General features: G+C 41.5%; 2 protein-coding genes across 8 annotated transcripts; both read right to left on the reverse strand.

Annotated features, from left to right (window-relative positions):
- Positions 1–7235: 7235 nt before the first annotated feature.
- Positions 7236–75413, reverse strand: KIF3A (kinesin family member 3A). Of its 2 annotated transcripts, XM_060177820.1 has the most exons (18): positions 75266–75413; positions 67348–67621; positions 60865–61009; positions 60472–60556; positions 54982–55087; positions 40059–40198; positions 38948–39145; positions 37878–38052; positions 30990–31088; positions 28648–28719; positions 23619–23775; positions 21956–22136; positions 20103–20213; positions 17593–17718; positions 15552–15605; positions 15128–15196; positions 13959–14083; positions 7236–10729 (listed from the first exon to the last, which is right to left on the reverse strand). In XM_060177820.1, exons 1-18 carry the CDS (start codon positions 75269–75271, stop codon positions 10681–10683), a joined length of 2172 nt encoding a protein of 723 aa, XP_060033803.1. In that variant the 5' UTR covers positions 75272–75413; the 3' UTR covers positions 7236–10680. The 2 variants fall into 2 exon arrangements, with proteins under 2 accessions (XP_060033803.1, XP_016042285.1); XM_016186799.2 differs by lacking the exon at positions 28648–28719.
- An 8887-nt stretch (positions 75414–84300) lies between these two features.
- On the reverse strand, positions 84301–114784 carry SEPTIN8 (septin 8). 6 transcript variants are annotated; one of them, XM_060177923.1, is made up of 10 exons: positions 114130–114784; positions 101782–101902; positions 99934–100129; positions 99460–99640; positions 97979–98140; positions 97320–97416; positions 96922–97090; positions 96641–96773; positions 96328–96518; positions 84301–85902 (listed from the first exon to the last, which is right to left on the reverse strand). In XM_060177923.1, exons 1-10 carry the CDS (start codon positions 114157–114159, stop codon positions 85740–85742), a joined length of 1443 nt encoding a protein of 480 aa, XP_060033906.1. In that variant the 5' UTR covers positions 114160–114784; the 3' UTR covers positions 84301–85739. The 6 variants fall into 6 exon arrangements, with proteins under 6 accessions (XP_060033906.1, XP_060033897.1, XP_060033932.1 ...); XM_060177914.1 differs by having other exon boundaries at positions 99460–99646; XM_060177949.1 differs by having other exon boundaries at positions 99460–99646; positions 114578–114596.
- Positions 114785–144179: the final 29395 nt, after the last annotated feature.

Below are 144179 nucleotides of genomic sequence, written 5' to 3' on the forward strand. Positions count from 1 at the left end.
GGCAGCTGCTGGTGGTGCACCTATTAAAGAGAACATGTTATTATCATGTGCAAGGACCCAGGGTCAAGCCTCCACTCTCCAGCTACAGAGGGGAAACTTCATGAGCAGTGAAACAGTGCTACAGATGTCTCTCCTCTTTCCCTCTCTATCTTCTCCTCCCTTCTCAGTTTCTCTGTCCTATCTGAGAGCAGTGGATTCACAGTGCACTGAACCCCAGCAATGACTCTAGTGGCAATAACAAATAATTGAAGTAAAAACTTGCTTTTCAAGTCTATCATCTTCCAGTCACAACTACTTACCCATCCTCATTTTTCAGTAGGGAAATCAACACACAATATCTAAAGGTAATAGTTAAAAAAAAATCAAGAGTGATAGAGAAGGTTGGGGATAGAGGAATAGCTCACTGGATAGGATGATTGCATTGCCATGCTCAAGACCCAAGTTCAAGCCTAGGCACCATGTGGGAGATCCTATGGCTCTGGAGGAAGCTCCAATGTGGTAGTCTCCCCCCGCCCCCGTATGTGTTTAAAGAAAAAAGTGACCTGGAGTGGTTAAACTGCACACATTCAAGGCCTCAACTCCACCAGAAACAAACAAACAAAACATGATCACAAGTTGGTGGTGGTTGTAGTTGGGGATGGGTACATGGAAGTTGACTGACTGTACTGCTCTGCTTTTCTATATGCCTGATAGGTTTCAAAAGAACAAGTGGGGAAAAAACAAATAATGAATCAAACATCTTTGGTATTATAGAACCACCAGAAAAACTAAAAAGGGAGGGAGGAGATGGTTTGCTGAGAATATGAGCTGGGATACCAGTCAGTGAAAGCAGTGTAAGAGACTCTATTTAAGTTTGTGTGCATGCTTCTGTGGCCAAACACAAAAATGATGTGTTTTTTTGTTTGTTTGTTTTAATTTTATTTTATGCAACACTAGGCCCTCTCTCACACACAATGCCACTATTCAGTGGCTCTCTGCTAGCAAATTTTCTCACATTCTCCTATAGAAAAAGAGGAGAGAAAAGAGAATGGGGATAGTAGAGACAGGAGAGATACCACAGTACTGCTGCTGACCAAAGTGCTTCCATATGATGTCAGGACTTGAATCCAGGATCTTGTGTATGGAAAGGTGTTTACTCTACTTACTGGATGAGATAACTTCTGGAAACTACAAGGTTATAAAGCATTACATAATTCCAAGAACTACAAAAGAGGGAAGTAAAAGGAGGTCTTGGGGGACTCCAGTGCAAATCACCTCTACATAAATGTTTATAGCAGTATTATTAATAACAGCACACAAATCAATATACTGGAGAACAGATAAAATATGGTATATCATTTGGCAATGAAATGAAGTACTAACACATACTATAGTATGAGCAAATCTTAGAAACATTATACTAAGTAAAAGAAGCCATGCACAATAGTTCATATTTGGTATGGTCCCACTTATATGACCTCTCCAAAAGAGGCATCAAAGTAGAAAACTGGCAGCTAGGGGCTCTGAGTCCCAATGGGCACAGTCTCTAACACAGTGATGAAAATATTGATACTAGGTACTAGTAGTGATTGTACAGCTCTGTGAATATAAAAAATACTGATTATCTTGAAAAGGATAAACAGTGTATGGGTATGTGAGTTATATTTCAATAAGTTTATTATTATTACTTTAATCAAAGGTTGAAAAAGCATGAGCAAGTGTCAAGTCATTCAAACTTGCCCTTTGAAGACTTGTTCTCTGTAAGAATATGGATCTCATAATAGTGAATGAGCATTCTTTTCATCCTTGCTCACACATATATGATAGAAATACTAGTACTAAAATTATACCAAAACACTGAACATCTTTTTAACCCTTTCAAAATAAGGGAATAAATCAAAAGCTTAAAGTCTCACCCTGACCACAGTCAGTTTCACCCTGCCCACATAAAATACCAGCATGCCAAGGGCAATAAGTTACTAGGCGAGTCATGGAGTCTTCTAAGGCTATAATGAAAAATTTAGCTTTCTTTCTTCTTTGATTGAACCTCATTTGCATTAAATGGCTAATGTGAGCTGTAGTTTGCCACAGGATATGAGCTCTGGTTATAGTTTGAGTATGAAGCCAGGATGGTAAAAGAAAAGGCTGTCAGAAAGACTTAGAATGGACAATGGAAAAGACATACGTAAGCTTCAGGCAGCTGCTGTGGTTTAACACACAACCAACATTTCAATTTACTTCCAATTCTGTAGTTCTGGACTCTGGGGTACAGACACACAATAGGAACCTTCTGGGATTCCAAGGGAGTGAGACTTGAGAAAGATACACACACACACACACACACACACACACACACACACAGTGAGTTACTGAAGAAACTTTAGGATAAATGAAAGTTAAGATGCTTGTCATTAAGCACTTTCATTTAGCAAAGTTAACCACAACCCAAATTGCTTCATGGGTCTTGCCTGTTGCCTACACATAAAATGTGTAACAATGACAGCAAAGACTGAAATTTTATCTGTGAATATACTTTAGTTTTAGCTGCCATTAACAAACACTTGAGTAAATAAATTTTTAAAAATGGCTTTTCCATAGCTTTCTTTCACTGAAACATTCTTGAATCACAGTTAAAAAAAATGCTGTCTCTGGCTGGGAGTATGGATCGTCCTGTCAATGCCCATGTTCAATGGGGAAGCAATTACAGAAGCCAGATCTTCCACCTTCTGCACCCCACAATGACCCTGGGTCCATACTCCCAGAGGAATAAAGAATAGGAAAGCTATCAGGGGAGGGGATGGGATACGGAGATCTGGTGGTGGGAATTGTGTGGAGTTGTACCCCTCATCCTGTGTTTTTTATTGGCGTTTCCTTTTTATAAGTAAAAATTAAAACAAAAGAAATGTTGTCTCTGATTAAAATTGCATCAGGGGCTATTTTCTTTTGTCTATTAAGCCAGTGACCTTGCCCTGTTTCACGTCACTTCTCTCCACATGCCACCGTGGTCAGTCTGAGGTTGCCAGAAGCATCTCCACATGGGGAATCTCACTGAGTACAACACAACTTTATTTTTAAAAAAATTATTTAAGATTATTTATTTTGATAGGACAGAGAGAAATTGAGAGGGAAAGGGAAGATAGGAATAAAGAGAGACACCAGCAGCATTGCTTCACCACTCGTGAGGCTTCTCCCTGAAGATGGGGGCCAGTGGCTTGAACCTGGGTCCTTGGGCACTGTGATGTGTACCTTCAACTGGGTGTGTCACCGCTCAGCCCATCAACACACAGTTTTCTCATGGAGTAAGACAACCTTTGGCCATGCAGCATGCAAGGTTTGCTTCTCAGTCCTAATCATTTTCACTGAGTCTTAGGACTGATTTGTTAATTCAACTTGGAGTCTGACTAAATTCCTTCTAGTTTGCTGTCAGACGCTGTCAGACATAGCATTTCTTGAATTAGTCTTTACTCTGTGCACTCACTGTTCCCTCTTCAGTTTGCTAAGGAGCTTGTATTCTAATCCATTCTTCTAGTGCTAACTAACTTTCAGTGTCTTCTATTCCCTTCTTGCTCCCTAATTAACTGGTGTTAAACTAACCACAGGTATGTTTGAATGGGTATTTACTGCCAATGAATACAAAGAGAAGTAAAAACTGCGTGTTTGCTATCCAGCTAGGAGTTGAGTGTCAGCCAGCTAACAGGGAAGTTAGCTCACCACCATTTCAGCCTCCAGAACAGATATAATCCTTTCTCTTAGCAACTTCCTGGCTAGTTATTCACAATCTTTCTAGTTGTTTTCCCTATATATAAAAAAAAAGTGAGTGACCTACTTATAATTCTTCCATGACTTTCCATAAATTATAGTTATTATCAGAGCCAGATTCTGGCCTCTTTTCAGGCTCCTTTGCCTCCACCCCTCAACAGTATATATGGAATCTAGAGTCACCTTAGCATCTGGACTCATTCCTTTTTTTTTTAAATTTCTTTACTGGGGAATTAATGTCTTACATTCGACAGTAAATACAATAGTTTGTACATGCATAACATTTCTCAGTTTTCCATATAACAATACATGGACTCATTCTGTTTGAAATGCCTTTTCACATTTGTTTGACTGGGATAGTACTTCTCCTTTATTTTATTTATTATTTATTTATTTATTTTGCCTCCAGGGTTATTGCTGGGGCTCTGTGCCTGCACTAAGAATCTTCTGCTCCTGGAGGCTATTTTTTCCCCCATTTGTTGACCTGGTTGTTTATGGGTTAGTACTTTTAAAGATACTTCCCCAAGGGGGTAAATACACAAAAGACTAAAAAAATTTTTTGTAGGCAGCTGGGCAGTAGTACACTAGATTAAGCACACATAGTTATAAGTGCAAGGACCCAAACAAGGATCCTAGTTCAAGCCCCCAGCTCCCCACCTGCAGGGTGGTCACTTAGCAAGCGGTGCAGGTGTCTCTAGCTCCCTCTGTCTTCCCCTCCTTTCTTGATTTCTCTCTGTCCTTTCCAACAACAACAACAAAAAATGGAAAAGATGATCAGCAGGAGCAGTGGATTCATGGTGTAGGCACCAAGCCCCAGCAATAACCCTGGAGGCAAAAAAAAAAAAATTAAAGATTTTATTTATGAGATAGGAGAAAGATCCAGACATCACTCTGGTACATGTGCTGCTGGGGACTAAACCTGGGACTTCATGCTTGAGAGTTCAATGCTTTATCCACTGAGCCACCTCCTGGAACACCAAAGATCTTTTTTTGACCTGATTAGGCAGACACTGCTCGCTGGTAGGAGAGAAAGTATGCGTAGCAGCTCACCATTTCCCCTCCCTTATCACAGTCTTCAACATGCTGCCCAGTCATTCTCCAGTTACGTGGCCACCTCTTCCTCTGGAGGGAGGGCATGAGCTTCATAAGGACAGTCTATTCAGCACTATATGGGCTGCAGCATAAGAGATAAAATTACACAAGATGCCTGCTGACTGACTAGCATAACTCATGCTAGAGTAGAAATCAAGGCCAACATAGTATTTCTGTAATGACTGGTACTTTTAGGTTGGGTTAGGCAATATCCTCTTGCTAAGATTGGTATCAACTCTGAGAAATATTTTATTCAGTTGTAAAGTCCCAGCTAAATTCCTTTGTTCAACTGGAGACATAAAGCCTTTGATTAAAAACTAAAATTTCCCCAGCCCTCTAAAAAGGGAGGGGAGCAGGTGTGGAAGAATATCTGATCTGTCTTATTCTTTAGTCAGAGCCATAAAAAGTGTTTTGGTAAGACAATGCGATGTTCTGATAACGTTGATAAAAGTAACTTGAAGATTGGGTCACAGGAAGCCCAAGATAAATGCTGAAAGGAAACATGCTCTTTTTGAAGTAGCCTCTTCGTAATCATTTTCCCACACATTTGTACAACTTCTGAAGGAGGATGGAATACTTGATTTGTTTTGCAAATGAAACAGCTTAAGAATGAGACATACAGATAATGTTATAACAAATGTTTTTAGAAGACTTACTTTAAGTTTAGGCTATGGCTTCAGATATGTTAACAATTCTTTTAAGTGCAGCCTGTGTTCTCTTAGATTCTTGGGGTTTCTGTGTGTGTGTATATATACTTAAAATTTAGAAGATACTTCTTCAAGGTCATCATTAAGAAGATGGGATGGGGGAGTCAAGTGGTAGTGCCACGGATTAAGCACACATGGAGCAAAGCAAGGACCGGCGGAAGGATCCGGGTTCGAGCCCCTGGCTACTCACAAGGCAGTCACTTCACAAGCAGTGAAGCAGGTCTGCAGGTGTCTATCTTTCTCTCCCCCTCTCTGTCTTCCCCTCCTCTATTTCTCTCTGTCCTATCCAACAAAGACATCAATAATAACTACAACAATAAAACAACAAGGGCAACAAAAGGGAATAAATAAATAAATAAATAAATAAATTAATTAAAAAGATGGGATGGGTCAGTGGATCCAAGTTATTGTCTGGGGAGATAATGTCATGGCTGGAAAAAGGACCAGAAAGCTGGATCAGGGAAGAGAGGAGCTCCCTAATATGGGAAAGGGGTATAAATATTGTTGACTGTAAACCCCATTGATTTGATGTGATCTGGGGCCCATAATTAGCTCAGGAGCCTGTGTGACCTCTGTGTCCCTGTAGATCTGAGCTCACATTCTCTGTAAAGAAAAAAAAAAAAAAAAACTAGTATATCCTCAGGCCCTTTGGAATTTAACTAAAATATGCCTACTAGCTATCTACAAAATGGAGGACCCCCCCAACTCTTCATCTGCACTATTCCGGCCTTTAGGTCCATGACTGGTCAACAATTTGTTTGGCTTTGTGTGTTAATTCTCTTTTCAGCCACCAGGTTCCAGATCCTACCATGATGCTAACCAGACTTTTAAAAAAAGTTATTTTAATTTTGGTGAAATAATTTTTGCTTTTCCTGAAAAAAAAAAAAAGAGATGGACAATGTCTTCAACAAGTATCCCAACAACATAGACAGTAATAATTCCTAAGGGTGAGTCTTAGGGTGCTCCACAACTCCACAACTCAGTTGAGAAGGGGTACAGGGGGTGATGTTGGGGATATTGATTATTTTCTTCATGCCATAGAGGTGTCTAATTTGATTTTCATATCCTACATATATTTGGAAGTTTTATATAAACTAGTAGGTAGGAAAAGGAAGCAAGCAAGCCCTGAAGTGGCCAGTGCTCAAGAGTTTCCTCCCCTATACAAAGAGCACACTGAAGTCTTTTGAAATCTGTTGACAAATCAAAGCTTTTCAGTGTCTGCTGGTATTTCTTAAGGCTGCTATAGTTAGCACAGTGCCTGATGATCAGTAAATGTCTATCAAAAGAATATGTGATTTAACAATAACCTTGGCAATGTGATTGTATTGGAGACATTTTAAACTTGCTTACAGTTTTTAAAAAACATCATGATATCCTTACCAAGAAATGTCTACTTTTATCTTTTAGTTAAAAAGATACAGTTCATTCACACTGCAAATTTCTATTCTCAAAGACCTAATGAAACAGAGAAGACTTAGAGAGAGGTATTTTTGGTGAAAGTAAATCTTATCAGTGAGAAGAAATTCATTTAAAAACACCCTCCTGGGATTTTTCATGACGACTTCTGCTTAAATCCCACAGCATTAAGAATTTTCTCTTAATCATAGAAAGTTGAGATGCCATGCATGAAGAACCTATATTAGGGTGGCCATAAAGACAGCATCGGTTCAGAAAAGAAATAAATCAAAACTACAGGCATCAGTAAAGACTTTTTTATTTTCTTATTTAACCATGCTTCATGTATAGATAGCATCAATATGTACAACTTGAACAAATACAATTCATACATAAAATACAATGAAAGGGTGGTTTTTGAAAACAATGAAACAAACTCATTGTACAAATTGTAATTTTTGCCAGTATACAGTATTGTAGTAGTGTTATTAAAGTTATTTAATGACTATAGTCTAAATTCAAAGGCACTAAATCTATGCTTTCTTCTAGCACTTTGGGAATAAGTTAAGAGAAAACAAATGCACACATTAAGAAGCTGGGCAGACAGTGGCGTGCTTAAATGTGAACTCTACTGATTCCTTGATTCATAGCCCTGTAGAAAAGAGAGGGGCTTTCTTGAAAAGTTAAGAGGAGAGATGTTTTTTAAAGGACTGAAAAGAAACAACAAAAACCAACCCATTGTCATAATTTTAAAATACACGTTACAGATAAAGTACTCCCCTTACCAGTAACTTTCTTAAACTTACTACAAAAAAATTTTTTTAAATTCTGTTTCTTCAGAAAGTAGATGAGCTAGCTTGTCAACCAGAACCTACTTGTGGGATAGACGCATGGATGCAGACCTCGCCACCACACTCACACTTTACAAAAATTGAAACAAAAATGGATATTACTATCATATTTTAGCATCCTAATTATTAGCATATATAATTACAAGATGTTAAAGAACATACTACAAACAACATTTTACCAGTTTCTTTTAATAAATAAATATTACTTTTCTTAAATTAAAGGAAAAACAAAATACCCATTCAATAACCTATCTATCTATCTATCTATCTATCTATATATATATATATGTGACACTTTTTCCCCCCCTGGTGCTGGGTACTAAACCCAGGGCTTCACATATGCAAGGCATACACTCTTTTCACTGAGCCAAATCCCCGGCTACCACAACTCATTTTACATCATTTTACATCTAGCTACTTATTTCAAATAATGAGCAAGTTTGTTTATATAATTTCATGAAATTAACACTGAATCTACAAAACATTTCATTTGTAGACAATGATACAGTAAGTGTGAAACCACAGAACCGCTACAATTAGAGCTAAATAGATAGCTCTAAAGTCTGCCCCATGTTTTCATATAACTATTCAGCCTTGGCTAAAGTATCTAATTTGGGGATTTTTATCAGATAAATATTTAATATAATCAATATAATCAGTTCTGGCATAAATGCTTTAAAAGCGAATGGAGCAGCTTTTAAATTTTCTCAATGTTTCTATAGATTTCATTATGCAGTGAAGTGGAACAGAAAAAAATCTAACAGGTTTACAATTTCTATGTTTTAAAGTTAAATGTAAAAACTGCTACTTTCCTACAAGTTGAGTCTTTAAAGGATGGAAAACACGGACTTTATTTATATTTAAGTTAATCTGTTCCAGGGATCAAGAACAGGGCATATTAAATCCAAAGCAAGAACTCTATCATAAACTATTTCCCCTATGCAGAAGCATGGCCTTTTGAAAGGAGTACTCATCTTTTTTTTTTTTTTTTCCCTCTACTGGTAATATTAAGATCTTTTTAGAATAAAGACAAATACAGTTAGGTGTGCTTATACAGTTTCTAAAACAGTCTACCCACACAAAGCTTTTACAAAATACAAATTCATCTCAACTTTTTACAGTACCTAACCAATGTCCCAGAGTAAAGTGATAAACTTCTATCTTACATACAACAGTTCTTATTACCTACAAAACATTCATTACTTACACACAAGACATCTAGTACACAACCTTGGACTGTACCTCAACTGATGAGCATTTTATTACTACACAGAACATTTCACTCACTATCCACTAGACACAGCCTGATAATTATAAACTAGTACATAACCAAATTTATTTTAAAATATTAATATCATTTATGAAGTCTCAAAATTGCAACCAATGTGCTTCAGAGCTGACAATTTTTAAAAAATCACAAAAGTAAATTGTTTTAGAGTACCCTAACTTAAAAACAAACAACACTGTGTAAGCAGTCAACAAAAGAACAAATAATCCCATCTATTAAAACTATTTTACCAAGGGCTGGCAAAAGAGTTTACCTTGATAGTCTGCCTGTTTTGTGTGTTAGTGACCAGGTCCTAGCTCAGTGTTTACTTGTATTAGAGGAAGCTTCAGTGCTGTGGTATCTTTCTCCCTTTTCTTCTGTCTCTGTCTCACTCTCTTTTATCTGAAAAGGTCAGCCCAGAGTGGTGAAACCCCATGATGACCAAAAAAAAAAAAAAAATCTTACTGGGCTGAAGGGATAAGTCACTGTGTAAGATACATGTGCGCACGTGTGTATGTGTGTGTGTCTGTGTCCCCAGCTTGTTAAGAAACTTATTGAATTAAAATAAAAATATATTTCACTTTTAGAATAATGTGGTCTATTAATTGAAGAAATGCGGAAAATGTTTTCTTTTTAAATATAAAGAAAAACCAAATAAAGAATTCTAAAGGTATATGGTTCTGAGTTTTTTGGTTTTTTTTTTTTCTTGATTATACTTTCTGAAAAATGGACATCTTTTCCTTTCCTATTGGACACACAACAATTTCCATCAAAACCGAGAACTCAGACAGGAAAATACCCATAGGTCTCACTTCTATTCAAAATGAATTTTAAAAATACATACATGCATGCAAAGATTAGAAGCCAATATTTAGTTTCTTAATTTTCTGTAACTTCTTTATATCGAGGTATAATTTAATATCTCAAGAGAACTTATAACTGAATGTACAGCTTAAACAAAAAAAACATATTTGACTTGAACTCAAAGTGGGAGAAAGGTTGAGAGGTACAAATGAGAAACATGTTTTAAACTTATGTTTTTAAACATGAATATTTTCAACGGTTGACTGTCACTAAATTATAGAAATTTATACAGGTCATTCTTGCCATACTTAAAAATGCAATGTTAATATAAAAATAAGAGTATATTTAAATGGATCGGCAGGAGTTGAATCATTTCTTAGATATGCAGTGCACACATTCACAAATAACTATACAGGGTGGTATAACTAGATCTGTTTTTTGATGTGTGCAAAACAGGCCATACCTTTTTTTTTCTATTTTGAAATTTTGATTGTGTAAATATACAGCAGGTTAAACTACTGACAGATTTATGTATACATCCAAGTTGCAACTCTCCAAGTATGCACTGTTCGTAACTTTTCTGCACAGTATAAACTGAATAATAATATGACAATGTGAACAATTGCCAGTTGTACACTTCTAGATTGTTAGATTAACTTAATATATACAGGTTAAAAGTTATTAGGCAAATTACTTCCAGTCTTATTCCATGATTTATAGCTTCCATTATTTGAAATTACACAAAAGTCTTCAGAGTTTTAATGAAAGATTTTGTCCAAGCATGAGAATATCACTAATTTTTATTGTGACTTTAAGTCAGTAACATTTACTGAAGTAAAGAGTCAATTACAGCTTCAGGCTTTGCAGAACGCTTTCTGTTTGGAGAAGAGGAAAAGAAAACATGAATTGCAAACAATTTATGCAGCAGGTACTACAGGCTGATCATAGAGTCTAGAAGCAGGCTAAGACTTGACATACTTGACCAGACTTTTCAGGTTAGAGCAAGTCTACCTAGAGCCGACACTAGATCCTTCACCCTGCCACCTAGAGTGGTGAGTGATAGAATGGATGGTAATTTCCAAAACTATATTAAACAACATGGTCTGGTTAAGGGGTTTCATGATTGCCAGACTTGAATCACTTGATTATTCTTCTGGAGAATGTTAAAAGTGTGGGTTCATTTAATGAATACCAAAGACACAAGCCATGAAAGTCAGCATCTCAGGGCATGTGGGTGGATGGACAGAAACAATACATTAATCCACCATGTCTCCCGCAATTTTACTCAGCACACTGACCCATGCATTTCTAACAAAGATCACAACTAACATTATCATGTAAAATAGTATCAATAAGTATTTTATTGTGATATTTGGCTATGGTAATGACCATTTATTGTTTTCTTAATATAGCAGGCTAATTCTGGGTTTGGCTCAACTTATATCATTTCATATTCTTGTTTCTTTTAGTTAAGCCAAAAAAGTACACATTTTACTTATTATTTAATTTTTTTAATTATTATTTTTACTTATTGGATAGACAGAAATCAAGAGGGAAAGGAGAGGTGGGAGAAGAAAGACAGACACCTGCAGCACTGCTTCACCACTTGCAAAGCTTTCCCCCTGCAGGTGGGGAATGGGGGCTCAAACCTGGGTCCTTGCGCATTGTAACATGTGTGCTCAACTAGGTACACCACCACCTGGCCCCCCAAAAGTACACATTTTAAAATGAATATTCTGAAAACCAAATACCTTATCAAATTATTTGTTTCAAGCCCACATAGATTAAAAAAATAAAGTGACTCTAAACTGAAAGATCTCTTAGAAATGATCCACGTTTCTGACTTCTCCACAGAAACAAAAAGATCCATAAACAATGGGACCCTCAGTATGAAAACTAATTAGGGACACAGTATAAGCCACTCACTTAAAACAGACCACTCTCTGATTTGTCCAAATCCAAACCATTGCCTATTCTTCTTCTACACCAAGACTTACCATTTATCACCACACTTGCATTGTAATCTTTTTTTTTTTTTTTACTAACTGTGGAATTAAGAGGAAAAAATGGCCACTAAAAAAATGATAAGGTGCAATATCTACAGGGATGTGAGGATCTCTGAACTGATTTGCTTCATTAAAAAATATATATATATTAATATATAAATATGATTTCTGCTGGCATGTAAAAAGATTTTACTCTTGGCACCTTAATACTAAAAAATGTGAAAATGTGTACACTTAAAAAATATTTATTTCTAGGGGTCCGGTGGTAGTGTAGCGGGTTAAGTGCACATGGCGCAAAGCGCAAGGACCCAGGTTTGAGCCCCCGGCTCCCTACCTGCAGGGGAGTCGCTTCACAGGTGGTGAAGCAGGTCTACAGGTATCTTTCTCTCCCCGTCTTTGTCTCCCCCCCTCCATTTCTCTCTGTCCTATCTAACAACCACATAAATAACAACAACAATAATAACTACAATAACAATAAAAACAACAAGGGCAACAAAAGGGAAAATAAATAAATATAAAAATATTTTTAAAAAATATTTATTTCTGGGAGTCAGGTGGTAGTGCAGCGGGTTAAATGCATGTGGCGCAAAGCGCAAGGACTGGCCTAAGGATCCCAGTTCAAGCCCCCGGCTCCCCACCTGCAGGGGAGTCGCTTCACAGCCTGTGAAGCAGGTCTGCAGGTGTCTATCTTTCTCTCCCCCTCTGTCTTCCCCATCTCTCTCCATTTCTCTGTCCTATCTAACAATGACGACATCAGTAACAATAACTACAACAATAATAAACAAGTCAACAAAAGGGAAAATAAATATATATTTATTTATCAAATATTTATTTAATATTTATTAAATATATATTTATGTATTAAATATATATTTATTTATTTACAAGAAGAATGGGGGAGAAAATCAGAGCATCACTCTAGCATATGCAGTGCCAGGCATCAAATTCAGGACTTCATGCTTAAGGGTCCAATGACTTATCCAATACCTTCTGGGCTGCAAACTGTATATACTTTAAATATGCTACTGATTCATTAAACTAACCCAAATTTATAAATGTTAGGTTATATCTGTGGCATTATAAAATGCATATATAAAATGTTAAAGTCATACAATTTTACCATATATATAACTTAAAGTTCATGTATATTTTCAAAGCAGAGAAAACATAAGTTTTTCTCCTCTCTCTACTTCCCCTTCTACCCCTTTCTTCTTTTCCTTTCCTTTCTCTCCCTCTTCTCATCCCCCCCCCCCCCCCCGCTCCCTGGCTCCTTATTTGGTACCAGGGATCAAATTCAGAGCCTCATTCATGAGGATCATGTAATTTACCATTGAACTAAATTCTTGACTTAAGCTTACTTATCATTTCAGGAGCTCAAAGGTCTTAAAATCTATCTAAATAATGCAGAACAATACTTGAAGTAGGGAAGGAAGAGAAGGAAAAAAACCACAAATATATGGCTCCCATATCCAGATTTTTCTGGTCCTATGCTATGATAAAAGTAGACTATTCAGTGGTCTTAACCAAAGACCAATAGGAAGGAAGAGATGGCCAGAGTTTTAACTGGTGACTAGGGAGGAAAAAAAAAAAATTAAGGTGCTTGGAATAGTGTTTATTAAAAAATAAATAAATAAAAAGCCCTAAATACAATACCTTTGAAATCTAACCACATACATTAACATCTCATAATAAATATTAGTGCAATCATTAAGACATTATGTCAAGAGATGACATATTATTCACTTGAAAAGAATAAAATTAATTAAAAATCTATCCTACTACCCAGGAGAACTAAAAAATTGGAAGACTTTCATTTTCTTAGCCAGACTTTATTTCTGAAAACATAACTATGTAAGGAATTTTATGTTTATCAGCCAAAATGTTTATTATGTTAACTAAATTTCTTTAAAAATTATCAACTAGAATATCTCAATTTTTTGTTTAATAAGATTCAAAGAGGTAAGGGGTAGATAGCATAATGGTTATGGAATGAGACTCTCATGCCAGAGGCTCTGAAGTCCAAGGCTCAATCCCTCGCACCATCAGAGCTGAGCAATGCTCTGGTAAAATAATAATAATATTCAAAGATAGTCCTTACCTTCTCCCTGTCTTTGGCCTTGTTTTCCCCTTTGACGTCCGTGGCCTTTCTAATTTCATCAAAGACTGTCGCAGGCTCTCCTCAGTATAAGCAAGATACACATGGGAAAGGTCCACTTCAAAGGGCTAAGGAAACAAACAAAAGACACTCTTAAAAGAAAAAGCTAAATCAAAATTTGGGGAATAGTTTAAAATAATGAATGAACTCCCAGGGGGAAAATAATAAAAAGATCAGAGAGAACCAAACAAATGCCTAAAGAAAATTTCTTCTAATATAAAAAACATATTCATATATATTCATCTAAGGTTGGTAAATAAGCCCTGATACATTAAAAAATTCTCAGAAGAAAAGCTACTGTTATATTCCTTACAATTGATTTCTTTTACTATTCTAGAACTAGAATTGGCTTTACAAAGGACAAACAAAAAGGCCCAGTGAAGCAGCTCACTTGGATGCTGTTCTTCTTGGCCATGTGCATAAGCTCAAGTCCAGCCCCTACTGCAGTGAAGGAAGCTTCAGTGCTGTGATCACAGCCCCTACCACACTGAAAGAACCTACCTCTATCAAAAGGAAAGAAAAAAAAAAAAAAAGGAAGGAAGGAAAGGACGGAGGGAAGGAGGAAGGAAGAGAAGAGGGACAAATCCACTCAATTAATAATCATATCCCCATGGCCCACAGGTGTTGAAAAATGCTCCAAAGATCAACTCCTTCTCACTTTGGAGGGAGGGGCGGTGGTGTGGGCTGTGTGTGTGTGTGTGTGTGTGTGTATGTGTGGGAACTCATTGCTGGAGCTTCACCACTCCAGGCTGACTTCTTCAGAGAGGAGGAGATGCCACAGCACCAAAGCTGCTCTCAGTGCTGTAGTATTCCCATATGGTGTGCCAGTAGCTAGAACCTGCATCACATGTGTAGCAAAGCAGGCACTCACTGAGGTGAGCTATTTTGCCAGCCCCAACTCCATGTCACTAGTATAATATACATCATAAACCTGCTATCATGACTGAAGGGCAGAACTATCCTATAATCATCCAATCCTAAAGTTCTTATGTACAAAAAAATTAGCTCATATTTCAGCATAACTGATGAAGACATAAGTAATTGATATAATCTATGATAACATAATTTAATGACCCACATTCTTATAAGGAAAAAAAAAGAAGCATTCTTACATCTTTCTCTTTTTTATCAGGAACTGGAGTTTGCTTCCTCATATTATTTCCTGTGTAGGCAACACATTTCTCAAAAAAGGAAAAAAGGAAGAGAATTGTCTTAATTAGCAATTAGTACTATGAATAAGGTAAATTGTTATGAGACATACTGATATTACACTTTCATGGGACAAGTTGGAACAGAAAAGGTTCCAAAGGTAACTGAGTCCTATGAAGTTACTCAGTTCTACATAGTTTCAATCCACACCATTTATACTAAATAATCTTTGTGTTACATTAACTTGCTAAACATCTTATCCACACTATGAGATTCACATCTGCTTCATCCTCGGGATCACCTTTCTCCCCATGGCATCAAGCACAGTTTGGAATCTTCAAGAAATACTCTGGAAGTACTTCATTAAAGGATTAGGGTAATACTCACTAGCTGCCATTCTCCTATGTCTTCATTCCAATGAACATAGTTTTCAATCATTTCCTTTTAAAAGAAAGAGTCAAAAATAAGTCCACTTTTAATATGTAGTAACATTTGAAATACTGAAAAATATTCATGGATCTTAAATCTCAATGACTTCAATGAGGGTCTGGAAGATAGTCACAGCAGGAGTGGGGAATGCTGGCTTGCAGGCTGTAATATCATTTGGTCTGGCCCTGTCAAGGCAACTGCAGTCAAGACTTGCACTTCAATAAATCTAAGGGCTATTTTTCATATTAGCATTAAGTGTCAATTTTTAATCTGATGATAGAGTATGGCCAAGAATGATGTTATAAAAATAGCCCTAGGAAGAGAAAGGCTTCCTGACTCCTGGTTTAACATGTAAAGAACATACCTTACCAGGGGCTGGGTGGTGGTGCACTGGGTTAAGCTCACATAGTATGAAGTACAAGGACCTGCATAAGGATCCTGGTTTGAGGCCCCGGCTCCCCACATGCAGGTGGGTTGCTTCACAAGTGGTGAAGCAGGTCTGCAGGTGTCCTTCTCTCCCCTTCTCTCTCAATTTTTCTCTGTCCTAACCAATAAAAAATGAAGAAAAAAAAAAAAAGGTCTCCAGGACCAGTGGATTCATAGTGTCAGCACTGGGCCTCAGCGATAACTCTGGAGGCAAAAAAAAAAAAAACCTTACTATGGGTGAAGTCCTGCCTTCAAGTGCCAGCTCCACATGGGAACACCATGGATAGCACCAAGGGGACTCCATGAGTGGTGGAGCAGTGCTTAGTGTCTTTCCTTTCCTCAAGAATATATAACATTTTGAAAAAATGGGCCAGCAAGATGGTTCAGGAGTATCACACAAGAACTGAGACCCTTCATTTATTTCCTAGCACAGCATACATATTTAAAAATAGTGAAAAAGTTGTCTCAAAACATTATATACTGGGCTAAGGAGACATATAGTAGTTTATGCAACAGACTCATGCCTTATGCACAAGAGGTCCTAGGTTCAATACTCAGCAACACCATATGCCAGAACTGAACAGTGCTCTGGCAAAAAACTATTTTTAATATATATGTATGTACATTATAAATATTAAAATATGCACTTTTAAAGAATATATATAAGTACAATTATAGTATATTTTAAAAGTCAAGGAACAAAGAACATGATGGCTATAAAAGAAAAGGTGAAAAACGGGGAAATTACATGGAAATGAGTAATGTCATGGTACTAAGTTTCACTTTGGATGATGAATACACTAAAAAAATAACTAAATAAGTAAAAGTAAGCAATCCTAAGACCAATAAAGCAACTATGCCAACAAGAACCAAAGATTAGTTCTGTATATATGAGGGGCAAAGGAAAATTAAGGTTATTTTCAGACAAATTTCTTTTAAAAGCTGAATGGATATTCAAAACCGATTTCAAAGAACTCATTAAAAATTAATGGAAATGCTTATCAAAAGGCGTGAAAATACTAATTTGAAGGGATATATGTACCTTATATTTATAGATGCATTATTCACAGTAGTCAAGGTGTAGAAACAACCTAAATGCCCAGCAACAGATGACTGGATAAAGAAGTTATAGAACATATATTCAGTGAAATACTACTCTGCTGGGACATTTTTTCCCCCATTGCCAAGGTGTCATCACTACAGGCTGACTGTTTTCAGACAGAAAGAAAGACAGATGGAGAGAGATGGAAAGGCACCACAGCACCAAAACTTTCTCCAATATAGTAGGAGCCAGGCACATTGCCAGTGGGATGATGCAGGATAAAGGATGAATGAATGCACAGATTCATTAACTTGATTCTGATTCTGATCATGAAAGTCTGGGTTCCTCCAAAGAGTTGATACATTCTTATTTAGATATGCAAACAAAGAGCTATATTAAGCACAGTTAACAGCTGAAACATGGTGGCACAACAAAATCTTAGTCACAAATCATAATCACCAATTAAGTTATAAATTATACTTAGTTCAAGTCATATGACTTCATATCTAAGTCACTACATCACCCTGTTACCTGATAATCCTGAGGTATAAAGTTATCAATAATAAGCATCTGAAGTCGAAGTTCACGACTAAGTTGTCGAATGTTCTCCAGTAGCCCTTCAATTTCTCTCTGATGTTCTTGTTGGAGATCAGCCATCTACAAGAAAAACAATGAAAAGATTAATAACCAGTAAGACTTTTTAAAAAAGAATTCAAATACAAAACAGTTCCATCAGGCATAGGGCACTGGTGTAAGAAATTTTGTAGCATGTGTGCTTAACGACGTGTGCAGTGACTCAGCCCAAAGAAATTTTTTTTTTTAATTTTATTTATTTATTCCCTTTTGTTGCCCTTGTTGTTTTTTTTTATTGTTGTAGTTATTATTGTTGTTGTTGTTGTTGGATAGGACAGAGAGAAATGGAGAGAGGGAGGGGAAGACAGAGAGGAGGAGAGAAAGATAGACACCTGCAGACCTGCTTCACCGCCTGTGAAGCGACTCCCCTGCAGGTGGGGAGCCAGGGCTCGAACCGGCATCCTTAGCCGGTCTTTGTGCTTTGCACCACCTGCGCTTAGCCCGCTGTACTACAGCCCGACTCCCCAAAGAAATTTTTTAAGAGCTTACTTTGTTCTTTCACAAATATGATTGACACAACATTATCACTGTCAATTCCATCTGAGTAGTTATGATTAGAAATAAGGGGCCAGGCTGTGGGACACCTGGTAGAGCACACCAATGCTATGTGCAAGGACGAAGTGTGGGACTTCTAGCCCCCTACCAACCTGAGGGAAGCTTTATGAGCAATGAAGCAGTGCTGCAGGTGTCTCTCTTTTGATCTCCCTCCCTATTTCTCTTATCTCTATTAGAAAAGAGATTAAAAGGGGCTGGGCAATGGTGCAATTAGTTAATCGTGCACATTACCATGCACAAGGACCCAGGTTTGAGCCCCCACTTCACACCTCAGGAGGGAATCTTCATAAACAGCGAAGCAAGCACTGTAAGTATCTCTGTCTCTCTGCCTCTCTATCCAACCCCCTCTCAAATTCTCTCTGTCCTATCAAAGAAAAAACTGAAAACAAAGAAATAGGGGGGAAATGGTGGAGTTGTGATGTAGGTACTAAGTCCCAGCAGTAACTCTAGCGGCAAAAAAAAAAGACTATAAGTAAACAATATAATGCAATATAACATCATCATCATAATATAATACAATTTGCCTTAACTGTTAAAAAATAAAAATGCATATGTGAGGTTATAAAAGTCATGACATTTTTTTTGCCTCGAGGGCTATCAGTGGGGCTCAGTGCCTGTATTTACGAATCCACTGCTCTTGGTGACCATCTTTTTTTTGTATTTGCCTCCAGGGTTATCTCTGATGCACGGTGCCTGCACCATGAATCCACTGCTCCTAGAGGCTATTTTTTCCTCTTTTGTTGCCCTTGTTGTTTATCATTGCTGTTATCACTATTGTTGCTAGTAGTATTGTTATTATTGTTGTGGATAGGACAGAGAGAAATGGAGAGAGGAGGGGTTACACAGAAAGGGAGAGAGAAAGACAGACACCTGCAGACCCACTTCATCACTTGTGAAGCGACTCCCCTGCAAGTGGAGAGCCAGGGGCTTGAACCGGGATCCTTATGCCAGTCTTTGCTCTTTGTGCTATGTGTGCTTAACCCACTGCGCTACCGCCATCCCCCTGCCCCCACCCCATGACCATCTTTTTTCCATTGTTGTAGAGTCATGACATTTTTCTATGCAAAACTGCATCATGGGACCAGGTGGTGGCACACCTGGTTAAGCACACACATTACAGTGCACAAGTACCTAGTTTGAAGCCCTTTTCCCCACCTGCAAGGGGAAAGCTTCATGAGTGGTGAAGCAGGGCTACAGATGGCTGTCTCTTTCCCTCTCCCTTTTCAATTTCTCTTTGCCTCTATCCAATAATAAATAAATATTATTTAAAAAATGAGTAGCTGGGGGGAAGCAATTACAGAAGCCAGACCTTCTACCTTCTGCAACCCTCAACGACCCTGGGTCCATGCTCCCAGAGGGATAGAGAATGGGAAAGCTACCATGGGAGGGGGTGGGTTATGGGGATTGGGTGGTGGGAATTGTGTGGAGTTGTACCCCTCCTACCTTATGCTTTTGTTCACTAATCCTTTCTTAAATAAAAAATTAAAAAAAAAAAAATGAGTAGCTGGGTGGTGGGGCACCTCGGTGAGCAAACATGTTAGAATGTGTAAGGACCTGGATTAGAGCCCTTGGTCCCCACCTGTAGGAGGAAAGCTTCACAAGTGGTGAAGCAGTGCTGCAGGTATCTCTTTGTTTTACTCCCTCTCTGTTTCCCCCTTCCTCTCAATTTCTGGCTATCTCTATCCAATAAATAAAGATAATAAAAAATGCATCTTGACTTTTCCAGCCACTCAATAGAAATGTTTCATTTCTTTGAATACCTTATGACTCCTAGAAATCTTAATCATAACTAATTAAAATGTTATTTTTTAAAAAATCAGAACCATATTAGCAAGCAATTTTTAGAGACTAACCTCTGACTTTGCAGCCATCAGCATAGTCCAAACTTTTTTTAATTTCTTGGTCTTTCCTTGTGCTTCCTCTTGTAAACTGGTATATTTTTCTTCAATATCCAAGCGTTCTTGCTATGACAAAAAGTTACAATCTTCAGGATAACTGTCTTCTCTAAATCATTAGTTATCTAACAAATGATATAAATGTTTAGCAACTACAGTTGAACCATAAATAGTCCACAGATACTTCCACTTCTACTTCTTCCTCTTGAGCTTCCTCAGCATGAAAATGACAAGGATGAAAATCTTCATGATCATCCACTTAGGACTTTAATAACATTTTCATTTCTCCATTACTTTACATTAAGAATACAGATTATAAAACATAACAAATAAGTGCTGGGGAGCTGAGAAATCAGCACAGTGGTTATGCTGAAAGGCTCCAGGAATCAGGTTTAATCCCAAGTACCTATGGGGGCCCACAAAGGGGTCTATTGTGTTGTTCCTGATAGAGATGGCTGGTAGCAATGGAGAGAGGGATCTATTTGAGGTCTAGGCCCATCATGTCTATTTGGAAATCTCAGGACTCCCCGACTAGGGCTCCTTGCCCTCAATGTAGATCAACAACGGTAGAAAATCTTCTATCCTCCGAAGGGAGGCTGGACAACATACTATCTGCCACCTGAAGAAGATGGGTCCTGAAATTGGGGCAGCTTGCAATATTCCTACTCATGACCACAGAATGTGAGCTCAGATCTACAGGGATGCTACATAGGCTACATAGGTTCCTAAGCTGAAATATGGGCCCCAGGTCAGATCAAGTTGATGGGGTTTACAGTCAACAATATTTATACAACTTTCCCATATTTGGGAGCTAATCTCTTCCTTGATCCAGCTTTCTAGCCCTTTTTCCAGCCATGGCATCATCTCTCCAGACAATAACTTGGATCCACCTGCATATCAGATGAAAAGCTCAGAAAAACAAAACAAACAACAACAACAAAACTAGTATAGTCCTGGGCCCTTTGGAATATAACTAAAATAGGCCTACTAGCTATCCACAAAACAGAGACTCCCAAATCTTCATCTGTACTATTCCAGCCTTTAGGTTCATGATTAGTCAATAATTTGTTTGGGTTTATATGTTAACTCTTCTTTTAGCCACCAGGTTCCAGATGCTACCATGATGGCAGTTGCACTTCCCTGGGCAGACAACCCCACCAATGTGTCCTGGAGGCCCGTTTCCCCATAGTCCTGCCCCACTAGGGAAAGAAAGAGACAGGCTGGGAGTATGGATCCACCTGCCAATGCCCATGTTCAGCAGGGAAGCAGTTACAGAAGCCAGACCTTCCACCTTCTGCACCCCATAATGACCCTGGGTCCATACTCCCAGAGGGATAAAGAATAAGGAAGCTATCAGGGGAGGGGATTGGATATGGAGTTCTGGTGGTTGGAATTGTGTGGAGTGGTACCCCTCTTATCCTATGGGGTTTTCTGTGAGTGTCTCTTTTTTATAAATAAAAAATTTAAAAAAAAAACAAAAAAAAAACCAAAAAACAGTTCCAAGCACCACCATAAGCCAGAGCTAAGCAGTGCTCTGGAAAACAAAAATAAATAAGTGCTAGTTTATGTTGCTGGTAAGGCTTTTTGGTCAACAGACAGTTATTGATAGTTAAGTTCTGGGAGAGTTAGAAGTTATACATGAATTTCCTATTGCATTGGGTTGGTTTCCCTAGTCCTTCTTTGAGGATCAGTTGCATTATCTTTCAAAGAAATCCACAGTGCTACTTTAAATTTTCACTGATTATTGGCATTTAGTTCACTAGAAAAAAATGAGCATCTTTAGCAAAGCGTCAATCAACAAGTCACATTACCTCTTTTTCCTCGAGTTCTCTGCGAAGCTGTTCTGCCCTTTTCCTCCTTTCTTCCAATTCCATATTAGATTCTTCAAGAAGTTTCTCTTGTTCCTCAGCTTTTGCCAATAAATCAACACCACCAACAATTACTTTCTTCTCCAGTGCAGATAATTTCTCCAGCAAAGTCTGATGCTCTTGTCTATCAATTAACATGTGAATACTTTTAAATCCACTGATCACCCACTATCCTATCATTTTCAGAAATTTAAGTGTAAAATTTTAGGAACTATATGTAAACATACCACATACAATGAAACCTTCTATTTAAAAAACAAAACAAACAAACAAAACAGCTACACAATGGGGACAAGAGATTTACTTGGTAGAGTGCATACTTTCCTATACCAGAGTGTTGGATAGTATGCCAGCTCCCCCTGGCTTCTGCTTAACCATATGCCTATATAGGGATAGATTTAATCCCATTCAAAGCTTTGGTCTATTTACATAAATCACTTTTACATTTACATAAAGCACTCCCTCCAGGGCATTGGTGGTTCAGTAATAGGATTCTCGCCTGCTCCACCCCCTCCTTGTCACACTCTGATTTTCACCAGTCACTTTTCTCTCCACCCTCTCTATGTCACATCCTGTTTCCACCCTACTTGGCAAGTATATATAAAGACAGCATTGTGAGTTTTACCTTACCTTTAGTTTAGCTTAGCTCAGCTTAGATTGTGCTGTGTCCTGCATGAATAAAGAGATACTGCCTACAGCTCAACCATGAGTCCCTGGTCATCTGTTACCCGCCCGTGAAGCCAGCCCGGCGAAAACAACATAACCCGGCGAAAACAACACAAGAGGCCCAGGGCTCAAGACCCAGCACCACAGATGAGTAACATGACTACCAATAGAGGAGCTCCATGGATGGTGAAGTGAAGCTCTAGTCCCCTCCCTCCTCAAAAAAGAACATAAAATTGAATAAGAAAGTCACTTGGTGGTGAGGCCCTAGGTTAACTCACAACTCTACATTAAAAATAAAGGGCCTCCTTTGGAATATAACTAAAATATGCCTACTACCTATCTACAAAATGGAGGACCCCCCCCGCAACACTTCACGTGCACTATTCCAGCCTTTAGGTCCATACTTGTCCAACAGTTTGCTTGGCTTTGTATATTAACTCTCTTTTCAGCCACCAGGTTCCAGATGCTAGCGACCAGACTTCCCTGGACAGACAACCCCACCAATGTGCCTTGGAGCTCCACTTCCCCAGAGCCCTTCCCGACTAGGGAAGGAGAGAGACAGGCTGGGAGTATGGATCGACCTGTCAACGCCCATGTTCAGCAGGGAAGCAATTACAGAAGCCAGACCTTCCACCTTCTGCATCCCACAATGATCTTGGGTCCATACTCCCAGAGGGTTAAAGAATAGGAAAGCTATCAGGGGAGGGGTTGGTATATTAAACGGAGGTCTGGTGGTGGGAATTGTGTGAAGCTGTACCCCTCTTATTCTATGGTTTAGTCAATGTTTCCTTTTCACAAATAAAAAATTTTAAAAAAAATAAAGGGCCTCCAGGGGACAAAAATCAAGTTTTTAAAGTACTATTCAAGTTTCTAACTTACATATCCAAAAAACAAAATTAGAAGTTTAATCATGAATCCATCTTAACTTGGAAGTACTCACTGGGCTTTAAGAAGATCTTTTTCCCGTTTCTCTAATTCAGCTCTAGCCTTATTCCTTTCTTCTTCTTCCATGTCAAGTTTTGTTTCAAGTGCTTTTCTCTCCTCATCAATTTTTGCTTGCATTTCAATCATCTTGTCTGGAGAAACTTTCTTTTTACCTATTTGAGTCATTTAATGACAATAGTCACTCTAGAATCAATGTTGCAGACTTGTATAAGTTATCTTAAGTTATCTTCAATATGATACATTCCTCAATTATGTAAAATCAGATATCAACATTTTAAGGAAACTAAATGAACAATTTTCCTATTTTTAATGTTTCCGAAGAAATTTTAACTAGTTGCTAAATCTAAGCTACTATCCAACTGTCAGTAATAACTAAGAGCAAAAGCAAGTAAAAAGAAGTAAAATAGATGAGCAGGAGAAAAAAGAAAAAGATGAATAGGAAAACCAAACAAATAAAGAAGCAAATATCTGAATGTCCTCAAGTAATATAAAAGGTAAAAAATATAACTAAAAGCATTTTTTCTGATAACTAGAATAAAATTACAGAATACAGATAAAAATATCAGGCAGAAATGAAGGCAAGAAGTTCTTAATATATATACTGGCAGTCTTTCTAAAAATTTATTTAATAGAATTACTTGAAAATATTTTATTTGTAGTATGTGTTTGAGGGGATAAATTGTATATTAATCATATAATAGTTGCTAGTAATTAACCAGACATCTTAGCATTGCTGAGCAGTCATAATATATCATATCTTAAACAACTACAATAACTCATTATTTCAAACTCAGCACCCTAAGTCTAATTAAAATGCCAGTATCAAAGATAAGTAGAAATTCTACTAAATAATAAAGCTGTGACTACAGCTTCCAATTGATTATTTTAGTTACAACATCTAGCATAGTATTGCACATATATGCAGGTGTTTGATAAAAGATGACCAAATGAATTTCAAAATCACAAAATTACAATGAAAAAAATTAAAATGTAAAAAAAGCTTATTAAACTGGTTATGAAACTGAATCAAAGATAATTCATTTCCCGTAATGCAATTTCTTTGAAACATACTTTCCTTCAGAAAAATGATCAAACTTTTCGTAGAACTGGTCTCATGCTCTCCTGAAAGTATTTTCTCATTCTTAATGAACTTCCTTTCAGAAGGACCACAGAAGAGTACAAAACAAAATAGTTTATAAATTGCTAATGTCTCCAACCAAAAGCTAACCTCCTGTAGTAAGGGAAGAGATCCAAAGATAATGAAGACATGTATCTGAGAATATTCTTTCTTTCAGGAACAATGAAATGAAGAATCATTCATAGGCTTTAAATCTTTAGGATAAAATTAAATGAAAAAATCCACGGTTTAAATACATCTTTCATTTCTATAGTAATATAAAGTCCAAAGCAAATGTAAGCCACAAAACAAAAAGTTAAACAAAAGTAAATAAAAGTACCGATCCAAATCCATGCTTTGGTGTGGTGTGATTCATTGCATTCCAAAAGTCAGGATGGAGACATGATTCTTTCTCTAGCATTAGTAACCTATACTGAATCCTCTAAATTATACTGTTAAAAAAATTTTTTTAAATAAACTAACTTCCATTCTCCATAAGTTTGTAGAAAAGCTTTCTCATTGGTAATACTACTTCCTAGAAATTTGAGGTGTAAATGTAAATAAACATTCAGGTATGAAGCAGGTACATGCATTAAAATTTGTAAATTCCTTCCTGCCTCAGAATTACAAGTATTTAAAGAAATATGCTAAGAACAAAAATAACTATGTAATATTAATACTAGTATAAAGAGAAATTATGTACACTTTTTTAGACATCTAGGGTCCTAACTGTGTTTTTAACGTTAAGAACTGTTCCCAAATTTATTAAGAGGGAGCAAAAAGATTTTATATGTAGGAAAATGAAAGCTCATATCTAGTGATAAAATGCTACTATGAATTGCATTTAAAACCATTTGGTAATAATATTTTCCAGTGAAGTTTCACCAGCAAAAATTTTGTGCTCTTATAACATTTTTGTAAAGATGTTCACGTATATAGTTAAGTTCAGCTTCAAAGTCTAATATTTAAGTAACATATTTTTTTAGCCAGAATTACTGTGACAAATTATTCTCTCTAAAAAATATTTAAGCTAAATATGAATATGTACCAACTCTTCTAATCAGGCATCTAAAAGTGTGGCTTCACTGAAAGTCATTTTTATATGATTCTAAAAAAAAAAAAATCTAAATTAACTAAACCAAACAAAATCCTGCTAATTCAGCACAAATTTTTCAGGTAAAAGAATCTTTAAAAAATTAATGTCATGGAGCATTTAATTAAATTAAAATAAGAGCAAGAGTATTTTTAATAGCCTTTTGCCACTTTGCCACGTGCTCTCACCATAACTATAAAGGTGAACTTGGGCAAGTGAAGTAAGAGAAATAATTTTGAGGGAAGTGCTAATTGATCTCAACTTACTACATGAACATAAGTAACCAAATATTTGAATCCGACTTTAGGAAAAAAAAAAAGGGATATTCTTGATATGAAATTATTTATTTCTGTTATTTCTTTATTACAGGGTTTTTGAGAATTTAAGAAAAAGGAAATCTTTTAAAATTTAAAATTGAAAGTTTTTTAATGAAAAAGATACTTACCTTATAAAAATTATTAAATTTTAAAAATATTATGTGGTTAAATAACAAAGTTCTTTATAGCTTAAGTAATTGGACACGTGGAGTGCAAATCAATCACACCAACCTGCTTGATCTTTCAATAGAAGTAGTAAACAAATCGCAGACAGGAAGCATATGCACAGAGGTGAAGAGAAAAAAAGAAAAACATTATTTCTTGTGTAAAACAAAGAAAAATGTATGAAAGCATTCATTTACAGTATAAGTATAGAACTATAAAAATAAAATCATTACCAAAACTGAAACAAGCTATTATAATACATAAAAGCATATTCAACATAATCAAAGATGAAAGTTAAGCAAAGGTAAGATTAATTTAGTCTAAAGTTACAATTCAAATCAATCTATAGAGGTCAGTTGACCCCCAAACTCCAGTAAATCTAATAGCTCACTACCATATGGCTATACTAATAGTAGTCATGGAATTGGAAACCTGCTAAGATTGGGAGTTAATCTAAAAGGGAAAAACAGAAAACTTAGTCAATTAAAAAAATTAGTATGGCATGGGTAGCAAATTCAAATAGTTTATTTTCAATTCAATGTGCTATCAGACGTAAGAATTTATTACAGGTGTGCACCTCTTTATGAAAATCCAACACAACTCAACAAACTAAACAGATTACAGTAGTTTACAATTATTAACTGATAATCAAAACATTTAATGAAGACTCCAGTACAGTTGACTTAAAAGCTTTTTTTTCCAGGAAAAAAAAAATTGCATAAAGTGACGTACACCTGCATAACAAATTGCATTCAATTTATGAATAGAGAATTATGGTAATTATAATGATTCTATAAAAGTAAATGATACAAGCAAAGAACATGTCAATAATAGCCATTCACATTTTTAAAAGGGAAGGTACATACAAGTCACATTCAGCAACCACATGCTGAGACAAACATCTCTTCATTTCACCAACATACCCACAACACAACAAAACAAAAGAATTTAACATATGTGCTAGGTAACTTAAACTTAAACTGCCTGAACTGAACAAAGTAAAACTAATTTCATAACAGAATTTCATGTAATAGTCTAAGGTTTAATGTAATTTTTAAAGCATGAAATTCAATTATAATGTCTCCCAATCAGATTTTCTCATATTTCAGTTTATAATACAAAACAATACCTGGGTCTAGATTCTAAAACAATATAAAATATTTATAAGTTCTCCTCTAAAGTCAATATTTTGGTAAAATATCAGAATTGTTAATAGAGAAAGCAAATCTTATTATACTTAGAAATCCTACTTTAGAAAACTAAAAACATAAGGACAACAACCACTTGTTTTTATTAGCTTTGGAAAGGGTTAAGTATATAGATAATGCTTTAAAAGGCAGTAAGCTGCAAGTTAGGAGAGAGCATCAATGCCCTTCTGAAAACAAAATTAAATTAATACTTTCAACTTAATTTAATTAAGGTTTAAGAAAAAAGCCTTTAAGTTTATAGTCTAGATAAGTCCTACAAATCCATCTTCTCATGGCTTTGAATTCTCTAGCCATAACCTTTTAGAATACTTTTCAAAATCAATCAGGTAATTTAGAAACAGGAATAAATGAATATCTGAGATAAAAATATTATTCAATTTACCTTTACTTACTTCAAACTTTATAAATATTTCCTTACTGGGAGCTTTTGATCTAAAGCTACCCTTAAGGACTGGACACCAAAATATGAAATCTTTTTGTTTGTTTGTTTTTGTTTATTAGTGAGAAAGATAGGAGGACAGAGGGAAAGAACCAGACATCACTCTGGTACATGTGCTGCCGGGGATTGAACTCAGGACCTCATGCCTGAGAACCCAATGCTTTATCCATTGCACCACGATCACAAAATATGAAATCTTTATATAATTTTAAGACATGTTATAATGGATACTGGTGTACTTCCAAATATAATTGATGCTTTTAGAAATATAATATTAGTTATTACATGTCTCATACTGACCACATTAGAAATTTATCATTAAACCAACTAACCAAGAATCTAAAAATACCAAAGAATTATTATTTTATACAGCTTACTTGCTCTCTTTACATTATCTCAACTGCAAAAGCATGAATCTCTCTTCCATTGTGTCAAACATAGCGGATGCATATGTTTTAACAACTGTAATCAATTTGAAGCAATGATGAGGTGTGTTTGAAAAATTGCATGCTTTATTCTAGTGAGAAGTCCAACACATTTGGTTTTATTTTTTGTTGTTTTGTGTTTGTTTGTTTGTTTTTATTTTTTAAGTAACGACAGGGAGTGGTACAGCAGTTCTCAAATGAAGCTCATGGGTTATGAAAAAGCCAAAGCTCTATTAGAGAATTTAAGAGCTACCACTCACTAGGTAAGAACTTATCCAGAGGTTTCTCTATGACAGAACATGTGGAGTCTGAACTACTGCTGCTGCTACTGCCTGGAAGACAAAGAAATGAACCCAGAGGGAACCAAAGAAAGAGGATACAAGAAAAGCACACATACATTAGAGAAAAATTCAGTTCCAGAGGAAGAATATAAAGGATAATTGAGCTTTATATTAAAAAATCAAAACCTTTTCCCCTTAAGCCCAGTCTTGGTAGGATAGGCAATGTTCTATTTTATAAAGTTAAGGATAGGGGAATTTGGAACTATTCCCTTAAATACTTACAGATGAAAACTAGACTATTCCCCTAAAAAGTAATTTACAGGGTTGAAATAACAAGAATGAATAATAAATCATTTATTAACAATTAAGTTTACTTAAATTAGGCTGATAAGTTAAAGGAACTGAATTTTAAAATTTAAAGTAATGCACAATAAAAATTATAGGAATGATTAATTAACCTACATTATACAGATTGGTTTGTCTCCAATCTCATTCTTTTCCCTCTAAATTATCGAATTACCAGAAATAATTGTATATGTTTACAGTTTTTGTGACAAAACTCTGAAAGGCTCACTAAAAAAAATTAAATTTCTAAGTCTAGAAGGAATGTAGTTGCTATTAAATATTTTAATATATTAAGTGATAATGTCTTTTCTACTGAGAATACTATTTTAACAAACCTACCATCTATTTAGATTGTTTTACTCAGTGAAAAAATAGGTATGAACACAAAATCATCTCTCTAAATTAGGGGTCAGCAAACATTTTCTGTAATGAGACAGAAAATAAGCGCTTTAGCTTTGCAGGCCATGCAGTTCCACATGAAAACAGGCACAAACTACATGTGAATAAATGAGCATGGCTATTTAATGTAATTCTATTCACAAAACTAGGTAGAGGGCCAGGTTTGGTCAGCAGACTATATTTTGCCAACTCTTCTAATCATATTTTCCTTATTTTCAAAGTTATAAAATTCTTATAGTTTTTAAATTTGACACTTCTAAATAATCAATAACGGCTTATTTCCAGCAAGATCATTTTTATAAGACAAGCAAAATATGTACCAGCTTAAAAACAATGATCCACATTAATGGAAGAGAGTTCTGAAATAATATTTAAGGTAAAAAAAATATGAATATAGGCCACTGTAATTTCTCTTTTGTATATTACCTATATCTTTGTCACAATAAACAGACCTAATTCACACTTGGTAATAAATGCCCATAACTGTGATAACCTTGGTGAAAGTGTGTGTGTGTGTGTATGTACATATATATGCATACATACTACATACACAGGCTTAGGTTTGAAATGTGAATACAGCATATAAAAAATTAAATAAAAAAAAGAATCCACAGGGGGCTGGGTGGTGGCACACCCGGTTATGCGCAAATATAACTAAGCACCAGAACCTGGGTTCGAGCCCCCACTCCCCACCTGCACAAGCAGTGAAGCAGGTTTGCAGGTGTCTATCTTTCTCTCCCTTTCTCTTTATCCTCTCTCAATTTCTCTCTATCCTAATATAAATTAGAAAGAAAAATAAGAGGAAAAATGGCTGCCAGGAGCAGTGGATTTATAGTCCTGACACCAAGCTCTAGCAATAAATCTGGAGGCAATTAAAAAAAAGAAAAATAAAAAAGAAGAATCCACATATAAATTTCTTAGTTAAAAATTCAATTAACTTTTATTTATTTATTTAATTCTTAAAAAAAATTTATTTATTCCCTTTTGGTGCCTTGTTTTATTGTTGTTGATGTCGTCGTTGTTGCATAGGACAGAGAGAAATGGAGAGAGATGGGGAAGACAGAGGGGGGAGAGAAAGAGAGACACCTGCAGACCTGCTTCACCGCCTGTGAAGCGACTCCCCTGCAGGTGGGGAGCCAGGGGCTCGAACCGGGTTCCTTCCGCAGGTCCTTGCACTTTGACACCTGTGCTTAACCTGCTGCGCTACCATGCGACTCCCCAATTAACTTTTAAAATCAAATCATAGCAGAGAAAAGTTCACTAGCCTTGTTGCCTATAAAAATTATATTTGCATAGGAAGAAATATTTACATAAATTAAAATGCTATATGAATTTTAGTGGCATTATCAACTACATAAAATTTGACAATTTTAAATTCCATAAATATGTGATATTCTATTTAGCTATAAATAGGAGGAATAATCAGAGCTAAGTATATGTGGACTACTTCCTGTGTTCAAACTGCTACCACAACTAAAAATATCAAATTAAAAGCATGTACTCAACTACCTTAGAAATGTTAAAACAACGTGAGGTAGCAATCTCAGTTAATTTCCAGAACACTAAAAAGATCTTACCCCTCCTTTTTTTCCTTTTCTCTCCATCTTCTCCAACCTCCCCCTCTTCTTCATCATCTTCCTCTGAGCCACTGATATCAGAGCCTGATATTTCTTCCCCTGGAATAAAAATGTGACAAAATGAATTTACTCCACAGCAGGTTACTGGCTATTTAAGGAACATTTATATCAACTTTTTTTTTTTTTTTTTTTTTTTTTTTTTTTTTTTTACCAGAGCACTGCTCAGCTCTGGCTTATGGCGGTGTGGGGGATTGAACCTGGGACTTGAGAGCCTCAGGCATGAAAGTCTCTTTGCATAACCATTATGCTATACTCCCACCCTATATCAACCTTATTAAGCTTTTACTGCAGCAAAGTTTACTTAATATTCCTATACAGATCAGACATGCTCAACGAAAAGATATGCTGTACAAGGGTTTTATTTTTAAATTGTCTAACTAGCAGCTAAGTTCTAATCCACTTAAAATTTCAAAGATTTGGGAGTCGGGCGGTAGCGCCCCAGGTTAAGCACAAGGATCAACTAAGGATCCCAGTTCGAGCCCCCGGCTCCTCACCTGTAGGGGAGTCACTTCACAGGCAGTGAAGCAGGTCTGCAGGTGTCTATCTTTCTCTCCCCCTCTGTCTTCTCCCTGTCTCTGTCTTCCCCTCCTTTCTCCATTTCTGTCTTATCCAACAATCACATCAATTACAACAAAAAAAAAAAAAAAGGGCAACAAAAGGGAAAATAAATAAATAATTTAAAATTTCAAAGATTTAAGTATAGTTCTCTATATATATATGTATATATGTGTGTGTGTGTGTGTGTGTATATATATATATATATATATATATATATATATATATATATATATATATATATATATATATACTAAATGTTAGGAGTCGGGTGGTAGCGTGGTGGGTTAAGTGCACGTGGTGCAAAGCGCAAGGACCCATGTAAGGATCTGGATCTAGCCCCTGGGGGAGTTGCTTCACAAGTAGTGAAGCAGGTCTGAAGGTGTCTGTCTTTCTCTCCCTCCTGTCTTCCCCTCCTCTCTCCATTTCTCTCTGTCCTATCCAACAACGCCAAAAACAATAAAACAACAGAGGTACAACTCCACACAATTACCACCACCAGATCTCCGTATCCCATCCCCTCCCCTGATAGCTTTCCTATTCTTTATCCCTCTGGGAGCATGGATGCAGGCTCATTATGGGGTACAGAAGGTGGAAGGTCTGGCTTTTGTAATTGCTTTCCCACTGAACATGGGCATTGACAGGTCGATCCATACTCCCAGCCTGTCTCTCTCTTTCCCTAGTGGGGCAGGGCTATGGGGAAGCGGGGCTCCAGAACTCATTGGTAGGGTCATCAGCTTATTTCTTAAGACCTACTATAAAATAACTGTTCTAACAAAGGAAGTGACTCAGCTGGCAGAGTGCATACCTTCCATGCATGAGGTTCTGGGCACCACATGAGAGCACACACCAAAAACAAACAAAAAAAGCAAAACAAACAAACAAAAAAAAACCCACACAATGAAACTCCATGGAGGATACAGTAATGCGTTGGTGCCTCTCTCCCATTGATATGTAAGGGCAGAGAGGAAACAGGGGAGGATTCTGGGTATTGGTACATGATGGCAGAAAAGGAACCTAAGTTGGGGACAAGAGTGTTTTGCAGACACCTATTATAAGGCGATGAGAAATTATACCCATGTGTCAACAACTGCACTATAAACCGTTAACACCCCCCTCCCATAAAATGATGAAAGAAAAAATATAAAAATTGGGGCAGGGAGGTGACTCAGCAGTAAAGAACAAGTACAAGGCTTGGGCTCAAACCCTGGTGCTGAGGGGGTGGGTAAGAACTTATCTGACACAGTGATTCCATTTTTAGGACCATATCATAGGATGGAACTTGAAGGAATCATGTCAAGTGAGATAAGCCAAAAAGAGAAGGATAAATTCTGGATGATCTCATTCAGATGAAATTTAAGAAACAAGGACAGAAAGAGAAAACACGAAGTAAAACTTTAGCAGGATATGGCTTACTACACCAAAGCACAGTACTCTGAAGGAGTAGACAAGGAGGGAGGGAGGCCGGGCAGCAGCACAGAGGGTTAAGTGCACATGGTAGGAATCCCCACCTGCAGGAGGTCGCCACACAAGCAATTTCTCTCTGTTTTATCTAACAACAATGACAGCAATAACAATAATAACAACAATGATGATAAACAACAAGGGCAACAAAAAGGAAAAAATAGCCTCCAGGAGCAGTAGATTCATAGTGCAGGCACTGAGTCCCAACAATAATCCTGGAGACAAAAAAAAAAAAAAAGAGGGAAGGAGGGAGGAAGCTGGGGAGGCTTTGGGTCCTGGTGCACAAAGGGAGGGTTTATAGATATTTAGTATGAGAAATCGCATCTGTATCTCACCAATGGTACTACAAAAATTAATCCCAATAAAATGATAATAATTAACTTTAAAATGAAAAGACTTTTGGGGGAGTTGAGCGGTAGCACAGCAGGTTAAGCACATGGTGCAAAGCGCAAGGACCAGCGTAAGGATCCTGGTTCGAGCCCCTGGTTCCCCACCTGCAGGGGAGTCACTTCACAGGCGGTGAAGCAGGTCTGCAGGTGTCTATCTTTCTCTGCCCCTCTCTGTCTTCCCCTCCTCTCTCCATTTCTCTCTGTCCTATCCAACAACAATACTAACTACAACAATAAAACAACAAGGGCAACAAAAGGGAATAAGTAAATTAAAAAATAAAAAAAATTAAAAAAAACGAAGACTTTTTAAGAATGTACTTATTTGTATAAAGACAGTTAATTTTTTAAAAAAATCAAGTGTTTTATATTAATATCCATTAATACTATATTACATTCAAAGTAGTTATTTAAAAATACCATTACTCAAATATGAAATTCTAGAAAAATAAAGGTAATGGGGGAGAGGAAGTTAAATGTGTGGTTCACACAAATCACAATGAGATAATAACTGAACGTGTAAGTAAATAATAGGAAGAGATCACAAATTGTTGCGAGAAAGAATTCCTTAAAAATGTTTGTTTTTAGTGGAAGGATCAGCGTAAGGATCCCAGTTTGAGCCCCCGGCTCCTCATCTGCAGGGGAGTCGCTTCATAGGCAGTGAAGCAGGTCTGCAGGTGTCTGACTTTCTCTCCCCCTCTGTCTCCCCTCCTCTCTCCATTTTTCTCTGTCCTATCCAACAACATCAACAACAATAATAATAGCCACAACAAGACTAAAACAAGGGCAACAAAAGGGGAAAAAATAGCTTCCAGGAGCAGTGGGTTTATGGTGTAGGCACGGAGCCCCAGCAATAACCCTGGAGGCAAAAAAAAAAAGTTTTTTTTTAGTTTGAGAATCAATGACACCTGGTATGAATCAGTTAATATCTCTAATGTCCAAATACTAGATTCTAAATACCACTGTCCAATGAAAGAAATCTCACCAAAGATGATTATAAGGAAAAATACACAGTGAGCCTAAGAGATTTGTGTCTCCAGATAGTAGGGCAGTGTTTAAAATAAATAAACAAATAAATAAATAGGAAGAGAGAAAGAGAAAAGGAGAGGAAAAGGAAAGAAGTCCAGCTGGTAGGACTAGACTTGCAGGATGAGGCCTCAGTTAGAGGCTTATTAAGAATGTGCTAGAGTGACATATTAGTTCTCTTTCTCATTAATAAATGTTATTAAAAGAAAGAAAGAGAGAAAGTAAAGGAAGGGAAGAAGGAGAAAGGGCAACCAGGAACAAGCTAAGAGGACGGAGCTTCTAAAGGTCAAACTTGGGGAAATCTGAACAATAAAATAATGCTTGCAAACAGAACCACCACTTGATCCAGCAATTCCATTTCTGTACATTTTTTGAAAGCAATGAAAATTCAAATTCAAAAAGGTATATGCACCCCCAGGTTCACTGCAGCAGTGTTTATAACAACCAAGTACTGTGTAAAACTATAACCCTATAATTTTAAAATATTTAAAGCACAATTAAATAATGAATACATTTTTTCAGTTTTTTTTTTGTTATCTTTATTTGATAGAGACAGTCAGACATCAAAAGGGAAGGCGGAGATAAAGAGGGAAAGAGAGACACCTGCAGCCCTGCTTCACCACTCACAAAGCTTTCCCCCTGCAGGTGGGGACTGGTGGCTTGAACCCAGGTCCTTGTGCACTGTGATGTGTGCGCTCAACCAGGTGCACCACCACCCGGCTCCACTAATAGATTTTTAAATGGTGAATTTTATTATGTATTAAATTTACTACTTATTTTAACAAAAATAAATTCAATAAAGGAACAAGCTCAGCATTAATACATATATCTAATAAAGACTGTCTTTTGAACACACTAACTATGAAATACCACCTAGTGGTCACATTCAGAACACCAAGTTACAATTTAGTTCTTCAGTCATCTTATTCAAGTTTATTGAACCAGCACCTGCTCCAAATGTTTGTGATTTAACATCTCTGAATTTCGCATTACCTTCCCATTTTCCCCACAGATTGAAAGAGGACATTTTGAATACTTTTGTTTACCTAGTATGCAAAGGAAACTCATCTACCAGAAAGGATCTACTCTCAGCTTGAAGATATTGCTGAGCACTGAATGATAACTGATTTCTCACTCTAATGAAAAGGTCTTCAAACAGCTCAGAAGCAGTGGAAATATGTATTTATGTGATGGGAGCACCATAAAAATATATAATGATCTTTTTAAAAAAGGTTTATTTCTGAGGGGAGGGGCAGAGTAATACTCTAGTAACATGATGCCAGGGACCAAACTCAGGACCTCATACTTGTGAGTCCAATCCTTTATCCACTGCGCCACCTTCTGGGTCACTCCAATTAGTTTTCTTTCTTTTCCTTCCTTTCTTTCTCTCCTTCTTTTTAAGATTTTATTCATTTATTAATAAGAGATCTAGGAGGAGAGTATCATTCTGGTACATGTGCTGTAGATGATGGAACTCAAGACTTCATGCTTCAGAGTCCAGCAGCTTATCCACTGTGCCACCTCCCACATTACTATGTAATGATTTTTTAAAATATTGGATTTATTTATTAGCACAAGACAATGAAGGAGAGAGAACCAGAGCATCACCTGGCACAGGGGGTGTCAGGGATCAAATACAGAACCTCATGCTTTCAAGTTCAGCACTCTATTCACTGTACCACCTCTTGGGCCCCTATTTAATGAATTTTTTTAACAACATACAAAATTAAGTAATTTTATTTGCACTTAATATAAAAGTGCTAAAACATTAAGTTACCTTGCAGAACAATTTCTACAAATGCTGATGCTAAAGGCTCAAAGAATTTTTATTATGTGCTTTTTATCAAGAACATTTCATAGTTAAGCAACACATTTTTAGCCAACATAAAGATTAATACTCTTTTTTATTTATTTTCCCTTTTGTTGCCCTTCTTGTTTTTTATTGTTGTTGCAGTTATCATTATTGTTATTGATGTCATCTTTGTTAGATAGGACAGAGAGAAATGGAGAGAGGAGAGGAAGATAGGGGGAGAGAAAGATAGACACCTGCAGATCTGCTTCACCATGTGTGAAGCGACCCCCCCTGCAGGTGGGGAGCCGAGGGATTGAACCGAGATCCCTATGCTGGTCCTTGCACTTTGCGCCACATGCGCTTAACCCGCTGTGCCACTGCCTGACTCCTAAAGATTAATACTCTTCCCTATGACAATCTTTATTAGAATCATCAAACAAGTAAATGCAGTAAAACTTAAGGTTAACTTATAACTTAGATCCCACTAAAATCCAAGGTGTATTTCCTCCCTAACTTGAGGCCAGACCCCATAAACCTAATACCAGTTTGAATACAATAAATGACAGTCAATGCTGTAACAACTGGGAGAAAATCTAAACTCATCAGATAAAGAAAGGACTACAAAAGCTGGATAAGGGCAGGAGACTGGCTCACTTAATGATGCCTTTTTGGTCAATACCAGGCCACCTCATCATCTGGGGCCCTAGACAGAGAATCCTTGGATTCTCACATAGATATGATGGGCCTAGACACCTAATATATTCCTCTCTCTCTAATCACTGGTCACTCCCACTAGGAACATCATCATTAGCCCTACTGTGAGCCTCTCTAGGACCTTGCCCTCACTACAAAGTAACAATGGTAGGGACTGCCCCAGGCTCCAGTGCTAAATATAAATATATATGGGTCCGATATCAGATTAATTGGGTAAGCAGTTAATTGTATTTATATATTTTCTTCAATTTTGGGAGCTCCCCAAAATTTTTACTCTCTCCCCTAATCCAGCTTTCTAGCCCTATTCTCAATTCTGACACCATCTTCCCAGACAATATTTTTAGGTAACCTGCATGTTAGCTATCAAGCTCAAGCAAAAGTTACCAAAGTCATGGGCCTCTCGGAACACAACTAAAATAGACTTCCTAGCTTCTCTCCACCCTAAGATCCCTATTCTCATATGCTCTATTCCTACTTTTTGAGTACCTATTTTTTAAACAATTTGTTCTGCTTTATATCTTAATGCTTTGCAGCCACCAAGTTGCAGGCACTACCATGATGTCAACCTGAATTCCCTGGGCAGACAACCTCATCAAGGTATACTGGAAGCTCACCACCTCAGAGCCCCACCCACCCCACTTGGGAAAGACAGAAACAGGTTGGGGATATGGATTAACATACCAATTACAGTAGAGAAGCAATTACAGAAGCCAAACCTCCCACCTTCTGCACCCCATAAGAATTTTGGTCCATACTCTCAGGGGGTTAAAGAATAGGGAACCTCTCCAGTGGTGGGAATTATATGGAACTGTACCCTTCTTATCCTACAATCTTGTTAATCATTATTAAATCACTAACAAAAAAAAGATTAATATTCTGAGAAAAAGTTACCTTCTTCAAGTTTTTTTTTCAGTTCTTCTATTTCTTTCTGAAACTGACGAAGCAATGCGTCCTTTGGATCTTCATTAATTCTAGCTTTGTTTTTAATATTCTTAGCGCGATTAGCATACCGTAATGTGCTGATAGTTTCATCATAATTGTAATCTGCTGGCCCAATATTTGCACACTGATGAATAAGGAATATGAAACATTACATTTAACACAGACAAAATTAATACTATCATTACTGATATACCAAAAGGAATTCTGAATCACAATTATCTGCCTTTTTTGAAAACGAAGGCATCAACTGTATGAATTCCCAAACACCATTATGGGCTACATGGAGTACTAGAAAAAGTGAAACTACAAATCAAAAAAATAGTAAGTGGCCTGGGAGCTGGCACAGTTGTGAGAACACTGGACTTCAGTGTATGAAGTCCTGAATCTGACCCCTGGTATTGTGTGCCAGAGTAATACTCTGGTTCTCTCTCTCTGTCTCACTCTCTTCTCCCTTTTTCTCACATTATTTTTTTTAAGAATTTATTTATTTATTTATGAGAAAGATAGGAGAGGACAGAAAGAACCAGCCATCACTCTGGTACATGTGCTGCCGGGGACCAAACTTGGGACCTCATGCTTGGAGAGCCTAGTGCCTCAACCACTGTGCCAACTCCCGGACCACTTTCTCACATTCTCTCTCTCTCTCATTAGTATATGAATAAATCTTTTCCAAAGTAAAATAGTAGGTTTAAAAAGTTATGTATATGAGTTATCAGCATTAACAGGAATCCTAATTTTATGTGATGAGGGCATAGAGGCAGCTCATCTGGCAAAGTGCAGACTTTACCATACACAAGGACCCAGGGTTTGAGGGAAGCACCAAGGGACACACTCCATGAACAGTGAAGTAGTGCTATGGTATCTCTCTTTCTCTGTCTATTACTCTAGTTCTGAAAATAAAAGAAAAAGAGTTCTACTGGGACCAGGGAATTGCACATGCAGAAGATCCTGGCACACATAAAAAGATACAAATATATATATTTGCCTGGTGGGTAACTATACAACCAATTAAATCTTACCATCATGGTTTTTGAGTTTCCTCCTAAAGAATCCTGAAGAAGACGAGTCAGTTTAGAGTTACGATAAGGCACATGAGTGCTCTTTCCATCGACCAGGGCAGAAATTACATTACCAAGGGTGGAAAGTGATAGATTGATTTTTGTAGCTTCCTTTAGACGCTGTCCAGTGGCTCCAGTTTTGGCTTGTCTTTCTGAACCCTAGCAATAAGCACAAATATAAATCTAAAATTAAAAATATATAATATTCTTCTCAGAGTTAAAAATTGATAGTAAAAATTTATGATATCTGAAATTCATTTAAAAATATACAGGAAAGGAAGAAGTGGCTGACAGAAGAGATCAAACAGGACTGGCTATAATTGACAACTGTTTAGGCATGGTGATGAGTATATAGGAGATCGTTATACTACCAAAATCTGTATAATTCAGATATATTCTATAATACACAAGAAGTTAAACACAACCTAAAAATGGTGTAAAATTCACATTTCTGTAATTGTTTCTCTGCTGGACATGGGTGTTGGCAGGTCGATCCATACTCCCAACCTTTCCCTAGTGGAGTAGGTCTCTGGGGAGGTGGGGTTCCAGGACACATTGGTAAGGGCATCTGCCCAGAGAAGGCAGGCCAGTGCCATGGTAGTACTTTTAACTTCTGTCTATGAGTGAGATCATCCCATATTCATCCTTCTCTTTCTGACTTATCTCACTTAATACGATTCCTTCAAGCTCCATCTAAGATGAGGTGAAGAGGATGAATTCACCATTTTTAATAGCTGAGTAGTGTGTGTGTGTGTGTGTGTGTGTGTGTGTGTGTGTGTGTGTATCACAACTTTCTCAGGCACTCATCTGTTGTTGGACACCTGGGCTGCTTCCAGGTTTTGGCTATTACAAATTGCGCTGCTATAAACAGAGGTTTACACAAATCTTTTTGGGTAGGTGTATTTGGTTCCTTAGGATATAGCCCCAGAAGAGGAATTGCAGGGTCATAGGGTAGGTCCATTTCTAGTCTTCAGATTTCTCCAGACTGCTCTCCACAAGTTCACCTGAATTTTTATTCATTAATAAAATGAAGTCACAAAAATTATTCATCAAATAGTATCCTGTTACTTACAGCAAGATCTACAAGATGGAGCTTCCCCATTCTGACATGCATGTTTCCATCAACGCCCTTTTCACTGCATTCTATAGTAATTGTAAAGATGGCATGAGAACGAGAACTATGTTCATTCATATTAGTTGCACCAACAGATCCTTGACAAAAGAAGAAAATCTTTTAGACATATAACAATGAGTACCTTTAAAAATAATTAAATACTCCATCACAGTCAAAAGCCAGAGCATGGCTAATCATAAACGGATATATATATATGCCATTACTAGAAATTTCTGGCAGTTTATTATAACAAAAGAATCTGGTGGTCTTGGAGGTGGTGCAGTGGATGAAGCACTGGATTCTCAAGCATGAGATCCCAAGTTCAATCCCCAGCAGTACATGTACCAGAGTGATGTCTGGTTCTTTATCTCTCCTCCTATCTTTCTCATAAATAAATAAATAAATTCTTTTTAAAAAAAGAATCTGTTTTTCATATAAAAGAGGTCAATTTCAATCATACTTGATAATAAAAACTAGATAATTTACATGAAAGTAGGCTAAATAATTTGAAAAAGTATTGGTGGAAAGCATCTCTGTGGTAGAGCACATCACATGTATAAGGCCAGGGGTTTGATCCCCAGCCAACAGTACTCCTTGTCCCGCCCACAGAAGATATTATTGATTCAGATGTCTGTGAAAAGTATTATGTTCTGGGAAACTAAGCCACAGAAATACCTGTACATGCACATTAGCTGGTAAGAGATACTTAATGCAGTATTCGTAAAAAAGTGAGAGGTCAAAAACAACCAACAGAACTGTGCTTGATCAATTTTAGAATTACAGAATCACTTACAGGTTGTCAGTAAGACACGGGTTAATCATACTACGGGTTACTAAACAGTCTTTTCAATAATAAAGTAGATCTGTATTGACTTAAAAAAAAAGATAGCTCTAACAAGTACTAAAAAAAATTAGAGGAATATAGCAATGTGATTATATTTCTGTAAAGTAATTAACATATATTAAAAATATAATACAATACATGTGTATAAGTATCTAACAGCAATATATTGTATAAACCAAGAAAAAAGTCTGTTTTGTTTGTTACAATAATCAGGCACTGAATGTTTCTTAAGTTCTAAAAATACTTAATTCTTAAGTATTTTTACTCTAGAAGTCCAATGCCACTATCCATTGCGCCACAGAGCCCTGCTTAAGCTTTTTTAAAACACTGTATTTTATCCAGCATCAACATCATCTTCTTACTACACATTCATGCAGAACTTCTCTTTTTTAAATTGTTTTTACTTATTATTGGATAGAGACAGCCAAAAATCAAGACGGAGGGGGCGTGATAGAGAGGGAGAGAAACAGAGAGACAGACACCTGTAGCTCTGCTTTACCATTCACAAAGCTTTCCCCCATGCAGGTGAGGCTCAACCCTGGGTCCTTGCTCATTTTATCATGGGTGTTCAACCAGGTGCACTACCACCCAGTCCCCAGCAAAACTTCTCCATGGAAGCTTTTACTTTAGAATTTAAACATGAAAAGGACACTTGTTATTGAAATACAGCTTTTTTTTTTCCTCCAGGGTTATTGCTGGGCTCGGTGCCTGCACCATGAATCCACCATGAATCCACCGCTCTTGGAGGCCATCTTTTCCCCCCTTTTGTTGCCCTTGTTGTTGTAGCCTCGTTGTGGTTATTATCATTATTACCATTGTTACCATTGTTGATGTTGTTCGTTGTTGGACAGGACAGAGAGAAATGGAGAGAGGAGGGGAAGACGGGGGGGGGGGGGGGGGGGGAAGAAAGATAGACACCTGCAGACCTGCTTCACTGCCTGTGAAGTGACTCCCCTGCAGGTGGGGCTCGAACCCGGATTCTTACTCCCTACGCTTTGCACCACGTGTGCTTAACCCACTGCGCCACCGACCCGAAAAGCAGCTTTTTAAAAGTCCGAGAACCAATAGGTAAATAATAGTAAGAAAACAGACTTCCGGAGGCGGGGCTACAAGCAGCAGCAGATCTGTTTCTCTCCTCTCTTCTCTTTCCCTCCCCTCTCCTCTCCTCTCCTCTCCTCTCCTGGGACAACTAGGAATACCAAAGGAGACCACCTGGGACTGAAACAAGGCAGGACTAGAACTACAGGACTACAGGAACCCACCAAATCACCCAGTGAGTGCAAACACACATGGCTGGTGACAGAGAGGAGGAGCCTAGGGAGAGACTAAGTGGCTGGTAACAGTCCGATGGTCTATCAGTTGAGACACCACCTCCAGTCTGTTCCACCAACAAGGGGACAGCTGAAGGGAAGAGAGGACTCTCTGGAGACTCACCAAGTGCAACTCTGAGTCTCCATTGCTGCTGCCCTCAAAATCTGGAGCAGCAGCAGGGAGGGACACTGGGGGACAGAGATCTAACCAGGAAATTCAGGAGAAGACCTATACCTCAGTGGCATAGCTGTGGGGCTGTGAAAGTCTCTTTGCATAACCACTGGACTATCTCTGCCACACCCTGCCTTATCTCTTGGTTAGGAGTCAGTGATTAAGTTAAGAAGCCTACTTATAGTTAGAAGCCCTCAGGCTCCCATAGCCTACAGAGAAGAAAAAAAAAAGAGGCTTTTAAATCACTGACCTCCAACTCAGGGATTAAAATACTATTGAAACAACTGTTAACTTCCACCATTGTGAACCCTTTAATTATCTTACTTAGACACAAGTCAATCCAGGAAACAGTGATCAGTAATTTGAAAAGTACTAAGAGAGGGAACTCATAACATAATATATAAAATGGGTAAACCAACAAGAAGAAATATTGGAGAAACTAACCAGGACAACAGTCCAGTTAAAAGCCCCCCAAAGGGTGAAGCACAAAATAACAAGTTCAACATCCAAACACTAGCTAAGGAAATAATCACAGGAGTGAGTAAAGAATTTGAAAAAATTGTAATCAGAAATACAGGAACAACAAATGAGACTCTGGAAGAAAACACTAACTATCTCAAGGTTATTAGAGAGCTGAAAGCTGAAATAGCTGAGCTAAGAACACAACTAGCTGAACAAGCTAAAACAGTATCAGAACAGGGAAACAAAACAGATGAACTCCAGAAAACAGTAGAGGGCAGAGAGAATAGAATCAATGAGGCTAAAGACAGAATTACCAAGATCAAGGATGAATTAGAGACAACTAAAAAAGAAGTAAGAGATCTCAAAAAGAGATTAAGAGATGCTGAAAATAACAACAGAGACCTATGGGATGACTTCAAAAGAAACAATATACGCATTATTGGCTTACCAGAGGAAGAAAGAGGGAGAGGAAGAAAGCATTCTTCAGACCATAATAGCTGAAAACTTCTCTAGTATAGACAACACCAAAGACATAAAGATTCAAGAAGCCCAGAGGGTCCCAAACAGAATTAACCCAGACTTAAAGACACCAAGACACATCATATTTAGAATGGAAAGGAATAAGGATAAAGAAAGGATTCTGAAGGCTGCAAGAGAAAAACAGTCACTTATAGAGGAAAATCCATAAGATTAGCAGCATACTTCTCCACATAAACACTACAGGCCAGAAGAGAATGGCAAGATGTCTACCGAGTGCTCAATGAGAAAGGCTTTCAACCAAGAATACTATATCCTGCTAGACTGTCATTCAGACTAGATGGAGGCATCAAAACCTTCTCAAACAAGTAACAGTTGAAGGAATCAACTATCACCAAGCCTCCCCTGAAAGAAGTTCTGAAAGGTCTCCTATAAACAAGCAGACCATCATAAATAGGACATATATCAGAACACTCTAAAACTCTACAAGAATGGTGTTAAAATATCTTCAATCTCTGATATCAATAAATGTCAATGGCCTGAATTCAGCTATTAAAAGGCACAGAGTAGGAAGATGGATCAGAAAATACAACCCAAAAATATGCAGTCTACAGGAAAGCCACCTAACTCAACAAGACAAACACAGACTTAAAGTGAAAGGATGGAAAACTATCATACAAGCCAATGGCCCACAAAAAAGGGCAGGAACAGCTATTCTCATATCTGAAACGATAGACTTTAAAATAGATAAGATTAAAAAAGATAGGAATGGACACTACTTAATGCTCAGAGGATCAGTCAATCAAGAGGACTTAATTATTAACATCTATGCACCCAGTGAGAAGCCATCTAAATACATCAAAAGTCTACTAAAAGAGCTACAGCAATGTATTAACAGCAACACAGTCATAGTAGGAGATTTCAACACCCCATTCTCTCAACTTGACAGATCATCCAGGCAGAAAATCAATAAAGACATAAGGCTAACAAACATATGAAAAACTGCTCTAGGTCACTGATTGTCAGAGAAATGCAAATTAAGACAACACTAAGATACCACCTCACTCCTGTAAGAATGGCATACATCAAAAAGGACAGCAGCAACAAATGCTGGAGAGGTTGTGGGGACAGAGGAACCCTTTTGCATTGCTGGTGGGAATGTAAATTGGTCCAGCCTCTGTGGAGAGCAGTCTGGAAAACTCTCACAAGGCTAGACATGGACCTTCCATATGATCCAGTAATTCCTCTCCTGGGATTATACCCCAAGGACTCCATAACACCCAACCAAAAGAGGTGTGTACTCCTATGTTCATAGCAGCACAATTCATAATAGCTAAAATCTGGAAGCAACCCAGGTGTCCAACAACAGATGAGTGGCTGAGAAAGCTGTGGTATATATACACAATGGAATACTATGCAGCTATCAAGAACAATGTACCCACCTTCTCTGACCCATCTTGGACAGAGCTAGAAGGAATTATGTTAAGTGAGCTAAGACAGAAAGATAAAGATGAGTATGGGATGATCCCACTCATCGACAGAAGTTGAGTAAGAAGATCTGAAAGGGAAACTAAAAGCAGGACGTGACCAAACTGTAAGTAGGGCACCAAAGTAAAAACCCTGTGGTGAGGGGTAGACATACAGCTTCCTGGGGTGGGAGTGGGTGGGAGGGATGGGTCACAGTCTTTTGGTGGTGGGAATGATGTTTATGTACACTCCTACTAAAATGCAGTCATATAAATCACTAGTTAATATGAGAGGGGGAAAATTAATTGTGTATCTTGAAGTTTTTTTAAACACAGACTGAGTCTTTTTAATATATAGGCTGTGTATTTGATATGCAGACGCTCTCAAAAGCCTATACCAAGTAGATCAGAAGCAACCATTAGCACAGCTATATAAAAGATACTGGGTACTATACAGCAAACCATAACAAAAGGACTTTTCAAAGTTAACCCAATTACCAAATAACGTGATGATAATATTAACTATCGATTGTCTTTTGGAACACTAAGACAGCAGGAACCTCACATCTCCACTATAGAGCCTCTATTTTCCCCAGTCCTGGAACCCCTGGATAGGGTCCACTTTCCCATATGCCTCTCCCAATCCATATCAAATAATATTGCATCTACCGATCACAACTTAATCAACACAACGATTGCCACCTCAACATGCTTCACTTCAGACTGTGTCCAGAGACTTCTCGTGTGGAATGACAACCCTTCAGCTTCATTACTCGGGTGAGACCTTTCCTTTCATAGTATACTCTAATTCCATCTCAGGTGGTTCACTTTCTAACAAAGTCCCCAAACCGAGATATACACCAGTTTCTGTGAGAGAGAGCATATGTTCACACGTATCCATAAACTACTGCAAAATATATACCTGAAAGCAGAAGTACACTACAGTTTGCAGTGAGTATCCCCCTAACACTTCCTCTCCACTATTCCAAGCTTTGGGTCCATGATAGCTCAACAATTTGTTTGGCTTTGTATGTTAACTCTCTTTTCAGTCACCAGGTTCCAAATATCATCAGGATGCTGGCCAGGCTTCCCTGGACTGAAGACCCCACCAATGTGTCCTGGAGCTCCGCTTCCCAGAGACACACCCTACTAGGGAAAGAGAGAGGCAGACTGGGAGTATGGACCGACCAGTCAACGCCCATGTTCAGCGGGGAAGCAATTACAGAAGCCAGACCTTCCACCTTCTACAACCCACAATGACCCTGGGTCCATGCTCCCAGAAGGATAGAGAGTGGGGAAGCTATCAGGGGAGGGGGTGGGATATGATTGGGTGATGTGAATTGTGTGGAGTTGTACCCCTCCTAACCTATGGTTTTGTTAATTTATTCTTTCTTAAATAAATAAATAAATAAGACATAAGGGAGCTAAATGAAGAGATAGATAAACTAGAACTATTGGATATTTTCAGAGTCATTCATCCCAAGAAACTGGAATACACATTTTACTCAAATCCACATGGGTCATTCTCAAGGATAGACCATATGTTAGGCCACAAAGACAGCATCAGCAAATTCAAGAGCATTGAAATCATCCCAAGCATCTTCTCAGACCACAGTGTAATTAAACTAATACTCAACAATCAACAAAAGATTAGTAATAGTCCCAAAATGTGGAAGCTCAAGAGTACACTTCTCAACAACCTCTGGGTCAAAGAGGAAATCAAGGAAGAAATAAAAAATTTTTCGAGACTTCAATGAAAATTAAGACACAAGCTATCAAAATATTTGGGACACAGCTTAAGGCAGTACTGAGAGGGAAGTTCATAGCTATACACGCACACATTAGGAAACAGGAAAAAGCACAAATAAACAGCCTAATTGCACATCTTTTTTTATTATTTTTTTTTATATTTATTTATTTTCCCTTTTGTTGCCCTTGTTGTTTAACATTGCTGTGGTTATTGATGTCATCATTGTTGTTGGCTAGGACAGAGAGAAATGGAGAGAGGAGGGGAAGACAGAGAGGGGGAGAGAAAGACAGACACCTGCATACCTGCATCACCGCCTGTGAAGCGACTCCCTTGCAGGTCCCTGATTGCACATCTTAAAGACCTAGAAGAAGAAGAACAAAGGAACCCTAAAGCAACCAGAAGGACAGAAATCACTAAACTTAGGGCAGAAATCAATAACATTGAGAATAAGAAAACCATACAAAAGATCAACAAAAGTAAATATTGGTTCTTCGAAAGAGTGAACAAAATCGACAAACCTTTAGCCAGACTCACAAAACAAAAAAGGGAGAAGACCCAAATAAATTGGATACTAAATGAAAGAGAAGATATCACAACAGACACCGCAGAAATTCAATATCTCATGCGAGGCTTCTATGAACAACTATATGCCACCAAGCTAGAGAACCTGGAAGAAATGGACGATTTCCTAGATACCTACCAACTTCCAAAACTAAGTAAAAAGGAAGTGGATAACATGAACAGGCCCATCACAGCTAATGAAATTGAAAGTTATCAAAAATCTCCCCAAAAATAAAAGTCCTGGACCAGATGGTTCTACAAAACCTTCAAAGAAGAACTGATACCTCTACTTTTAAAAGTCTTCCAGAAGATTGAAGACACTGGAATACTCCCTTCCAGCTTCTATGAAGCCAACATCACTCTGATACCAAAAGCAGACAGGGACACAACCAAAAAAGAAAACTACAGACCAATATCTCTGATGAACATAGATGCTAAAATAATGAACAAAATTCTAACCAACTGGATACAGCAGTATATTAAAAAAATTGTTCATCATGACCAAGTGGGGTTTATCCCAGGCATGCAAGGTTGGTTTAATATACGTAAATCAATCAATGTGATCCACTACATCAACAAAAGCAAGACCAAAAACCACATGGTCATATCAATAGATGCAGAGAAAGCCTTTGACAAAATACAACATCCCTTTATGATCAAAACACTACAAAAAATGGGAATAGATGGAAAATTCCTGAAGATACTGGAGTCTATATATAGCAAACCTACAGCCAACATCATACTCAATGGTGAAAAACTGGAAGCATTTCCACTCAGATCAGGTACTAGACAGGGCTGCCCACTATCACCATTACTATTCAATATAGTGTTGGAAGTTCTTGCCATAGCAATCAGGCAGGACTAAGGAATTAAAGGGATACAGATTGGAAGAGAAGAAGTCAAACTCTCCCTATTTGCAGATGACATGATAATATACACAGAAAAACCTAAGGAATCCAGCAAGAAGCCTTTGGAAATCATCAGGAAATACAGTAAGGTGTCAGGCTACAAAATTAACATTCAAAAGTCAGTGGCATTCCTCTATGCAAACACTCAGCTAGAAGAAATTGAAAGCCAGAAATCAATTCCTTTTACTATAGCAACTAAAACAATAAAATATCTAGGAGTGAACCTAACCAAAGAAGTGAAAGACTTGTATACTGAAAATTATGAGTCACTACTCAATGAAATTGAGAAAGACACTAAGAAGTGGAAAGATATTCCATGTTCATGGGTTGGTATAATTAACATCATCAAAATGAAAATACTACCCTGAGCCATCTACAAATTTAATGCTATTCCCCATCAAGATCCCAAGCACATTTTTTAGGAGAATAGAACAAATGCTACCAATGTTTATCTAGAACCAGAAAAGACCTAGAATTGCCAAAACAATCCTGAGAAAAAAGAACAGAACTGGAGGCATCACACTCCCAGATTTCAAACTGTATTATAGAGCCATTGTCATCAAAACTGCTTGGTACTGGAACATGAATAGACACACTGACCAGTGGAATAGAATTGAGAGCCCAGAAGTGAGGTCCCACACCTATGGACATTTAATCTTTGACAAAGGGGCCCAGACTATTCAATAGGGAAAGCAGAGTCTCTTCAACAAATGGTGTTGGAAACAATGGGTTGAAACATGCAGAAGAATGAAACTGAACCACTGTATTTCACCAAATACAAAAGTAAATTCCAAGTGGATCAAGGACTTGGATGTTAGACCACAAACTATCAGATACTTAGAAGAAAATATTGGCAGACACATTGGTGGGGTCTTCAATCCAGAGAAGCCTGGCCAGCATCCTGATGGCACCTGGAACCTGGTGACTGAAAAGAGAGTTAACATACGAAGCCAAACAAATTGTTGAGCAATCACGGACCCAAAGCTTGGGATAGTGGAGAGGAAGTGTTAGGGGGATACTCACTGCAAACTCTAGTGTACTTCTGCTTTCAGGTATATATTCTGCAGTAGTTTATGGATACGTGTGAACATATGCTCTCTCTCACAGAAACTGGTGTATATCTAGGTTTGGGGACTTTGTTAGAAAGTGAACCACCTGAGATGAAATTAGAGTATACTATGAAAGGAAAGGTCTCACCCGAGTAATGAAGCTGAAGGGTTGTCATTCCACACGAGAAGTCTCTGGACACAGTCTGAAGTGAAGCATGTTGAGGTGGCATTCGTTGTGTTGGTTATGTTGTGATCGGCGGATACAATATTATTTGATATGGATTGGGAGAGGCATACGGGAAAGTGGGCCCTATCCTAGGGTTCCAGGACTGGGAGAAGTAGGGGCTCTATAGTGGAGATGTGAGGTTCCTGCTGTCTTAGGGTTCCAAAAGACAATCGATAGTTAATGTTATCATCACATTATTTGGTAATTGGGTTAACTTTGAAAAGTCCTTTTGTTATGGTTTGCTGTATAGTACCCAGTATCTTGTATATAGCTGTGCAATTGGATGCTTCTGATCTACTTGGTATAGGCTTTTGAGAGAGTCCGCATCTCAAATACACAGCCTATATATTAAAAAGATTCAGTTTGTGTTTTGAAAAACTTTGAGACATACAATTGATTTTCCCCCTCTCATATTAATTAACTAGTGATTTATATGTCTACATTTTGCTAGGAGTGTACATAAACACCATTCCCACCACCAAAAGACTGTGACCCATCCCTCCCACCCACTCCCACCCCCCATTGGCCCAGGAAGCTGCATGTCTACCCCTCACCACAGGGTTTTTACTTTGGTGCCCTACTTACAATTTGGTCAGGTCCTGCTTTTAGTTTCCTTTCAGATCTTCTTACTCAACTTCTGTTGATGAGTATGATCATGCAAATTAAGACAACACTAAGATACCACCTCACTCCTGTAAGAATGGCATACATCAAAAAGGACAGCAGCAACAAATGCTGGAGAGGTAGTGGGGACAGAGGAACCCTTTTGCATTGCTGGTGGGAATGTAAATTGGTCCAGCCTCTGTGAAGAGCAGTCTGGAAAACTCTCACAAGGCTAGACATGGACCTTCCATACGATCCAGTAATTCCTCTCCTGGGGTTATACCCCAAGGACACCATAACACCCAACCAAAAAGAGGTGTGTACTCCTATGTTCATAGCAGCACAATTCATAATAGCTAAAACCTGGAAGCAACCCAGGTGCCCAACAACAGATGAGTGGCTGAGAAAGCTGTGGTATATATACACAATGGAATACTATGCAGCTATCAAGAACAATGAACCCACCTTCTCTGACCCATCTTGGAAAGAGCTAGAAGGAATTACGTTAAGTGAGCTAAGTCAGAAAGATAAAGATGAGTATGGGATGATCCCGCATAAATTTTAAAGACGTCCTCAGTGAAACTAATCCAATTACAAAGAAGACTAAGGCAAGTATAAACCTATGGGACTACATCAAATTAAAAAGCTTCTGCACAGCAAAAGAAACCACTACCCAAACCAAGAGACCCATCACAGAATGGGAGGAGATCTTCACATGCCATCATCAGACAAGAGTTTAGTAACCAACATATATAAAGCACTTGACAAACTCAACAACAAGACAACAAATAACCCCATCCTAAAATGGGGGGAGGATATTGACAGAATATTCACCACAGAAGAGACCTAAAAGGCTGAGAAACACATGAAAAAATGCTCCAAGTCTCTGATTGTCAGAGAAATGCAAATAAAGACAACAATGAGATATCACTTCACTCCTGTGAGAATGTCATACATCAGAAAAGGTAATAGCAGAAAATGCTGGAGAGGGTGTGGGGTCAAAGGAACCCTCCTACACTGCTGGTGGGAATGTAAATTGGTCCAACCTCTGTGTAGAACAGTCTGGAGAATTCTCAGAAGGCTAGAAATGGACCTACCCTATGATCCTGCAATTCCTCTCCTGGGGATATATCCTAAGGAACCCAACATCCAAAAAGATCTGTGTACACATATGTTCTTGGCAGCACAATTTGTAATAGCCAAAACCTGGAAGCAACCCAGGTGTCCAACAACAGATGAGTGGCTGAGCAATTGTGGTATATATACACAATGGAATATATATATATACAATACTCAGCTGTAAAAAATGGTGACTTCACCGTGTTCAGACGATCTTGGATGGACCTTGAAAAAATCATGTTATGTGAAATAAGTCAGAAACAGAAGGATGAATATGGGATGATCTCACTCTCAGGCCAAAGTTGAAAAACAAGATCACAAAAGAAAACACAAGTAGAACCTGAAATGGAATTGGCATATCGCACCCAAGTAAAAGACTCTGGGGTGGGTAGGTGGGGAGAATACAGGTCCAAGAAGGATTCAGAGGACCTGGGGGGTTGTATCGTTATATGGGAAACTGGGGAATGTTATGCATGTACAAACTATTGTACTTACTGTTGAATGTAAAACATTAATTCCCCAATACAAAAAAAAAAGAAAAAAAATAGTATGAAAAGTCTGAGTCAGCAAAATAGCTGAGTACAAAAAGCTTGAGTCAGCAAAATTGCTAAATTAGTATGCTGATTTGAGCCTGGCACTAAATGCATTGACGGAAACTTCAGTTCTGTGGCTTCTCTCTCTTTGCTTCAGCCTCTATCTGAAAAGCCAATCCAAAGAGGTGAAGCCCCATAACTTAAAAGCCCATAACTTATGATAAAATAATAATAATGATAATGATAATAGTAATGGAGGAAAAGGAGAAGTTCAATGAAAGAAGGTAAATGAAATATTAGCAAAAAAAAAATATGAAAGGATCTGTGACTCCATATTATGTTTTTCTATTCTGTTTTAAATCAAATTATAGGTCAGCAAAACAGCTCACTTGGGCAGTGTGCTTGCTTTACCATGCCTATAGCTCAGGCTCAAGCCCAGCCCCCACCAGTATTAAAGGAAGCTTGGTTGTTGTAGTGTCTTTCCCTCTCTCTCTCTCTCAATCTGAAAAAGTCAGTCTGGAGAAGTGAAGCCTCACTGACAACAAGAAAAAAATTGTAATAAAATTATAAAAATTTAAATATATATATATATATATATATATATATATAAAATCTGATACCACTTCAATTATCTAATCAACAATGAAAGTAATGTTCCCACAGAATATGAGATCTAATCTTATCTAATCTTCTTCATGTAGCACTATTTCCTATGTATATTTTCATGTAATAACAAACTGAAAAATCTACTGGTTTTATCACTCACTAAGTAGTATCTTTGATTACCTGGTAGGGGGGTAAAATTTGAGACTCATTAGCAAGAAGCAATATCTCTTCTCATTGTAGGTCCTCAAAGGGAATACTAATACGATCATCTTTAAGCAGATATTCTCTGTCAAAATGTAAGAGTTTTGTTCTCATGGGATGTACTTTCCAAACTAAAACTACCAGGTCAACAGGTAGCAATAATTTTATAGCCACTGATTATCAAATTATACTGTAGCAGAGTTATTCCATTTGGAATGGGTGAGTTTGTAGTCTGAAGAAAACATACTAAATATTTAATACTACTATTCTGATAACAAAAGTGTGCTATATTTGTAATTTTGGACCTTTGACTGCTCTGTAGAAATACTGGCCAGTTCACATGAAGCACACAGTATAAATGTATCTGATCAGTTTAAATTTGCATTTTAGCTATTAGGCAAGCTAAGTATGACCAACTCATTTTCTTAGTATAAAATAAATTATTTCTCTATTATGAAACATTGTACAAAATGGATTCTAATATTCTAGTATCAATTTAGCTTTTGCATCACACCTTCTTTTTGCTATTTTTCTGTACTTTCCTTACTGCATTTTAATATGGTGAAATTTATATTTCTATGTGAGAACTCATCTAATTTGAAAATGTACTATTTGATTCTTGAGCTCAGTTTATTAAGAGTACATTCCTCCCTGTGCTCTTAAGTCTCCAAATTCTGTTAGCTTCTATTTCTTTCATTAGAAATTTGTTTTTCTAGAATAATTTCCATATACCAAGTTATATTATCAGGTTTTGACTAAATTAATTTTTAAAAAATATTTATTGATTGGATAGAGACAGCCAGAATGGAGAGGGGTGGGGGAGATAGGGTGGAAGAGAGATGGAGAGACACCTGCAGCCCTACTTCATCACTTGTGAAGCTTTCCCCCTGCAGGTGGGGACTGGGGGTCAAACCTGGGTCCTTGCGCACTGTAACATCAACCAGATGCACCACCACCTGGCCCCTAAGTTTTCACTAAACTAATTTTAATTAAATTAATTCTCTGGTTTTAATGAGAGGCTTCATTACTACTATGAAAAGGATTTTGTGTTTTTAAAAATATATATCATTTAGGGATAAGGAGATAGCATAGTGGTCTATAAACCAAGGTTCCAGGTTCAATGCCCAACACCACTATAAGCCGCATCTGAGCAGTATTCTGGTTTAAAAAAAAAAAGGCTAAAAAATAGGAAGAATTTTTTAAACTAAACAAATCTCAACAAAAATAACTCTTAGACTCTGCAAAAACTAAGATGAAACAAAAAAGGAAGGAAGAGGTCAAGAAGATAGGGCAGAACCGGTGAATTTGGTAATGGGGATATCATTAAAACTCTGGATGTTGGGGCCATATGGTAGCACACTGGGTTAAGAGCACATATTGCAAAGCACAAGGATGGGTACAGGGATCCTAGTTCAAGCCCCCGCCTCCCCACCTGCAGGGGGAAGTTGCTTCACAAGTGGTGAAGCAGGTCTGCAGGTGTCTATCTTTCTCTCCCTCTCCTCTCTCCATTTATCTTTGTATCAACAACAACAACAATGGAAAAAGATGGATTCGCAGTGCAGGGACCAAACTAGTGATGACCCTGGAGGCAAAAACAAAACAAAACTTTGGATGCAATGGGGCTTATAAATACATCAAAGTGTGATGCAGGAAGGACGGGAGGGAGGGAGGGGAGGAGGGTGGGAGAGAGAGATGGGCCAACGGGAGGGAGGGAGGGAGGGAGGGAGGGAGGGAGGGAGGGATGAATTAGAGGGAGAGGGAGGGTGCATAGGGCCAGGGGAATAGCTATGCAGTAGGGCACTGTACCTGCACACATGAGGCGCCAGGTTCAATCACTAGCACTGCATATGTCATAGCTGCGTGGTGCTCTGATGTCTCTTGCTTATGAAGTGCCTTTTTAATAAAAATATGCATTCTTTTTTGTTTTTTGTTTTAGCCACCAGGGTTATTGGTGGGGCTCAGTGTCTGTACTATGATTCCACTGCTCCTACCATCACTCCCTACCTCTTTTAAATTTTATTTGATAGGACAAAGGGAAATTGAAAAGAGGAAGGGGAGATGAGAGACAACTGCAGGCCTGCTTCTCTGCTCATGAAGCACGCCCCTTCCCTGTAGGTGGGGAGTGGGGGCTTGAACCTGGGTCCTTGAGCATGGTACTATGTGCACTCAATCGGGTGCACCATCACCTGGTCCCTAGAATATGTATTGTATAAGCTATAACTGAATAAAATTGTCAAATCTGTGTAATGATTGTTGAGTATAAAAACATTGTTTGTATTTAAATTGGTAGCTCAATAGAACACTGGACTTACATGCTTGAAGTTCCCCTGTGCCAAATATGCCTAAATAGTGCTCTGGCTTCTCTTTCTCTCATATGAAGTGTTTTTTTTTTTTAACTTTTGATCAACATGAAAAGCAATGTGTGATATTTTTCATCCATAATACTCTCTCTACATAGCAAATTACCAAAGAGAACGTAATTTCAAGAAACCTCCAAATTCAGATCATTATGTGACAAAGTTTCATTATCAGTTGCTCCTAAACCAGTTTAAACAACACACAGATATTTAACCCCAGTTATACACTGAACTTACGATTTTTGTGGCCTAGTGTCATAATTCTATCCATATCATCAGCATTATTTACTACATAAGCTGACAAATCTTTGATATATACTCCCACATCAGGTCTTTCTTTTACCTAAAAAGAAAATGATCAGACATTACACATATAGCCACATTTTTTCAGTTATTTACTAAGCATTTACTATGCTGAGTATTCTGCTAAACAGTAGTGATACAAAGAATAAATCAGATGTATACACCTGTTATGAAGATGATTTATAGGAAGAATGTACAAAAAGTCACACATTTCAATTTTGATAATGTCTTGAAGTAGACATACATGGTGGTGTACAAATACAATATTTAAAATAAAAATAAGGGAAGGAAGACACTCCAAATTCCAATAGTAATTTTAGATAAAGTTAGGATTTTGAGTTGGTTGTTTTGTTTTGCAGAGCACTATTCAACTCTAGCCTTTTTTTTAAGGTTTTTTTAAATTTATATAGTAATAAGAAAGATAGGAGAGAGAAAAAGAACCAGACATCACTCTGGTATATGTGCTGCCAGGGACTGAACTCAGGACCTCATGCTTGAGAGTCCAGTGCTTTATCCTCTCTTTTCCTTATCCTTAAATGGAACCACTTATTTTACAGTACCTAGATATTTGCCTTTTACCCGTTTCACCCTAATAAAGTCTTTGTTTAAACCAGTAAAAAAAAAAAACTTATGCTACTCTTATGCTATCTTATGCTAATTCTTATGCTATCTCCCCTAGTTGATACTTCTTCTTTTATAACTATGTTTAAGATTTACTTATAAGAAAGAAAGAGGATAGAGAATGAGCAATAGGCCAGACCACTGTTCAGCACTGGCATACAATGAGGCTGGGGATTGAAACTTTCATCTCTACAACATCATGCATTCAATTTCTGTGCTCTACCAGTCTGCAGTGCCTTTCAAATCTTTTTGTAACAATGAATAAAATATATTTACATACTATGAACAATTATCTTTTATTTGGCAAGGGATACAAATTAAGTTCTAATTTTACTAATAGTAAAATGAATGTACTATTTAAAATTGATCTCTGGAAACCAGTGGATTCCCAACTATATTCTGACAAAGTATAGAAGGTACATTCGAATATACTAATGAACATAAAATACCTTGCCCTCACCATGGATCAACAACGGTAGAGAATGTTCCATTCTCCAAAGGGAGGCTAGACAACATACTCTACCTTCCACCTGAGGAAGATGGGTCCCGAAATTGGGGCAGGAACTTTCCTACTCATGACCACAGAATGTGAGCTCAGATCTATAAGGATGCAGAGGTCACATAGGCTCCTAAGCTGAATATGGGCCCTGGATCAGATCGATGGGGTTTCAGTCAACAATATTTATACCCCTTTCCCATATTAGGGAACTCCTCTCTTCCCTGATCCAGCTTTCTGGTCCTTTTTCCAGCCATGACATCATCTCCCCAAATAATAACTTAGGTCCACCTGCATATGAGATGTCAGGCTCAGGAAAAAAAAAAAAAACTAGTATAGTCATGGGCTCTTTGGAATACAACTAAAATAGGCCTACTAGCTATCTACAAAATGGAGGACCCCCCCCCAACTCTTCATTTAAACTTTTCTAGCCTTTAGGTTCATGATTGGTCAACAATTTTTTTGGCTCTATATAGTTAACTCTTTTTTCAGCCACCAGGTTCCAGATGCTAACATGATGGCAATCGCACTTCCCTGAGCAGATGACCCCACCAATGTGTCCTATAGCCCCGCTTCCCCAGAACCCCACCCCACTAGGGAAAGAGACAGACAGGCTGGGAGTATGGATCGACCTGCCAACACCCATATTCAGCGGGGAAGCAATTACAGAAGCCAGACTTTCCACCTTCTGCACCCAATAAAGACCCTGGGTCCATACTCCCAGAGGGATAAAGAATAGAAAAGCTATCAGGGGTGGGGATAGGATATGGAGTCCTGGTGGTGGGAACTGTGTGGAGTTGTACCTCTCTTATCCTACGGTTTTCGTCAGTGTTTCCTTTTTATAAATAAAAATTTAAAAAAATAATGGATATTTTTATCTGAATTATATCACATAATTAAAAATGCGAATCAGCCATACTTTTCAGTTAATAACATAATGTACCAATTCACGAATTTTCTGATAATCTGGTGTTTACACATAAAATCTCTCATTTTCATTTTCTAAGAAGCATGTCAAAAGTAATCTTAGGTATAACACTATTACCCAGAGATATACAAACCAAAATTTCTCACAGGAAATTGTTGAGTTTTTTTTTTTTCTCTTCAGGTAAAAAAAGCTGGAAACACTATTATTTGTGAATACATTAATGACTTGCCTTAATACCTGTATTTTTCACTTTTAAAATTTATAACTTACATTTTTAAGTACTCCTGGGAATTTATATCAGAGAAAAAACTTCATAGTTACATAAAATCTCTACATCAGTGTTCATAGTTGCTTTACTCACAATAGCCAAAAACTATGAAGACTAGATGTCCTTCAACAGTTAAGTTTAAGTATCATTCAACAAGATAGTCAAAGCATAGTACCACACTATACATTTAGTTTTATATACCATAAAGCTAAGTACACACTGCTTAGCAAGAGAGGCTGGGAGATAGTTCACTCAGTAGTTGCTAAAGTGCATCTTTATAAAATACTGCCACTGAGGAAAGTTGGGTCAACAGTACATCAGTGTAAAGGATAATTTCTCTGTGTGATTTCATACAATTGCATGTGAATCACCCTCATCTTAACAAAAATTTAAAGAAAGCACAATGGCTGGTGCAATAGTTTAGCTGGGGAAACACGGGACTTGAATGCCTAGGGCTGCCAGTTCAATCCCTGGAGTCACATGTGCCAGAGGACTCTGGCTTCTCCATATGAAACTTTCTCTAATATGATACATATATATATATACACACACATATTCAGAGAGATATACACACAAACACACACACACACATATATATATAATTTTAAGTGCAGACTAGGCTGTGGAAGTAGGACAATATTTGCTCATCAGATTCACATTCATACGGTATAAGAGTCACCAGTGAAAACCCCAGCAGTGTCATATGTCAGAGCTGAGCAGTGCTCTAATTTCTCTGTCTCTCATGAAAATAAATCTTTGGGGAAAAAAATTTTAGAAGTGCAGGGTCAGGTAAATCATGTTATTTCTCACAAGCAAAACCAAAGAAAGTTCCACAGATGGTGGAGTGGTGCTGTGGTGTCTTTCCCTCCTTCCCTTTATGTAAATTTCAAAAAATAAAATAAGAGAAAAGCAAAACCAAAATCCTTTGATGCTTTAAATGTGCTACCTTTCAAGGCCAAGTACAGCATACACTTTACCATGCAAAAGAGCCCAAGCCCAAGCCCTTCGCACCAAGTGCAAGCACCATACATAGCATCATGCACAGCACCAGGGAAAGGGGTACCCCTCCTCTCTCTCTTCCTCTCCATCTCTATCAAAAAATGAGAGAGACACTTCCCTGCATGCTTCTCTCAATTCATACCAACTGATACTGCATCTGCTGAGCCCAACTAAGCAGTGCAACTAGTACCACCTCGGCATGTTTCACTTCAAACTTTGTCCAGAGATGTCAGGTGTGGAATGTCAACCCTTCAGCTTCATTACTCTTCTGAGACCTTTCCTAGCTCATAGGACTCTTTAATTCCATTTTGGGTGGCACACTTCCTAATAAAACCTCAAAACCTAGATATAGACCAGGGCCCATGAGATAGGGAATATACACATGTATCCATAAGTTAGGGGAAAATGTATAACTTAAAGCAAAAGTGCACAGTAGTTTGCAGTGATTCAGTAAATGAAGCAAGCAAGTAGAAAGACCTAAAAAAAGACACCTTAAAGACCTAACGAAATAGTTTCTACTTAGACCTAAATACCCTCCTCACCTACCTCCTATTGCATATCCCTCAATCACTCCAAAGCTAACCATGTCAGACAAAGTAAGGACTACAAAAGCTGAATAAGGGCAAGAGACTTTAATGATGACTCTTTAGTCACTATCAGGCCACCTCATCACCTGGGGCCCTAGCCAGGGAGTCCTGGGATTCCCACAAAGACATGATGGGCCTACATCTCTAACAGATCCCTCTCGCCACTGTCACTGGTCATCGCCATCAGGAATAACACAATGGACCCTTCTGTGGGCCCCTATAGGACCTTGCCCTCAATGTGGATCAACAATGGTAGTGACTGTTCCATTCTCCAAAGGGAGGTTGACAACGTACTCTACCTATCTATCACCTGAGGATGATGGGTCCTGAAATTGGCGCTGCCTGGAATGTTCCTAGCCATGACCACAGAATATGAGCTCAGACCTACAGGTTACATAGACTCCTGTGCTGACTATGGGCCTCAGATCAAATCTATGAGGTTTACAGTTAACAATATTTATATACTTTCCCCATATTTGGGAGCTACTTTCTTCCCTGATACAGCTTTCTAGTCCTTTTTCCAACTATGACACCATCTCCCTAGAAATACCTTGGGTCCACCTGCCTGCATGTTAGCTGTCAAGTTCAGGCAAAATCTAGTAAAGTCATGGGCCCCTTGGAATATACCTAAAATAGAGCTACTAGCTTTTTCCAAAATGGAGACCCCAATCTTCATCTGCAACATTTTTTCCTTTGGGCTCATGATTAGTCAACAATTTGCTCTGCTTTATTATCTTAACTCTTTTTTAGCCACTAGATTCCAGATGCTATCATGATGCCAACCTGACATCCCTGGGCAGATAACCCCACCAATGTGACCTGGAGCCCCACTTCCCCAGATCCCTGCCCCACTTGGGAAAGAGAGAGACAGGCTGGGAGTATGAATTAACCTGCCAACACCCATGTTCAGCACGGAAGCAATTACAGAAGCCAGACCTTCCAAATTCTGTACCCCGTAATGATCCTGGGTCCATACTCCCAGAGAGATAAAGAATGGGAAAGTTATCAAGGAAGGGGACTGGGTATGTATGGAGTTCTGGTGGTGGGAATTACTTGGAAATATACCCCTCTTATCCTATAGTCTTGTCAATATTTCAATTTTATAAATAAAAAATTTTTAAAAGGAAGAAAAACTTGAGAGACAGACAGAGACACACAGGTACACACTACTGGGAACACTGGAATCATGCAGGAATGAAGCAATGACACCAATAAAATAAACATCTACTTTAAAAAAGTGTATAGTATATGCCACTTTTGATATAAAAATGTGTATGTTTAAAGGAACACTGAAAAGTGGTTTGTTAGACTGAAGAGAAATGGTATAGACAGGATAGCAACAAGACACTAATGTATAAATTTTAAGATATTTTTATTGTTGTACCATAGGATCATATTTGAACCAGGAGAACACTGTAATATGGTTACAAAATATTAAAAGTACCTTTTGCTAAAACAATCAAATCACCTAATTTAGGAAATATCTTATTACTTTGGAAAGTAATCCAATTTAAACAATCCTTACCTCTAACCTCTGTGTCTGATCCTTGCCCAAAAGGTCACGAACTTCTTCATTATATATTTCCAAATATGATACTCGAACCAAAAATCTATAGATAAAGCATATAAAAGACATAAAAGAAGGGTTGGGCAGTGACGCCCCTGTTTGAATGCACAATAACCAGGTTTAAGCCTCCAGTCTCTGCAGGCAGGAGGGAGGAGCACAAGCTGTAGAGCAATACTGCAGGTGTCTCCTCCTCTCCTCCTCTCTCAATTTCTTCTATTCTATCAAATAAATATCAGTAAGATTTTTAAATTTAAAAGACAATGAAATATTTCATTGTGCTTATAGATTTTGTACCTATACGCCTTTCCTAAATTTGACCTTCTCAAAATTAGAAAATTAAAGAATACTTACCTGGTATCACCCTCTGCTTTTGCGATATGACCAAATATGTGGGCAAATGAATTTGGAATGATTCCTCTAAGTTCAGGAACAGCTCGAACACCTTCCATGGTAAAAGTTTTGCCTGTTCCAGTTTGTCCATATGCAAAAATAGTCCCTAAAAATAATAAAGAGAATCACTCTTTAGATTCTAATACTATACAATAACTCTTAAAATTAATTCCTTTGACACTATGATGCAATTTCTTCCCTAGAGTTAAAATGAATTCTACCATAAACCTCACTTTCATTATCAATGGCTACAATATATATCCAGACAAAGAAATAGAACATATTAAGGGCAACAAAAGGGAATAAATAAATAAAAATAAATGTAAAAAATTTAAAAAAAAGAAATAGAACATAGAAGTAAAAAGAAATGCACTATAGAGCTAGCAAAACAGCTCACTTGGATAATGTGCTGCTTTGTCGTATGTGTGACCCAGGTTCTAGCACAGCCCTCAAAGCATTGAAGGAAGCTTTGATGCTATGGTCTTTTTCACTCTCTGTCTTGTCCAAAAAAAAAAAATTTTTTTTTAAGAAGTGAGCTACAGAAAGACATGGAGAGGAGAAGAATGGGAAACAGTTTACCTAGCAAAGCACACATGTTGGCATGAATGAAGCCCAGGGCTTATGCTCCAAGAACACATAAGAGCACTGAGAAAGCAAAGGAAAGACCGCATATGTTGAAGTAGTGCTACGGTATTTCTCCCTCTGTTTCTCCTCTTTCTCCCTCACTCCGACTCTATCTGAAATAAAAACAACAGCGGGGGGTGGGGAGAGAAACTCAGCCCAGGAACTGTGGAATCATGCATGCATGAGGCCCTAGTGCTCTAAAAAGAAAAGAAATGGAGAAATCTTAAGTGCATATAACTACAAAAAGAGGGCCAATCTGATAGACATTCTGTTCTTTATGATTCTACCTCTATGATATTCTGAAAAAGGCAAAAACTATGGTTATAAGAACAGTGGCTGCCAGTGCCTGGGAATGGAGGTAGGATGGGTAAGAGGGACAGACAAGCAGAGCACAGAGTAAAACTCCTCTATATGATACAATAGTGAACACATGCCATCATTTATTTGTTAAAGTCCACTGAATGTACAATACCTAGAGTGAACTCTAAACTACAGACTGGAAGGGGGCAGGTTGTGGCGCACGCAATTAAGTGCACACAGTACTATAAGGAAGGACCTGCACAAGGACCAGGACCTGCAGTGGGGATGCTTCAGGAGCGGTGAAGCAGGTCTACAGGTGTCTATCTTTCTCTTTCTCTCTACCTTCTCTCTTCTTAATTTCTCTCTGTCCTATCAAATAAAATAGAAGAAAAAAAGAAAAATGGCCACCAGGAGCAGTGGATTCTTAGTGCCTGCACCAAGCCCCAGCAACAACCCTGGAGGCAAAAAAGAAAAGAAAAAAAGAATTTCATACTCGATAATAGTGATGTGTCAAGATAGGTCATTAATTATAGTAAGTTTAGCACTGTGGTGCAGGATGTCAATAGTGGGAGAAGTTGTGTGTGTTTGGAGATAAGAGATACAAGAACTCTGTACTTTCTGCTAAATTTTGTTATTAACCTAAAACAGTATTTAAAAAAATAGTCTATTAAGAAAAAATTTAATAACAGGGAATTATGTGCCTACCACTGAGTTACCAAGTGATATCTAAGCCACACATAATTAATGCAGAGTAAATTACACTATGTATTGCAGCAGTCTTAAAAGTTTTTTTTAAGGTTTTATTTATTTATTAATGAGAAAGATAGGAGGAGAGAGAAAGAAAGAAGCAGACATCATTCTGGTATATGTGCTGCTGGGGGTTGAACCTGGGACCTCATGCTTGAGAATCTGATGCTTTATCTACTGAGCCACCTCCTGGACCACAGTCTTAAAGTTTTTTCCCTTTTCTTTCTTTTTTTTTTTTTTAAATATTTATTAATTTTTACTTTTTTAAAAGATTTTTTATTAATATTTCTTTATTTATTCCCTTTTGTTGCCCTTGTTATTTTATTGCTGTAGTTATTACTGACATAGTCATTGTTGGACAGAACAGAGAGAAATGGAGAGAGGAGGGGAAGACAGAGGGGGGAGAGAAAGATAGACACCTGCAGACCTGCTTCACCGCCTGTGAAGCGAACCCCCTTCAGGTAGGGAGCCGGGGGCTCGAACCCGAGATCCTGATGCTAGGGGTCCTGATGCCAGTACTTGCACTTTGCGCCATGTGCACTTAACCCGTTTTTTGCCCTCTTCAAAGTGTTTTTCCTACTTGTTACTATCAATAACTTTCAGAAACAGCACAATCAACTGAAAAATAAGTGAAAAGTCTTTTTGCTCTTTCTCTCCCCGTCTTTCCCTCTCTCAATCTCTCTTTCCTATCCAACAACAAAAACAGCAGCAACAACAACAATGGAAAAAAGATGGTCTCCAGGAGCAGTGGATTCCTAATAAAAGCACCGAGCCCTAACGTTAACCCTTGAGGAAAAAAAATATTTTTTTTTTGGTCCATACCCCCAGAGGGGAAGGAATTTTAGGGGAAGATGACCAGAGGGCTCTCTGAGCTCCAATTCCATCAGGACCCTGAGAGAAGAGGAAAAAGGAAAGACATTCGGAAGTAGCATAGGTGTAGGTGTAACTTAGAAAGGAAGGAAAGACCACAGAAAAAAATGGGTATATCTAGATAGATAGATAGATAGATAGATAGATAGATAGATAGATATTCAATCCTTATCTATGACCAGGAGAGAATTACTACTACAATTTCCGATGGAGGGAATGGAGATACAGAACTCTGGTGGTGCGAACAGTGTGGAATTATACCTGTTATCTCATAACTTTGCAAATCATTACTAACTCACTAATAAAATTTAAAAAGAAAGAAGTGCCGGTGAGGATACAGGGGGAAAGGAACACTTCTACACTGCTGGTAGGAATATAGATTGGCTAAACCCTATGAAGACAGCCTGGAGATACTTCAGAACATCAGAAATTGATCTACCCTGTGACCCACCAATCGCCCCAAATTCAAAATAAACAAAAAGAGTTATCCAAAGATATCTATATATGCCTGCATTCATAGCGCCACAATTTTAAGAGTCCAAACATGACAGCAACCCAGATGCCCAAATGACAGGTGAGTGGCTAAGTAAGTTGTCGTATATATAAACAATGGGCATTTATAAAGACAAAAATCACCTCTTCTGCCTCACCTTGGATGGAACTTGAAGGTATCATGTTAAGTGTGATCATCCACAAAGAGAAGGATGAATACAGAATGATTTCACTTATAGGTAAAATGTAAGAAACAAAGAGGGGAGAGTAACACTCAGGGTGAGAGAGGAGGGCTTAGTAAACACTTCAGACCCAATGTACAGTGGTGGAATTGCTGTGTAGACACCTACTACAGAAAGGTAAGAAATTGTACCCATGTGACAACAACTCTCTTGTAAATTGTTCTTTCCCTAATAAAACAGCTGTGGTATTTCCCTAATACCACAGCTAGTGAAGCTCTCCTAAGCTTCCTGACAGGTAACATCCTACATGTAGTATCACACTCAATGCTAGAAATAGCACATATAATAGTATACACCCAGTGTGCTAAGTAGTGGAAGATTCTTGGAAATACATATATATATATATATATATATATATATATATATATATATGTGTGTGTGTGTGTGTGTATATATATATATATATATATATATATATATATATATATATATATATATATATATGTTTTCCTCCAGAGTTCACCCCACATGCCTTTTCCAATTGCTAATATTTTTTGTTTCCTTTTTGCTCTAATAAACTAAAGTCTGAAGTTAAATTGGATATGCTGAGTCCAGAGAGTACTCCTAGCAATGATGGTACATGGGGGGGCCTCTAGCACAATTACCTGACAGAAAGGCAAATTTCAAATAAAAACATAAATAGGGTAAAAATGAACCAGGGTAACCCAGGAGATGGTACAGTGGATAAAGTATTGAACCCTCAAACAGGAGGTCTTGAGTTTGAACCCTGGCAACACATATGCCAAGATGATATTGTGGTTCTTCCCCTCCCTCTTCTCATTAATAAATAAATCTTTTTTAAATGAATCAGAATGAAAAACATAACTCAATATATATTAACACTAATCAAATAAATAATATCCTATGTCACTATTAGATAAAGTATATTTCAAAGTAAAGAATATTACCAGGAATAAAAAGGATAATTTCATAATGAAAAAGAGGTGAATCTGTTAAGAAGATATAAAACTCCTAAATACTTATTAAAGTATCTACTCATAGGGTTTTGAAGTGCATGAAACAAAAAGAGACAGGCAAAATGAAAAAGATAAGAGAATTCAATTTTCTCCCTCAGTAACTGATAAACCAAGTAGAAAATTATTAAATGAATGAAAGATCTGAACAAAAACATCAAAGTGACCTAATAGGTATTTACAGAACTGTTCAACAGAAACAGACTATATATCCAACAATAGTTGAACTCAAGTACATACAACATACTCAATAAACCACATTCCAAGTCAGAAAACAAATCTCAACAGATTTTACAAGATTCACAGCACATAAAGCATGATCTCTGACTAAAATGGAATTAACTTAGAAATCAGTCTCTGGAAAATCTCAAAATTTTTGGAAAACTAACATATTTCCAAATAACTCAGGAATTAAAGAAAAAAATCGAGAGAAAATAGAAAATACTCTGTACCTCATGAAAGCGAAAACAAAGTATGTCAAGATCTTTAGAATGTCATTAAAGCGCCACTTTAGGGAGGCTTGATAGTACAAAAGGATCAATTAGGAAGAAAGGTTCAAAACAATGACCTCAGTTTCCACATTAAAAATATCAAATGGGGCTGGGCAGTGACGCACTTGCTAATGGGTAAATGATACCATGCACAAGGACCTAGGTTCAAAAGCCCGTGGTCCCCATCTACAGGGAAGAACTTTACAAGCAGTAGAGCAGTGCTGCAGGTGTCTTTCTTTCTTCCTATCTCCCCCTTCCCTCTCAACTTCTGTGACATATATATGTTGAGAGAGAGAAAGAGGTTACCTAGGGAGACAGCTCAGTCTTAAGAGCATAGCGCTTGCATGTCTGATGCCCTCAAGGGCCCAGATTCAATCCCCAGAACCACCATACTGCCAGAGCTGAGAAGTACTCTAATCTCCCTTTCTCTCCATATCACTCATAAGAATAAAGAAATCTTTTCCTTTAAGTATTTATCAATGAACGAGGGAGAGAGAGAACCAGAGCATCATTCCAGCACATGCAATGCCGGGAATCAAACTCAGGACCTCATGTTTGAAACTCCAATGCCTCATTCATCATGTCACCTCCCAGGCCTAAATAAAAATATTTTTAAAAGGCTGGGGATGTGGTTCCATGACAGAGTACAGGATTTCTACAGAACAGTAGAATCTGAGTTCATCTGGTATTGCATATGCAAAATAATACTCTGGTTCTCATTCTTTCTCTTTTTCTCATGAACAAATGAATAAATGAATCTTTTTTAAAGAAATCTCATTAACAAATGCATAAAAAACTTATCAAGGATATAGGGTTTGAGAGGACCAGGCAGTAGTGCACCAGGATAAACATACATAGTACGAAGTGCAAGGACCTGCGTAAAGATCCCGGTTGGAGCTCCCAGTTCCCCACTTGTTGGTGGGAGTCACTTCATAAGTGGTGAAGCAGGTCTGCAGGTGTCTATCTCCCCTTCCTCTCTCAATTTCCCTCTGTCCTATCCAATAAAAAATGGAAGCAAATAGCACATAGGACTTGCACAGAAAAATTTCAGATTTGACCCACCAAACTACCAACAGCCAAAGCTGAGTAGTTCTCTGGTAAAAACATCAAGTACAGCAACAAAGAAAATGGAAAGGCTAGTGAGACTGTTCACCGGGGTGAGTGGGAGAAGGAGAAGTGGGGACAACTACTTTGTCACTCATGTGAACCATGTTCAAGCCCCTGACACACTACATAAAAGCTCTACCACTCTAGGGGAAGCTTTGTTGTTCTGGTGTTTATCCCCCTCTCTCTCTTTATCGGAAAAAGTAGGCCCAGAGCAGTGATGGTCCAATGAAAACACCACCAAAGAAAAAGAGAAAAAGTGACTGGAGATAGTCCAGTAGGAAGAGTACATGTTTTACCATACCTGAGGGTCCTGGCCTCACCAACACCATGAACTGAACCAAAGGAAACTCCACAGACAGTGGAGCAGTATTTTATGGTTTCTAAATCCCTCGGTTTTTCATTCAGTTAGAATGGAAAAGATGGATTAGGGAGGTCACTCAGCAGTAGCATCATTTACAAGCACCACATAGAGAAAAAACTGTTTCAAAACTGTACATATTTACTACAACACATTCAACAACACATTCACTGAATTTATGGGATATTAATAATATCTTGATAAAAACTTTAAAAAAGTAAACTATATCAAGTACTCACCATTGTAGCCTTCCAGAACAGAATCAATAATAGGTCTTGCAGTTAAGTTATAAACATCAAGCTGTTTACTCTCTGGTCCAAAAACAGTATCAAAAGTGAAAGTCTTTGGAGGTTCATTGGAAGAATCAGTCTTATGTACAGTGATAGTTCCCCTCATCTCATCCACACTGACCGCCTGTTTATAGCACATTGATTTCTCTCTCTCATTGAGAGGCCGGCATCTAACAACCACCTTCACATTATCACAGCTTTCTGGCTTCTCTGATTTATTGATCTGGTGGGGGAAAATATTTACAAAGAATAAAAGAACATTTATTTTTACCTCTAACAGATTTATTTAAAGTTTGAACAAGGTTAATATACCATCTCAGTGACTTACACATACTAAGAACTCCACAAATATCTGTTAAATACAATTAAAGATTTTTTAAAGATATGGGGGGATCATTAACAGGTATTAGAAGGGAAATAGCTTATTTCAATCCAGAGACCACAACTCTACCCAGACTTCCAGCTCTACCCAGTTGAGAAATGTCTCTAAAGAACAAGGAATATCAACAAGACGAGACTAGGACAACTTTGGGAACCTACCAAGTCACCAGTGAGTGAAAACAAGTGTGGCTCGTGGACAGGGAGGAGCCTAAGGAGAGATTTCTGGGACTAAAGCCCGTATCTACTCCTGGGCAGGGCAGCTGGTAACAGTCCAGCAGTTTGCCAGTAGAGGAGCCACCTCCAATCTGTTTTACCAAGAAAAAGACTGCTGAAGGGACGGGAGGACTCCCCTAAGACCCAACAAATGTAACTGTGAGTCTCCATTTGCTACTGCCCTCAGAGGGAGGCCCTGTGTTGACATTGGGGGAGGGGCAGAGAACTGGCCTGGAAACTCAGAAGATCTACACCCCGGTGGTCTATTAGTGGGGCCAATAGTGGGAAGCTTTCCACATTGTTCTCCTGATGAGAACATGGTGAATAATTGCCTCAGAACCTACAGACTATAAATGGAACCTGTTCAGAAACTCACAGGGCCCAGCTGTTCTGTCTGGCTTGGCAGAGAAATTGAATTGAGCCCAGAGCTTTGGATCCTTGGGGTGTGGGAGTTTCTTTGCATAACCACTGTGCTATCTCTCCCCCAACCTGGTTTATCTCTTGGTCAGGAGTGAGTGATTAAGCTAAAGAACCTACTTATAGGTAAAAATCCCTCAGGCTACCAGAGCCTACAGGGAAGAAAAAGAACAAAAGAGGCTTTAACTGCCACTGTCCTTCGACTCAGGGATTGAATTCACAACTGTGAATTCTTTAAGTAGCTTACTTAGACACAAGTCAATCCAGGCAAGAGTGATCAGTGGTGAGAGAAGGACATCATAACAAACTGTTATGTGTGTGAGAGAAGTGCTGGGTGAAGGACATCATAACACACTGTAATAATGGTTAAACCATGGAGAAACATTAGAGAAATGAACCAGGAGAAAAGTCCAGCTAAAAGCCACCCAAAAGTAGAAACACAGGAAAATGAGATCAAGCGAAGTCACAGGAGTGAGGAGTTTGAAAGAATTGTCATCAGAAATGCAGAAACAACAAATGAGTCTCTGAAAGAAAGCACTTATCTCGAGGTAATCAGAGAGCTGAAAGCTGAAATAGCTGAGCTAAGAGCACAACTAGCTGAACAAGCTAATAACAGTATCAGAACAGGATAACAAAACAGCTGAGCTACAGAAAACAGTAGAGGGGAGAGAGACTAAAGGCTAAAAACAGAATTAGCAAGATTGAGGACGAATTAGAAACAACTAAAAAAGAACTAAGAGATCTCAAAAAAGAGATGAAGAGATACTGAAAACAACAAGAGACATATGGGATAACTTCAAAAGAAATAATATACACACTATAGGCCTACAAGAGGAAGAAAGAGATGCAGGGGAAGAAAGCATTCTATAGGACATAACAGCTGAAAACTTCTCTAGTCTAAACAACATAAAAGACATAAAGGTTCAAGAAGCCCAGAGGGTCCCAAACAGAATTAACCCAGACATAAAGTCACTAAGATACATCGTATTTATAATGAAAAGGAATAAGGATAGAGAAAGGATCCTGAAGTCTGCAAGAGAAAAACAAAGAGTCACTTACAGAGGAAAACCCATAAGATTAGCAGAAGACATCTCCACACAAACAATACAGGCCAGAAGACAAGGGCAAGATATCTGTCGAGTGCTCAATAAGAAAGGCTTTCAACCAAGAATACTTTATGCTGCTAGACTGTCATTCAGACTAGATGGGGGCATAAAAACCTTCTCAGACAAGCAACAGTTGAAGGAATCAATTATCACCAAGCTTACCCTGAAAGAAATTCTGAAAGGTCTCCTATAAACAATCAGATAACCATAAACATGCCATATATCAGAACACTCTAAAAATCTACAGGAATGGCATTAAAAAAGCTTCAATCTTTGATACCAATAAATGTCAATGGCCTGAATTCACCTATTAAAAGGCACAGAGTAGGAAGATGGATCTGAAAACACAACACAACCATATGTTGTCTGCAGGAAACCCACCTAACTCAACAAGACAAACACAAACTCAAAGTGAAAGGATGGAAAACTATCATATAAGCCAATGGACCACAAAAAAGGGAGGGAATAGCTATACTCATATCTGACATGATAGACCTTAAAATAAATAAAATTTTAAAAGATAGGGATGGATATTACTTATTGCTCAGAGGATCATTCAATCAAGAGGACTTAATGATTATCAACATCTACACAACCAAGAAGAGGCCATATAAATACATCAAACATCTGCTGAAAGAGCTACAGCAATATATTACTAGCACCACAGTAATAGTAGGGGACTTAAAACACCCCACTCTCTCAACTTGACAGATCATTCAGGCAGAAAATCAACATAGAAACAAAGGAGCTAAATGAAGAGACAGATAAACTAGAACTATTGGACATTTTCAGAGTAAAAATGGTGATTTCACCAGTTTCAGCCCATCTTGGATGGAGCTTGAAGAAATCATGTCTAGTGAAATAAGTCAAAAACAGAAGGATGAATATGGGATGATTTCATTCACAGGCAGAAGTTAAACACAAGATCAGAAGAGAAAACACTAAGCAGAACTTGGACTAGAGTTGGTGTATTGCACCAAAGTAAAAGACTCCGGGATGGGTGGTTGGAGGGAGAGTTCAGGTCCTGAAACAGAATGGCTGAGGACCTAGTGGGGGTTGTATTGTTGTGTGAAAAAATGAGAAATGTTATGCATGTACAAACTATTGTATTTACTGTCAACTGTAAAACATTAATCCCCCAATAAAGAAATTTTTAAAAAGAAAATTATAATAATAAAATAAAATTGCAAAAAAATAGCTATTTCACAACAGAATTAAGGAAAGAGAAAATCTAGTACACATTTACAATAAATACAGTTTACTGCTTGTCAAGCAGAATATGAACAAGTTTACAACAGACTTTTTTTGCACAAGTGTCCTTAACTTCTAAGTTTCCTACCTGTAAGAAAGCACACGTGAACACAGCTGACAACTTTTAACTACAGAGATAGTGGTAGGCCCCTTGCTTCGCCGAGATTTAGATCTTTATTTACTATAATACATTAGCAAAATTTTTATTATACAATATACCCATATAACATTATCTTCTCTATAAAAGATAACAACAGAGACAGAAAAGAAAGTCCAGTAGCAGAAAAAAATGTTTTAGTATGAACATTTGTATTTATGGCTTGGCAGTGCAAGCGTCAACCCAGCTTTGACCTAGCATGTTATGATTGGGCCCTCCTCAATCGCTATCGAACAGGCCATGGCCGGTGTGCCGCTATGTTCCATCGCTGGGGAGCCAGAGACCACCCGAACTGCCCCTGCGGCTACAGACAAGACTATGACACACATAGTCAACGACTGCCACCTCTCCAGATTTAAAGGAGGTCTCGAAACTTTACATCAGGCTCAACCTGACGCTGTTGATTGGCTACGGAAGAAGGGCAAACGCTAGAAGAAGAAGAAGAAGAAGAAGTGGTACATCCAGTTAAGTACACACGTTACAATGCACAAGGACCCAGGTTCAAGCCTCCAGTCCCACCTGCAAGGAGAAGCTTCATGTGTAGTGAAATAGTGCTGCAGGTTTCTCTCTCTCTTTCCTTTCAACTTGTCTCTGTCCAATAAATTAAATATTAAAATTGTACTTATAAGATAATTTTATGATGTATTTTTTAATATTTTATTTATTTATTAATGGGGAATATAGGAGGTGAGAGAAAGAACCAGACATCACTCTGGCACATGTGCTACCAGGGATCAAACTCAGGACCTCATATGGCTTGAGAGTCCAAAGCTTTATCACTGCGCCACCTCCAGGACCACATTTTTTTTATAGAGACAGTAGGTGTGGACCACAGCTTGAAACCAGATTCTTGAGCACTGTAACATATGCTCTGGCCCCCTGAAAATTTGATTAAGAACCTATGTAAGCTACTGTCATTGACAAGAAGCATCATATCAGTGCAATACATTTCTCTCCATCTTTACTTTAACCACCTTAGTCTAATTAAACATTATCTACTGTGGTATTCTAAGAGACCCCTAAATGTACTGCAGCAAGGGAGCTTCATAACCAGTTAAGCAGCAGCAAGTACTGCAGGTGTCTCTCTCTCTCTCTCTCTCTGCCTCTCTGTCCTGTGTCTCCTCAATTTCTCTGTCCTCTAAAAAAAAAAAAAAAAAAGAAATCTGCCCAGAGCAGTGGACAGTCATGCAGGCACTGAGCTCTAGCAATAATAATAATAATAATATAAAAAATTAATTAAGAGGAAATTGAGTTGAAAAACAAGATCAGAAGAGAAAACACAAGTAGAACCTGCACTGGAATTGGTGTATTGAACTCTGGGGTGGGTGGGGGGGAGAATACAGGTCCAAAAAGGAAGACAGAGGACCTAGTGGGTGTTGTATTGTTATATGGAAAACTGGGAAATGTTATGCATGTACAAACTACTGTATTTACTTACCAATGTAAAACATGAATTCCTCAATAAAATAAATAAATAAACAAACAAAAAACAAAAAAAGAAATTGAAATCTTCAGTCTATAATTTCTGGCTCTGGCCTATTTCTACTTCTCTCACCTCATTCCATAAGTTACCCTACTCATTATTATGTGTGCCTGTCATTTTATTGTTGTTGCGTTTTGTCAGCAGACTCCACCACTCTGGGTGGCCTTTTTTTTTTTCTTGATAGAGGGTGAGAGACAAAGAGGGGGAAGAGAGAGAGATACAGAGAAGATACTACTGCAAGCAACACACTGCATGGCTTCCCCCTGCAGATGGAGACCAGGGGCTTAAGTATAGATCCTAGGCCCAGTAATATGTGTATTCTACCAGGGGAGCCACCACCCACCCCGGACTGGCTTTCTTAACCAAGGCCACAATGACTTTCTTTTAGGCCTTTTCTTGTTGTCATGCTCCTTTTCACCAAAGGTCTTTCTAGGTGCTGTTTCTTCTACCTAGCACATTCCTCAATCTCTTCAAATATCCTATAGGCTCAGTAGCCACCTTATTTGAGAAGATGGATACTTGTACAGACCCTTCTCTCTCCTACAATCAGTTACATTTTACTTTTGTTATTTCTTTATACAATTAATGTCTATCTTTTTCTACTTACACCAGAGGCTGCAAACAAGTAGTTAAGGAGTTGAATTCAGCCAAAAAAATGTTTTAAGTTAGCTGCTAAAATTTCAAAATTTAGAAACTTCACATACACAAACGTAACTTCTAGATTATCTTGCGAAAATGGATGACCTAACATCCCTAAGCAGTATTATTCCTACATAGGAGCACTTTACAATTCACCAAGAAAAAAAAAAAAAAAAGATTTTCCCCTTCCATGGTTATTGCTAGGACTCGGTGCCTGCACTACAAATCCACTGCTCCTGGAGGCCATTTTTCCCCTTTTGTTGCTCTTGTTGTTTATAGTTGTTGTTGTTGTTATTGTTACCATTGCTGTTGGATAGGACAGAGAGAAATCGAGAGAGGAGGGTAAGATAGAGGAGGAGAGAAAGATAGACACCTGCAGACCTGCTTCACTGCCTGTGAAGTTTCCCTCTGCAGGTGGGGAACCTGGGGCTCTGCCCGGGATCCTAACGCTGGTCCTTGCACTAGGCACCACTTGCACTTAACCCACTGTGCTACTGCCCTGCCCCCAAGTTACTTCTATCTACTGTGTGCAACCCACTCACTTTATTCAATAATGTTAAGTGTTTTGTTACAGTAAATATGCCTGGCCTTTACCTCTGACCCAGAAGGCAAGCGTCCCTCTTCTTAAGTTCAAGAACTGGCTGAGGCCTGGAAGGTGGAGCACTAAGTACAGTATTAGACTCATTAGACTCGGAAGCATCAAGTCCCAAGTTCAATATGCCAGAATGATGCTCTGTTTGTCTCTGTTTTGTATAAATAAATAAATAAAGGGTCCGGCAGTAGCACAGCGGGTTAAGCACACGTGGTGCAAAGTGCAAGGACCAGCAGAAGGATCCCGGTTCGAGCCTCCCGCTCCCCACCTGCAGGGGAGTCGCTTCACAGGCGGTGAAGCAGGTCTGCAGGTGTCTATTTTTCTCTCCCCCTCTCTGTCTTCCCCTCCTCTCTCCATTTCTCTCTGTCCTATCCAACAATGACATAAACAATAGCAATAATAATAACTACAACAACGATAAAACAAGCAGGGCAACAAAAAGGGAAAAAAATAGCCTCCAGGAACAGTGGATTCGTGATGCAGGCACCCAGCCCCAGTAATAACCCTGGAGGCATAAATAAATAAATAAATAAAGCTGAGGAGGAGAAGAACCACTACCACCAACACCACACTGTCTTTGCTTAAAACTGAACCTCCAGTGTCAATATGTCATTGGTGCCCAGAATTTGCTGAGTGAATTGCTAAGCTCACAAGGAAGAGTAAGCATTTAATATTAAATGTCAAACACTGCCCCTTCAAGTCTCCCATGCGCTAATTTTATCTCATCTGATTAGCAACCCCGTGGGGAAAAGTTTAATTATGTGAGGGCTGGCAAAATAGTTCACCAGAATAGTGCCGCTTCCTGTGCCCATGCATGGCCAGCCTGGCCCCCACCGCATTGGAGGAAGCCTTGGGGCTGCGGTGTCTTTCCCTCTCTCTATATCTCTGTCTCTATTTGGAAAAGTCAGTCCTGAGCAGTGAAGCCCGGATGATGACAACAGAGAAAGAGAGAGACTGGGACAGAGACACAGACACAGGGGGAGAATGAATGAATTATGGGAGAACTAAGCCTGAAAAGACTGAATCACTGTCCAGGGCCTAGCAATCAATAAATACCCAGCCACAGGCTCGAGTGTCTTCCATGACCCCAGGACATCCCCCCATACTTACACAGTGGCCCCCTCACCAAACTGCCCCGACTACACCCAGAGAAATCCTGCAGGCGGAGCCCATACCCTGCACACACAAAGACACCGACGGGCTGTATATCCTGCTGTCAGCAGAAAGCGCCCGCACAGGAATGACAGACAGCCTGAATCGGGGTACCCAGAGCAAGAGCAGGCAGCCCCCCCGCCCCGCTCTGCGGCGGTGTCAAGGCCACCCAGGGTGCAGCGCCCCCCCCCCCCGGCCGCTCCCGGTGGGCGGACAGGCAACCAGCGTGCATCCCCCCCTCGCAGGCCCTGCGGGATGCAGCGAGCACCGCGAACTCAGGGCCCGACCCGGCTTGCTCCCGGGACCGGCAGCACCCCCGCGGGCCCCGGCCACACACCCCACCCCACCTCCGACCCCCCGGGTCCGCGGGCCGCCCCTTCCCGGCGCCCGCCCGCTCCACGCCTCCATGGCAACGACCGCGCCCCCGAGCCTGGCCGCTGGGATGAGCCACCGCCAAGGTGAGCGACTCTCCTCACCGGCATTTTGGCTCCTTCCCGTGACCGGCGGCCGTGCCCGCCCTGGGTGCAGCCCAACGACGCCGGGTTGGCGGGAGCGGTGGGTCGGCGGCGACCGAAACACCGCCTCGACGCTCCAGAGACTGCGGTTCCTCGGACGAGGGCGCGCTGTGCGCACGCGCATTCCGAGCTCGCCCCGCCCCATCCCTTGGTCTCCAGCTTCCTCGCCCTTCCTGAAGTACGCCTGCGCGTAGGCTGCCCGAGTCGGTCTCCTAGGACGCCGTTTGGAGAACGCGCCTGCGCGGTGCTGACACTGCTGCTTTGGGACTAGACCCCGCAGAGGCCCAGAATTCTCGCTTAACCGGTTCCCACTAAATTTGGAGAAGGAGGCGCCCTTAGATCTGCAGTACTTGGAGTATTAAAAGTAAAATAACAACAATAATAAAACAGCAATTGAGGGGCTGGGAGGTGGTGCATCTGGTAAAGCACATACATTGCAATGTGCAAGCTCCCAGTCCCCATCTGCAGGAGGGAAGCAGCGCTGCAGGTGTTTCTTAACCCCCCTTCCCTTCCAATTTCCCACTGTCCCTCTCCAATAAATAAATACATAACTAAATGCGTACATGCATTTTTTAAAAGTAGCTATACTGCGCTGTGTCCCATCAGAGGGCTGAAGACTACGCACATGGCAGCCTGGCAGTGGTGCACCCAGTTAAGCATGCATAGTGCTATGCAGAAGGACGTGTGAAATAACTCTGGTTCGAGCCCCTGCTCCCCACCTGCAGTAGGGATGCTTCACAAGCACTGAAGCAGGTCTGCAAATGTCTTACTTTTCTTTCCCTCTCTACCCCTCCTCTCTCAACTTCTCTCTGTCCTATCGAATACAGTAGAAGAAAAAGAAAAAAGGAGAAAAAAAAAAGAAGGGGCCAGGTGGTGGTGCACCTGGTTGAGTGCACATGTTACAATGCAAGGGCCTGGGTTCAGGCCCCTGGTCCCCACTTGCAGGGGTAAAGTTTCACAAGTGGTAAAGCAGTGCTGCGGATGTCTCTCTATCTCTCCCCTCTGTCTCTTCCTTCCTCTCAGTTTCTGACGGTCTCTATACAATAAATAAAGAGAATAAATTTTAAAAAATTAAGAAAGGAAAAAATGTCCACCAAGAGGGTGGATTCGTAGTGCCAGCACCGGGCTCCAGCCACTGGAGGGGAAAGAAAAAAAAAGGACTACACATACTACTAAACTCAGGTCATGAGCAGGTTTGTCAGTATTCTCACAACTATCTTCAGAATTTAGACTAGAACCTAGAATAGACCTGGCATAGGATAAGTTTTCAGTAAACGTCTTTGAAAAGCAAAAGATGTATCCTCTTCCATATCTGGACTTCTTCCCCCTGAAGATCACTGTGTTGGATATGTAATCAGCATCTCAAGTCTTTATTTTTTAATATTTTATTATCTTTCTTTACTTAATAGAGACAGCCAGAAATTGAAAGGAAGGGGGAGATAGAGAGGGAAAGGGACAAAAAGACACACCTGCAACACTGCTTCACCACTGGTAAAGCTTTCCCCCTGCAGGCAGGGGTCAGGGTCTTAAACTCAGGTCCTTGCACATTGTAACATGTGCACTCAACCAAGTGCGCCATCACCTGACCCCACATCTCAAGTCTTTATTATATCCAACATTGAAACATTTGTTGTTGCTTTGGGGCAGGGATTGAAAGGTGAGGGAAAGATAGGGAGAAAGAGAGATACCTGAAACACTACTTCACCACTTTTGGAGTACACACACACATACACACACACACACGTAAGCACTGGGGATTGAACCCGACTTTTTATACATGATAACATATGTGGTCTACTCAATACACCACCACTGTCCCCCCATTATTGAAATCATGATCCTCACACTCAACTAGTATCAATGCTATCAAATCCACTAAGTGTCAAAAATAAATAATCAAACAAACTCCCTCTCAAACTTCTCTCATCACAACAGATTCCAACAAGTGTTCAGGACAAAACTATAGCCATATACCCCCTTCTCTTTTTCCCTCTCCTCTCCTCTCCTCTCCTTGCTTCTCCTCTTCTCTCCTCTCTTTTCCTTCTCTCCTCTCCTCTCCCCTCTTCTCTTCACTTCTCTCTCTGTCTCATAAATAAATGTTTTTTTAATAATAAAAGTAAAATACCTTGTGACTATGACTGTAACTTCCTGGTAAAGTATTAAAATTTAATGTCTAGAGCTGTTTGTTTGGTTTGGTTCCCAGTAATGCATATACTGGAATGGTTCTCTGGTACAGTGTGTGTGTGTGTGTGTGTGTGTGTGTGTGTGTGTGTGTGTGTGTGTGTGTATGTGTGTGTATGTGTGTGTGTGTTGTGAAACTCTCATGTTATAAATAAAATAAGTATTAAAAATTATAGAAAGGAATTATGAGTGGAACACACATTACCACATGTAAGCACTCAGGTTTAAGCCCCTAGTCCCCAGGTGGGGAAGCTTCAGGATCAGTGCTACAAATGTCTGTCTTCTTTTTTTTATTTAATTTTTTATTTATAAAAAGGAAACATTGACTAAACCATAGGATAAGAGGGGTACAGCTTCGCACAATTCCCACCACCAGAACTCTGTATCCCATCTCCTCCCCTGATAACTTTCCTATTTATCTCTCTGGGAGTATGGACCCAAGGTCATTGTGGGATGCAGAAGGTTGAAGGTCTGACTTCTGTAATTGCTTCTTCACTGAACATGGGCTTTGACAAGTCAATCCATACTCCCAGCCTGTCTTTCTCTTTCTCCAGTGGGGAAAGGCTCTGGGGAATCAGAGCTCCAGGACACATTGGTGGGATTGCCAGTCCAGGGAAGTCTGATTGGCATCTTGCTAGCATCTGGAACCTGGTGGTTGAAAATAGAGTTAACATATAAAGCCAAACCAATTATTGACCAACCATGGACCTAAAGGCTGGAATAGTGCAGGTGAAGAGTTGGGGGGTCCTCCCTTCTGTAGATAGCTAGTAGACATATTTTAGTTATATTCCAAAGGGCCTGTGACTATACTAGTTTTGTTTTGTTTTGTTTTTTTGGTTTTTGCCTGAGCCTGAAATCTGATATGCAGGTGGATCCTAATTATTGTCTGGGGAGGTGATGGCATGGCTGGCAGAAGGACCAGAAAGCTGCATCAGGGAAGAGAGTAGCTCCCAAATATGGGAAAGGTGTACAAATATTGCTGACTGTAAACCCCATTGATTTGATGTGATCTGGGGCCCATATTCAGCTTAGGAACCTATGTGACCTCTGCATCCCTGTAGATCTTAGCTCACATTCTGTGGTCATACGTAGGAACATTCCAAGCTGCCCCAATATCAGGACCCATCTTCCTCAGGTGTAGCATAGAGTATATTGTCCAGCCTCCCTTCAGAGGATGGAACATTCTCTACCATTGTTGATCCAAATTGAGGGCAAGGTCATATGGGGGTCCACAAAGGGGTCTATTGGGTTGTTCCTGATAGGAATGACCGATAACAATGGAGAGAAGGATTTATTCAAGGTCTAGGCCCATCATGTCTGTTTGTGAATCTCAGGACTCCCCGAATAGGGCCCCAGCTGATGGGGTGACCTAATAGTGAAATGTCTGCCTTCTGTCTATCTATCTATTTATCTATCTATTATTTATCTCTCTCTCTCTCTCACCTCTACCAACAGCAACAAAAACAATAGCAAAAAAGATATCAAAAAGAGAAGAGGGGAAAAATGGACTCTGGGCACAGTGAAGCCAGTGACACTTCTGGAATTTATAATGATGATGATGATTATAATAATCTCAATGAGACAGCTCACCTGGGGAGGGTGGCTGGTAGCATACCGGGTTAAGTGTACTTAGTACGAAGTGCAAAGACCTGTGCATGGATCCCGGTTCAAGCCCCCAGTTCCCCATGGCTGCAGGAAGTGTGAATTCATAGTGCAGGCATGGAGCCCCAGCAATAACCCATTAAAAATGAAAAATCCCAGTTTGAACCCCCCTCTCCTTACCTGCAGGGGAGTCGCTTCACAAGTGGTGAAGCAGCTCTGCAGGTGTCTATCTTTCTCTCATCCTTTCTGCCCTCCCTCCTCTCTCCATTTCTCTCTGTCCTATCCAACAACGATGACATCAACAACAATAACTACAACAATAAAACAACAAGGGCAACAAAAGGTAATAAAAAATATTTAAAAAAACAGTGTCATCTGTCTTCAGCCAAGGCTAAAAAAAAAAAGAAAAATAAGGGCTGGGGGTGGCACAACTGGTTGAACACACATGTTACAGTGCTGAAGGACACAGGTTTGAGCTCCTGGCCCCCACCTGCAGAGAGAAAGCTTTGCAAGTGGTGAGGCAGTGTTGCATGTGTCTCTATGTCTCTCTCCCTCTCTGTTACCCCCTTCCCTTTCAATTTCTGGCTGTCTCTATTCAATAAATAAATAGAGGTAATAATCTTTTAAATGAAAAATATTATCCTGGGAGGTGGTGCAGCATTAGACTCTAAAAAATGAGGTCCTGAGTTCCATTACTGAAATTACATTCATCAGAGTGATCTTCTGGTTCTTTTTTCCCCAATTCCTAATAAACAAATAAAGTTAAAAAAAAAAAAAAAGTTGGGCCACATAGTGGTTATGCAAAAAAAACAAAAAACTGTCATCTGAAGCCCCAGGTCCAATCACCCACACCACCATAAACCAGAGCTGAGAGTGCTATGGTAAAATAAATAAATAAATAAATAAATAAATAAATAAATAAATAAATATGGGGGACCAGGTAGTGGTGCACTGGGTTAAGCACACATGGTTTGAAGCCCAAGGACCAGCACAATGGTCCCGGTTCTAGCCCCTGACTCCCTACCTGCAAGGGGATTGCTTCACAAGTGGTGAAGCAGGTCTGCAGGTGTCTTTCTCTCCCCCTCTCTATCTTCCCCTCCTCTCTCAGTTTCTCTCTGTCCTATCCAACAACAACAATAACAACAGAAATGGAAAAAATGGCCACCACAAGCAGTGCGGGTACCTAGCCCCAGCAATAACCCTGGAAACAAGGGAGAGAGAATAAATGAATAAATAAGTAAATATTTTAAATGATCTTCTGAAATTAAATACTACTATTCACTTGAATTTTAAGAAGTGAAATAACTATTTTACAGGTAAACATAGTGGCCAGCCTAACGAAATAGCATATTGGTTATGCAAATGACTTTCATTCCTGAGGCTCTGACCCATCCTCCAGTGCCACTTTTGACCTGGCTCTCATCTCCTTGGCTGCCTCCTGGTTTCAGGAAAAGTAGGGAAGCCTCTGAGGGATGGTGACAGATGGTGAGAGGGGACACTAGTTCTTGGTTCCCATTGCTATCCCAGATGTTCAACCCAGGGCTCATTCAATCACTTGTTCCACCTGGTCACAGTGCCACTGGGGCCTGTCCCCAACCTCCCTGTGTGCCTGGCTGGCTCAGTGATGGGTGGCCCTCAGCGGTGGGCCTAGAGAGCATGACAGCACAGACTGGGGGAAAGACTTCTGTGTGATGAGGCGTGGTGTGCTTGTTGGGACCTGGCTACCATGTCCTGAGACCCAGCTGGGGCTGTGTTCTCTGAGAAGGCGCACTAACAAGGGACTCTCCATCCTTGTTTCTGAAGCCAGAAACATTTTCATGAATCAAATCTCAAGATGGCAGTGACTGAAAGATGGCTCACTTGGAAGAGCAGACACATTGCCATAAATGAAGACGCAGGTTTGAGCCCCTGGCCACCAACCACATGGGAGCATTACACAAAAGGGAAGCTTTCTTTCAGTGGTGAAGCCCTGCTTTGGTATCTCTCTCCCTCTTTGTTTCTCACCCTGTACCTGGAATAAAGAGAGAAGGGGGAGCATGAAATTTCTTGTGGGGGAATAAGGCTTGCAGGAGAGCTTGTCCTTTATTTTCATTTGTTTGTTTGTTGACAGAGAGGCAGAGAGCGTGAAAGAGACCACAACACTGAACCTTCCTTTAATGAGGTGGGATCTGAACCTGGCTCACATACATGGCAAAAGAGCACACTATCCAAATGAACTATTTTGTGAGAAGTTTTTTGTTTGATACTGTTATTAGTATATGTTTTTTGCTGCAAGGGTTATCACTGGGGCTCAATGCCTACACAAAGAATCCACCCCTCTTGGTGGCTATCTATTTTTTTTTAAATAGAGACAGATAAACTGAGAGAAAAGTTAGAGAGAGAAAGAGATGTGGACCAGAGGTTTAAATCCAGATCCTTGCACATAGTAATGTGTGCCCTCTACCAAGTTTGCCACCACCCACCACTTCCACACCCCCTTTAAGATTTATTTATTTGGAGGCCAGGTGGTGGTGCACCTGGTTGAGTGCACATGTTACAATGTGCAAGGAACAAGATTCGAGTCCCCGGTCCCTACCTACAGGAGGAAAGCTTCATGTGTGGTGAAGCAGTGCTGCAGGTGTCTCTCTATCTCTCTTCCTCTCTATCCCAACCTTCCCTCTTGATTTCTGGCTGTCTTTATGCAATAAATAAATTAATTTAATTAATTAATTAATATTTTTTTAAGTTTTATTTATTTATGAGAGAGAGAGCCAGAGTGTCACTTTGGCACATGTGATGTCCGGATTCAAACTCAGGACCTTGAGAGCTAGTCTGGAGGTTCTAGCAGGGGAGTGCAGCTACTTGTATACCTTCAACTGAAGACCAGGAAGGTTGTCCTCTTCAGCCAAGCACACGCAGCTTTGGGAGGAACTTACATGGAGCAGCGAGGGAAGAACGGGTCACCCCCGAGCCAGCCAGATCAGCCCAATCAACCCTGCTGATCAATGGGGTGACAGGTGTCATAACCAGATAACCCTTACATCCAGGATTCAAATTCAGGAACTCATGCTTTTGAGTCCAGTGCTTTACCCACTGCACCACTTCTCAGGCTATAGGAACTTGCTTTTATAAATGAAAAAAACAATAGATATTTTATAGTTTCTTTCTAAAATACATATTCTACTCAATGTGTTTGATTCATAGTGCAGGTAAAAGTGGTTAATTGAATTTGTCACAAGTACTTCCTTGAGACTCTGTAAATGTTTACAAGGATGAGGAAGTCCGCTCTAGGCAGCCTTTGACGTCTAGTGGTGTAACACCATAGCACTTGAGGTTCCTGAAAGTTCTGTTAGACATTGTGGAAAGTCATACCTTCCCAAGGACCTGTTGTTCCTCCCTTAGTTTATCAGACTCTGTGTCCCTCCCCACAAGTGGGAATCAGAACAGCTGGATTCTACTGGCCCTGCAAACCCAGAGGCCTGACCTCATGGCAAATACATCTTGCCTCACGGGTTGATGCCAGTTCTTACTAATACATGACCTTACATTAGTTCATACTAATACATTAGTTCTTACTAATACATTAGTTCTTACATTAGTTCATACTAATTAGTTCTTACATTAGTTCTTACATTAGTTCATACTAATACATTAGTTCATACTAATACATTAGTTCTTACTAATACATGACCTCATGGCAAATACATCTTGCCTCACCGGTTGATGCCAGTTCTTACTTCATTATTTGGGGGTGCCAAATAATGTGGCTTACTTATCACCTCCAGAACCTACACCTAACGAAGTTCTTTGAGACTTAATGACTTGGATACTAATGAGACAGGCACTCTGGGACTCTTTTCTGAAAGCAGCAGGGAGGGTATGTACAGAGAAGAAAGGAGACCCCCCCCACACACAAGTTTTCTAGACTTGCTCAGGCTTCAGCATCCCTGTGATTCCAGAAGATTCTCTCAACTACCCTTCCAAACCCTCCCACTCTCCCTCCAACCTCTCCTCCTTGGGGAAGAGAGGAACCATTTCTTCATGGCCTCCTTGAACTGATCTCAGAACCTAAGGGGACTGAAAGCCTCTTGTGTCCAATTTCATACCTTTAAAACATACTTTTACCATTGACTATTACAATATAATCTGTACCCCCAAGTTCAACTAAAAATCAAGTAAATGACCTTTCTGGCATTCCTAGGGGTTATAATAATAATAGGTTTTTTTATTTTTTTAAATTTTATTTCTTGGATGGTGGCAAAGAAACATTGAACCCTCAAGAAGTTCTACATAATATTTTCACTCATGCTTTTTTACTTATTTATTTATTTATTTTATCTTGTGTTGCCCTTGTTGTTTTTTATTATTGCTATAATAATAATCTTTATATTTTTTTAAAGGTAGAAAAGAACTGGGGAGATAGCATAGTAGTTATATCATAAAAATATTCATGCCTGAGGCTTTAGAGCAGGGCTTTGATAAAAAGGAGAGAAAGAAAGAAAGAAAGAAAGAAAGAAAGAAAGAAAGAAAGAAAGAAAGATTAAAAAGGACAAGTTTGGAAGAACTGGAAGAAACTTTGGAGCTGTGACCTCTCTCTTTTTCTCTTTCTCTCTCCCTCTCCTCCCACCTGTCTCTCTTCCACTGAAAAAGTCATCCCAGAGCAGTGAAGCCTTGGTGATGACAAAAAATCAAATAAAAATCAAATCAAATCAAATAAAGAACACCCTATAGGATTTAATGCACTTGGTACTTGACTGTTTACTTATCAACAAACCTTATTAGTACCTTCTGGGGAAAAGATAGTTTTCCTAATCAAGACTGAAGGGAATGTGTTTGCAGCTACTGTTTTCCAAACCAAGAAGTTTTCAAACATTCTTTTTCTCCCTGACACATAACAGTGGTAATGAGGGGAAACAGAAATGGACAAAGCACGAAGTTTTTGTAAATTTGGGGTCGAGTTCTTGCTGCTGAGCAGGAGAGATGGCACAGTCCAATCTTCAAATGAACAAGTGTGCAGTTGGAGATCAAGAGTTGCTTGCAGAGGCTGACAATGTGGCATTCAGTGTACATTGTTAGGACAACCTAAAGACTTGACAGATAACCCAAATCTGGTTTTTGTTTGTTTTGTTTTTTTCTTTCAAAAGCATTGTCTGTGGCAGATTACTAAAAGACCACCATACTAAAGTCAGGAATCCCCAGTTCCCATGGATAAGAAAAGCTACCATGACATGATATAGGGCATTAGCCTCTTTATTTTCATTTTACAGGTAATTCCACACGCAAAAGACTTCATAAAGCACTATGGCTCAAGTTATACCCCGAATGAGCTGCTGAGGATGGAGGTGGCTATTTTGGACAAAGCGCACTGGGACCTCTGTATCAGGACACTGATTGACTTCTTGACTATAGTAAGTACGAGGAGTTTGCAGAGCCTACCCTAGACTCATTCGTGCCTTTGGAACAGCTGTTCACAACATAGGATGACTAAGCACAGACGTGCACACATCCTTCCACATGCACCACAGTGAGGCAACCCACAAGGTTCACAATAATATGGGAGAATGAAAATGTATCTTCAGTCCAACACAGTTCCATCAGACTCCCATTTCTAAAGGACATTAAATTAACTTTACAAGGATTTTTAGACGGCACTATCATGGTGAGTTTCTCTTAAATACACACTGCAAAAATATGTAACTTTCCATTCTATGAATACTGTACATAAAAAGCTATCTGCTTTCTCTACACTTTACACACATTCACTTAGCTGTCTTTATTCACTTACACACAATCCTTATTGAGGCTTTAGACCATATTGATCTGGCACTTAAAATATCTTATTAGTCTGTAATCATTTTAGTTAGGGAATGATGGTCATCCTTGAGGATATGAATCTGTTAGTAAGGCAAAATTATGCAATGGAGAAATGTCATGTGGGGTTTTGGTCTCTTATGAAGCATGAAGATTAATCACTAAGAACTGTTTCATTATGAAAACTGGTCCGACCAGTCAACGCCCATGTTCAGTGGGGAAGCAATTACAGAAGCCAGACCTTCTACCTTCTGCAACCCTCAATGACCCTGGGTCCATGCTCCCAGAGGGCTAGAGAATGGGAAAGCTATCAGGGGAGGGGGTGGGATATGGAGATTGGGTGGTGGGAATTGTGTGGAGTTGTACCCCTCCTACCCTATGGTTTTGTTAATTAATCCTTTCTTAAATAAAAAAAATAAAAATAATAAAAAAAAAAGAAAACTGGTCACTGTTGCCAAGCTGCAGAGTTTCTGTCATGTCTATTAGATACAAGTGACTTTTCTGCCTAAATCTTGAATGGTATATGCATCTATATATATTTTTTCAGAATAGAAACATTGTGACCTAGGTACTTCAGGCTCACAATGATCATGTCACAAAGCAGACTGCTTTCTAGTCAAAAGTTGAAACTCAGCATGGCTGCAGAATGAGCATTAAGCCTCCAGCCCCTTGTAGGGCCATGAATGGGAATGGAAAATATTGGGCAACATTTAATGATCCCTGATGGAAGTATAAATTGTTTGCACTTTTGGTCATTGATATATGAAAAGGACGGGGCTTTCTGTTCTAACTTTAAAAACCACTGTCTCCAGTTCCACACCATGGTGGTTCTGGGCTGGCCCCAAGTGAAAGAGCTGCTGCCTCAGAGGAATCCTTCCCGCCACGTCGCGTCCCTGACCAGGCAGCTGCAGCACTGTATGGCGGGCCACCAGCTGCTGCAGTTCAAGGGCTCCACACTGGCCTTGGTCATCATCACCTTAGAGTTGGAGAGGCTCATGCCCGACTGGTGTACTCCTATATCTGATCTGGTAAAGAAAGCACAGGTAGATATCAACTTTGCTGCAACCAGGCCCTGTGTTGCCCCTTTAGCAGACACTCTCTGCCCACCCCCCAAAAGGGTACCCAGGACCCTCATTGGCCCTAGGAGGTGGTAGTTACTCTTAATAGTGTGCCAAAGTGCTAAACTATCCATATTTGTCATACACTCTAGGACATATGTTCCCTTCACAGAACAAATTGAATCAGGGGCAGTTGAGCCACAGTGAGAGAGACGTTCCATGGACGTCCTAGTAGCCAAGAAGATGGGAGGAAGCAGATTTCAGCTTAATAGTGGGGAGTGTAAGTTTCAGACCCTCACCCTCTACAGCAAGCACTGGGGTATCATGAGGTAGACACAGGGGATCAGAATCCCTCCAGATGGATGTGGAGGATGGGATGCATAGTTAGGCCGATGGCAGTTTTACTGAGCTTGGCGACGGACATACCTGAGATGGTATGGTTAATGCTCTTGTGTTGAGTGGTTAGACTTGGATGAAGTTACTATGCTAATATTACTATGCTAATAAAGTTACTATGCTAATATATACTATACTAGTAAAGTTACCATGCTAATATTCTAGCACTCAGTCCCTCACTCCTCACTATATAAGATGATTTTTTGCTTCAAAGATGAGTGCTCTCTTTTTTTTTAAGTACAGGTGAGTATTAAGCATTTTATTTTAGCTGCTGCAAAACCTTGTGAAGTAGCAGCTGAGAAAATTTATAGTTGTCCTCTCACACAGTCAACTTCTTGTTTTACCTGCCAGTTTTACCCCTCTACCCCAGGACCCAAGAGAATAATGGAGACCTCTTCTTGCTTAGATTCCTCAAAATTCAAGGCTTTATGAATTCTGAAACAAACAAAAAGGAAGATGGCCCCAAAGGAGCAATAAAAAAAAAAAAGTCTTAGAAAAATTAAGGAGGGTAGGGTGGGGAGACATGTCAGGGCCATTAGAAGTAAGAGTATAACAACCCCCCAAGCCTGCCTTCCTCTCTTTCTCTTAGCCCTGAAACTAGGGAAAGCGAATACTCATGCTACTGTTTGGTTTTCCCTTCTTCACCAACTGCTGGTAATGACCACTAAGAGAGCTGAGTATGAGACCAGAGCAGGGCCTTGCTCAGGGCTGGGCTGATTCTGACTCAGCAGTTCCTGCTGTTCTATCCACTAGAGCTGGCCAGGTTCCTAGGTCATACACATACATGTAGATCATTTAAAGACCCAGTAACCCTGGGGGTTGGGAGATAGCTCACCTGGTAGAGTATACACTTTATCATACACAAAGACCCAGGTTTGAGTCCCCAGTCACCACATGGGAACACCTGCACAGGGGGGGCTTCACAGCAGAGAAGCACTGCTAATGGTATCTCTGAGAAGAAAAAATTATCCTTGTGGAGTAGCAGAATCATGCAGGCATGAAGCCCTAGGGTACAAAACAATAATAACAATAACAAAACAATAAAAAGCCAACAACCCTCCCTGCCTGCTGCTGAAAAACTGGGACAATCTCTCCAGATACCTTCACCCTGACTTAAACATGGCTTATTCTTCTCTTCACAAGGGCTGATTATATAGTAAGTAAGCTTTAAGGGGCCAGGTGATTATATATGCAGTTAAGTGCACACAGTACCATGTGCAAGGACCTGGGTTTGATCTCTCACTTCCCACCCACAAGGGGGAAGCTTCACAAGTGCTGAAGCAGATCTGTAGGTGTTTTCCCCCTATCTTCCCCTCCCTTCTTAATTTCTCTCTGTCCTAGCAAATGAAGTAGGAAAAAAAGAAGGGGGGTGGCTGCCAAGAGTGGTGGATTCATAGTGCCAACACCGAGCCCTGGTGATTACCTTGATGGCAATAAACATAATTAAATAATAAAGTAAGCTTTATTTTAATGTACACTAATTTGATCAAGCCCTACACACATTTTTCCTTTGAAATGCTTACACAAAGTAGTTTATTAGTTTAACTGGAAGAACTGTGACACTAGAGAACGTTATTACAAGATGGCCCCTGTGATGGAGAGGTGCAGTTCTGAGAGCCTTTGTGTTAAGATGAGCAGGCTTGGGGGCCAACCCTGTGCCAACCACTGTGCTGCCAGGCAGAGGAGGTGACTAGCATGGTTGTGAGGAAGAAGCCAGCTGCCTCTCTGAAGCTGTGACACTATGGAGCCATTCTCTAAGCACTGTCACCCAGCTGGTAGAGATGCCAGCTGGAGCTGTGTAAGCAGTGTCTGGAGTATGAATGACTGAGCCACACATTTTAGATGGTTTGTGAAGTGTCTCCACTGCGGACCGTTTGTTGTAGATGTGCTAAACCATGGGTGTATGAGCTGCTACTAGGTGTCCATCGACCTAGGACCAGACACATTGTAACACTGTACTGGAAAGTCAACACAGTCCTTACCTTTTCTTGACATGTATCTGCTGTTGGAACTTGTATAAGAAACCTTATACAAGTATATAAAACCATCTTTTAGTTCTTTTCAACATTGTCTGCATCTTATTTGATATGTTTTAGATACCACTCATTTAGACTTGCAGGAGTCAAATACACTTGGAATACAACTTTCTGAATCCTAGCCACACACATGAAGATGCTGGCAGGCCCACTGCCTGCTGCCTCTTTCCTCCCACTGTGAGTGGGCAGAGTTGTGGGATGAGAGACTCAACCTGAGCTCCACATCAGTTCAGTCTGCCTGACTTTAGGAAGATTTTTGGATAACTGGACTTCTTAAATAGGTAGTTCTGTATGTAAGCTGGGATCCTAGATTACAAATCCCTAATTATCAAGTCCCTTGGAGCAAGAAAGTAGCCCTGGGGCCCCATTTTGGCAATAAAGGACAGCCTTGTAGTTCCATCCCACAAAAACAACCCTTCTTTGGGGAATCAAACTTATATGCCAAGGTACTACTTGTTACAGCAAAACTTTTTTTAATGTTGCTCAAGTTTGCCTTAGGTTCCAGGTTCAACGCTACTCACCTCTAACATTTTTCCCCCTAAAGTTGGGAACTCAAGTTTCATCTTTGACCAGAGATTGGGGGTCATAGTGGTGGCACAAAATATTGGCATGACTTATCTTTCTTTCCCTACTCAACAGAAGGGCAGGGAATGACAGCCTATGGTTGTAAGAATGGAGATGGAAGAAGGTTCAGAGGCAGATGCTATGCAGAATGGAAGGCAGATGGGCTAAGGGAAGTGCATGGATAGTGAACATTATAGACCTGTCTTAAACTTGCTCAAATGTTACTACTTATCCCAACTGGGCAAGCCCCTCTTCCCTCAGGGTGGGGGGAGGGGGAATCCCTGTCCTTTCAATCTTGAAGACTTTGCCTCTCCATGGGCTGTACTTTCAGTACAGATGTCTGCATACCAATCTCTTTGCCGGAATATCAGTCTCCCTGCTGGGATATCTTATTTTGGTTTTTCCAGAGATTAGCCTGATGTCCAGCAGAGAAAGTTTCTCAACAAATGGAGCCATCATTATTACTGTTTCCTGAAACCACCAGAATGCTTCTCTTCAACAAAATATACCTACCATCCAGGGCAACCCACCCAATAAACCATCCCAGGTCTACTATCCCATTGCCATGATTGCCCTCTCTGATACCATATCTCCACTGCTCTTCTGTCATCACATGGGCTTGATAAAGAGCACCTATAGCTCAGGAATTAAGGCTAGACTACTAATTTAAATCCCAATTCCTTTACTTATTAGCCATATATTCTTGCACAACTAGCTTCTCTGTGCCTTGCTTATAAAATGAAAAGAATGGCACCTGACCATAGGGTTATTATGAGGTTAGAGGAATAAATGCATGTAGTATATGCCAGAACAATGCCTGCACAGTAAGAACTCACATGCTATTTGTCCCATGTCAGGTCACTTCCATAAGGATGTGAACTCTTCAAGGGGGAAAGCTGCCCTCTCTTATGTTAATAAGAATTCATGGGCCATCTGCTGCATCATCTCTTTCTAAACTATGGCTCTTTCCTTCACTCCAAGCTCATCCAAGAGTCTGTCACAGAATTGCTATGATCACTATTAAAAATCCTACAGAAGCTGATCAACCTCACACAGTTCACAGAAAAGACAAGCTATATATTACCACAGTTTAGCAGATTAATAGGCCAAGAAACTTGTTAAGTCAAAAGAGCTAATGACCCAAAAAAGACACGACAAAAACTCAAAATAAATGCAAAATTTAATGAAAAAAAAGTACAAAGTGAATGAAAAAGAACAAAAACAGGCAATGAATGAAGGAGTAAACAAATTAACAAGTGAAGCAGTTTTAGAAAAGCACAATAATACACTAGCAAATCACACTCCCCTTGGGCCTCTGATCTAGTAATAAGACCCCACTTAACAGGGTCCCCACACATAAACATATACAAACACATATGCAATCAGTCTGCACAATTAAAAACCACATAGACTCAGGTTACCCACAACTAAGGTGACCATACATCCAGTTTGCCCAAGGCAGTTCTGGCTTATGCCCCCTTGATCTGGCAAATTAGTAACAACATTTCCTTTCACTGTCAAAAGTCTGTTAGGACAATAATAAATTATATGGTGATTCAACCCAAACCAACCTGGTGCAGGAAAGACATGATAGTAAGTGCCAACATGATCCCACTGACAGCCCTAATAGTGTCTACAAGTGATATTGAGGAAGAAAGGGAGGGGTGAGTCAGACCCTGCTGACAGGGATCCTACTCCATGAGGGCTAACTTGCTAAATAATGGCAAGTTTTTAATCTGCTTTGTACTAATTTAATTTTAGCTAAGAGTGATGAAATACTAATTTAATTTTAGCTAATTTAATACTAATTTAATTTTAGCTAAGAGTGATGAAATTCCAAATATAAACTACACAAAGTGCAGGAGGCTTGCTTTAGCCATGGGACCTATAGAGGCTGCTCAAACCCCAGAAACACAATGCTGAGAGGTGTTTTCAGAAGCCCTGAAAAGCCCTGAGCCTACAGGTAGATAGTCAGCTACCTTTCTGACTTCCAGTCCATCTGGGATGTGATCTGCAGGCTGAGGTGGACAGGTGGCAGAACTGGCCCACTCCAGCCTCCCCAGCTGGTTCGCTTCCTATGTAAATAAGAGAATCTGCTGGGTCATGGAGCTTCACCTTTGGAAAGATATATGCCAACAGAAGTCATATGAATACACTTTTAGACATATAATTACCCGAAAGACAAGGCACTCACAATTTACACCTGCCCTCGAGATACTGATTTACTTTTCTAGATACGCTGAAGCATCGGTTACCAGTCACAACAGAGGTGGATCACTGTGACACTAATGAAGTTTAATCTTCAGGGTTTCCTCCAAGGCCCTGTACCTAATTTTATATTCATGCTCTATTTCTTGACAAATACTTCCATAATTAGTTCAGATGTCTAGACTGCAAACTCTAGGTCCACCCCTGGTTGTTACATAATAGTTGGATCACCAATACACTCCTGGTGTCCTCATGGACAAATGCTGCCACTCCCAGGCCATGCCTTAGTGGGGCCACACAGCTCTTACCTCTGCCACTTTTAATGGAACAAGTCTCAGAAGGGCAGCAAGGAGACAAGAATTGATCCTGCAAGTCAATAAAGCAGGCCGTGGCAGAGAGGGGAAAACAGCAATGGAGGATATGAAGAACAAAGTAGCAATCCAACAATTAGCATAGCTTTCTTAGTCTCCCATCTAGGAAGTGCACTAGACTGTGACCTCCTTGAGGGCAGGCCTGAGTGTTACTCTGGGCAGCCTGTACCCAGCATAGTTCTTCATTAAGTAGAATCCTTCCTGTCATCTACGCAGTCTTCATCTCCCATGTTACCAGGTCATGTTTTCAACTCTAATACTCCCAATGGTTTGCAAAACAAAAGGAATGAGGGGGCAGTGGGGGAGGGAATCAGTGATACCAGGATTTTCGTTAAATGTTTTCTGCTTAAAAAAAAAATGCTGCTAAAAGGGCAATGCTGGTAGTGTTTTCTTAAATTGTCCACATACACCAGGCATCATCTCTTTGCTCTGTAACTCAGTTACAAAAAAAAAAAAAGAAAAGAAAAGAAAAAAGAAACAATGACATTGAGATTTAAAACAAAATACTTTTCCAGCTGAGTATTCTTTACATTTGGAATATGCAGGATTGTTTTTTTTTTGGGGGGGGCAAACATCAGTTGGAAGTCAAACACTTAACACACACACACACACACACACACAGTTGGTCCCTGTTGACAGGTAGCACCTCTGGGGCACACAGATAATGGTTTTGGACTGCTATTTCATTACATTCACAGTAAAAAAAAAAGAGAGAGAGAGAGAGAGAGAGAAAGGACATGGTCTTGTTGATGTCCCACTTTCATCCATAAAGAAATTCCAAACACTGTCATTACAGGATGTTTATTACCCACCTCTCCCTATATATTATAGGGACATTTTATACATAAGAAAGGCTTAAAGGTATTTTAGTTTCTAAAAAATCAGGGAAATCTGTGTTACTTATGAAAATAATGGGATAGGATATTATTTTTTTATGCTCATGTCAAAATAAAAATTTAGGAATGTTTTAAATGTTATTGTTGAAATCAAGCTCTAGGTTAGAAAAATTAAAAAGAGGGGAAGTTGGACAAGATTTGCAGCACATACATCAGACCGCAAAGGCCACACCTAGGGCACCACACGAAGTGCTATCTTGAAGCTGAATAATTAGGCCGAGCATCGCCGGCTGGTGCCTTCACAAGTGGCACACAACTGCTCCATCAAGGGATAGTGACACTGTAAATGGAAGACCAGCCACTGGCTCTGAAAAAAATAAACCTCGTCAGTCTTGGATTCCAGCAATCATGGCTTTGACTGTGTTTGCATAGACAGGAGTGACACACCAGGCCTGGGGTGACCTGGGGCAGGGGCAGGGGACAAAGCAAGGCTGTAAACACTGGAGTCTGTACCAGCTCCCAGTCCATCCTTACACCATGTTATGGGAGAAGGGTCACAAGGTGTAAATCAAGCAACTTAACACATGAAAGTCTAAAGTCCGCTCTTGACATGTAAGTCTGTGCGTGCGTTAACTGAAAAATAAAAATAAAACAAACAAAACAAAACAGGGACATTAAAAGATACGCAGACCAAATTAAACAAAAGCAAAAGACAACACAATGGACACAGGGAAAGGGTAGTCAGTTTGGCATGTGTGATGAGCAAAGCAGAGAATTCACTTCAGTTTGTGGCGTCCCGGGTTGAGGGTCAAGATCTGATTGGGAAGTAATTTTGCAGAAACGGATTAAAATGTGAAGAATAAGTACTCAATCAAGTGACAATCAAAGTCATTAAACTAAACCATCATGGAAAACATCCTCCCCCAAGTGCACTCATAATGCACCGCATCTCTTCAACCAGGGCAGGAAGAAGGGGTATTCTCAGCTATCCCATCTCCCCAACTCCTGGGCTTTGCCAGGTCAGCATGAGAAGAAGAATCTTTCTCCCAGAGGCCAAACTGACTAAAACTTTCTGGCATGTCCAGCAAACAGAAGAGACCTGTTGCCCAGGCCAAATAAGTAAAGCAGGGAGGGGGCCAGGTGGTGGCACACTTGGTTAAGTGCACAAGGACTCAGGTTCAAGCCCCTGGTCCCTACCTATAGAGGGAAAGCTTCATGAGTGGTGAAGCAGGGCTGTAGGTGTCTCTCTGTCTCTTTCCCTCTCTATCTTTCCCTCCTTTCTCAGTTTCTCTGTCTCTACCCAATAATAAATGAATAAATAAATTTTTTTTAAAAAGCAGGGAGACCTGAACCCAGAAACTAGCTCCCAGCCTGAGAGTACCCACTTGTGCTACCCTCTACCCACCACCCCCACCCCCAAGTAACCCTCAGACCCTGATCTGGTTACAATTTCTCATCTTTAGTTTCTGAGTGACTTCCATATCATCTGTTTCCTAAGGGAATCTATGCTTTCCTTTCCCTCTCCCCACTCCCCCACCTTTCCTTTATGAAGCCCCATTAAATTAACCCAGTAAGCAATACCACTGAGTAGCCTCCAAGTCCCATTTTTTTATTTTGTAGCTTTTAGAGAGAAAGAAAAATGGGCAGCAGGGCTGGGGGTAGGGGGGTGGGGCCACCAAGTAGTGGTGCATTGGGTTGAGTGCATACATTATGGTAAGCAAAGACCCTAGTTCAAGCTCCTGGTCCCCACCTGCAGGACGGGAAACTTCACAAGTGGTGAAGCAGTACTGCAGGTATCTCTCTTTCTCTCTCTCGCTCTACCCCCCCTTCTCTCTGTCTATAAAAATAAGTAAAAAAGTCAATAAATATTTTTTAAAAGAGAACAAGAAAGGAAATAGAGAAAGAGACAGAGAGAGCACCTGGATCACAGTTCCACATACCCCTTTCTAGGAGAAAGCAAGAAGGTGTCTGAGTCACTATACCCACATAGGCTCCAATTACAGAGTCCTATACTCACCAAGTCTAGAACTAAACAAGGGAGCAGCACTGGAAGCAAATGTAAAATGTGTATGTGCTTGGGTGGGGTGGCAGATTCACATGGCTGAAGGCAACAGAGGGCTGAGGTCCTCCTCCCCAGAGACATCTGCCCAGCTGTCATCAGGATGGAGGACAGACTATATGAAGAGGAGAACAATCTGCCCTAAAGCAGAGGGTAGGTCTCAGGAATGACTACTGGCACTGAATTTCTAAATGCCTAGCTTTTTCCCAAGCCTCCTCCAGGAAGAAGCTCTAAGTTTATTTTCCCAAGCTACACCAGTGCTTCCATGCAGGTGTGTTGTCGGGCCACATGTGCCAGTAGGTGATGTGAGTCTGTATATGTGATGCGGCAGGAGATAGAATAACCAAGACAGTGTTAAGTGTGTGGGTGTGTGTGCTGCAGAACATAAAAATTGATGGGTGAAGGATGCTAATGCCAGAAGTATCAAATCTCAGGGCTATAGCTAAGTATGCACAGTAAGCCTAGGCTTCACTGCCACCAAAGACAAAGATACCTGGGAACACACATTTCCAAACAGTGCAAGAGGAAATGGGATTCCATGAAGCCCAAGAATAATAGATACACCTGCTTAGTTCTAGGTTGGCAAGAGAAAGAATGCACCTGACATAGCCCAGGGGCAGGAGATGTAGCGGTCATGAGTCCCCCCCACAGTGTGAAGTGGTATGGGACACTGAATGAAAATGGGTAGGGGGTGGGAGGTCCTCAGGAACCAGGGTATCTGGGCTCCAGCCTTAGAGTGTGGAAACAGGCTATGAAAACACCAAGAAATGGCTCAGAGTTGCCCCCACCTGGCCAATAAGCTGATTGCACTTCTGGAGGCTAGAGGCAGGAGCTCCTTGTCCTTCAGCCCTACTTTGTCTCTTTCTTTATTTTATTTTATTTTATTTTATTTTGCCTCCAGGTTTATTGCTGGGGGTTAGTGCCTATACTATGAATCCACTGCTCTTGGAGGCCATTTTTTCCCTTTTGTTGCCTTTGTTGTTTATAATTGTTGTGGTTATTATTGTTGTCTTTGTTGGATAGGACAGAGAGAAATCAAGAGAGGAAGAGAAGACATAGAGGAGGAGAGAAAGATAGACACCTGCAGACCTGTTTCACAACCTGTGAGGCAATCCTCCCTGCAGGTCCCCACCTGGGAACCTGGGGGCTCAAACTGGAGTTTCTTTGCATAGCCCCCCCCCCCCAACTCAGCCCCACTTTCTCTCTCCTCTGAATCTACTTTCCACAGGAACAACTCTATCCTCCAACTAAGGGGTGGCCCCTCTCCACAGATTCACACGGAGCCCCTGCAGGGAGTGGTTGCACTTCTTTTATCCAAGCAGTGACCACAAAGTCTAGGGGTAAGTACTGCCTAGGCCCAGGTCTCCACTGTTTTCAGTCAGTGAAAACAGCATCACTATGGGTCCCATTCTCACTGCCTCAGAGACTGAGGGGGGAGTACCACAGCTGATCAAGCAGAAATCCCAGGACTTCGGGAATGAATCAAAAATGCTAATGTTCCCAGGACCTGACTTTCTGGCTTGAAACACCTTCCTGAGATTCCCTTGGGGGCCATTCCATACCTGTGAGGTACAGTTTTTACTACCCTAGCTGTGAAGGGACAGAGAGAGAGAGAGTGAGTGAGAGAGGGAGAATGAGAGAAAGAGAAAGAGAACCTTGCATAAAAAAGAGTGCAAAAGCATGAGGAGAGAACTGGATCATGAGGTAGAAAGATTACTAGAGAAGGGAAAAGCAAGGTGAGCAAGAACAAGGTGAGCCAGCAAGTGAGAGTGAGAGACAAAATGGCAAATAACCAGCAGTGGGTGAGGGCAAGGGTGAGAAAGAACAGAAGCAGACAAAGGAGCTGAAAGGGGCACAGTGAGCACCCAGGAGAGAGGCAGGGCAGGCAGGGTAGAGCAGGGCAGGGCAGGCCCACCACCTACTTCTTCCGGTCTTTGTCCTTCCTCAGAGGCTGCTGCGAGGTGGCATGCAAGGCCTGGGACTGCAGGGCCTCCATGGCGGCCTTCCTGCGGGTGAAGGCACTCGTCTCCTCCTCCAGCTCCCGGCGTTTTTCCTCCACCTTGCGCTTCTCCTCCTGGTGGATTCGCTTCAGGTGCTCAAACTTCTCATGGAGCTGGAAACAGAAAGTGTATGTGAAGGTGGGGGGGGGGGGGAGGGATTCGGACTCCTGTGTGGGCAGGGAAGGCACACAGGCCCATTACCTGGCCTCACCATCACCCCCAAGTGTGCACTCACCTCCCTTTCCTTCTCCTTCAGCTCTAGCTCAGTCTCTTTCACTTTGTTGACAAACATCTGCCTCATCTCTTCCTCCTTCCTCTGCAGCTCGCACAGGAACTCCTTCCTCTTGGCCTCATATGTCTCCTGTAGGCTGTAGAGACCCAGAGGCAAGAGGCCAAGGTGTGAGGGGGCAGGGCAGAGTCAGAGACAAGGAGCCATGCATGTATGTGTAGATAAGTGGCTGCTATAACGACCTCCCTCTCTCTCAGGACAGTCTCCCTCCCTGCACAGGCTATCACCTGAAGGGCTGGCTGTCACCGTCGCTGTCCTGGAAGCCCATCTCCTCCAACTTGCAGCGCCGGTAGAGCTCGTAATGCCGACTGTGGGTCTGCTCTCGGAGGTCCTCCATGTTCACCCGGATCAACATCTCCCGGAGCTTCACGAAGTCGCAGTGGTTCTCATTCTCCACTGAAAAGTGGAGGGCACATTGGGGTATCGTGCAGGTGCACAGGTGAGCATAGGGAGAGCAGGCCACAGGACAGTGGCCAGGGGCTCAAGGTGGACTCCAGGGGCAGGGCAGGCAAGATCTGGACCAAGGGAGAACATGGAGCACAGGATACAGGCTACAGGCAGCAGGGCAGAGAAGGGGACTATGTTGGGTCCCCAGATGGGGAAATGCTCTCCCCACCACACTCACCCTGTACCACTCCCCAAGGGTACTGCCGTGCTCGGACCAGCTTGTTCCCCACCTTCACCTCCTCGGTGCTGCCCACTACGGCAAAGGGCAGGTGTGCCTAGAAAGGGGCCCAAGAATGTGAGAACACTGAGCTGACACAGGCTAACAGGGAAAGCCTCCCTCGCAGTCCCTGGGCTTCAGACTGCCCAGACCCCAGCGGAGCCTGGCCAGGTGTCATTTCTGGCTCTCTTTTGGATAACACCCTGCAGCAGAGGAGAGAGATGGACCTACAACTCCCCTTCTGGTATTCTAGGGTGTTCTTTCAGAGCTCCAGGCTCCACAAAAACTATAGGAAGCTCTCTCGAAGGACCTGTGGGCCTGGCTCTTTCCCCTAAGCTCTGCCATCCAGCCTGTTCACTACAACTGGTTGTGGATCCCCACCCGGAGTCCAAATCTTAGGACACATACATCTGGGGGAGTCTCAATACAAGCCTGACTTCTTCTGGTCCCATGTTCACAAGATATGGGAGTGACTGGCCGCCAGATGCCCATGCATGGATCTTAAGAGAAGCTGACACTGGTGTCTTAGGGGATGAGAGTCTCTTAGGGGCTGTGGCAGCTCTGTGCCGAATCTAAGCCCCTGACCCCAGAGCCCCCTGAGGCCTTTGCTTAATGCTTACATTCATGACCGCATTTATCTCTGCAACTGCCTCATCATCTGTGGGAAACTGGTAGATCTGGACTCCATTGCTGACCAGTTCGCCCATAATCTTGATCTTGAATTTGTGGAGTTCACTCTTGGAGATGGTGTCAGCCTTGGCGATGATGGGGATAATGTTCACCTGCCAGGATCAGGGGAGAAGTGAGAGCAGGTAAGTTTCTCCTTGACTATGCACAGTCCTGGGCAAAGGGGCAGGAAGCCACAGAGGCAGAGTTGCCCTCATGAGTAGTTCTACCTGAACCCTAGTCTCCTATGGTCATTTTGATAGGCACTTCTTACAGCCCTACTTCCCTCCCCCCCCCCCCCAACACACACACACTCACACACACATACACACCATTCAACACCAAAATTATCCCCCTGAGCATACCCAACTTTGACTCAAGATGCTCTCAAGGTTGTAGGCAGCTACAGTACTTATCCCTCCCACAAAAAAGACTACCATTCAGCCCCCAAATTAACTCCCCTGAGCATGACCAACCTTGACCCAAGATGTTCTTAAGATTTTAAGCAGGAGTCGGGTTAAGTGCACGTGGCACAAAGCACAAGGACAGGCAGAAGGATCCCGGTTCGAGCCCCTGGCTCCCCACCTGCAGGGGAGTCGCTTCACAAGCAGTGAAGCAGATCTGCAGGTGTCTTTCTCTCCCCCTCTCTGTCTTCCCTTCCTCTCTCATTCCTCTCTGTTCTATCCAACGACAATAGTAACTACAACAATAAAAAGAAACAAGGGTAACAAAAGGAAATAAATAAATATATATAAGATTTCAAGCAACCTGTGCCCTGAACAAAACAGCAGCAGGAGACCGAACTCTCCACTCAACAGGTAAAATCGCCCATTGACTATTACCATGGGAGGAACTCAAAGATCTCTTTGGTGAAAGTTATTCCATTTTTCACAGTAAAAGTTAACTCCTGTGGCCAGAGAAATAGCTCAATTGGTAGAGCGTAGAACTTGCACACGTAAGGCTCCCAGTTTGATCCCCAGCACCACATGTACCTGAGTGGTGCTGAGTCTGGACTCTGTTCTTCCTAGAGGGTACAAGTGACACCACCCCCCACCCTTTCAGAGAAATCCTGGCAAGAAGGACAGGGAAAGTGAACGACACAGAGAACGAGGCTTGAGAATATAAAAATAAGCAGAGAAGAGATTGCAGTGGGCAAAGGGACACACTAGGAAGAGGGTGGTTAGGGGTAAAGGTGGTTGTAGGGGAAAGCCCAGGGGAGGCCAGGAGCCAGCAACTGAGACTTGGAATCAGTTCAACTGGAAGAAAGGGCCTCAGGGCTAGATGCAGGAGACAGTGGCAATAGAGAACACAGAAAGGACCCACTCAAGGGTTCCTTACAGGTCTTCAGACTCCCAAGGAACACAGTAGACAACCACTGCAGTCTCCACAGTTGACTTCATGGAAGCATAAGGTTGGGGAAGGAGGAGTAGATTACCTTGCTATCTAGTTTCTTCATCGTCACCAGATCCAAGGACTTGAGGGAGTGGCCAGTGGGCGTGATGAAGTAGAGGCACACATGGATCCGCGTGTCATGGTAGTCAAAGAGTGAGCGGCGGATCTTCAGCTCCTCCTGCAGATAGTTTTCAAACTGCGCATCGATGTAGTCGACTATGGGCCTGTAACTACAAACAGCTCCATCACTCAGGAGGCAGGCAGCAGGGCAGAAGGGACTCAGCGTGGAGCCACACTGCCCCCAACAGCTCCAGCCTGGGGATCCCTGTCTGAGTATAGGTTGCCCCTTGTCCTGACCCTCTGAGGGGTCCTCAAGAACCTCAAGTATTTCCTGAGAGGCCCCCTGGCCCCTGAGCAAAGGGGTTGGAGTAAAGAGTGATGGACACAGTGTTAAAGCTGAAGCCTGCATGGGTAGGGCGGGACGAGACTGGACGGGGCTGCCCTTCCCTCCTCTTGCCTTTCATCCTTATTGATCTGGTCGCCAAAGCCCACGGCGTCCACAATGGTCAGCTTGAGGTGCACATTACTCTCTTGGAGGTTGTAGGTCTGGGGCCGCAGGCGCACACACTCCTCATGGTGACTGGCTTCCTCAGTCTCAAAGGTGGTGTTGAAGAGCGTGTTCATCAGTGTGGACTTGCCGACGCCAGTCTCCCCTGGGGAGGAGGGCAGGAAGTGAAGGGGAGGAGAGAAGTGTCCAAGGCTGGAACTGGCATGTCCCCTAACTCAAACTTCAGATAAGAAAGAGGACACAGGCCTCCCATTCCAGACTTCCCTGTTCCCATCCCCAGGAACCATCTCTTCTCAGTGGCTATGAAATAATGGGTTGGAGGAGCTGGGGAAACAACACAATGGTTATGCAAAAGACTTTCATGCCTGAGACTCTGAGGTCCCATGTTCAATTCCCAGCACTACCATAAGTCAGAGCTGAGAAGTGCTTTGTTTTTCTTTGTATCCTTCTCTCTATCTCTCCCTCATTAAAGTAAATAAATGACTTTCTTTTCCTTTTTTTGCCTCCAGGGTTATTGCTGGGGCTCGGTGCCTGCACCACGAATCCACTGCTCCTGGAAGCTACTTTTTTCCTTTTGTTGCCCTAATTGTTTTATCATTGTTGTGGTTATTATTGTTGTTATTGATGTCACTGTTGGATAGGACAGAGAAAAATTGAGAGAGATGAGGAAGACAGAGAGAGGAAGAGAAAGATAGACACCTACAGACCTGCTTCATCACTTGTGAAGCAACTACCCTGCAGGTGGGAAGCCAGGGGCTCAAACTGGGATCTTTACACCAGTCTTTGGACTTCATGCCATGTGCGCTTAACCCGCTGCGCTACCAACCGACCCCCCTTTTTTTCTTTTAAGTATTTATTTATTCATGAGAAACATAGGAGGAGAGAAAGAACCAGCCATCACTCTGGTACATGTGCTGCCAGGGGTCAAACTCAGGACCTCATGCTTAACAGTCTAGTGCCTTAGCCACTGCGCCACCTCCTGGACCACCTTTTTTTCTTTTTTAATGTAACAGTGTGTGGGAGAAAAATCCAAAAGGCTAGCTGGGGACAGGTGTGGCTCTGAAAGACTCCCCAAGGGAGTGGGGAAGTGGCAGAGCCAGGCCTCTGGAGAAAGACACCTCCGGTGGCCACAGTGGAACCTGGACACCTGATACACAGTCTGCACCTAACACACACCATCCCTCCAGTGCCAGTCTGAAGCCACCAGTGCTGTGTCCCATCAGCTCTAGGATTTAACTGGTAGAGACCTGGGAGAGGTTCTCCCAAGGGGTACACACAGCCCAATGATGCCATAACTGAAGCACCCATGGAGGGGCAGACAGAGCTCTTTATGCCCTTCTGACAGTCACAGTCCTAGGCACACAGACCCTCCTAGATTCCTCCCCCATCTGTATTTGTTGAGGTGGAGATCTTACTACGTGATGGCATTGTGCTGCAGGGAGAGTCTTTTTTACCATAGTGCCTTTGACACACAGTAGGAACAAGGAGACTTTTAACAAATAAATCTAAAACTCTGTGATAAACAGTTTAGCTTTCACGCACTTTTGAGTATTTAATTCTGTTTATATACTCTCCAGCGACAACTCTGAGTTAAGCCCTGGTCCCAATCCTGTTCAGACTCCAACCAAGGCCTCATATTGCCCCCTCTCCCCTAACCCCAAACTGTCTCTGCCATGGAGGCTCCCCTGTAGCCTGACAGATGATGGGACAGCAGCACTGCGCCTTGTCTCCCAGAAGGCACTGGCCCATCCTCCGGCTGAGAGTGCCATGGTCCACAGCCAAGGCTATGATACTCACCCACACAGAGGATGTTGAAGCTGAAACCCTGAGTGACCGACTTGCTCACCAGCTGATCAGGGAGGCTGTCAAATCCCACATGGCCACCCAAGGAGAGGCTTCGGGGCTCTGGTTCTGCATTCTGCCAGGAAAGAAACAAAAAAGAGGCAGTGAGCCCACCAGGAAGAGGGGCCAGGCAAAGGGAGGCTAAACTTGAATCAGCTTTGAATTCCCAACAAATCTCAGGACACAACTTAAGTGCAAGAAAGTTCTACTTCCAGACTAAGTTTCTCAATGGGGCTCTGGGCCCCTGAATCCATCTTTTACCTATGGCCACATCTCACCTAAGCTCCATCAGGGGTCTACCCCATCGGGCTGAGATCACAGCCTTCCATATGCACTCCTTGTTCCTCGCCTCCTCAATCATGGAAAGTTTATGTGACCCCTTCTGATTCCCAGGGCATTGTGACTCTGGAGTCTCCTCCCTCCTGCCTTAGATATGTTCTCTGGGGATCCCCAGGCTCAGGCTCATGCCACCCTCCCACTCCCACCCCAGCCCCAGTTGTTTACACAGAGGATTCCCGATGAGAACATGGAGGCCCAGCCCTAGTAGAGAAGCCAGCAGCAGGTCCCAAGTGAGCTGGGGTCACTGCACTATAAAAAGAAGCCACCAGGACCCAAAGACAAGGCTCAGAATCAGACTAATTTGTGTGGATGTTTTCTCTGGATTCCCTGGGGACAGGGGTAAAATGTTTTCCTCTGAGGACCAGTTCCCAGGCTCCGCCTTCTTGGAGCTGGCCCCTCTGAAGGGCAGGCTTCCACCTTGTGTGGAAACATGTCTCCTCCACTCTCAGCCCCTTGCCCTGGCTACTAGCTAGAGAGAAAGATCAGGAAAGGGCTGCTGGAGCAGGGGTTTCATCCTGGCCAACGTGCCCAGAGCTTCAAAGGGTAAAGGCAGTTTCAGGAGCTATCAATCAGGACAGTGGCCATCCTGTGCAAATGTAGGCACAGGCAGAGGACAGAAGGAACTGCAGAGCTGGCTCCATGCCCTCCTGCAGATGTCCCTCCTCAGTTCCCAAGCTTCTGCAGCTGCAGCCTGCTGCCTCAGTCACCCCCCCACCACCACCCACCTCCCCACACACACAAGCAGAGTCCATTGGTACTAAAATCCGACCTTCCCTTTTCTCCCTTTCTTCCCCATCCACACCCCTCAACACTCAGGCACTGTGGTCCTGCATTGATGACTCCCAAGTAAAGGTGTTAGCTGGCATCACAGCTCTGGGCAAAGACACTATATTCCTTCAAACAAATCGGATGGCCCCTAGACTGACTCTCTTTAGTGACCACCTCTCAGCCACTGGAGCCTCTGTTCTCAAGGCTGACCTTTGCTCCCATTCTCTGCTCCAGAGGGGATCATGTTACATCTCTCTATTCAGGCCAGCTCCCCCCCACACACACTTATGTTTACACCTCAGGACTGTAAACATAAGAGACTACAGAGGCAGCTTCCTCTCACCTCTGCCCCCATCAAAAATAGTAAATGAAGCATAGGATGTGCTAGGTCAGGTCCAAGCCCCTGGCCTTGGAATTCCAGGCCCTTCAGGGTCTGAGGCCTTTGTCACAGGCTCAACTGCTATGTGTACAAACCAGGCTTCAGTCCAGCCCCCAATACATTGAAAGAAGCTTTAGTGCTGTGGTCTCTCTCTGCCTCTTTGTGTCTATCTAAAAATAAATAAACACCAGCTTGAAGGAGGGAGAAAAAGCATGCACATACACTATCCACTGTGCCACCTCTTCGGTTTCAGGTGGTCAGGCCCACACCCCCCATCCCAGTGGTCCTCGTGCTAGACAGCAGTGTCATTTACATAGGATCGGGGCATCTGCCCACCTTACACAGAGCTTCATTATTTAGCTCCTGTTCCACCTGCTCCTGGCAGCTTGCAGATCAAATGGAGGACAGAGCAGTCAGTCTAGAGCTTTCCTCTCTCTCTCTCTTTCATTTTAGACAAGACTGAAAATCTCTAGAATTTCAAGCGTGCTGTGCTTGCAGAGAGGGCTATGTGTTTATTCATCCTCTCCTTCCAAGGGTGACACAATCAGGATGCAATCCAATATCCTGTAGTCTGCCGCCAAAACCCACCCAGTCAGCTGTGTCTGGAAACCATGCGGGTGTGTACACACACACACACACACACACACACACACACACACACACACACACAGAGAGAGAGAACTAGCACAGAAACAGAGGCGGCCATCCTATTCCTATGCTTACCCTGCTTTCTTGCCTTTCCAAAGACTTGGGGGGTGGAGGTCAATAAACCTACCTATACACACTCAGCAAGCCCCACCTGCCTTCTCTCACAGCTCAGCTTTCACTGGTGAATTGTCTGGAGTACAGGGATGTTTTCACCCCAAGCCTGTTGCCAAGTTGCACCCTTTCACTTCAGAAGCCATCAATCTAGGGCTATTGTTGTCAGCTCAGAAGCCTCAGGGACCACAGCATGTCAATCCCCATGGCATGCAGACACACACACACACACACACACACACACACACACGAATGGCCAGTGTCATTCTTGGGTCTCAGGAGGCTGATCTGGCCTCCTGGCTCTGCTGAGGGGTGACTCTCACTATCGCCAGCCTCTCTGACCTATATATGGCATCATTGGCATGTGGTCCAAGGTGCACCACTTGCTCCAAGATGCCCATCCCAGGTGTCTCTGCTGGTCTGTATGGGGTGCCTACCAAGGAGGAGCCAACTGCCTCTAAAGCATCACTGGTATGTCTGAGCTACCACAACTCAGAAAGTAACTCAAGTTTCCTACTGGCTTATTCAATTTCATGAATAAGACCACTGGCCCAGGGTGGGGGTAGATAGCATAATGGTTATGCAAAGAGACTCTCATTCCTGAGGCCCCAAAGGCCCAGATCCAATCTCCCGCACCACCATAAGCCAGAGCTGAGCAGTGCTTGGTACAAAAAACAAACAAACAAAAACAACAACAACACAGCTCCAACTCCCAGATAGGTCCTGAGCCATCAGCATTATTCCATAATTGGTTCAGATAAGGCAAGTGTCCCGGGTTGAGTCTTTATGGCCATCCTGTGACCATAAAGGGAACAAGCCTCAGGCTAAATTCAGAGAAGATGCCAGAGTCAAGAAAAATCACAGAAAGGGAGAACCAGTGTCTGCTCTGCTTCTGGGCTCTTTCCACTCTAGTTGTAAATCCTCTTTACAGCTTAAGCTAGTTGAGTAAGGCTATCTATCACCTGTAACCAGAAGCATCTTGGCTGCTACAGAGGGACAGGAAAAGCAAAGACCGCAAGGACAGGGAAGAAAACTGTGAAAAGTCAAATGTGTCAGTGTACGCAGCCAAAGGGAGGAATGGGTATCAAATGATGACATCAACACTCACTGAGGACCACCCTGTATGCACTAAGCCAGTGATTACATACAGACTCCTACAGAGTCCTTCCCATCCCGTGGGGCAGACACCATTGCTATGCCCACACAGGCAAGGTGATAGAGGTACACAGAAGCTGGAAAACTTATCAGGGCAGAGCAGGAATTTGAGAGCAGCCAAGTCTTGGCCCCAAACCACTCTAACATACTGCCTCTCCTACTCTTGCAAGACTCCCTACTCATTCAGACTGTCACTCAACACACTCTCACTGGGCATACTGGCTGGGTGCCGGGCACTGGGACAGCTGCCAGTGAAGATGAGGACACTAGATTCTTGACCTTATGGGGTTGAGACTAATTCAGACTAAACTCAAGTGGCTGTAGAGGCCAGGCTTGGTAAGGTAAATGGGGGGAGGGGGAGCAGGCGTGGTGACAAGGACAGCAATCAATAATAGTTATCAAGTGCTTGTCACACATGGCTCTCATTTAATCTCTTAGCCCACACATCAATCCTATGAAGTAGGCTGTCATATTATCTCCACTGTATACATTAGACAACTGAGGCAGCTGGAGAATAACCTACCCAGACCATGCCCAACACTGCTTGGGAGACTGAAGTCAGGATCTGAAAGGAGACAATGCAATGGCAAAACCCACGCTGCCACAACATCACTTCACTGCCTGCTGGAAAGACCTGCTGATCTGGCAAAGTGTGGGGTCCCCCAGGGCTAGGTGGGGATGATGAGGAACTGCCGAGGCTGTGTTCAACCCACAGTTCTGTTCTGCACCTCCAGCCAACTGTGGGAATGCAACTCTTCTATTTTTCCAGAGAATCCAGAAACCTAGATCTTTATGTGAACATTTTTTTCATGTTAAGGTTGGAAAGTGATGCCAAATGAGAGTACCAGGAGAAACCCAAGACAGCATGTCTGGAAACTGAACCTGACTCACAGCCTGGCAATCCCAGGTCTGGTGAGAAGAAGAACTAGAAGGACAACACAGACGTCTCCATTCTTGGGGCATGGAGCCCAGAGTGTGGCTGCTCCTTGGGAAGAGCCTCCAAGCTTAACTTGGACCTGGTGAGGTAGACCAGCTGCTTCTGGCACTTTACACACACACACACACACACACACACACACACACACACACATACACACACACACACACATCCAGCTCCCAGGGGTGCTGGGGGGGGGGGGCACGTCTACTGTCCTCAAAGCTCCAGGGTAGAGAGCTGGCAGCTCTGAGTGCCACATGCACAATGGGAACTCCACAGGACTATTATCCTCTCTCTAATCACTAACAAGCTTTTGGGTACTAGGCCAGGCCCCTGGCTTTTTGTGTGATCATTTCTTTGGCACATCAAAAGACAATAAGCAAAATAATAACTGTTCAGGCCTGCTGTGTGCTCTATGTCCAGCTGTCCAGAACAAAGTAGAGAATGACATTTTGTTATGCAGCCCAGTGGATAACTAGGACATCCTTTCCACAACCAGGAAATGCTGTCTGGGCCTTGTCGAGCAGCCTGAACAGCCAGCCAAGAGAGGCTGTCCCTTTTACCAAGAAGAGAGGTAGGGTTTAGGGGAGAAACCATGTCTCACAGCTTGCCCACACAAAAAACAGGCTTCTAGCCAGAAATAATTGGAATCTGCTAAATGTCTGAACCAGATGAGCCAGGGAGGCTGTGAGTGAATAAAGGCCACTGACATCAAACCTCCCAAACTAAGTCTGTTGTTGGGTTGGGAGCAGAGGGGATGCACTATCATGAGTATATAGCTTCTAAGTCTTGGGGCAAGAGCAGTCCCTGTCCCCAGAACCTGCACAGAACTCTCTTCTCCTCTTTTAAAAATGTTACTATTTATTTATCATTGGGTAGAGGCAGAGAGGAATTGAGGGGGGAGACAGAGAAGGAGAGACACCTGCAGCCAAGCTCCACCTCTCGTGAAGCTTTTCCCCTGCAGGTGGGGATCAGGGACTTGAACCTGCAACCTGGCGCACTGCACTGTGTGCGCTTAACCAGGTGTGCCACCGCCTGGCCCCCAGAACTCTCTTCTCCTATTAGGCTTCCTCACACAGTACCCACTTGCCTGAGCACCCTGCTAGGCAGACAGGAAGCCCACTCCCCAGGAGAGTTCCAACCCTGGGAGGTCCCATTAAGTCACTGAGCAATGGACTCAGGAGTCATTGTGTCACTGGGAGCTTTCTCCGCCCATGCTCCTGGCACAAACCACCCTACCCCCAACTGTAGCTAGTCTAAGAACCCAGGTCTTTAAATAGCCAGAGCAGAGGCCTCTGGTCACAACCCATGGTCATAGTACAACTGTCCTTGAGTCGGAGAGGAATCCTAGGAATTTTCCCAGGAAAGGCTTAGGCTCTGGTCCCAGGATTCCACAGCAAGCTTCTAAGCCCAGGTCAGGGATCACGGGAAATAACCAAAGAGATATGTGTGGGAGGGTAGGGGTGGGAGTGCTGCTCCCCAGTGCCAGAAGGGAAAAGCAGAAGCTGGATATACCTGTCCCAAAGAGACACCTGGGAGCCAAAGAGTTTCTGTCCTATGGGGGTGGCTGAAACCTAAGGAGAAGACAGAAGCAGGGATCAAACACAGTGTCAGCAAAGTGGCAAATGAAGTAATAATGGCAAGATGGTAGCTGGGCCCAGGAGAAGGCCACTAGTGACTCTTACATACCAGTCACTCCTCAAGACCACTCAGGCCCAATCCCCAATGTTCCATTATCTATCCTTCTCCCTTCCTTTCTTCCTCCTCCTCCTCCTCTTCCTCCCGTCCGTCCCTTCCTTCCTCTCTTTTTTCCTTCCTCTATTTCCTACACACTGCTCAGCTCTGGCTAAAGATATGAAAGTCTTTTATTCACATAACTATTATGCTGTTCTACTCATCCAACCCCTGCCCCTCCATTTTCTTTACTTTCCTGTCCCACTAAAAGGTACCTTCCTCTTTTTTTCTGTACATAGACAGCCAGGACAGCATCTAGCTTAGTGATCTGAGGTGGCTTGCTTCATGTTTCTGTCAAAATCTAGGAAACTAAGAGCATAGTTACTGGGCTCTGAGTTGACCGATCCCACCCCAAACCCAGGGCACATACACACTTGAGGAATTGTTGCATGACCTGAGAAGGTCCCTCCAACCACAGAGCAAAGGGACCCTGCCTGGAAAGAAATGGAATTTAAGGTGTTCATATTTTTCCTCTTGGCTCAGGGACTGACAGCAGCCCCACTGCCTTGTGGTGCGAAAGCCACAAGTGATTTCAACATCACTGGAAGGAGTTGGTCTTTATTACTGCTGTTTTTGTTGTTTTCTTTTTTTTTTAATTTATTATTTTATTTTATTTATTTTTTAATTTCTTTATTGGGGAATTAATGTTTTACATTCAACATGTTGGTTTATTTTCTAACTAGGAAAAAAAAAATAAAGACCTAAGTTCTTCCCCATTATACATCGCCAATTGACCAATAAGAACGCGTTTGGCAAAGGACAGCCCCTCAACATTAAGTTGGAGGACTCAAAGAGCAGGACCAACAGCTTGAAAGCTGTCAGGAAGGAGCTGCTTGTTGCTGGCTTTGAAAGTGACTGGGATCCATCTAGATTCAGTCGGCTAGGAAGGATCGTCAGTTTCCCCAATGAATGGGTACTCATGGGATGCACCACGGGAAGGTCGATCCAATGCATCAATCATCCCATTATACATGATACTAGGGATCAAACCCAGTATTTGTGCATGCCAGGCACATACTCTACTCTGAGCCATCTTCTTGGCACTAAGGTGGCCTTTATTCCACAGTGAATACGGCCCCTCTCCTTATAAAGGGCAATGTGCCACTGTCCCTCTCTCTCAGCCTGAAGATGAATGCCAGTGCTGGGGCACTCACGTGAGTCAGCACTGCTACCCTTCTCTGCCACCTATCCCGTTCACCCTGGCACCAGGAAGAGCATCAGGCTTGCACCCAGCTCCACAGTCATGTATGCTGAGTAGACTTGTATCCATACCAACAGTTCCTCCACAGCAGCAGAACCCAGGAGGCCCTAGCTATGGCAGTCCCTCTGAAAGCAGTCAGCTCCTATGATCTAAAATGACCTTATTCTCTCTTCCCTGTTCCCTCTCCTTAAAGTGGCACCCAGGATAGGGGCCAAGAACCACCCAGAAGTCATGTGTTTGTGTTTCGAAGAGGAAGATATCCACTGTGCAGCAAGAACACCCAGGGCCCATGCAAGTTCGCTGAGTGGTTGGTTCCCTGCCCTGCCTTCCATCACCTCATGTAGCAGGGGTTCCTTACATGAGCCCTGAGGATGCACTTGGTTGCAGCAAAGAAGATCCCAGTTCTATTACAATGGCATGCTAGTCACAGGAGGAGTCCTTTCCTCAAGCAGATGGGTCTCTCTCCTGCCTGTACAGCTTCTGGAAACTCCGCATGTTAGGGGCCATACCAGGCAACCCTGGGACCCCAGCTGACAGCACAGAGTCAGAAAGGCAGGGAATGCACAGAAGCCAGCATGCCCTTAGGACCTCTACTCTGTCATCCTGCAGCTGCCTGCTTCTGGTGGCTGAACTTAAACCACAGACATTTGTGGTAGTTACTGACCCAAATATGTGCCACCACCTAGTTCATACGAGGGATCAAAACTCAGAAGGCTCCACTCTGCCATCTCAAGGGGTAGGTGCTCAGATGCCAAGGTTGGGTTTTGAGTTGACACGTGTCAGCAACCAGAGTCTGTATCCTCACTCCATAACGGGCTACTGGCCTCAACCAAATGACAGGCACAAAAGAATCTAGCATCTTCCCTGTCATCCAAAGCTTTCGATAGTCCACACTGTCCACTCCCATTTCACTGGTATTGTGGTCAGTCTTGAGGACTCTGTTGCTCCTCTGACTAGTCCCTTAGTGTATGCTCCCTAGAATCACCAATACCTTTCCACCAGCCTCCCTGCTCTGGCCGCTTCCAATCAGGATCCCAGATAGACCTTCCTACAGTGAGCACACACAGCATGGCATGATGCCTGATGCCCATGAGGAGGTGGGGCAGGGAAGACGTGGGTAAGACGTGTTCAGGGGAACAAGGTAGAGCTGCAGCTTTGTAGGCAGTGCTCACTGATGAGCCCCAGACACTGAGTGCCTCACAGACATCGCTTGCTCAGCTCTCATTTTTCCCACAGAATGGCTGGGAAAGGAGGTAACTGGCCATATTTATAAGAAAGGGAGATTCACTGTGTGACAGAGTCTTATGGGTGGGAGAACTGCCTCCCACATCTCTCCCCATCAGCTTTTGCTCAGGAGAGGTTAGGCACTCTCACGATAGCCTGCTTCTTGGGGAAGTGTCAAGATTACAAGGGTGACAACAGAAGTGACAGATGGTGCTCAGGATACAGCAGAGATAGGGAAGGTACTGACTAGCTGGGAGGAATGCCAAGCATGAGGCTGCCATTCTGCATGTTCCCCCCATCCCAGCACTCCATACCTCCACTTCTCCCCCCACCCTAGAAGCTCCCTCATCCTGGAATTTTTACCCTGACCCATGAGATTCTGACAAGAGAAATATAGGGAATAATCCTCTTGGGTAGGATGAGGTGACTCCCAGAACTCAGGATCTATTAAGGAGAGACAGAGCAATATGGTCATGAGTCAGTAGGTGCAGTAAGTGGAGCCCTGGATTTGCAGGCTTTACAGAGGCCAGATGCACTGGTTCTCTCTCCCTCCATATCTCTTTTCTTCTCCCTTGTAAATAAATACATAAATATTAAGGAAAAAGAAGAAGAGAGAGTACACAGAGTGGTGATACACTGGAAGAGAGTACACAATATTATGTATAAGGACCTAGGGGCAAGTCCCTAGTGCCCATCTGCAAAGGAGATGTTTCATGGCAGTGGAAAAGTCCTGCAGGTGTCTCTCCTCTTTCTTTCTTTCTTTTTTTTTTTTTAATATTTTTATTATAGAGACATAAAGGAACTGAGGGGGAAGGGAGGGGAAATGGAAAGGGAGAGAGACAGCCCTGCTTCACCACCTGTGAAGCTTTCCCGTTGCAGGTGGACTAGGGGTTTGAACCTAGGTCCTTGCACACCATAATGTATGCACTTAATCAAGTGTGCCACTGCCTGGCCCCTCTTTCTCTTTCTCCATCTATCCCTCACCTCTATTTATCTGTCTCTCACCCTGTATAAAAATAAAATAAAATAAAATAAAATGTTGGCCAGGCACAGTAAAATCATGCAGGCACTGAGCCTCGGCGATATGCCTGGTAGCAAAACAAGGATAAAAAAAAAAAATCAGACAAAATTCTGGCTATTCAAAGAAGGTCAGAGACATCACTCTCCCAGAGGGCTGACCCAGACATGTGCACCCAGGTTATGTTCACCCTCTCCTTATGGATGATCCAGAGTTGATCAGAGCCTAGCCAGAATGAAAAGGCTGCAAGGTCTGTCGTGTTTGCTTAACGCTATGTGAGGACTAGGAACCCAGCACACATTGATCTCAAAGTCTAACTCTATATCCTCGTCTAGGCTGGGGCAGTCCCCAGCCCCTCCTGGGCTGGTCTGACTATGGAATAGCTAGAAAGGCAAAGTAGACATGCCACAGCTTTATCAGATTGGAGCCTCAAAGCCACTGCTTACCACCAAAGTCAACCTAAAGGCTGGCACCTAAGCATATCTCTAGACATGCCACAGACTACAATTAACCTTTCACGGAGCCTTTGAAGATTATCAAAGAGTATGGTAGTGCTATTTTGTAAAAGACAAAAGAAGAAATGATTTTCCCAGGATGACAAGTCAGGATTGTAGACTGGAGTCCAGACTCCTAAATTTGGGCCAAACTCCACCCAAGGTCTCCACCCAAATTCAACCCAGTCCAAGTCCTCCCAGGAGTTTGACAGCCTAGAGGGTGTGGAGGGCATAGAAGGCATCCATCCATTTCAGCTTAAACTGGCACAGTGACCAAGACTCAAATCTCAGGCTCCACATCTTCACCTGAGTCAGGCCCCTCTCTGTGCAGTGGCCCACAATGGGAATAAATCCCCAAATCCTCACAGCAGTGGTCTGAGAACAAAGAGGGAAGTAGAAGGGAAGGGAGGATCTTTTTCCCTTGAGGACAATCTCTGGACAGGCAGTTATGGGAGCCCTCAGGGAGGGTGCCATGTAAGGGGGCAAGTACACTCTACTACCTTCTCACACAGATGCCCAGTATTAGCACTCACAGGGAGATCCTGTGTCATTTGTAGTGTGCTTACTATGTCCCACACACTGCTTTGTGGACCTCACCTGCCTCCTCTCACTAAATCCTCACTATAACCCTATGAGAGACCCTATATTTTCTCTTTTCTCCCATAATACAGATGAGAGCACTGGTGGGGTTAAATCACTTGCCCAAAGTCACAAGGCCAACACACAGTTCTGCAGGGTTCGTAGCAGACAGTTTGGTTCTGGTTATTCTACATACCAGAGTATGTACAGATCTCGCAAGACCAACTATTGGAGCAACCTCTCGCCCAGACAGACCAGACTCAGACATAACTTTCTGGTCAACTGGACACCAAAAATGTACACAAATGTGCACGCAAAAATGTTCATGTGCTCAAAGGTCTCTTGCTCTTCAGCTAATCAGCAGTTTGGTAAGGATTCTGGTACTGCCCTCCCTAGGTACATTAATTCCAATTTACAAAGCAGGGTGAAGTGAGCTTCTGATTCACTCCACTTCTGAATGTGCTCTTCCTATATTTAAATATACTTACTTCATTGGCACACAGTCCCCTCCCCAACGGGAATGAAACATCACAGTCTAGAAATTACAAAACCCAGGACTCCCACTTTAGTAATGCACATGTCCAAAGTAGATGAACAAATGTATTTTCAGATTAAAGGGGAAATTTATATATATAAATTCGGATGACAGTATTTATAGCATGGATTACATAAGTTCTAGCTCCTTTATTTAGCCCCAGAACCAATTCCTTATCGGTCACAAATTCAGCAGCTCCCCCATCCCACCCCACCCTCCCCCAACAGCCCTAAGTCCTCCCTCCCCCTCCACCCAGCCCATCAGAGCCTCATATTCTGGCAAGAGGACACAGCTTCCTTCACTGTCACAGTCCAGGCTCTCAGACACACCCAGACCCAGCCTTAGACACCAGGGGACAAAAAGACACAATCCTCAAAAGCCGCTTGCCTCCCCTTCTCTCAGTGAACTGTAAAAATCTTTAAGAAGTTGGCGATTGGCTGGCTCAAGCCCAGAGAGACCCCTGCAGGGACCACCAGAGACGTTAGCAGCCCTGCAGAAGGCACTCCCCCGGACTGGGGCCCAAACAAACATCCATGGGGCTGAATCTGGAATCGCTCCAGTTCCTGGGGAATAAGTGGCCTCAGATTTGACCACTGAGGTCAGACCTGCCTGGAGTTGCACCTAGGATTCGGGAGCTTGGGTGTAAAAAGGAGGGAAGAGGAGAGAGTGAAGAATAAGGGGGAGGGAGGTGGAACGCAAAGGAAAAGCAACTTCAGGTCTCCTGGAGCTCATTTGAGAGGGGGAAGGATGGACTCCTCGGATTCCTGGGGCCTCACCAGTTGTGTCCATACAACAGCACACCTGCATGGCTAGGTATCTCTCCCACCCTGCAGAATTGCGCTGGGAGATCTGTAACATCCCGAATTCCCTCCTCAGGGGCCCTGGATATGGAACTCCTACCTGGCTAGAGTCCGGCAGCTATTAATTTGCTCCTTCCTGAGAAAGGGGTCTGCCTGTCCTGTGCCCCGGGGGGCGACCTCACCAGCCTCCGGACCAGGCGCCCCAGCCTGGCGCCCCGGCCCCCCCTGGCTGAAGCTGCCAAGAGCTCTTCCAGGGTCTCCCAGCCGGTCAGGCGTCGAGGCCCGGCCCGGGCGCTGACAGGCGGGTCGCCCCAGCCCCCTCCCCGCGCCCCGAGCCCTGCGCCCCCCACCCCGCGCGTCGCGGCCCGGCGGGGCCCTCACCGAGACGCGCTCCAGCTCCGTGGCCGCCATGGCGAGCTCCGCACCGGGCGGGCGGGCAGGGCGAGCGCCGGGGACAGGCCGGCTGCGGGACGCGCTCCTCCCCGGCAGCTGTGGCTGAATGGATCCAATATGGCCACTTCCTGGAAACTCCCCTTGGCGGCGGCGGCGGGAGAAGCCGTGGAGCTGCCCCCGCCCCCGCCCGTGGGACCGGCCTCCCCGCCCGGCCCGGCCACGAGCGCAGCCCGAGCCCCGCCGCTGGGACGGCCGGGGGTCTCCGCTGCGAGGCAGGAGGTGCCAGCTGCGGGGGCTGCTGGGACTTGTAGTCCGCAAATTGGGGGGGGGCCTGGAGACCAGGTCCTGGGGGGGAGCAGATGTCGGCCTGCCGCGTGTCCCTGGGACGCTAGGGAATAGCTGGGGGTGGGGGTGAGTAGGGGTCACGGACCCGTACCCCAGGAAGCCCGTCCTGTGAAGAGGAGAGTGGGGTGCTGCATGCGCCCTGTTAGGTCTCCCTCGTCCAGTCGCCTCCACCCCGTCGGAGCCTGCAATTGCTCTGGAAACACTGGCCAGCGTATCCACTGGGCATGCAGCTCGTCCGGTCCAGGAGAGGCCACTCAGCCTCGTGTGCGGGCGCCCAGGGCCCCACCTGATGCTCTGGTCGGAGCCAGGGCGGGACCTAGGGAGGGGACCCGCGCGTCTGGCCGGGCGGCCTTCCCTGGCAGGAGACCAGCCCTCAGTGCCTTGCGCAATGAAAGAATGAAAGCGCAGGATTCTAGAGTGTGTGTGTGTGTGGGGGGGGGGGGGGGATGCGGGGGTAGGCAGTGCAGATCTCAACGTTCAAGGCATGACATTGTAATTGATCATCACTCAGCCTTCCCTCGAAGGCTTGGGTTTATGTCTTAATGGAATCTAGCCTCTCTGCAAAGAGGATTTGGGGCTCTCCCATACATTCTGATAATCTTACTAATGAAAACGTGCACAAAAACTAATGAAAACGTGCACAAAAACTCAGAAACTAACACCTCTACGCAAGCTACAGGCCCCAGGGTCTCTGATCCTTTTCACCCACTGCATATAACATCCAGTTTTCCTGAATTTCCTGAAACTCTGCTTTTCTTTTTTTTAATTTTCCCTCTGCTCTCTGGAAATCAGGCAAAGTTTGCCTTCTCCTCCTTCAGTGGTCTCATCCTAAGTGAATCCACCACCCTCCACACCTCCCTCTACTTGTAGTATCTTCCTAAGAAACAATGTGACCTGTCCTTCCTACTCAGAAACTTATGCTGGGTGGAGGTCCTAAACACTTATCAAAACTTGACACAACTGACTTTAAAAGGAGCCTCCTCCCTGCCCTTCCACTGGTCTTTAGGCAGTTGCCCTCATCTGGACTGGCTTCCCTCTACCTCCCTCCCCTCCCAGGCAAATGCTGCATGTCCCTATAATGCACTGACATCTGGCTGGGCCTTTCTGACTCAATATTTTCATGTCCCTCTCTCTAACATGATTTTTTCCCTTTGTTTCCTTTTGTTTTTTTGGTCCTCTCCGGGGCTTCACTGCCCCAGGCTGAATTTTTCAGATAGAAAGAGCAACACAAACAGAAACCATAGCACTGAAGCTTCCTTCAGTGTAGTGGGGGCTGTGTTCCAGCCTGACTTCTGCACATGTTAGGGAACTATTCTATCTAAGGGAGCTATTCTGCCCACCTTCATGCTGATGATATATACATGTGATATTGTAGTTTCCTATAAGAACTGGGCACACTGTGAGGGGCCAGGCAGTAGCACAGCCAGTTAAGTGCCCATGGCACAAAGTGCAAGGAATGGCATAAAGATCCCAGTTCAAGACTCCCTACCTGTGGGGGTCACCTCAGCAGTAAAGCAGGTCTGAGGTGTCCTTCTCTCCCTCTCTCTGTCTTCCCCTCCTCTTTTAATTTCTCTCTGTCCTATCCAACAACAACAATAACAAAGGCAACAAAATGGAAAAAAAATAAATAGCCGCCAGGAGCAGTGGATTCATAGTGCAGGCACCGGGCCACAGCAATAACCCTGGAGGCGAAAGAAAGAAAGAAAGAAAGAAAGAAAGAAAGAAAGAAAGAAAGAAAGAAAGAGGACATATTGTAGCTAAGGGAGCTGAACCTATGCAAGCACTTTCAGTTGGATTCCCACCTCCTTCCCTTGCTAATGGGTTTCTTTTTTCCTTTGTTGTCATAGCTTCACTGCTCCAGGTCAACTATTTTTTTTCCCCAGATAGAAACAGAGACAGAGGGAGAATGTATACTTACTTTCCAAATTCCATATTTCTTCTTATCTCCTTCTCTTTTTTCACTTCTACCTCTCCCACTTCCTCCTTTTCTCCCCCTCCTTTTCCTCCTACTTTTTTTTCTCCACTGGGCTCCCTCCTCCCCTTCCTCTTCTTCATGTTTATTCTCTAATGCTGGTGGTTCAGAACTATTTGGAAATAAAGTTGCCTATGGGGAGGCACATAGGTTAACATAACACTTATTTCTTTCTTTTTAAAAAATAATTTTATTTATTTATGACTTATTGGGTAGAAACAGAAAGAAATTGAGAGAGGAGGTAATGGAAACATTGGCAGCACTGCTTCACAGCTCATAAAGTCCCCCCCCATGCCTGCAGGTGAGGACCAGGGGCTTGAACCCAGATCCTTTTGCATGGTAACATGTGCACTTAACCGGATGTGCCACTGCTGACCCTTAATAATAGTTTCTCAACACAAGGCAGTGTGATTTCTTATGATAGTATTTTCATATATTCCTTAGATACCCCCTAGGTATCTAACACACACAATGATCCCTAAACAACATAACTATATTAGAATGCTATGTTGCATATAGGGGAAAGTTTCTACAGAAGTCCTCAGAGCTTTTGAGGAAACTGAACACATTGTCACTGTCAGAAAGATAATGGAATATTCAGTTCTTTTCACACTTAGTTGCCCATCCCTCTACCCCCACCCCCACACACATAGTATCACAATGAACAGACACATGACAGACCTCAATTTGTTTCCGACTTTTGTCTACTGGGTCTTTTTTTGTGTGTCACATAAACATTTAAAATGGTAATTTTATAATCTCTATCTGTTATTTCCTTTATGGCTTTTACCATAAAACCTCTTTTCAAAAAAAAAATCATTTTTTTTTCCAGAGCACTGCTCAGTTCTGGATTATGGTAGTACTGGGAATTCAATCTGTGAGTTCAGATTCTTAAGCATGAAAAAAAATTTGTATTATGCTATCACCCAGCTCAAATCTGTATTTTCTCTCTTTTTTTTTTTAAGTTTTTCTTGCTTTTTTTCCCTAATTTTTTATTAATAAAAAGGAAACATTGAGAAAACCAATTTTTTACTTATAAAGGAAACTTTGACAAAACCATAGGACAAGAGGGGTACAACTTCATACAATTCCCACCACCAGACCTCTGGATCCCACCCCCTCCCCTGATAGCTTTCCTATTCTTTAACCCTCTGGGATTATGGACCCAAGGTCATTGTGGGATGCAGAAGGTTGAAGGTCTGGCTTCTGTAATTGCTTCCCAAATCTGTATTTTCTTATGAAACTTTTAAACAATTTTTGTCATGTTTTGGGCTCATCAGAGATTTATTTGTGAGTGTGTAAGTCAGTTGTTTCACCTTTCTCCAATACAATACAAATAGTCTTACAGATTAAATTCTATTACATGTGTGTGGGTCTGTGGGTCACTTAGGACTAGGTTCAGCTACTTTAACAAGATAAATAGTTCTTTCTTCCTCTCATTATCCAGATAGGCAATGAGGGTGATATAATACTCTATATATATCTCTGCTGGGAAAGACCTCTCTTAACCTTAAGGCCCTATAGCGTGACATGTGCATTCCAGGCAGCAGACAGGAATGAAGGTGATAAAGAGAAAATAAGCAAACACTCTTGAATGACTCCAGAAGCTGTTATATAGCATGTCTGCTGACATCTGAGCCATTTGAACTTGGAAAAGGGGTCTTTATCATGTAATCTAGCTAAAAATTCCATAAAAAGTTAGGAGAGTAGGTGTTGGGAGGAAGCAACAATCTTTGCAAAGTTTGTTTCTAGAATATTATTTTCTAATGAGATACCTGAACTTTTACTTTTTAAAAAAATCATTCCTAGGAGGATTCATTGCTCTAAGCTGACTTTTTTTCAGATATACAGACAGGCAGAGAGAGACAGACTAAGAGAGGGGAAGATACCACAGCATGGAAGCTTCTTCCAAAGTGGTGGAGATTGGGGCACTAACCAGTATGTGTATGACAAAACAGATATTTGGCTACTTTTAAAAATTTATATAACAAGCAAGATAATAATCAGCTCCATGACACTATTCCCATTCAACCACAGAAATGATCACTATATTACATTATTACAGAAAGCTTTCTATGTGTATTTACAGATAGGAGAAAAGATCATTAAAAATGTTTTATGAGAATGGGAGTGTAGTATAGATGTTATTTTAATTAACAAGTACAAAATTTAATTTTACTTGATTTTAAAATAAGTTGAAATGAAACTGAAGGAAGAACTGGACTTCTTGACCACAAGATATATTACTTCCTATAAAATACTTCTGAGGTTAAACAAAAATTAGGGAAAAATATGAATAAGTGGGTGAGGCTAGATAGCATAATTAGTATGCAAAAAGACTCTTCTGCCTTAGGCTCTAAAGTCCCAGGTTCAGTCCCCTGCACCATCATAAGCCAGAGCTGAGCAGTGCTCTGGTTAAAGAAAGAAAGAAAGAAAGAAAGAAAGAAACCATTAAGAAGCTAGGGTTATTTTAAAATTTTATTTATTAGACAGGGATAGAGAGAAGTTGAAAAAGGAAGACAGAGAGAAAGAGAGACACCAGAGGCCAGGTGGTGGTGCACCTGTTTTAATAAATACATCACAGTGCACAAGGACCCAGGTTCAAGCCCCTGGTCCCCAGTTGCAAGGGGAAAGCTTCATGAGTGGTAGAGCAAGGCTGAAGGTGTCTCTCTCAGTCTCTCTCCCTCTCCATCTACCCCTCCCCTCTCAATTTCTCTCTCTGTCCAATAATAAATGAATAAAAATATTTTTAAAAAGAGAAAGACACCTGCATCACTGCTTTACTACTCTTGAAGCTCCCCCTCCCCACAATGGGGACTGGAAACTTCAACCCAAATCATTGTGTATGGTAGAGTTATTTTTTTAATATCTTATTTTAGTGAGAGAGAAAAATAGAGAGAGGGAGAAAGGCAAAGCAGAGCACGGCACAGCTCTGGCTTTTGATGGTGCTGGGGATTGAACCTAGGATCTCAGTGACTCAGACATAAGAGTATTTTGCATGGGGGTCAGGCGGTGGCGCAGTGGGTTAAATGCATAGTGGGTTAAATGCATGTGGTGCAAAGCACAACGACCGGCGTAAGGATCCCGGTTCGAGCCCATGGCTCCCCACCTACAAGGGAGTCGCTTCACAGGCGGTGAAGCAGGTCTGCAGGTGTCTATCTTTCTCTCTCCCTCTCTGTCTTCCCCTCCTCTCTCCATTTCTCTCTGTCCTATCCAACAATGAACAACATCAACAATGGCAATAATAATAACCACAACGAGGCTACAACAACAAGGGCAACAAAAGGGGAAAAAGATGGCCTCCAGGAGCGGTGGATTCATGGTGCAGGCACTGAGCCCAGCAATAACCCTGGAGGAAAAAAAAAAAAAAAAGAGAGTATTTTGCGTAACCATTAATTATGCTGTTACCTCAGCCAGAGTTATTTTTAATTACATATATTTTTAAAATTTTTTTCTTATCTTTATTTTATTTATCTGATAGAGACAGCCAAAAATCTAGAGGGAAGGGTGTTGATAGAGAGGGAGAGAGACAAAGAGACACTTGCAACACTGCTTCACCATTTGTACAGTTTTCCCCCTGCAGGTGGGGACCGGGGGCTCAAACCCAGATTCTTCAGCATTGTAACAGGTGCACTCAACCAAGTACACCACCACCCAGCCCCTTAATTACATATGTCAATTATTTTTCTCTCTGTGTGTCTAAGCTCATAGGCTTCTTTTCATCTCCCTTGGCCTGCCTCCTGATATTTGTCATATATTATTGCTACAATGTACAGGTTTATGATATTCATATTGCATTCTGTAAAAATATAATTGCATAATTGGTGAACATGCTAAATTTAAATGACTTCACTGCTTTCTACTGTGTGTGTGTGTGTGTGTGTGTGTGTGTGTGTGTTACCAAGGCTTCTCCATCTGCAAGTGCTTTATCTCAATTATGTTTTTATTATTATTATATAGAGACAGAAATTGAGAGGGGAGGGGAAGATAGGTAGGGAAAGAGACAGAGAGACACCTGCAGCCATACTTCACCACTTGTCAAGTGGCGCAGGCGCCGCCATGCGAGCTGCTTGACACAGTACCAGCTTCTCAGGAAGTTCAGCAATGCTGGACTCTTCAGGCCAAACTGAAACCATCTTGCCTTTTGCCATGTATAGAGCTTGGGATTAAGCTCTGTGTAGTCTTAATAATCTTTACCTATGGCCAGGCTCAGAGCCTGATCAATAACAAAAGTAATGACAAAACCTGCACTGCACTCTATAAGATTGATCATAATGGAACAAGCAATATCAGTGATGCAGAATTTTTCAGGAGACTACAAGAGGAAGAATTGTTTCCCCATTTATCTACACCACTTCCTTTAGTATTGCCTCTAAAATATAGAGAAAGATTGGTGCTTCCCACAGTGGAAGGGCCACCTTACATTGCATAATTAATAAATGGAAAGTTATGGTACCCACCTAGATTACAATAGGCCTTTTAATCTACCACCCACCACTATGCTTCCACTTCCTTATGCAGGAATAGTACACGAGAACCTAGGCCACATAGTGAGCATACACAGAAGATGGATTCCAGTTAGAGAGCTTAACTTTATGGAGAGGCTGGCCAGGTCAGCACCACCTTGGTGCCTTCTCAGTAAGAAACAAAACAAAACTCCTTGATCAAACAATGGAACAGATTTTATGAAAAATGGGCTGTTCAATTTGTTTAAAGCCCCTAGAAACATAACAAGCTTGAACTTTCTATGAATCACAGCTTCTGATGCATAGGGGCAAGAGAATGGCATAAACATACAGGTAGAAAATTAATCTTAATCAATAGGACATCTGCCTAGCACACAGGTACAGGAATAACAAAAGACATAGAAACTGCGACGTGATCTCTAGGGAGATAAGTGCCCCTGGAATGTGAATGTTCCACAAAGCAGGAGGTGTTCCCTGTCTGTGCTGTTCTTACTTGGTAATTTTTGTATTAATAATCAAAGCCTTGGTGATTTATGTATTAGTGACCAAAGCCTTGGTGATTTTTGTATTAATAATCAAAGCCTTGGTGATTTATGTATTAGTGACCAAAGCCTTGGTGATTTTGTATTGGTGACCAAAGCCTCGGTGACTTTTGTTTTAATGATCTAAACCTTATGAGACTATAAAATAAAGTTCTGCCTGAGCACAGCAGAGGTGCCTCTCTCCTGCTCTTGAAGCAGTTGATGTGTCTCTCATCTCATTCTCACTGACACCCCTCATCTTTCAGGATACCCTAATAACTTGCTGGGGCTGGCCCCTGGCAGTCAAGCTGTCCCTCTATAGGTTGGGACCAGGGGCTTAAACCTGGTTCCTTGCACACTGTAATGTGTATGTTTAACTGGGTGAACTACCATCTGGCTCCTTTATCTCAATTCTTTTTTTTTTTGTCATCACTAGGGTTCTGTGCTTACATGATTCCACTGTTCCTGGTGGACTCTACATTTATTTATTTATTTATTATTTATTTTACAAAAGGAGAGAGAGATAAGAGAGAAAGAGAGGAGAGACACAACACAGCTCCACAGCTCACATAATCTTTGTGCAGGGTTCTTGGTTGGTGACTGGGAGGGGTCCCATTTTTAAAAATTATTTATTTATTTATTATTGGATAGGACAGAGAGAAATTGAGAGGAGAGGGAGACATAAAGAGAGAAAGAGACAGAGAGATATCTGCAGCCCTACTTTACCACCTATGAAGCTTTCTCCTTGCAGGTGGGAACCAAGGGCTTGAACCTGGGTCCTTGCACACTATAATGTGTGTGCTCAACTGATGTGCCATTGCCTGCCCCTCTTTAACTAGAATTTTATTTATTCTGACTTATGAGGTGCTGGAGATTGACCCTAGGATTTCAGAGCCTCAGGCATGGAAGTCTTTTTACATAAGCATTCAATTCCCCAGCCTTCAATTCATCTCTTAATATACTGATTTTCATTGATAGTTATTTTTTTTTTCCCTCAAGAATTTTGGATGTTTATGAGTATTTTCAGGCCAGTGAGATACCTGGAAGTACTGCTTTGCCATGCATACAATCCAGGTTCAAGACCCTTTATACCACATGGAAGTACTATAGCAGTGGGGGAAGTTTCTCTCCCTCTCTGTCTTTCTCTTTCTATCTGAAAAAGTCAACTAGCGGGGTAAGACAGGTGAGATAGCATAAATGATTGTGCAAGAAGACTTTCATGCCTGAGTCTTCAGAGTCCCAGGTTCACATCCCTGAACATCAGCATTAGTCAGAGTTGAGCAATACTAAGAAGGAAAGAAAGAAAAGAAAAGAAAAGAAAGAGAGGGAGGGAGGAAGGAAGGAAGGAAGGAAGATTTGAGAGGTATTTGGGAGCAACAAAGCCCCAACAATGAAGAACAAAAAACAGGAATGTCTGTTGTCGGGGCTGGGTGGTGGCATACCTGGTTTAGCATACATGTTACAGTGCACAAGGACCTCGGTTCAAGTCCCTGGTTCCCACCAGCAGGGAAAAAAGTTCGCACATGGTAAAGCAGTGTTTCAGATGTCTCTGTCTCTCTCCCTCTCTACACCCCCTTCCCTCTTGATTTCTGACTGTCTCTATCCAATAAATAAAGGTAATACAAATATATTTTTTTAAAGAATGTCGTCTTTACACTAAAATCATGTCTTGATTAGAGATCTTATTAAGTCTCACCTTTTCTTTTTCCCAATGAATGTGATAAATTTTATCCCTTTTTCTTTTGAGAAAAAAGCCTCAGATCAACCTGAATTATCCCCCTCCTACGTGATTTTTCCCCCTTCCTTATATGTCTAAAGAAGTCACTCTTCATCCCACCCCACCTTCACTTTTTTTTGTGTGTGTGTGTGTGCAGTAACTAAAACTTGTCTTGACATTAAATATCTTATCTTGAGCTTTTCTGGAACATGTATCTTTTCAATCTGCAGGCTTAATTTTGTTTTTCAGCATAAAGAATTCTCTTTTGGTTCTATTTTTTTGGTTTCTCTTATTCAGTAATATAAATTAATCTTTATATTAGGTCATCTTTGCTTGAAATTCATTTACATTAATTCTAATTTCTTTAATCTCTTTACTGTGTTTAGCTAACTCAATTCAGTGATTTGAGTTTCAGTGGAGTCACTTCTCACTACTTCTGATTTATTCATCTGTTCTATAAGGATGTTTGTGTCCTCAATTTATTTCCTTTTAATCAGTTCTCTTGTTTTATCATTCTATCTTTGAGTCTCTGATTTGATAAATTCATGTTCTTATTAAGTCATTTTATAATGTGAAGCTGCTATAAGGAATTTCCTTTGGGGGAAGAGAAGAGTCCTTGTGCTCTGCCCACTGTTTTCTCTCTGTTTCTCATTAATAACTTAACTGTCATGTGTTTGCATTAATTTCTTTTGGTATAGCATCAGTGCCTCATGCATGTGTGCGTCCACTGTACCTAGATCGCCTCTTCTCATCCTTTTTTTTTTTCTTTTTAGCTAGGAAGAGAAAGAGAGGCAAGAGCAAGGCTCTACCATCTGTTCATATGGTATTGGTGCTCATATCCAGGTCCTCATGCATGGTAAAGGGTGAAATATCTCCAATCTTCTGCACTCATTTCTTTAGAATATATATATATATATATATATATATATATATATATATATATATATGGGAGTCGGGCGGTAGCGCAGCGGGTTAAGCACAGGTGGAACAAAGCGCAAGAATCCCAGTTTGAGTCCCCACCTGCAGGAAAGTAGCTTCACACACGGTGAAGCAGGTCTGCAGGTGTCCGTCTTTCTCTCCCCCCTCCATTTCTCCCTGTCCTATCCAACAACGACAACAAAAATAATAACTACAACAATAAAACAACTAGGGCAACAAAAGAGAATAAATAAATAAATGTTAAATATATATGTATATAGAGAGGAGGAGGAGAGGGGGAGGGAAGGGAAGAGATGGGGAAGAAAGAGGGAGAAAGAATCAGGGCACTCTTTTTTTAAAACAAAAAATTTATTAAGAACATGTTTTGGGAGTTGGGCAGTAGCACAGTTTTAAGTGCACATGGCACAAAGTGCAAGGACTGGTGTAAGGATCCCGACTCAAGCCCTTGGCACCCCACCTGCAGGGGAGTCGCTTCACAGGCAGTGAAGCAGGTCTGCAGGTATCTTTCTCTCCCTCTCTCTGTCTTCCCCTCCTCTTTCCATTCTCTCTGTCCTATCCAACGACAACGGCAATAATAATAACTCCAACAAGTGGAACAAAAGGAAATAAATAAATAAATTAATTAATTTAAAAAAGAATATGTTTTATTGTTATCAGATACAGCCAAAGAAAAAGAGGGTAGAGAAGCAGGACAATTTCATTGTCCCATGTGCTGTGCGTCCTCAGAACAGACACCTGCAGAGCACTCATATACAGTGCTGGGGTTCAAACTCAGGACCTCACACTGGGAAGTCCAAAGCTTTATCCACTGTGTCACCTGTTGGACCAGCCTGAATCCATTAATTTTCATCTTGGTTTAGTGGTTCTTTCCAGATCTTCTTTATGTAGCTAAACATGGTGGCAGGAGGGAAAATTTACTATTATCTTCCCACTGTCTTGAGACCAGTGTTTTTTCCTCTAAGCTAAGTGATGGGCTGAGTATTTTTTTTTTCCTTCTCCAGGGTTATTGCTGGGCTGGGTGCCTGCACCATGAATCCACCGCTCCTGGAGGCCATTTTTTCCCCCTTTTGTTGCCCTTGTTGTAGCTTCGTTGTGGTTATTATTATTGCCCTTGTTGACGCAATTCGTTGTTGGATAGGACAGAGAGAAATGGAGAGAGGAGGGGAAGACAGAGAAGGGGAGAGAAAGATAGACACCTGCAGACCTGCTTCACCGCCTGTGAAGCGACTCCCCTGCAGGTGGGGAGCCGGGGGCTCGAACCGGGATCCTTACGCCGGTCCCTGCGCTTTGCGCCACATGCGCTTAACCCACTGCGCCACCGCCCGACCCCCGGGCTGAGTGTTTTAATTATTTACACTGCTTGGTAGTCAGAAGGGAGGGAAGGAAGAGAAGAGCTCAACTAAAGCAGAGTCTTTGTTTAAATACCTATATGTGGGATCCAGAGGTGGTGCAAGAATAAGGCCTTGGACTGTCAAGCATAATGTTCACACCCTGGCATCCCATGTGCCAGAATGATGTTTGGTTCTCTCCCCTACTAACAAATAAATCTTATTTGCATACAGTACCTATGTGTGGGACCAAGAGATGGTGTATCCAACTGCGTACGAGTTGAGTATGTACTTTGCCATGTGTAAGGACCCAAATTCAAAGTCCCCTTCCATACACATTGGATAACCTGCAGGAGGAAGCTTCACAGTAGTAGAGTGCATCCGTTTCTCTCTCCCTCTCAGTCTATCACCCTCTATATTAGAGAATAAGGAGGGGAGGGAAAGGAGGAAGGGGAGGGGAAAGAGGAAGAGAACATCTACTACAACAGTGGAAAAGAGTTCACCAGAAACAGGAATTTTGCAGCCATGAAATTCCAGCAACAGCCCTAGTGGGGGGTGGGGTGGAGGAAGAGCAATGTGTGTGTGTTCCTGTCCTGAAGGTCTATTTTATGTCCTACCTATGGCTCATGTCATCTCATTGGGACTGAAGAAGACACTGCACACCTTTTTTTCCCCTTCATTGGGGGATTAATGGTTTACAGTCAACATTAAAATACAATCGTTTGTACATGTATAACATCTCAGTTTTTCCAGATAACAATTCCAGATAACCCCCCTCTAGATCCTCCTCTGCCATCATGTTCCAGGACCTGAACCCTCCCCAGCCCCCACTCCAGAGTCTTACTTTGGTGCAATACATCAAACCCAGTCTAAGTTCTATGTTTTCTAATTTTTCAACTCTTTTTTATTAGTGAATTAGTAATAATCAACAAGATTGTGGGATAAGAGGGGTATAGCTCCACACAATTCCCACCACCAGAGTGTCATATCTCATGCCCTCCATTGGAAGCTTCTGTATTCTTTATCTCTCTGGGAGTATGGGCCAGAGATACTACACACCTTTTCTTTTCTTCTTATTTTGTTTTCCCTTTTGTTGCCCTTGTTTATTATTGTAGTTGTTATTGATGTCATCATTGTTAGATAGGATGGAGCGAAATGGAGAGAGGAGGGGAAGACAGAGAGGGGAGAGAAAAACACCTGTAGGCCTGCTTCATTGCCTGTGAATCGACTTCCCTGCAGGTGGGGAGCCAGGGGCTCGAACCGGTATCCTTACAAGGTCCTTGTGCTTCGCACCATGTGCACTTAACCCCCTATGCTACTGCCCAACTCACACACTTTTTCTAAGAAAGGGGAATAACCCAGATTTTCAGATTTGAGATCAGCTCCCCAAGAATGTTGTTCTGAAGCCTTCATTTCCATTTGCAGACTCAGCTCCACAGATCATGTTCCTAACTCCCCTATTTCTCCCCAGCACACTTTTTAATAAGCTCATTCAGAAGAGGAAGAACATAAGGGAATGACTCACATCTGTTTCCTTTCAGATTGAGGAGTACATGAGGGAATGTTCAAGATTTTGTCAAATGTTTGAGTGTTGAAGTCAGTAGGGATCAGAGATGTGCTTTCCACTCCAAAACCTTCTCTTTCTCCCTCCCTCCCTTCCTTCCTTTCTTTCTTCTCTCTCTCTAGATTTTAATGATTAATAAGTTGTGGGGGGCAGGGAGGAGGGAAGAGAGAGAACCAAAGCATCATCCTGGCACATGTGATTGAACTAAGGACCTTATGCTTGAGAGTCAAATATTTTATCCACTGTGCTACCTCCCAGACTGCACCTTGTATCTTTCTTTGAAATGCCAAGTTTGAAGTCTATAATATTTTTTGCCAATAATAACTTCCCCTCTGTGGTTTTCATCTACTTACTTTAATTTTGTTAGGAATTCAGAAAGGAAACTCAGTGAGGAAGTTGTGTTTTTTATTTGTTTGTTTGTCTTATTGTCACTAGGGTTATCACTGAATTTTAGTGGTATCAGCACTATGACTCTACAGCTCCTGGCAGTCATTTTTCTTCTTTCTTTCTTTCTTTCTTTCTTTCTTTCTTTCTTTCTTTCTTTCTTTCTTTCTTTCTTTGTTTCCTTTACATTTTATTTAATAGGACAGAAAGAAATTGAGAAAGGAAGGGGAGATTGAGAGGGAGAGAAAGAAAGATAGACACCTGCAGACTTGCAGACCTGTATCCCCCTTCAGGTGGGGAGCAGGGACTTGAACCCAGGTTCTTACACATAGTAACATGTGCACTCAACCAAGTGCACCACCACCCAGCCCCCTCAGTGAGAAAATTTTAATCCACTATCTGTATCTAGAAGTGCCCCCACACCATTTGTTTACTTGTTTGTTTTTAAAATTATTTATTTTTGAATATTTTGGATAGAGACAGAAAGAAATTGAGAGGGTAGGAGGCAATAGACAGGGAGAGAGTCAGAAAGACACCTATATCCCTGCTTCACAGCTCATGAAGCTTCCCTTCTACAGGTAGGGACTGGGGGCTTGAACCCATGTCCTTGTGCATTGTAGTATGTGCAATCAACCAGGTGTGTCACCACCCCCCCAACCACCACCCCCCCAGTTTTAAATCCACATTTTCTACCTCTGGTTTTCAAATCTGACTTGTGTCAATAAATGTAAAATGATATAAGAAGAGAGCAGATGCAAGCAGCCTGCTGGGTCCTAGGAACAATGTTTACAAGTCCTGAGATACCATAGGCAGGCAGGCAAACAATCCCAATTTGTGAAACAGGAGTCTTAAAAGTCACATTTAACAATCACAGTCTAATGGAAGCACTACCCGGTTGAAGCCTACACCAATGAAAAGCTGTTCGAAGGAACTATGCTCTGACTCCTGTCTGGAAGGCTGGCCAGAATTGGCATCAAGACTGGAAGCAGCAGCTATGTACGTGGTCCAGGGGAACACCTGGCAGAACAAAAACTTATCCTGTCTGCACAATCTTCCGTTGTCCTCAGAGTTACACAGAGGAGCCTGCGAACTCTCCATAAAGACAGGGAGCGTGTCAAAACCTTGGGTCACTGCCTCCCACCAGATCAGTTGGCATGAATACCCTGTGCATAAAGTACTCAGCAGGAGTGCCTTAGAAGTCCTGGAGACATTTTTCAGTCTTTGCTTTTTTATCATAGAAGAGGCTTTCCCAGTACATGGGTTCCTAGACTCCTTGAAAGAGGCCCAAGACCACAATTCTCAGAGCTGCTTTGATGTTTTGTGAGGCATGAGCTCACAGAATTTAGAAGATTTTTTTTTAGAAGAAAATACACAATTATAAAAACAGGTTTCAGTATGGAAGCAATTATTTAGAATGAGAAAAGAACAGGACTTGGAAAGGAATTGTGCAAGTGAGCAGTCTGGAAATTTAAATTTCAAGTATATCGTGAGGTCCAGTGTTCCCTCAGTAAATGAGCTACAGAGACACCCACAATTCCCCAGTCCCTGAGTCTGGCCTCCTGAAGCAACATCTGCAGCCTAGAACTGCCCAGTGGGGAGGAAACGTCACTCCAAACATAGCCTCAAGGATCCAAGGGGAGGAATTGGTTGGTATCAACTTTACAAAGTACTCCATATGCCTAGATAAAAGATCCTGCCCTGGGGCTGGAGAGAGAGCATAGGGGAGATGGGGCTGAGCAGTGGTGCACCCAGTTAAGCACACATAGTACTATGTGCAAGGACCTGGGTTCAAGGCCCTGCTGGGATGCATCACAAGAAGTGAAGCAGATTTCCAAGTTTCTTTTATTTTTATTTATTAAAAAAGGGGACATTAACAAAACCATAGGATAAGAGAGGTACAACTTCACACAGTTCCCAGAGGTCATTGTGGGATACAAAAGGTGGAAGGTCTGACTTTTGTAATTGCTTCCCCACTGAACATGGACATTGACTGGTCGATCCATACTCCAAGCCTGCCTCTCTCTTTCCCGAGTAGGGTGGGGCTCTGAGAAAGTGGAGTTCCAGGACACATTGGTGAGGCCGTCTGTCCAGGGGAGTCTGGTTGGCATCATGCTAACATCTGGAATCTGGTGGCTAAAAAGAGAGTTAACATACAAAGCCAAACAAATTGTTGAACAATCATGAACCTATAGGCTGAAACAGTGCAGATGAAGTGTTGGGGAGTCCTCCATTTCGTAGATAGCTAATAAGCTATCTTCTTTCTTCCTTCCTTCCTTCCTTTCTTTCTTTCTTTCTTTCTTTCTTTCTTTCTTTCTTTCTTTCTTTCTTTCTTTGTTTTCCCCCCCTAAGGTTGTCGCTGGGGCTTGGTGCCTGCACTACAAATCTACTGCTCCTGGCAACCACTTTTACATTTTATTGGAGGGGGAGATATAGAGGGAGAGAAAGATACCTGCAGACCTGCTTCACTGCTTGTGAAGCAACCCCCCTGCAGGTGGGGAGCTGGGGGCTCAAACCAGGAATTCTTGCACAGGTCTTTATGCTTTGTCCTATGTGCACTTAACCCTGGTGTGCCCCCACAAGTGTCTTTCTCCTCCTCCTTTCTCAATTTCTCTCTGTCCTATAAAAAAATAAGACCTGGAAACATTAAAATAAAATAAATATTTAAAAAAGGATAGAGATAGCATAATGGTTATGTAAAAAAGACTCATGCCTGAAGCTCTGGGGTCCCAGGTTCAATCCCCAGCATCACCATAATCCAGAATTGAGCAATTGGTCTCTAGTTGGTCTCTCTGTGTCTCTGTGTGTCTCTCTCTTTCTCTGTCTGTCTCCCTCATTAAAAACAAAATTAAACAGAAGAAGATCCTGCCCTGGGGGACAGGCTGTGTGGCATACCTGGTTGAACATATTATGCCCAAAGACTGGGGTTCAAGCCCCTGCTCCCCACCTACATGAGTGGTAAAGTTTCATGAGTGTTAAAGTTTCATGATGGTAAAGCAGAGTCTCTTTCTTTGTCTCTCCCTTTCTCCTCTCAATTTCTCTTTGTCTTATCAAATTTAAAAAAATAAGGAAAAGAAAAAATGAGCCATTGGTCATTTGTCATGCAGACATTAAGCCCTAGTAATAACTCTGGCAATTAAAAAAAGGTGGGGAGGGCAGAGGAGGCCAAGTAGTCTTTTGGTGGTGGGAATGGTGTCTATGTACACTCCTATTACATTTTAGTCATATAAATCACTATTTAATTAATATGACAGGGGAAAATTGATTGTATGTCTTGAACTTTTTAAAACACAGACTTGTTGGTATGCTTCTAATTTTGCTTCTAAAAACCCCTTCTGTTTCATTGGTTTAACACCCCCCCCACCCCCCCACCCCCCCCACCCCCGCTTAACACTGTATTCTATTTACATAACCACTGTTAACTAAGCACTACCCTGCCTGCAGGGCATTGGCTTAATCCCCACTGGTTTATGATGTGTTTTTGCTCCACCCCCTCTCCTAGTACACCCTGATTTGCACCAGTCACTTTTCGCTCCACCCTCTCTACGTCACATACTGTTTCCACCCTACTTGGCAAGTATATATAAGGACAGGATTGTGATTATATTTAGTTTTTAGTTTAGTTTAGTTTTAGATGGCTTAGATTGTGCTGTGTTCTGCATGAATAAAGACTGAAATGCATACCACCCAGCCATGAGTCTTTGGTCGTCTGACTCCCACCCACGAAGCTAGCCCGGCATAGGCTGAGTCTTCTATATGTTGATTCTCTCAAAAGCCTAGACCAGGGAGAACAGAAGAACCAGTTGGTGACACAGCTATATACAAGATGTTGGGTATTGTACAGCAAATCCTAACAAAGGGACTTTTCAAAGTTAACCCAATTACCAAATAATGTGATGATAACAATAACTATCTGTTGTCTTCTTGAACCCTAAGACAGCAGGAACCTCACATTTCCATTATAGAGCCTATATTTCCCCCAGTCCTGGAACCTTAGGGTGGGACACACTTTCCTGCATGCTTCTCTCAACTCATATTAAATAATATTGCATCTGCCGATCACAACCTAATCAATGCAACGAGTGCCACCTCAGCATGCTTCACTTCAGACTGTATCCAGAGACTTCAGGTGTGGAATGACAACCCTTCAGCTTCATTACTTGGGTGAGACCTTTCCTTTCATAGTATTCTCTAATTCCATCCCAGGTGGTTCACTTCCTAACATAGTCCCCCCTCCAAAAAAAAATGCACAAGGTCCAAGGTTCAAGCCCCCAGTCTCCATCTGCAGAGGAGAGCTTTGTGAAGCAGTGCTTCAAGTGTCTCTCTCCCTCTCCCTCTCCCTCTCTGCCTATCTTCCCCCTTCCTTTTCAATTTCTCTGTCTCTATTCAAAATAAATAAAAAAAAAAAGAAGATCCTGCCTTTAGCCCCACTCCCCACTCCTTAGCACGTATACTGGAACCCAGGGTCTCCCTAAGAAAGAAGCATTTATTTTTTTATATATTATATCATTTTATTTTATTTTGCCAGATCTCTGCTTAGCTCTGGCTTATGGTGGTGCGGGGGATTGAACCTGGGACTTTGGAGCCTCAGGCATGAGAGTCTCTTTGCATAACCATTATGCTCTCTACCCCCACCCAGAAAGAAGCATTTCTATCCCTGTAACATAGCTGTGACAAAAAAAATTTTCTGGAGAAAATATGTCAACTGTCTAGTTACCAGAGAATGAAAATCTATCTAAATGGAAGACTTAAGATGCTCACATTCCATAGAGGCCAGATGATGTGCAGCTAATCGGCCAGCCCATTTCACCACAGCCTCTACCTCTACATTCCTGAACACTAGGGAAGGCACAAGCAGGTGAGAGAATGCACCACATGGACACTGCTAGGCAGAGATGAAGAAGTTAAAGAATTTTGGCTTGTTATTATTTATTTGTTTATTTAAACCTTCAAAGAGAACAAGGGAAGTAGAGAGAAAGAATGTTTCATGTTGACAAGATACAAAATAACTTAATGGAGACCATCAGAAAAGGAGAAGGTTAAATCGAGAGAAGCAAGTCTGTCATGCAAAACATAAGGTGGGTGGAGTCTGAAGAGCAATGGTTTTCAAACTGGACCCACGGGGTTGTGGGGAAGGGAAAGGGACCCTGTGGTGGGGCTCTGCCCCCTCCCCAAATAGCTCCACTCCATCTGCTTTATATATTGGGCTTTCATTTCAACAAAGGACTCTTCTGCAGCTAAAAATAAGTCTGAAAACCACATCTCTGGGGGAAATTTATTCAGACAGACAAAACAGGTCTGGAAAACACTGGTGCTGGAAGGAATCCAGGAAAATCACTGAATCTGAGACAAGAGAATTGAGAGGTATGGTTCCACCTGGAACCAAAGAGTTGACCAGGGAGATGAGAAAAAGAAAGGATCCAGAAGAACTGAGAAACAACTCCAACTTTAACTAGGAGAATGATAAAAATAAAGTAGCAATGAAGATAGTCAACAATTTGTTTGGCTCTATATGTTAACTCTTCTTTCAGCCACCAGGTTCCAGATGCTAACATGATGCCAACTGGACTTCCCTGGGCCGACAACCCCACAAATGTGTCCTGGAGCCCTGCTTCCCCAGAACCCCACCCCACTAGGGAAAGAGAGACAGGCTGGGAGTATGGATCGACCTGTCAACACCCATGTTCAGCAAGGAAGCAATTACAGAAGCCAGACCTTTCACCTTCTGCACCCCATAATGACCCTGGGTCCATACTCTCAGAGGGTTGAAGAATAGGAAAGCTATCAGAGGAGGAGATGAGATATGGAGTTCCGGTGGTGGTAGTTGTACCCCTCTTATGCTATGGTCTTGTCAGTGTTTCCATTTTATAAATAAATAAATTTTAAAAAATAAATAACAAAAAGAAATACGCACACACAATGTAGTTCTGGTGGTGGGAATTGTGTGGAGTTGTACCCCTCCTATCCTATGATTTTTGTCAGTGTTTCCTTTTTATAAATAAAAATTTTAAAAAAGAATAAACTGGGAAAAAAAGTAGCAACGAAGAAAACAGAATGGGGGAAGGGGCAGTGGCATACCCAGCTAAGTGTACATAGTACAAGCCAAGGACCCATGTGCAAGGACCGGCACAAAAATCTGGGCTCTAGCCTCTGGCTCCCCACCCGCAAGGGGAACGCTTCACAAGCTATGAAGCAGGTTTGCAGCTGTCTTTTTCTCTCCATTTCTATACCCCCCTCCTCTCTCAATTTCTCTTCATCCTACCCAATAAAATGGGTGGAAAATGACTGCTAGGAGCAGTGGATTTATAGTGCTGGCACCAATCCCTTTTGATAACCCTGGAGGCAATAAAATAATAAAATAAAATAGGCAGATGGTGATGCACCTGGTTGAGTACACATGCTACAGTGCTCAAGGACCTGGGTTCAATTCTTCAACTTCAGGAAGAAGCTTTGAATGCAGTGAAGCAGTCCTACAGGTGTCTCACTTTCTCCCTATCCTCCCCTTCCCCTTATAGAAGGATGGGCCCCATCCAGCTGAGGAATGAAAACAGAAGAGCCTGATTAATGCATAGAACTCAACCTAGATAAACTGACAAGCAAGAGGTCAAGGCCTCCATGTTCACCTGTTTGGTGCATACTACTGAGTTTCTGACCTTCTTTGGGGTAGAGGTGGGTCAAGAGATTTCAGGGAAATGAGTGAAGTTTTGAGAGGATATTCCTTCACTCCTTGGTGTGAAGAACAGTTGCATCTTGATGTGGGGTCAGTCTGTTCATTCAGAACCTCTGTGTAGTAATCAGAAATGATGCTCCCCAATGTTGTCTTTGTCAGAATTTCTGCAACCCATAAATGTATTACCTTACATGGTAGAAGGAATTTTGTAAATGTGAATAAATTAAGGATTTTGAGATAGAGAAATTATCCTGGCTATCTGGATGAGTCTAATGGAATCAACAGTGTTTTCATAAGATAGAGAAGTGCCCAAGAAGGAGATGTGACAAGAGGAATAGAAATTAGAGTGATGTGCCACAGGCAAGAAATTCAGACACCTTCCAGAACTGGAGATGGCAAGGAAGTAGATGGTACACTACTCTATAAGCCTCCTTAAGAACCGAAGAACTCGGGGGTTGGGCGGTGACACAGTGGGTTAAGCGCACGTGGCGCAAAGCACAAGGACTGGCGTAATGATCCGGGTTCGAGCCCCCGGCCCCCCCACCTGCAGGGGAGTCGCTTCACAGGCGGTGAAGCAGGTCTGCAGGCATCTATCTTTCTCTCCCCCTCTCTGTCTTCCCCTTCTCTCTCCATTTCTCTCTGTCCTATCCAACAACGAACAACATCAACAATGGTAATAACAATTACCACAATGAGGCTACAACAACAAGGGCAACAAAAGGGGGAAAAGATGGCCTCCAGGAGTGGTGGATTCATGGTGCAGGCACTGAGCCCAGCAATAACCCTGGAGGAAAAAAAAAAAAAGAACCGAAGAACTGTAACCTTACCAACACCTTAATTCCAGCCGCAAAAGATTATGTTGGACCCCAGAATTACAAGATAATAATCATGTGTTTTTTTATTTGTTATTTCTTTTTTTTTTTTTATAACTCTAGCATATAGTGATGTGGGGGTTATTGAACCTGGGACTTCAAGCCTTAGGCAGAAGTCTTTATTTATTTTTATTGTTACCAGGGTTGTCACTAGGGGGGATAGATAGCATACTGGTTATACAAAGGGACTCTCATGCCTGAGGCTTCAAAGTCTCAGTTTCAATCCCCCACACTGCCATAAACGAGTTGAGCAGTGCTCTGGTAAAACAAAAGAAGAAGAAAGAAGAAGAAAAGAAAGAGAGAAAGAAAGGAAAGAAGGAAGGAAGGAAGGAAGGAAGGAAGGGAAAGGGTTATCACTGAAGCTCAGTGTCAGCACTACAAATCCACTGCTCCAGTTGGCTGTTTTTCTCTTCTTTTCTTTTTTTTCTTTCTTGTTTTATTTGAAAGGACAAAGAAAAAAATGAGCAGGAAGGGGAATATAGAGAGGGAGGGGAATATAGAGAGGGAGAGAAAAAGACATCTACAGACCTGCTTGACTGCTCATGAAGCAACCCCTGCAAGGTGGAGAGTGGGGCTTAAAACTTGGTCCTTGAGTATAGTAGCATGTGCACTTAACTGAGTGAGCCACTACCCGTGCCCCCCATCCCCACAGTCTTTTTTGCATAACCATCATGCTAGTTCTCACACTCTGATGATGCTCTTTAATATATATATATATATATATATATATATATATATATATATATATATATATATATATATGCCACCAACGTTATCAGGACTCCATGCCTGCATCATCCCACCACTCCCAACAGACTTTTTTTTTTTTTTTTTAGATAGAGGGTGAGAGATGGAGGTAGAGGCTGGGGGTAATAGGAAAAGGAAAGACACTACAGCATTGCTTCGCTATTCACTAAGCTCCCCCCTTGTCATGACTGGGGGCTCAAACCTAGGTCCTCACTCAATCATGGTAAAGTGTGCACTGTGGGGGGACCAGGCGGTGGCACAGGGGTTAAGTGCACATATCACCATGTGCAAGAATCTAGGTTCAAGCTCCTGCTCCCCACCTGTAGGGAGGACACTTCATGAGCAGGTCTGTTTTTTTTTAAGTGTGCACTTCATTGGATAAGCTACTATCCATCTCTCAAAATATGTGTTGCTGGGAGTTGGGTGATAGTGCAGCAGGTTAAGCACACATGGCTCTAAGCACAAGGACCTGTGTATGGGTCCCAGTTCAAGCCCCCAGCTCCCTACCTGCAGGGGAACTGCTTACAAGCAGTGAAGCATGTTTGCAGGTCTCTCTTTCTCTCCCCCTCTCTGTATTCCCCTCCTCTCTCCATTTCTCTCTGTCCTATCCAACAACGACATCAATAACAACAACAGTAATAAATGCAACAGTAAAACAACAAGGGCAACAAAAGGGAATACATATATTTTTAAATATGTGTTGTTTAAAGTCATTAAGTTTTTTGTAATTTATTGTAGCAGCAGGTGGTCGTGTATATAAGCACACACACACTGAACTCATGTTGTTAAGAGTCAAATTCCAGAGCCACTATTTGGCAGCTGAGTGACCTCAGCAAATTATTTTATATTTTGTGCCCCTAATAAATGTCAGCTACTGTTGGTATGCATGAGACCCCTTCTGTTTTATTTGGTTTAAATCCCCCCTGCTTAACACTATTTTATTTACATAACCACTGTTAACAAGTTCCACCCTCTCTCCAGGGCACTGTGGTTCAGTGATAGGATTCTCGCCTGCTCTGCCCCTTCTTTGTCACACTCTGATTTTCACCAGTCACTTTTCTCTCCACCCTCTCTATGTCACATCCTGTTTCCACCCTACTTGACAAGTATATATAAAGACAGCATTGTGAGTTTTAGAGTACTGTACCTTGAGTTTAGCTTAGCTCGTCTTAGGTTGTGCTGCGTCCTGCATGAATAAAGAGATACTGCCTACAACCCAGCCATGAGTTCCTGGTCGTCTGTTACCTGCCCGTGAAGCCAGCCCGGCGAAAACAACATAGCCCATCGAAAACAACATATGGCGCCTGAACAGGGACTGAAATAAGCCCTGAAACTTGGACCGGCATCAACGTGAGACCCTACCCACCCATCGTCCAGATAAGTAAACTTGGCTACCCATCCACCATGGGTTGCCTTTCTACTTATGAACAGGTTTGCCAAAGCCTCTACTGTTTCATCATGAGACAGTTAGTCTGTCTCTGGAACATTTTACTCTGGGCCACATTTTGGTTCCCTGACCGGGAACTTTGGTTTCTTATGACCGGGATCATAGAGCTTGGGAGATGCACGGAGATTTCTCCTTAGACTTTCTGGATTCCCTCTCCCATGTTTCCTGAGGAAAAGGACTACATTTTGCTCCAGGCCACAGTTTGGTTCTTTATGACCGTGATCGTAGACCTTGGGATATGCATGGGGATTTCCCCTAGAACTTTCTGGACTTCTTCTCGCATGTTTCCCATGGAGAAGGACTACTCTAATTTGAAGAACATTCTCCAGTACCCTGGCAGTTCCCAAGTATGGAGACACGTGGTTAGTTCTACTCTCCTGATTGGATTCTTTCTTCGATGAGAAGACACTTTTAAAAATGGGTGCCTGAAGCAATCCAGCAAGAACACCCTATTTAGCACCCTAAATAGAATTTCGAGGAGCTTTTTGAACTAGGTCGCCCTCCGGAGATTCTTAATCCTACATGGTGAGATCTTGATAATCTGGTTCAAGTTGCGTTTCATAAGAAAATGATTTAAATGACTGAATTTTTGTTTGAGATTGACTTAAAAAAAAAAAATGCTGGACGCAGCCATGATTTCTAGAGACATCCAGAAACAATGCAAAAAGTTGTTTTTTTCCTCCTTTGATTTCTCTTTTACGTCTTGACATGAACCTGAAACGTTTAATCCTAAAAACTGTATGAGTTATGGGTGGGGCAGATAGTGCAATGATTATGTTAATTATTCTCATGCCTGAGGCTTTTAACCATGGTTCTTCTGTTTACCTTTCCACATTTTATTGAGTTTAAACTGTTTAAACAACCTTAAAATCATACTAAAAAAGACTTCCAATTATAATGGAGTTATCAATTATAGTAAACTTCTAATCTGCTACAAGTTTTGTTTGACAAGTAAGTAAATTTCAGCTGTCAAAGTCTTCACATGAAAAAACATCTACTCAAATAAAATTCCTGAAAATCCATTTGGATCCTGTTCTCTGACATCGCCCCCAGAAACCAATGATGAGACCTGGCACGACCTGAAAAAACAGATTCACAGACTCCAAAGATCACTCTCTACAGAAAAGCAGAATTCAGGTGGCCGACATTCCCCATCGAGACAGACGTACAGCATTTCATCCTCTGGCATTTTCTTCTGTGGTCAGCTACTTTGGACTGACACCTCCATCGGACTTACTGGTACACGCTGCTGTGTTTCTCAAAGACTAACTTCAGCCTATTGCCTTGAGACTTTATAGACCATGTTCCCTCGCCTGCAGGCTCTGTCCCAGAGGCAGAAAACTCCCCCTCCTTATTAGGTTATGCCCACAGAGACATGAAGCGCCCCAAGAGGCAAGAGATGCCCACAGAGGCAGGAAACGCCCTTTGAGACAAGAGATGCCCCCAGAGGCATGAAGCGTTCCCAGAGACAAGAAATGCCCTTTCTCCTGCTAGGCCTTGCCCTTTGAGGCAAGAAAAGCTCCCCTTGACATCACACTGGTTATTGCTGTTCGCCTATTTTGTTTTCCATGTCTTATGCCAGTTCTTTTAAAAATGCCTGTACGATATACGTTTCTGTTCACCCCACAATGGCCATTAGTTAAAAAGAAAGAAAGAATTGTTGGTATGCATGAGACCCCTTCTGTTTCATTTGGTTTAAATCCCCCCTGCTTAACACTATTCTATTTACATAACCACTGTTAACAAGTTCCACCCTCCCTCCAGGGCACTGTGGTTCAGTGATAGGATTCTCGCCTGCTCTGCCCCTTCTTTGTCACACTCTGATTTTCACCAGTCACTTTTCTCTCCACCCTCTCTATGTCACATCCTGTTTCCACCCTACTTGACAAGTATATATAAAGACAGCATTGTGAGTTTTAGAGTACTGTACCTTGAGTTTAGCTTAGCTCGTCTTAGGTTGTGCTGCGTCCTGCATGAATAAAGAGATACTGCCTACAACCCAGCCATGAGTTCCTGGTCGTCTGTTACCTGCCCGTGAAGCCAGCCCGGCGAAAACAACATAGCCCATCGAAAACAACAAGCTACTATGAATACTACTCCTGCTATTAGTCCTGCTAGCACCACCACTACTACTAGCTATCAAATGATCATTGTAAGATTTACTTTCACCATCCTGCTTTTACCTTCACAACCCTGGACTCAGAAGTCAAGCCTGGGGTGGGGGAGAAAGCATAATGTTCATGCAAACAGACTCTCAGGGCCTGGGGATCTGAGGTGCTAGGTTCAATCCCCACACCACCATAAGTCAGAGCTGAGCACTGGTCTAGTAGTAATAATAATAATATAATAATAATAAAGAAATGAACTCTGACCAGAAGACAGTTGCTTATTTTAGAGTCACAGATGTTAAGGCTGAGCACCAGCAACATGTGCTTGTTCAACTGAGTATTTAATATCTATGATGTGTTGGCCACTGTTTTAATGCTGAAAACATAGGAGAGGATAAAAGGGGACAAAAACTTCTTTGTATCAAATCTTGACTTTTCTTGTTAATGTGATTCCAGGGCTTGAACTCAGGGTCTTGCACATCCAATTATGTATTCTACCACCTCACTACACTCTCAGCCCAATTCTAGCCTTTTGTTAAGGCAGAAAATCTTTCTAGAATAAACACACACACACACACACACACAAAAGCTGAAAATTCCCATGGGGTCTTGCTGATGAAAAACAAGTCATGTGATCACACAGAACTTTTAGGATTGCCAAAGGTTGACTTGTACTAACGTAATGTGTGTTGGCTTCATTACTGAGAAAGTTTAAGTCTTGCTATAGAAAGCAAGAAAAACAAAGCAAACAAAAAAGGACAGGCAAATTACATTAGATGAGTTAAAATGTTGGAGAAGGTGTCAGATGTACTAGACATAAATGAAACATATGGCTGTTTAACATAGACAAAAAGGATACAAAGATAGAAGTACTACTTATAGGTAGAAAGAAATGGAGAAAACAAGTTATTTGGTAAAGATGATGCTAATTCCATGTTGACAGCTGTCATCTCCTCCCCCTTTTATGCCCCTCATATTATTCCATTCTGCTTTTCTCCAGCTGTTTATAATATCTATGTACTATGTTCGTTTGCAGCTAGGTGTGTTTCTTCCTGTTTCTCTTTCTTTCTTTTAGTTTTTTAAACTTTATTTACTAGATAGAGACAGTCAGAAATAAAAAGGGTGATAGAGAAAGAGAGACACCTACAGCACTTCTTCATCACTTGCAAAGCTTTCCCGCTGCAGGTGGGGACTGGGGACCAAAACCTAGGCCCTTGCACATTGTAACATGTACATTTAACCAGATGTGCCACCACCCATCCCCTGTCCCTCTGTTTCTGTGATCGTGATAGGGGCTCTAGGTAACTTCTATTGTGTTGGTTCCAGGTACCTTCTGTTTGCTGACTCCTTGAATCAATGTATTCCATCTTATCTGTGGTTCTAATAACCATACCATCAGAAGGGAAGGAGGACAGACAGAAGGGAAAGAATGGATGCATGTGACACTGTAGGACCCAGGGTTGATTCAGTGTGTTACATCCATCCTGTATACCTTACCTCAAGTGAGTTCACCTATCCCAGTTCTTTTCCCTTATCTCTCCCTAAGCCTATTATTACTGCTGCTGCTACTACTGCCACTGCCAAGGGTTGAGTGCAGAATCTCACCCATGTAAGACATGTGCTCTGCCACTGAGTCATTGCCCCAGCCCTCTCACTATGAGCTTTAAATTGAATCTGTGTCCTAGAAGTGGCCCAGTGGGTACAGAAGATGCTTCCTCATACAACAGCCCCTAGATTGAATCATGGAGTACCCTGGGAAGCATCAATTCTTTGAGTGGTGGTGCATTGTTTTTGGTGTCTTTCCTTCATTCTTTACTTCATCCCTCCACCAGTCCTTTCCTTTTCTCTAAAAGTACAGAAAAAAAATTCAACCAGGGAAGTGGCTCAGTGGTATTCTGCATTTGCAAGGCTGTGGGCTTATTCCTTGGCACAGCATTACAAAAATTAAATTGAGTTCATAAGATGGGTGATTCTAGTATCTTTTTAAAAAAAAAATTGATAGGAGTCGGGCTGTAGCGCAGCGGGTTAAGCACAGGTGGCGCAAAGCACAAGGACCAGCATAAGGATCCCAGTTCGAACCCCGGCTCCCCACCTGCAGGGAAGTTGCTTCACAGGCGGTGAAGCAGGTCTGCAGGTGTCTATCTTTCTCTCCTCCTCTCTGTCTTCCCCTCCTCTCTCCATTTCTCTCTGTCCTATCCAACAATGACAACAACAATAATAACTACAACAATAAAACAACAATGGCAACAAAAGGGAATAAATAAAATAAAATAAATATTTTAAAAAAATTTTTTTTAATTGATAGAGGATGAGGAGCATAGAGATAAGAGATAGAAAGGAGATATAGTGATAAGCAGAGCAGCACTGTGAAACTTTGCCCCCCTTCTGTAGGTGGGAAGTGGGGGGCTTAACCTCGTGGATGGTAATATGTGTGCTCTACCTGGTAAGCCATCATATGACACTTCATTCAAGCATCTTAAGTTGGACTATAACTATTACTTAACATCCCTGGATGTTTGACAGAATACCTGGAACTTACTGATACATTGCATCAAGATAATTACTCATGTGAAACAATGATACATCTCTCTAGGGCTGGGTATTATTATTTGAACAATACTGGAGTCCTGTTACAAAGTAGGTAGCTGGGGAATAGTGACAGTAGCAGCACAACAGACTTTCATGCCTGAGACTCTGAAGTCCCAGGTTCAATCTCTGGGACCATCATAAGCCAAATAGTGCTCAAAATTAATTAATTAATTAAAACAAGAGAGCCTCATACCTGAGGCTCCAAAGTCCCAGGTTCAATCCCCTGCACTACCATAAGCCAGAGCCATGCAGTGCTCTGGTAAAAAGAGAGGGGGAGGTGGGGATGAGAGAGAGAGAGAGAGAAACTGAGATTACTAGGGAGGTACCTAAAATCACAAGAGTTCTCTTAGTCTGGGTTTTCTGACATTTGAGATTAAAATTCTATTCCCGCCCCCCATAGCTAGCAGATATATAGCTTTAGGTTTGTTCTCGTCTGTGAAGTGCCTCTTGGAAGGGAGATGGTCTAACTCATTTCTTAGGCTGTTGCTGGCCAGGATTTTAATTATGATTATAGAAGCTCTTGGACTGACTAAATGCTGAGTTCATTTAGTCATTCACACGACAAAGATTTCCTTAGCAAAACTGAAAAATGTTACACATGTACAAACTATTGTATTTTACTGTTGACTGTAAACCATTAATCCCCCAATAAAGAAATTTAAAATAAAAAAAAAGATTTCCTCAGCACTTACTGTGTGCCATGGACTTGAAACAAATAGATATGATTACTTCCTGACAGAGTTCAGAGTTCAGCAGGACAGAAAATTAAAAAATTATTAATCCTAGGCCAAGAAGGTAGTTTTGTAGTAGATAATCCACCATGCATGTGTGAGGTTCTGGGTCTGATCCCTGGCACCATATGGGAGCAATAAAGAGAGATCCAAAGATGGGAGAGCAGTGATTTGTTCTCTCTACCTCTCTAGTCTCCCACTCTTTCTCATTCTAAAATATAAGGGGAAAGTGGGCTAGAGAGATAGCTCTCCAGAACAGACACCAGTCTTGCCATGCACAGCCCAGGTTCAAAGTGCAAGACCACATGGGAAATGCAATGGCACCAGGAGGAAATTATGGTTTGTGGTGTCTCTCTTCCTCTCTACCTGAATGGAAAAATGTCTGAAAGAAATAACATTTTAAAAAAAGAAGTCAAATCACACATTCACAAGACACAGCCCCACAAAAAAAAAAAAAAAAAAGGAAAAGAATTGGGCCAGGAGGTGGTTCAATGGTAGTGCATATGTATGAGGCCCTGGTTTTACTGTGTGGCATCACATTAAAAAAAAAAAAAATGATGTGGGAGTTGGGCGGGTTAAGTGCACATGGCACAAAGCGCAAGGACCAGCATAAGGATCCCGGCTCCCCACCTGTAGGAGAGTAGCTTCACAGTTGGTGAAGCATGTCTGCAGGTGTCTATCTTTCTCTCCCCCTCTCTGTGTTACCCTCCTCTCTCCATTTCTCTCTGTCCTATCCAACAACAATGACATCAATAACAACAATAATAACTACAACAACAAAGGTAACAAAAAGGAAAAATAAATGAATGAATGAATGAATAAATAAATAAATAAGAAATGATGTGTGTCAAGTGGTGTTTACTCATCAGCACGTTCAAGAACCTGGGTTCAAGTCATCACCCCTACCTGTAGCAGGAAAGTTTCAAGAGCAGTGAATTCATCCTATAGGTCTCTTTCTCTCTCTCCTTCCCTCTCCCTTTCTTTCTTCCTCCTTCTCTCTTCCTCCCCTTCTCTGTCTCTCAATTTGTCTTTATCATAAATTAATAAATAAAATGTTTTTAAGGTATGAACTGTAGTAATCCAGCTGAGTTGGGCACCCTTTAGGGATCAGTCCTCAGCAAAAGTAAAACATATTGGAAGACAAATAAAAGGAAAACACCAGCACTGTTAAGTGCAGACCCTGAGCCACTCTGTGCCAGAACCTGTTCTAGTTTCTCACTGCAACCTCTGCCTATCACAGTTAGCTAGCATATGTGGTGTGGCTTTGAGCTTCACTTGGCCTCCAAAAGCCAGTGTCCAGCTAATGACATTATGGTCATCCATAATTGTTCTTGTTTCCTTTGGCTTGAAGTCCTCCTGGAGCCTGTGGATGGATAGTTGATGGCTCTTGCCTTCCAGGTGTGTGCTCTGCCATGGCAGGCTTCACCCAGCCCAGGTTTTCTCCAGGGACCCACGGTAACTCCTGATCGGGATCCAGAGTAGTGTGCAAAGAGGGAGCAGAGAAGGACTCCCTGATGTGCCATCTGGACTGAGGCCTAAGCACTCATTTGCTCTGGTCAGCAGAGGCTTCAAACTCACACAAAAATGAGCCCACCCAATGTATAAACCCTCTCTAGGAAAGAAGCCAGGAGCCTGGGGAGA

Source organism: Erinaceus europaeus, chromosome 2 (genome assembly GCF_950295315.1).
Source record: "Erinaceus europaeus chromosome 2, mEriEur2.1, whole genome shotgun sequence".
NCBI lineage: Eukaryota > Metazoa > Chordata > Mammalia > Eulipotyphla > Erinaceidae > Erinaceus > Erinaceus europaeus.

Excerpts from the sequence above, each read along its gene's own strand:
- KIF3A (XM_060177820.1), bottom strand. Across the intron at positions 60,557-60,864 it reads AAAGCAGAGGGTGATACCAG|ATTTTTGGTTCGAGTATCAT; the intron begins GTAAGTATTCTT and ends CTTTATCTATAG. Across the intron at positions 22,137-23,618 it reads AAAGATCTTCTTAAAGCCCA|ACAAGAGCATCAGACTTTGC; the intron begins GTGAGTACTTCC and ends GTTAATTGATAG.
- SEPTIN8 (XM_060177914.1), bottom strand. The coding sequence starts at position 114,159 with ATGGCGGCCACGGAGCTGGAGCGCGTCTCG. Across the intron at positions 100,130-101,781 it reads CTTCAACATCCTCTGTGTGG|GGGAGACTGGCGTCGGCAAG; the intron begins GTGAGTATCATA and ends CCTCCTCCCCAG. Across the intron at positions 97,091-97,319 it reads CCCTTGGGGAGTGGTACAGG|TGGAGAATGAGAACCACTGC; the intron begins GTGAGTGTGGTG and ends TCCACTTTTCAG.